The sequence below is a fragment of the Schistocerca americana genome, chromosome 5, assembly GCF_021461395.2.
Source record: "Schistocerca americana isolate TAMUIC-IGC-003095 chromosome 5, iqSchAmer2.1, whole genome shotgun sequence".
Taxonomy (NCBI): Eukaryota; Metazoa; Arthropoda; class Insecta; order Orthoptera; family Acrididae; genus Schistocerca; species Schistocerca americana.
The window spans coordinates 737,409,611-737,553,789 of record NC_060123.1 but is presented as its reverse complement, the minus strand read 5'-3'; positions in this window follow the sequence as shown (position 1 = coordinate 737,553,789).

Below are 144,179 nucleotides of genomic sequence, written 5' to 3'. Positions count from 1 at the left end.
AATGCAGGTCTCACCGGGAATGCTCATAGCACCGACTGTAAGAAGAGTCTATATTCTTGTACTTGAAGCGGCATTGTGCCTTTTGTATTTAATTCCGATGCGATTTCTGTGTTTTGTCGTCAATGTGAAGGTCCAAGGAATACATTGAACCTGCAGTGGTGTATCGGAAACTAATACTCGTCTGACAGGGAATGCTCAAAGCACCGACTGTAAGAAGAGTCTCTACTCTTGCACTTAAGGAGGCATTGTGCCTTTTGTATTAAATTCCATTGCGATTTCTGTGATTCATCGTCAATGAGAAGGTCCAAGGAATACATTGAACCTAATGTGGTGTATCTAAAACTAATACTGGTCTCACAGGGAATGCTCGAAGCACAGACTGTAAGAAGAGTCTGTGTTCATGTACTTAAGGCAGCATTGTGCCTTTTGTATTTAATTCCGATGCGATTTCTGTGTTTCGTCGTCAATGTGAAGCTCCAAGGAATACATTGAATCTGCAGTGGGGTATCGGAAACTATTACTGGTCTCACAGGGAATACTCAAAACACCGACTGTAAGAAGAGTCTCTATTGTTGTACTTAAGGCGGAATTGTGCATTTTGTATTTAATTCCGATGCGATTTCAGTGATTCATCGTCAATGTGAAGGTCCAAGGAATACACTGAACCTGCAGTGGTGGATTTGAAACTAATACTGGTCTCACAGGAAAGGATCAGAGCACAGACTCTAAGAACACTCACTCTTGTTGCACTTAAAGCGGCATTGTGCCTTTTGTATTTAATTCCGATGCGATTTCTGCGTTTCATCGTCAATGTGAAGGTCCAAGGAATACATTGAACCTGCAGTGGTGTATCGGAAATTAATACTGGTCTCACAGGGAATGCTCAAAGCACCGACTGTAAGAAGAGTCTCTTTTCTTGTACTTAAGACGGCATTGTGCCTTTTGTATTTAATTCCGATGCGATTCCTGTGTTTCTTCGGCAATGTGAAGGTCCAAGGAATACATTGAAACTACAGTGGTGTATCGGAAACTAATACTGGTCTCACAGGGAATGCTCAAAGCACAGACTGTAATAAGAGTTTGTGTTCTTGTACTTAAGGCGGCATTGTGCCTTTTGTATTAAATTCCGATGCGATTTCTGTGTTTCATCGTCAATGTGAAGGTCCAACGAATTCATTGAACCTGTAATGGTGTATCGGAAACTAATACTGGTCTCACAGGAAAGGATCAAAGCACTGACTCTAAGAAGTCACTCTTCTTGCAATTAATTCGGCATTGTGCCTTTTGTATTTAATTCCAATGTAATTTCAGTGTTTGATCGTCAATGTGAATGTCCAAGGAATACATTGAACCTGCAGTGGTGTATCATAAACTAATACTGGTCTCACAGGGAATGCTCAAAGCAACGACTGTAATAAGAGTCTCTACTCATTCACTTATGGCGGCATTGTGCCTTTTGTATTTAATTCCGATGCGATTTCTGTGTTTCATCGTCAATGTGAAGCTCCAAGGAATACATTGAATCTGCAGTGGTGTATCGGACACTAATACTGGTCTGACAGGAAAGGATCGAATCACAGCCTCTAAGAAGTCTCACTCTGCTTGCACTTAAGGCTCAATGTGCCCTTTATATTCAATTCCGATGTAATTTCAGTGTTTCATCATCAATGTGTATGTCCAAGGAATACTTTGAACCAGCAGTGGTGTATCGGAAACTAATACTGGTCTCACAGGGAATGCTCAAAGCACCGACTGTAAGAAGAGTCTCTATTCTTGTACTTAAGGCGGCATTGTGCCTTTTGTATTTAATTCCGATGCGATTTATGTATTTCATCGTCAATTTAAAGGTCCAAGGAATACATTGAACCTGCAGCGGTGTATCGGAAACTAATACTGGTCTCACAGGAAAGGATCAAAGCACAGACTCTAAGAAGTCTCACTCTTCTTGTACTTAAGGCGTCATTGTGCCCTTTGTATTTAACTCCGATATAATTTCAGTGATTCATTGGCAATATATATGTCCAAGGAATTCATTGAACCTGCAGTGGTGTATCGGAAACTAATACTAGTCTCACAGGGAATACTCGAAGCACCGACTGTGAGAAGAGTCTCTATTCTTGTACTTACGGCTTCATTGTGCCTTTGGTATTTAATTCCGATGCGATTTCTGTTTTTCATCGTCAATGTGAAGGTCCAAGGAATACATTGAACCTGGAGTGGTGTATCGGATTACTAATACTGTTCCCTCAGGCGATGCTCAAAGCACAGACTGTAAGAAGAGTCTCTATTCTTGTACTTATGGCGGCATTGTGCCTTTTGTATTTTATTCCGATGCGATTTCAGTGTTTCATCGTCAATGTGAAGATGCAAGGAATAAATTGAACCTGCAGTGGTGTATCGGAAACTAATACTAGTCTCACAGGGATTACTCGAAGCACCGACTGTGATAAAAGTCTCTATTCTTGTACTTAAGGCTTCATTGTGCCTTTGGTATTAAATTCCGATGCGATTTCTGTGTTTCATCGTCAATGTGAAGGTCCAAGGAATACATTGAACCTGGAGTGGTGTATCGGATTACTAATACTGGTCTCTCAGGCGATGCTCAAAGCACCGACTGTAAGAAGAGTCTCTATTCTTGTACTTAAGGCGTCATTGTGCCCTTTGTATTTAAGTGCGATGTAATTTCAGTGTTTCATCGTCAATGTGTTTGTCTAAGAAATACATTGAACCTGCGGTGGTGTATCGGAAACTAATACCTATCTCACAGGGAATGCTCAAAGCACCGACTGTAAGAAGAGTCTCTAGTCTTGTACTTAAGACGGCATTGTGCCTTTTGTATTTAATTCCGATGTAATTTCAGTGTTCAACCGTCAATGTGAATGTCCAAGGAATACATTGAACATCCAGTGGTGTATCGAAAACTAATACTGGTCTCACAGGGAATGCTGAAAGCACCGACTGTAAGAAGAGTCTCTATTCTCGTACTTAAGGCGGCATTGTGCCTTTTGTATTCAATTCCGATGCGATATCTGCGTTTCATCGTCAGTGTGAAGGTCCAAGGAATACACTGAACCTGCAGTGGTAGGTCGGAAACTAATACTGGTCTCACAGGAAAGGATCAAAGCACAGCCTGTAAGGAGCAACACTCTTCTTGCACTTAAAGTAGCATTGTGGCTTTTATATTTATTTCCGATGTAACTTCAGTGTTTCATCGTCCATGTGTATGTCTAAGGAATACATTGAACCTGCAGTGGTGTGTCGGAAACTAATACTTTTCTCACAGGGAATGCTTAAATCACCGACAGTAAGAAGCTTCTATTCTTGTACTTAAGGCTTCATTGTTCCTTTTGTATTTAATTCCGATGTAATTTCAGTGTTTCATCGTCAATGTGTATGTCCAAGGAATACATTCAACCTGCAGTGGTGTATCAGAAACTAATACTGGTCTCACAGGAAAGGATCGAAACACAGACCCTAAGAAGTCTCACTCTTCTTGTACTTAAGGCGTCATTGTGCCCTTTGTAATTGATTCCGATGTAATTTCAGTATTTCATCGTCAATGTGTATGTCCAAGGAATACATTGAACCTGCAGTGGTGTATCGGTAACTAATTCTGGTCTCACAGGGAATGCTCAAAATACCGACTGTAAGAAGAGTCTGTGTACTTGTACTTAAGACGGCATTGTGCCTTTTGTATTTAATTCCGATGTGATTTCAGTGTTTCATAGTCAATTTGAAACACCAGGGAATACATTCAACCTGCAGTGGTATATCGGAAACTAATACTGGTCTCACAGGGAATGCTTAAATCATCGACCGTAAGAAGCGTGTCTATTCTTGTATTTAAGGCGGCAGTGTGCCTTTTGTATTTAATTCCGATGCCATTTCTGTGTTTCATCGTCAATGTGAAGGCCCAAGGAATACATTGAAGCTGCAGTGGTGTATCGGAAACTAATACTGGTCTCACAGGAAAGGATCAAACACAGACTCAAAAAAATCTCACTCTTCTTGCACTTAAGGCGTCATTGTGCCCTTTGTATTTAACTCCGATGTAACTTCAGTGTGTCATCATCAATGTGTATATCCAAGGAATACATTGAAACTGCAGTGGTGTATCGGAAACTAATACTGGTCTCACAGGGAATGCTCAAAGCAACGACTGTAAGAAGAGTCTCTATTCTTGTACTTAAGACGCCATTGTGCCTTTTGTATTTAATTCCGATGCGATTTCTGTGATTCATCGTCAATGTGAAGGTCCAAGGAATACTTTGAACCTGCAGTGGTGTATCAGAAAGTAATACTGGTCTCACAGGAAAGGATCAAAGCACAGACTCTAAGAAGTCTCACCCTTCTTGCACTTAAGGCGGCATTATCCCTTTTACATTTAATTCCGATGCGATTTCTGTGTTTCATCGTCGATGTGAAGGTCCAAGGAATACATTGAACCTGCAGTGGTGTATCGCATACTAATACAGGTCTCAGCGGGAATGCTCAAAGCACCGACTGTAAGTAGAGTCTGTATTCTTGTACTTAAGGCGGCTTAGTGCCTTTTGAGTTTAATTCCGATACGATTTCTGTCTTTCATATTCAATGTGACGGTCCAAGGAATGCATTGAACGTGCATTGGTGTATCGGAACTAATACTGGTCTCACAGGAAAGGATCAAAGCACCGACTCTAAGAAGTCTCATACTTCTTGCAATTAAGGCGGCATTGTGCCTTTTGTATTTAATTCCGATGTAATTTCAGTGTTTCATTGTCAATGTGTATGTCCATGGAATACATTGAACCTGCAGTGGTGTATCGGAAACTAATACCGGTCTGACAGGGAATGCTCAAAGCAACGACAGTAAGAAGAGTCTCTACTCCCACATTTAAGGCTGCATTGTGCCTTTTGTATTTAATTCCGATGCGATTTCTGTGTTTCATCGTCAAAGTGAAGGTCAAGGAATACATTGAACCTGCAGTGGTGTATCGGAAACTAATACTATTCTCACAGGGAATGCTCAAAGCACCGACTGTATGAAGAGTCTCTATTCTTGTACTTAAGGCGGCATTTAGCCTTTTGTATTTAATTCCGATGCGATTTCTCCGTTTCATCATCAATGTGAAGGTCCAAGGAATACATTGAACCTGCAGTGTTGTACCGGAAACTAATACTGGTCTCACAGGGAATGCTCAAAGCACCGTCTGTAAGAAGAGTCTCTATTCTTGCACTTAAGGCGGCATTGTGCCTTTTGTATTAAATTGCCATGTAATTTCAGTGTTCCATCGTCAATTTGCATGTCCAAGGAATACATTGAAGCTGCAGTGGTGTATCGGAAACTAATACTGGTCTCACAAGAAATGCTCAAAACACCGACTGTAAGAAGAGTCTCTATTCTTGTACTTAAGGCGGCATTGTGCCTTTTGTATTTAATTCCGATGCGATTTCTGTGTTTCATCGTCAATGTGAAGGTCTAAGGAATACATTGAACCTGCAGTGGTGTATCGGAAACTAATACTGGTCTCACAGGGAATGCACAAAACACCGACTGTAATAAGAGGCAGTATTCTTGTACTTATGGCGGCATTGGGCCTTTTGAATTTAATTCCGATGCGATTTCTGTGTTTCATCGTCAATGTGAAGGTCCAAGGAATACATTGAAACCGCAGTGGTGTATCGGAAACTAATACTGGTCTCACAGGGAATGCTAAAAGCACCGAATGTAAGAAGAGTCTCTATTCTTGCACCTAAGTCGGCATTGTGCCTTTTGTATTTAATTCCGATGTAAAATCAGTTTTTCATGGTCAGTGTGTTTGTCCAAGGAATACATTGAACCAGCAGTGGTGTATCCGACACTAATACTGGTCTCACAGGGAATGCTCAAAGCACCGACTGTAAGAAGAGTCTCTATTCTTGTACTTAAGGCGGCATTGTGTCTTTTGTATTTAATTCCGATGCGATTTCTGTGCTTCACCATCAATGTGAAGGTCCAGGGAATACATTGAACCTGCAGTGGCGTATCGGAAACTAATACTGGTCTCACAGGGAATGCTCAAAGCACCGACTGTAAGAAGAGTCTCTATTCTTGCACTTAAGGCGGCATTGTGCCTTTTGTATTTAATTGCCATGTAATTTCAGTGTTACATCGTCAATGTGCATGTCCAAGGAATACATTGAACCTGCAGTGGTGTATCGGAAACTAATACTGGTCTCACAGGGAATGCTCAAATCACCGACTGTAAGAAGAGTCTCTATTCTTGTACTTAAGGCGGCATTGTGCCTTTTGTATTTAACTCCGATGCGATTTCGTGTTTCATAGTCAATATGAAGGTCCAAGGAATACATTGAACCTGCAGTGGTGTATCAGAAACTAATACTTGTCCTACAGGAAAGGATCAAAGCACAGACCCTAAGAAGTCTCAATCTTCTTGTACTTAAGGCGTCTTTGTGCCCCTTGTATTTAATTCCGATGTAATTTCAGTCTCTCATCGTCAATGTGTATGTCCAAGGAATACATTGAACTTGCAGTGGTGTATCGGAAACTAATACTGGTTTCACAGGGAATGCTCAAAACACCGACTGTAAGTAGAGTCTGTGTACTTGTACTTATGGCGGCATTGTGCCTTTTGTATTTAATTCCGATGCGATTTCTGTGTTTCATCGACAATGTGAAGCTCAAGGGAATACATTCAACCTGCAGTGGTATATCGGAAACTAATACTGGTCTCACAGGGAATGCTTAAAGCAACGACCGTAAGAAGAGTGTCTATTCTTGTACTTAAGGCGGCATTGTGCCTTTTGTATTTAATTCCCATGCCATTTCTGTGTTTCATCGTCAATGTGAAGGCCCACGGAATACATTGAAGCTGCAGTGGTGTATCGGAAACTAATACTGGTCTCACAGGAAAGGATGAAACACAGACTCAAAAAAATCTCACTCTTCTTGCACTTAAGGCGTCATTGTGCCCTTTGTATTTAATTCCGATGTAACTACAGTGTGTCATCATCAATGTGTATATCCAAGGAAGTATATCCAAGGAATACTTTGAACCTGCAGTGGTGTATCGGAAACTAATACTGGTCTCACAGGGAATGCTCAAAGCACCGACTGTAAGAAGAGTCACTATTCTTGTACTTAAGGCGGCATTGTGCATTTTGTATTTAATTCCGATGTAATTTCTGTATTTCATCGTCAATGTAAAGGTCCAAGGAATACATTGAACTTGCAGTTGTGTATCGGAAACTAATACTAGTCTCACAGGGAATGCTCAATGCACCGACTGTAAGAACTGTCTATTTTCTTGTACTTATGGCGGCATTGTTCCTTTTGTATTTAATTCCGATGTAATTTCAGTGTTTCATCGTCAATGTGTATGTCCAAGGAATACATTGAACCTGCAGTGGTGTATCGGAAACTAATACTGGTCTCACAGGGACTGCTCAAAGCACCGACTGTAAGAAGAGTCTCTATTCCTGTAATTAAGGCGGCATTCTGCCCCTTGTATTTACTTCCGATGCGATTTCTCTGTTTCATCGTCAATGTGAAGGTCCAAGGAATACATTGAAACTGCAGTGGTGTATCGGAAACTAATACTGGTGTCACAGGATAGGATCAAAGCACAGACTCTAAGAAGTCTCACTCTTCTTGCACTTAAGGCGTCATTGTGCCCTTTGTATTTAATTCCGATGTAATTTCAGTGTTTCATCGTCAATGTGTATGTTCAAGGAATACACTGGTACTGCAGTGGTGTATCGGAAACTAATACTGGTCTCAGAGGGAATGCTCAAATCACCGACAGTAAAAAGAGTCTCTATTCTTGTTTTTAAGGCGACATAGTTCTTTTTGTATTTAATTCCGAAGCCATTTCTGTGTTTCATCGTCGATATGTATGTCCAAGGAATACATTGAACCTGCAGTGGTGTATCGGATACTAATACTGGTCCCACAGCGAATGCTCAAAGCACCGACTGTAAGAAGAGTGACTATTCTTGTACTTAAGGCGGCATTGTGCCCTTTGTATTTAATTCCGATGCCATTTCTGTGTTTCATCGTCGATGTGAAAGTACAAGGAATACACTGAACCTGCAGTGGTGTATCGGAAACTAATACTGGTCTCACAGGGAATGCTCAAAGCACCGACTCTATTCTTGTACTTAAGGTGGCATTGTGCCTTTTGTATTTAATTCCGATGCGATTTCTGTGTTTTATCGTCAATGTGAAGGTCCAAGGAATACATTGAACCTGCATTGGTGAATCGGAAACTAATACTGGTCTCACAGGGAATGCTCAAAGCACCGACTGTAAGAAGAGTGTCTATTCTTGTACTTAAGGCGGCATTGTGCCCTTTGTATTTAATTCCGATGCCATTTCTGTGTTTCATCGTCGATGTGAAAGTAGAAGGAATACACTGAAACTGCAGTGGTGTATCAGAAACTAATACTGGTCTCACAGGTAATGCTCAAAGCACCGACTGTAAGAAGAGTCTCTATTCTTGTACTTAAGGCGGCATTGTGCCTTTTGTATTTAATTCCGATACGATTTCTGTGTGTAATCGTCAATGTGAAGGACCAAGGAATACATTGAACCTGCAGTGGCGTATCGGAAACCAATACGGGTCGCACTGGAATGGATCAAAACACGGACTCTAAGAAGTCTCACTCTGCTTGTACTTAAGGCGTCATTGTGCCCTTTGTATTTAATTCCGATGTAATTTCAGTGTTTCATCGTCAATGCGTATTTCCAAGGAATACATTGAACCTGCAGTGGTGTATCGGAAACTAATACTGGTCCCACAGAGAATGCTCAAAGCACCGACAGTAAGAAGAGTCTCTATTCTTGTACTTAAGGCGGCATTGTGCCTTTTGTATTTAATTCCAATGCGATTTCTGTGTTTCATCGTCAATGTGAAGGTCCAAGGAATTCATTGAAAATGCAGTGGTGTATCGGAAACTAATACTGGTCTCACAGGGAATGCTCAAAGCACCGACTGTAAGTAGAGTCTGTGTTCTTGTACTTAAGGCGGCATTGTGCCTTTTGTATTTAAATACGATGCGATTTCTGTGTTTCATCGTCAATGTGAAGGTCCAAGGACTACTTTGAACCTGCAGTGGTGTATCGGAAACTAATACTGGTCTCACAGGGAATGCTCAAAGCACCGACTGTAAGAAGAGTGTCCACCCTTGTACTTAAGGCGGCATTGTGCACTTTGTATTTAATTCCTATGCCATTTCTGTGTTTCATCGTCGATGTGTATGTCCAAGGAATACATTGACCCTGAAATGGTGAACCGGATACTAATACTGGTCTCACAGGGAATGCTCAAAGCACTGACTGTAAGTAGAGTCTGTATTCTTGTACTTAAGGCGGCATTGTGCCTTTTGTATTTAATTCTGATGCGATTTATGTGTTTCATCGTCAATGTGAAGGTCCAAGGAATACATTGAACCTGCAGTGGTGTATCGGAAACTAATACTGGTCTCACAGGGAATGCTCAAAGCACCGACTGTAAGAAGAGTATCTATTCTTGTACTTAAGGCGGCATTGTGCCCTTTGTATTTAATTCCCATGACATTTATGTGTTTCATCGTCGATGTGAAAGTCCAAGGAATACACTGAACCTGCAGTGGTGTATCGGAAACTAGTACTGGTCTCACAGGGAATGCTCAAAGCACCGACTGTAAGAAGAGTCTGTATTCTTGTACTTAAGGCGGAATTGTGCCTTTTGTATTTAATTCCGGTGCGATTTCTGTATGTAATCGTCAATGTGAAGGTCCAAGGAATACATTGAACCTGCAGTGGCGTATCGGAAACTAATACGGGTCGCACAGGAAAGGATCAAAACACAGACTCTAAGAAGTCTCACTCTGCTTGTACTTAAGGAGTCATTGTGCCCTTTGTATTTAATTCCGATGTATATCAGTGTTTCATCGTCAATGCGTGTTTCCAAGGAATACATTGAACCTGCAGTGGTGGATCGGAAGCTAATACTGGTCTCACAGGGAATTCTCAAAGCACCGACAGTGAGAAGAGTCTCTATTCTTGTACTTAAGGCGGCATTGTTCCTTTTGTATTTAATTCCGATGTAATTTCAGTGTTTCATCGTCAATGTGTATGTCCAAGGAATACATTGAATCTGCAGTGGTGTATCGGATACTAATACTGGTCTCACAGGGAATACTCAAAGCACCGTCTGTAAGAAGGGTCTCTATTCTTGTACTTAAGGCGGCATTTTGCCTTTTGTATTTAATTCCGATGCTATTTCTGTGTATAAACGTCAATGTGAAGGTCCAAGGAATACATTGAACCTGCAGTGGTGTATCGGAAACTAATACTGGTCTCACAGGGAATGCTCAAAGCACCGACTGTAAGAAGAGTGTCTATTCTTGTACCTAAGGCGGCATTGTGCCCTATGTATTTAATTCCGATGCCATTTCTGTGTTTCATCGTCGATGTGAAAAACCAAGAAACACACTGAACCTGCAGAGGTGTATCGGAAACTAATACTGGTCTCACAGGGAATGCTCAAAGCACCGACTGTAAGAAGAGTCTCTATTCTTGTACCTAAGGCGGCATTGTGCCTTTTGTATTTAATTCCGATGCGATTTGTGTGTATAATCGTCAATGTGACGGTCCAAGTTATACATTGAACCTGCGGTGGTGAATCGGAAACTAATACTGGTCTCACTGGGAATGCTCAAAGCACCGACTGTAAGTAGAGTCTGTATTCTTGTAGTTAAGGCGGCATTGTGCCTTTTGTATTTCATTCCGATGCCATTTCTGTGTTTCATCGTCGATGTGAAAGTCCAAGGAATACACTGAACACGCAGTGGTGTATCGGAAACTAATACTGGTCTCACAGGGATTGTGCAAAGCACCGACTGTAAGAAGAGTCTCTATTCTTGTACTTAAGGCGGCATTGTGCCTTTTGTATTTAATTCCAATGCGATTTCTGTGTTTCATCGTCAATGTGAAGGTCCAAGGTTTACGTTGGACCTGCAGTGGTGTATCGGAAACTAATACTGGTCTCAGAGGGAATGCTCAAAACACCGACAGTAAGAAGAGTCTCTATTCTTGTACTTAAGGCGGCATTGTTCCTTTTGTATTTAAATCCGATGTAATTTCAGTGTTTCATCGTAAATATGTATGTCCAAGGAATGCATTAAACCTGCAGTGGTGTATCGGATACTAATACTGGTCTCACAGTGAATGCTCAAAGTACCGACTGTAAGAAGAGTCTCTATTCTTGTACTTAAGGCGGCATTGTGCCTTTTGTATTTAATTCCGATGCGATTTCTGTTTTTCATCGTCAATGTGAAGGTCCAAGGAATTCATTGAACCTGCAGAGTTGTATCGGAAACCAATACTGGTCTCACAGGGAATGCGCAAAGCACCGACTGTAAGAAGAGTGTCTATTCTTGTACTTACGGCGGCATTGTGCCCTTTGTATTTAATTCCGATGCGATTTCTGTGTTTCATCGTCAATGTGTATTTTCAAGATATACATTGAATCTGCAGTGGTGTATCGGATACTAATACTGGTCTCACAGGGAATGCTCAAAACACAGACTGTAAAAAGAGTGTCTATTCTTGTACTTTAGGCGGCATTGTGCCCTTTGTTTTGAATTCCGATGCCATTTCTATGTTTCATCGTCTATGTGTACGTCCAAGGAATACATTGAACCTGAAGTGGTGTACCGGATACTAATACTGCTCTCACACGGAATGCTCAAAGCACCGACTGTAAGAAGAGTGTCTATTCTTGTACTTAAGGCGGCATTGTGCCTTTTTGTATTTAATTCCGTTGCGATTTCTGTGTCTCATCGTCAATGTGAAGGTCCAAGCAATACAGTGAACCTGCAGTGGTGTATCGGAAACTAATACTGGTCTCACAGGGAATGCTCAAAGCACCGACTGTAAGTCGAGTCTGTATTCTTGTACTTAAGGCGACATTGTGCCTTTTGTATTTAATTCCGATGCGATTTCAGTGTTTCAACGTCAATGTGAAGGTCCAAGGATTACATTGAACCTGCAGTGGTATATCGGAAACTAATATTGGTCTCACAGGGTATGCTCAAAGCACCGACTGTAAGAAGAGTCTCTATTCTTGTACTTAAGGCGGCATTGCGCCTTTTGTATTTAATTCCGATGCTATTTCTGTGAATAATCGTCAATGTGAAGGTCCAAGGAATACATTGAACCTGCAGTGGTGTATCAGAAACTAATACTGGTCTCACAGGGAATGCTCAAAGCACCGACTGTAGGAAGAGTGTCTATTCTTGTACTTAAGGCGGCATTCTGCCTTTTGTATTTAATTCCGATGCCATTTCTGTGTTTCAACGTCGATGTGAAAGTCAAGGAATACACTGAACCTGCAGTGGTGTATCGGAAACTAATACTGGTCCCACAGGGAATGCTCAAAGCACCGACTGTAAGAAAAGTTTCTAATCTTGTACTTAAGGCGGCATTGTGCCTTTTGTATTTAATTCCGATGCGATTTCTGTGTTTCATCGTCAATGTGAAGGTCCAAGGTATACATTGAACCTGCAGTGGTGAATCGGAAACTAATACTGGTCTCACAGGGAATGCTCAAAGCACCGACTGTAAGTAGAGTCTGTATTCTTGTACTTAAGGCGGCATTGAGCCTTCTGTATTTAATTCCGATGCGATTTCTGTGTTTCATCGTCAATGTGAAGGTCCAAGGAATACATTGAACCTGCAGTGGTGTATCAGAAACTAATACTGGTCTCACAAGGAATGCTCAAAGCACCTACTGTAAGAAGGGTCTCTATTCTTGTTTTTAAGGCGGCATTGTTCCTTTCTGTATTTAATTCCGATGCTATTTCTGTGTTTCATCGTCAATTTGTAGGTCCAAGGAATACATAGAAACTGCAGTGGTGTATCGGAAACTAATACTGGTCTCACAGGGAATGCTCAAAGCACCGACTGTAAGTAGAGTCCGTATTCTTGTACTTAAGGCGGCATTGTGCCTTTTGTATTTAATTCCGATGCGATTTCTGTTTTTCATCGTCAATGTGAAGGTCCAAGAAATACATTGAACCTGCAGTGTTGTATCGGAAACCAATACTGGTCTCACAGGCAATGCTCAAAGCAACGACTGTAAGAAGAGTGTCTATTCTTGTACTTATGGCGGCATTGTGCCCTTTGTATTTCATTCCGATGTAATTTCAGTGTTTCACCGTCAATGCGTATTTCCAAGGAATACATTGAACCTGCAGTGGTGTATCGGAAACTAATACTGGTCTCACAGGGAATGCTCAAAGCACCGACTGTAAGTAGAGTCCGTATTCTTGTACTTAAGGCGGCATTGTGCCTTTTGTATTTAATTCCGATGCGATTTCTGCTTTTCATCGTCAATGTGAAGGTCCAAGGAATACATTGAACCTGCAGTGGTGTATCGGAAACTAATACTTGTCTCACAGGGAATGCTCAAAGCACCGACTGTAAGAAGAGTCTCTATTCTTGTACTTAAGGCGGCATTGGGCCTTTTGTATTTGATTCCATGCGATTTCTGTCTTTCATCGTCAATGTGAAGGTCCAAGGAATACATTGAAACTGCAGTGTTGTGTCGGAAACTAATACTGGTGTCACAGAATACGATCAAAGCTCAGTCTCTAAGAAGTCTCACTCTTCCTGCACTTAAGGCGTTATTGTGCCCTTTCTATTTAATTCCGATGTAATTTCAGTGTTTCATTGTCAATGTGTATGTTCAAGGAATACATTGAACCTGCAGTGGTGTATCGGAAACTAATACTGGTCTCACAGGGAATACTCGACGCACAGGCTGTGAGAATAATCTCTATTCTTGTACTTAAGGCGGCATTGTGCATTTGGTATATAATTCCGATGCGATTTCTGTGTTTGATCGTCAATGTAAAGGTTTAAGAAATACATTGAACTTGCAGTGGTTTATCGGAAACTAATACTGGTCTCACAGGGAATGCTCAAAGCACCGACTGTAAGAAGAGTCTCTATTCTTGTACTTAAGGCGGCATAGGGCCTTTAGTATTTAATTCCGATGCGATTTCTGTGTTTCATCGTCAATGTGAAGGACCAAGGAGTACATTGAACCAGCAGTGGTGTATCGGAAACTAATATTGGTCTCACAGGGTATGCTCAAAGCACCGACTGTAAGAAGAGTCTCTATTCTTGTACTTAAGGCGGCATTGCGCCTTTTGTATTTAATTCCGATGCTATTTCTGTGAATAATCGTCAATGTGAAGGTCCAAGGAATACATTGAACCTGCAGTGGTGTATCAGAAACTAATACTGGTCTCACAGGGAATGCTCAAAGCACCGACTGTAGGAAGAGTGTCTATTCTTGTACTTAAGGCGGCATTCTGCCTTTTGTATTTAATTCCGATGCCATTTCTGTGTTTCATCGTCGATGTGAAAGTTAAGGAATACACTGAACCTGCAGTGGTGTATCGGAAACTAATACTGGTCCCACAGGGAATGCTCAAAGCACCGACTGTAAGAAGAGTTTCTAATCTTGTACTTAAGGCGGCATTGTGCCTTTTGTATTTAATTCCGATGCGATTTCTGTGTTTCATCGTCAATGTGAAGGTCCAAGGTATACATTGAACCTGCAGTGGTGAATCGGAAACTAATACTGGTCTCACAGTGAATGCTCAAAGCACCGACTGTAAGTAGAGTCTGTATTCTTGTACTTAAGGCGGCATTGAGCCTTCTGTATTTAATTCCGATGCGATTTCTGTGTTTCATCGTCAATGTGAAGGTCCAAGGAATACATTGAACCTGCAGTGGTGTATCAGAAACTAATACTGGTCTCACAAGGAATGCTCAAAGCACCGACTGTAAGAAGGGTCTCTATTCTTGTACTTAAGGCGGGATTGTGCCTTTTGTATTTAATTCCGATGCGATTTCTGTGATTCATTGTCAATGTGAAGGACCAAGGAGTACATTGAACCAGCAGTGGTGTATCGGAAACTAATACAGGTCTCACAGGGAATGCTCAAAGCAACGACTGTAAGAAGAGTGTCTATTTTTGTGCTTAAGGCGGCCATGTGCCCTTTGTATTGAATTCCGATGTAATTTCAGTGTTTCATCGTCAATGCGTATTTCCAAGGAATACATTGAACCTGCAGTGGTGTATCGGAAACTAATACTAGTCTCACAGGGAATACTCGACGCACCGGCTGTGAGAATAGACATTATTCTTGTACTTAAGGCGGCATTGTGCCTTTGGTATTTAATTCCGATGCGATTTCTGTGTTTCATCGTCAATGTGAATGTCTAAGGAATACATTGAAGCTGCAGTGGTGTATCGGATATTAATACTGGTCTCTCAGGGAATGCTCAAAGCACCGACTGTAAGAAGAGTCTCTATTGTTGTACTTATTGCTTCATTGTGTCTTTTGTACTTAATTCCGATGCGATTTCTGTTTCGTCGTCAATGTGAAGGTCCAAGGAATAAATTAGACCTGCAGAGGTGTATCGGAAACTAATACTGGTATCAGAGGGAATGCTCGAAACACCGACAGTAAGAAGAGTCTCTATTCTTGTACTTAAGGCGACATTGCTCCTTTTGTATTTAATTCCGTTGTAATATCAGTCTTTCATCGTCAATGTGTATGTCCAAGGAATACATTGAACCTGCAGTGGTGTATCGGATACTAATACTGGACTCACAGGGAATGCTCAAAGCACCGACTGTAAGAAGAGTCTCTATTCTTGTACTTAAGGCGGCATCGTGCCTTTTTGTATTTAATTCCGATGCGATTTCTGTGTTTCATCGTAATTTTGACGGTCCAAGGAATACATTGAACCTGCAGTGGTGTATTGGAAACTAATACTGGTCTCACAGGGAATGCTCATAGCACCGACTGTAAGAAGAGTGTCTATTCTTGTACTTAAGGCGGCATTGTGCCCTTTGTATTCAATTCCGATGCCATTTCCGTGTTTCATTGTCTATGTGTATGTGCAAGGAATACATTGAACCTGAAGTGGTGTACCGGATACTAATACTGGTCTCACAGGGAATGCTCAAAGCACCGACTGTAAGAAGAGTCTCTATTCTTGTACTTAAGGCGGCATTGTGCCGTTTTGTAATTAATTCCGATGCGATTTCTGTGTTTCATCGTCAATTTGAAGGTCCAAGGAATACATTGAAACTGCAGTGGTGGATCGGAAACTAATACTGGTCTCACAGGGAATGCTCAAAGCACCGACTGTAAGTAGAGTCCGTAGTCTTGTACTTAAGGCGGCATTGTGCCTTTTGTATTTAATTCCGATGCGATTACTGTTTTTCATCGTCAATGTGAAGGTCCAAGGAATACATTGAACCTGCAGTGTTCTATCGGAAACCAATACTGGTCTCACAGGGAATGCTCAGAGCACCGACTGTAAGAAGAGTGTCTATTCTTGTACTTTACGCGGCATTGTGCCCTTTGTATTTAATTCCGATGTAATTTCAGTGTTTCATCGTCAATGCGAATTTCAAAGGAATACATTGAACCTGCAGTTGTGTATCGGAAACTAATACTGGTCTCACAGGGAATGCTCAAAGCACCGACAGTGAGAAGAGTCTCTATTCTTGTACTTAAGGCACCATTGTTCCTTTTGTATTTAAATCCGATGTAATTTCAGTGTTTCATCGTCAATGTGTATGTCCAAGGAATACATTGAATCTGCAGTGGTGTATCGGATACTAATACTGGTCTCACAGGGAATGCTCAAAGCGCAGACTGTAAGAAGAGTCTCTATTCTTGTACTTAAGGTGGCATTGTGCCTTTTGTATTTAATTCCAATGCGATTTCTGTGTCTCATCGTCAATGTGAAGGTCCAAGGAATACATTGATCCTGCAGTGGTGTATCGTAAACCAATAATGATCTCACAGGAATGCTCAAAGCACCGACTGTAAGTAGAGTCTGTATTCTTGTACTTAAGGCGGCATTGTGCCTTTTGTATTTAATTCCGATGCGATTTCTGTGTTTCATCGTCAATGGGAAGGTCCAAGGAATACATTGAACCTGCAGTGGTGTATCGGAAACTAATACTGGGCTCACAGGGAATGCTCAAAGCACCGACTGTAAGAAGAGTCTCTGTTCTTGTACTTAAGGCGGCATTGTGCCTTTTGTATTTAATTCCGATGCTATTTCTGTGTATAATCGCCAATGTGAAGGTCCAAGGAATACATTGAACCTGCAGTGGTGTATCGGAAACTAATACTGGTCTCACAGGGAATGCTCAAAGCACCGACTGCAAGAAGAGTCTCTATTCTTGTACTTAAGGCGGGATTGGGCCTTTTGTATTTAATTCCGATGCGATTTCTGTCTTTTATCGTCAATGTGAAGGTCCAAGAAATACATTGAACCGGCAGTGGTGTATCGGAAACTAATACTGGTCTCACAGGGAATGCTCAAATCACCGACTGTAAGAAGAGTGTCTATTCTTGTACTTAAGGCGGCATTGTGCCCTTTGTATTTAATTCCGATGCCTTTTCTGTGATTCATCGTCGATGTGAAAGTCCAAGGAATACACTGAACCTGCAGTGGTGTATCGGAAATTAATACTGGTCTCACAGGGAATGCTCAAAGCACCTACTGTAAGAAGAGTCTCTATTCTTGTACTTAAGGCGGCATTGTGCCTTTTGTATTTACTTCCGATGCGATTTCTATGTATTATCGTCAATGTGAAGATCCAAGGTATACATTGAACCTGCAGAGGTGAATCGGAAACTAATACTGGTCTCACAGGGAATGCTCAAAGCACCGACTGTAAGAAGAGTCTCTATTCTTGTAGTTAAGGCGGCATTGTGCCTTTTGTATTTAATTCCGCTGCGAGTTCTGTGTTTCATCGTCAATGTGAAGGTCCAAGGAGTACATTGAACCAGCAGTGGTGTATCGGAAACTAATACAGGTCTCACAGGGACTGCTCAAACCACCGACTGTAAGAAGAGTCTCTATTCATGTACTTATGGCGGCATTCTGCCCTTTGTATTTAATTCCGATGCGATTTCTGTGTTTCATCGTCAATGTGAAGGTCCAAGGAATACATTGAAACTGCAGTGGTGTATCGGAAACTAATACTGGTCTCACAAGGAATGCTCAAAACACTGATGGTAAGAAGAGTCTCTATTCTTGTACTTAAGGCGGCATTGTTCCTTTCTGTATTTAATTCCGATGCTATTTCTGTGTTTCATCGTCAATTTGCAGGTCCAAGGAATAAATAGAAACTGCAGTGGTGTATCGGAAACTAATACTGGTCTCACAGGGAATGCTCAAAGCACCGACTGTAAGTAGAGTCCGTATTCTTGTACTTAAGGCGGCATTGTGCCTTTTGTATTTAATTCCGATGCCATTTCTGTTTTTCATCGTCAATGTGAAGGTCCAAGGAATACATTGAACCTGCAGTGTTGTATCGGAAACCAATATTTGTCACACAGGGAATTCTCAAAGCAACGACTGTAAGAAGAGTGTCTATTCTTGTACTTAAGGCGGCATTGTGCCCTTTGTATTTAATTCCGATGTAATTTCAGTGTTTCATCGTCAATGCGTATTTCCAAGGAATACATTGAACCTGCAGTGGTGTATCGGAAACTAATACTGGTCTCACAGGGAATGCTCAAAGCACCGACTGTTAGTAGAGTCCGTATTCTTGTACTTAAGGCGGCATTGTGCCTTTTGTATTTAATTCCGATGCGATTTCTGTTTTTCATCGTCAATGTGAAGGTCCATGGAATACATTGAACATGCAGTGTTGTATCGGAAACCAATACTGGTCTCACAGGGAATGCTCAAAGCAACGACTGTAAGAAGAGTGTCTATTCTTGTGCTTAAGGCGTCATTGTGTCCTTTGTATTTAATTATGATGTAATTTCAGTGTTTCATCGTCAATGCGTATTTCCAAGGAATACATTGAACCTGCAGTGTAGTATCGGGAACTAATACTGGTCTCACAGGGAATGCTCAAAGCACCGACAGTGAGAAGAGTCTCCATTCTTGTACTTAAGGTGGCGTTGTGCCTTTTGTATTTCATTCCGATGCAATTTCTGTGTATAATCGTCAATGTGAAAGTCCAAGGAATACATTGAACCTGCAGTGGTGTATCGGAAACTAATACTGGTCTCACAGGGAATGCTCAAAGCACCGACAGTGAGAAGAGTCTCCATTCTTGTACTTAAGGCGGCATTGTGCCTTTTTGTATTTAATTCCGATGCGATTTCTGTGTTTCATCATCAATTTGAAGGTCCAAGGAATACATTGAACCTGCAGTGGTGTATCGGAAACTAATACTGGTCTCACAGGGAATCCTCAAAGCACCGACTGTAAGTAGAGTCCGTATTCTTGTACTTAAGGCGGCATTGTGCCTTTTGTATTTAATTCCGATGCGATTTCTGTTTTTCATCGTCAATGTAAGGGTCCAAGGAATTCATTGAACCTGCAGTGTTGTATCGGAAACCAATACTGGTCTCACAGGGAATGCTCAAAGCACCGACTGTAAGAAGAGTGTCTATTTTTGTACTTTTGGCGGCATTGTGCCCTTTGTATTTAATTCCGATGTAATTTCAGTGTTTCATTGTCAATGCGTATTTCCAAGGAATACATTGAACCTGCAGCGGTGTATCGGAAACTAATACTGGTCTCACAGGGAATGCTCAGAGCACCGACAGTGAGAAGAGTCTCTATTCTTGTACTTAAGGCGCATTGTTCTTTTGTATTTAATTCCGATGTAATTTCAGTGTTTCATCGTCAATGTGTATTTTCAAGGAATACATTGTATCTGCAGTGGTGTATCGGATACTAATACTGGTCTCACAGGGAATGCTCAAAGCACAGACTGTAAGAAGAGTGTCTATTCTTGTACTTTAGGCGGCATTGTGCCCTTTGTTTTGAATTCCGATGCCATTTCTGTGTTTCATCGTCTATGTGTATGTCCAAGGAATACATTGAAGCTGAAGTGGTGTACCGGATACTAATACTGCTCTCACAGGGAATGCTCAAAGCACCGACTGTAAGAAGAGTCTCTATTCTTGTACTTAAGGCGGCATTGTGCCTTTTTGTATTTAATTCCGATGCGATTTCTGTGTCTCATCGTCAATGTGAAGGTCCAAGGAATACATTGAACCTGCAGTGGTGTATCAGAAACTAATACTGGTCTCACAGGGAATGCTCAAAGCACCGATTGTAAGAAGAGTGTCTATTCTTGTACGTAAGGCGGCATTGTGCCTTTTGTATTTAATTCCGATGCCATTTCTGTGTTTCATCGTCGATGTGAAAGTCAAGGAATACACTGAACCTGCAGTGGTGTATCGGAAACTAATACTGGTCCCACAGGGAATGCTCAAACACCGACTGTAAGTAGCGTCTGTATTCTTGTACTTAAGGCGGCATTGAGCCTTTTGTATTTAATTCCGATGCGATTTCTGTGTTTCATCGTCAATGTGAAGGTCCAAGGAATACATTGAACGTGCAGTGGTGTATCGGGAACTAATACTGGTCTCACAGGGAATGCTCAAAGCACCGACTGTAAGAAGAGTCTCTATTCTTATACTTAAGGCGGCATTGTTCCTTTCTGTATTTAATTCCGATGCTATTTCTGTGTTTCATCGTCAATTTGCAGGTCCAAGGAATACATAAAAACTGCAGTGGTGTATCGGAAACTAATACTGGTCTCACAGGGAATGCTCAAAGCACCGACTGTAAGTAGAGTCTGTATTCTTGTTCTTAAGGCGGCATTGTGCCTTTTGTATTTAATTCCGATGCGATTTCTGTTTTTCATCGTCAATGTGAAGGTCCAAGGAATACATTGAACCTGCAGTGTTGTATCGGAAACCAATACTGGTCTCACAGGGAATGCTCAAAGCAACGACTGTAAGAAGAGTGTCTATTCTTGTACTTAAGGCGGCATTGTGCCCTTTCTATTTAATTGCGATGTAATTTCAGTGTTTCATCGTCAATGCGTATTTCCAAGGAATGCATTGAACCTGCAGTGGTGTATCGGAAACTAATACTGGTCTCACAGGGAATGCTCAAAGCACCGACTGTAAGTAGAGTCCGTATTCTTGTACTTAAGGCGGCATTGTGCCTTTTGTATTTAATTCCGATGCGATTTCTGCTTTTCATCGTCAATGTGAAGGTCCAAGGAATACATTGAACCTGCAGTGTTGTATCGGAAACCAATACTGGTCTCACAGGGAATGCTCAAAGCAACGACTGTAAGAAGAGTGTCTATTCTTGTGCTTAAGGCGGCATTGTGCCCTTTGTATTTAATTCAGATGTAATTTCAGTGTTTCATCGTCAATGCATATTTCCAAGGAATACATTGAACCTGCAGTGGTGGATCGGAAACTAATACTGGTCTCACAGGGAATGCTCAAAGCACCGACTGTAAGAAGAGTGTCTATTCTTGTACTTATGGCGGCATTGTGCCCTTTGTATTTAATTCCGATGTAATTTCAGTGTTTCATTGTCAATGCATATGTTCAAGGATTACATTGAACCTGCAGTGGTGTATCGGAAACTAATACTGGTCTCACAGGGAATACTCGACGCATCAGCTGTGAGAATAGACATTATTCTTGTACTTAAGGCGGCATTGTGCCTTTGGTATTTAATTCCGATGTGATTTCTGTGTTTCATCGGCAATGTGAATGTCTAAGGAATACATTGAAGCTGCAGTGGTGTATCGGATATTAATACTGGTCTCTCAGGGAATGCTCAAAGCACCGACTGTAAGAAGAGTCTCTATTGTTGTACTTAGGGCTTCATTGTGCCTTTTGTACTTAATTCCGATGCGATTTCTGTTTCATCGTCAATGTGAAGGTCCAAGGAATACATTAGACCTGCAGGGGTGATCGGAAACTAATACTGGTATCAGAGGGAATGCTCGAAACACCGACAGTAAGAAGAGTCTCTATTCTTGTACTTAGGCGACATTGTTCCTTTTGTATTTAATTCCGTTGTTATTTCAGTCTTTCATCGTCAATGTGTATGTCCAAGGAATACACTGAACCTGCAGTGGTGTATCGGATACTAATACTGGACTCACAGGGAATGCTCAAAGCACCGACTGTAAGAAGAGTCTCTATTCTTGTACTTAAGGCGGCATCGTGCCTTTTTGTATTTAATTCCGATGCGATTTCTGTGTTTCTTCGTCAATGTGACGGTCCAAGGAATACATTGAACCTGCAGTGGTGTATCGGAAACTAATACTGGTCTCACAGGGAATGCTCATAGCACCGACTGTAAGAAGAGTGTCTATTCTTGTACTTAAGGCGGCATTGTGCCCTTTGTATTTAATTCCGATGCCATTTCCGTGTTTCATCGTCTATGTGTATGTCCAAGGAATACATTGAGCCTGAAGTGGTGTACCGGATACTAATACTGGTCTCACAGGTAATGCTCAAAGCACCGACTGTAAGAAGAGTCTCTATTCTTGTACTTAAGGCGGCATTGTGCCGTTTTGTAATTAATTCCGATGCGATTTCTGTGTATCATCGTTAATTTGAAGATCCAAGGAATACATAGAAACTGCAGTGGTGTATCGGAAACTAATACTGGTCTCACAGGGAATGCTCAAATCACCGACTGTAAGTAGAGTCCGTATTCTTGTACTTAAGGCGGCATTGTGCCTTTTGTATTTAATTCCGATGCGATTTCTGTTTTTCATCGTCAATGTGAAGGTCCAAGGAATACATTGAACCTGCAGTGTTGTATCGGAAACCAATACTGGTCTCACAGGGAATGCTCAAAGCAACGACTGTAAAAAGAGTGTCTATTCTTGTACTTAAGGCGGCATTGTGCCCTTTGTATTTAATTCCGATGTAATTTCAGGGTTTCATCGTCAATGCGTATTTCCAAGGAATACATTGAACCTGCAGTGTAGTATCGGAAACTAATACTGGTCTCACAGGGAATGCTCAAAACACCGACAGTGAGAAGAGTCTCTATTCTTGTTCTTAAGGTGGCATTGTGCCTTTTGTATTTAATTCCGATGCAATTTCTGTGTATAATCGTCAATGTGAAGGTCCAAGGAATACATTGAACCTGCAGTGGTGTATCGGAAACTAATACTGGTCTCACAGGGAATGCTCAAAGCACCGACTGTAAGAAGAGTCTCTATTCTTGTACTTATGGCGGCATTCTGCCCTTTGTATTTAATTCCGATGCGATTTCTGTGTTTCATCGTCAATGTGAAGGTCCAAGGAATACATTGAAACTGCAGTGTTGTATCGGAAACTAATACTGGTGTCACAGGATACGATCAAAGCACAGTCTCTAAGAAGTCTCACTCTTCTTGCACTTAAGGCGTTATTGCGCCCGTTGTATTTAATTCCGATGTAATTTCAGTGTTTCATCGTCAATGTGTATGTTCAAGGAATTCATTGAACCTGCAGTGGTGTATCGGAAACTAATACTGGTCTCACAGTGAATACTCGACGCACCGGCTGTGAGAATAGTCTCTATTCTTGTACTTAAGGCGGCATTGTGCCTTTGGTATATAATTCCGATGCGATTTCTGTGTTTGATCGTCAATGTGAAGGTCCAAGAAATACATTGAACCTGCAGTGGTTTATCGGAAACTAATACTGGTCTCACAGGGAATGCTCAAAGCACCGACTGTAAGAAGAGTCTCTATTCTTGTACTTATGGCGGCATTCTGCCCATTGTATTTAATTCCGATAGGATTTCTGTGTTTCATCGTCAATGTGAAGGCCCAAGGAATACATTGAAACTGCAGTGTTGTATCGGAAACTAATACTGGTGTCACAGGATAGGATCAAAGCACAGTCTCTAAGAAGTCTCACTCTTCTTGCACTTAAGGCGTTATTGTGCCCTTTGTATTGAATTCCGATGTAATTTCAGTGTTTCATCGTCAATGAGTATGTTCAAGGAATACATTGAACCTGCAGTGGTGTATCGGAAACTAATACTGGTCTCACAGGGAATACTCGACGCACCGGCTGTGAGAATAGACATTATTCTTGTACTTAAGGCGGCATTGTGCCGTTTTGTAATTAATTCCGATGCGATTTCTGTGTTTCATCGCCACTTTGAAGGTCCAAGGAATACATTGAAACTGCAGTGGTGTATCGGAAACTTATACTGGTCTCACAGGGAATGCTCAAAGCACCGATTGTAAGAAGAGTCTCTATTCTTGTACTTAAGGCGGCATTGTGCCTTTTGTATTTAATTCCGATGCTATTTCTGTGTATAATCGCCAATGTGAAGGTCCAAGGAATACATTGAACCTGCAGTGGTGTATCGGAAACTAATACTGGTCTCACAGGGAATGCTCAAAGCACCGACTGCAAGAAGAGTCTCTATTCTTGTACTTAAGGCGGCATTGGGCCTTTTGTATTTAATTCCGATGCGATTTCTGTCTTTCATCGTCAATGTGAAGGTCCAAGAAATTCATTGAACCTGCAGTGGTGTATCGGAAACTAATACTGGTCTCACAGGGAATGCTCAAAGCACCGACTGTAAGAAGAGTGTCTATTATTGTACTTAAGGCGGCATTGTGCCCTTTGTATTTAATTCCGATGCCATTTCTGTGCCTCATCGTCGATGTGAAAGTCCAAGGAATACACTGAACCTGCAGTGGTGTATCGGAAACTAATACTGGTCTCACAGGGAATGCTCAAAGCACCTACTGTAAGAAGAGTCTCTATTCTTGTACTTAAGGCGGCATTGTGCCTTTTGTATTTAATTCCGATGCGATTTCTATGTATAATCGTCAATGTGAAGATCCAAGGTATACATTGAACCTGCAGTGGTGAATCGGAAACTAATACTGGTCTCACAGGGAATGCTCAAAGCACCGACTGTAAGAAGAGTCTCTATTCTTGTAGTTAAGGCGGCATTGTGCCTTTTGTATTTAATTCCGATGCGAGTTCTGTGTTTCATCGTCAATGTGAAGGTCCAAGGAATACATTGAACCTGCAGTGGTGTATCGGAAACTAATACTGGTCTCACAGGGAATGCTCAAAGCACCGACTGTAAGTAGAGTCTGTATTCTTGTACTTAAGGCGGCATTGTGCCTTTTTGTAATTTAATTCCGATGCGATTTCTGTGTTTCATCGTCAATGTGAAGGTCCAAGGAATACATTGAACCTGCAGTGGTGTACCGGATACTAATACTGGCCTCACAGGAATTGCTCAAAGCACCGACTGTAAGAAGAGTGTCTATTCTTGTACATAAGGCGGCATTGTGCCCTTTGTATTTAATTCCGATGTAATTTCAGTGTTTCACCGTCAATGCGTATTTCCAAGGAATACATTGAACCTGCAGTGGTGTATCGGAAACTAATACTGGTCTCAGAGGGAATGCTCAAAGCACCGACAGTGACAAGAGTCTCTATTCTTGTACTTAAGGCGGCATTGTTCCTTTTGTATTTAATTCCGATGTAATTTCAGTGTTTCATCGTCAATGTGTATGTCCAAGGAATACATTGAATCTGCAGTGGTGTATCGGATACTAATACTGGTCTCACAAGGAATGCTCAAAGCACAGACTGTAAGAAGAGTCTCTATTCTTGTACTTAAGGCGGCATTGTGACTTTTGTATTTATTTCCAATGCGATTTCTGTGTTTCATCGTCAATGTGAAGGTCGAAGGAATACATTGAACCTGCAGTGGTGTATAGGAACCTAATACTGGTCTCTCAGGGAATGCCCAAAGCACCGAATGTATGTAGAGTCTGTATTCTTGTACTTAAGGCGGCATTGTGCCTTTTGTATTTAATTCCGATGCGATTTCTGTGTTTCATCGTCAATGTGAGGGTCCAAGGAATACATTGAACCTGCAGTGGTGTATCGGAAACTAATACTAGTCTCACAGGGAATGCTCAAAAGAACCGACTGTAAGAAGAGTCTCTATTCTTGTACTTAAGGCGGCATTGTGCCTTTTGTATTTAATTCCGATGCTATTTCTGTGTATAATCGTCAATGTGAAGGTCCAAGGAATACATTGAACCTGCAGTGGTGTATCGGAAACTAATACTGGTCTCACAGGGAATGCTCAAAGCACCGACTGTAAGAAGAGTCTCTATTCTTATACTTAAGGCGGCATTGGGCCTTTTGTATTTAATTCCGATGCGATTTCTGTCTTTCATCGTCAATGTGAAGGTCCAAGAAATACATTGAACCTGCAGTGGTGTATCGGAAACTAATACTGGTCTCACAGGGAATGCTCAAAGCACCGACTGTAAGAAGAGTCTCTATTCTTGTACTTAAGGCGGCATTGGGCCTTTTGTATTTAATTCCGATGCGATTTCTGTCTTTCATCGTCAATGTGAAGGTCCAAGAAATACATTGAACCTGCAGTGGTGTATCGGAAACTAATACTGGTCTCACAGGGAATGCTCAAAGCACCGACTGTAAGAAGAGTCTCTATTCTTGTACTTAAGGCGGCATTGTGCCTTTTTGTATTTAATTCCGATGCGATTTCTGTGTTTCATCGTCAATGTGAGGGTCCAAGGAATACATTGAACCTGCAGTGGTGTATCGGAAACTGATACTGGTCTCACAGGGAATTCTCAAAGCACCGACTGTAAGTAGAGTCCGTATTCTTGTACTTAAGGCGGCATTGTGCCTTTTGTATTTAATTCCGATGAGATTTCTGTTTTTCATCGTCAATGTGAAGGTCCAAGGAATACATTGAACCCGCAGTGGTGTATCGGAAACCAATACTGGTCTCACAGGGAATGCTCAAAGCACCGACTGTAAGAAGAGTCTGTATTCTTGTACTTAAGGCGGCATTGGGCCTGTTGTATTTAATTCCGATGCGATTTCTGTCTTTCATCGTCAATGTGAAGGTCCAAGGAGTACGTTGAACCTGCAGTGGTGTATCGGAATCTAATACTGGTCTCACAGGGAGTGCTCAAAGCACCGACTGTAAGAAGAGTGTCTATTCTTGTACCTAAGGCGGCATTGTGCCTTTGTATTTAATTCCGATGCCATTTCTGTGTTTCATCGTCGATGTGAAAGTCCGAGGAATACACTGAACCTGCAGTGGTGTATCGGAAACTAATACTGGTCTCACAGGTAATGCTCAAAGCACCGACTGTAAGAAGAGTCTCTATTCTTGTACTTAAGGCGGCAATGTGCCTTTTGTATTTAATTCCGATGCGATTTCTGTGTATAATCGTCAATGTGAAGGTCCAAGGTATACATTAAACCTGCAGTGGTGAATCGGAAACTAATACTGGTCTCACAGGGAATGCTCAAAGCACCGACTGTAAGAAGAGTCTCTATTATTGTAGTTAAGGCGGCATTGTGCCTTTTGTATTTAATTCCGATGCGATTTCTGTGTTTCATCGTCAATGTGAAGGTCCAAGGAGTACATTGAACCAACAGTTGTGTATCGGAAACTAATACAGGTCTCACAGGGACTGCTCAATCCACCGACTGTAAGAAGAGTCTCTATTCTTGTACTTATGGCGGCATTCTGCCATTTGTATTTAATTCCGATGCGATTTCTGTGTTTCATCGTCAATGTGAAGGTCCAAGGAATACATTGAAACTGCAGTGTTGTATCGGAAACTAATACTGGTGTCACAGGTTAGGAACAAAGCACAGACTCAAAGAAGTCTCAGTCTTCATGCACTTAAGGCGTTATTGTGCCCTTCGTATTTAATTCCGATGTAATTTCAGTGTTTCATCGTCAATGTGTATGTTCAAGGAATACATTGAACCTGCAGTGGTGTATCGGAAGCTAATACTGGTCTCAGAGGGAATGCTCAAAACACCGACAGTAAGAAGACACTCTATTCTTGTACTTAAGGCGACATTGTTCCTTTTGTATTTAAATCCGATGTAATTTCAGTGTTTCATCGTCAGTGTGTATGTCCAAGGAATACATTAAATATGCAGTGGTGTATCGGAAACTAATACTGGTCTCACAGGGAATGCTCAAAGCACCGACCGTAAGTAGAGTCTGTATTCTTGTACCTAAGGCGGCATTGTGCCGTTTGTATTTAATTCCGATGCGATTTCTTTGTTTCATCGTCAATGTGAAGGTCCAAGGAATACATTGAACCTGCAGTGGTGTATCGGAAACTAATACTGGTCTCACAGGGAATGCTCAAAGCACCGACTGTAAGAAGAGTCTGTATTCTTGTACTTAAGGCGGCATTGTGCCTTTTGTATTTAATTCCGTTGCGATTTCTGTGTATAATCGTCAATGTGAAGGTCCAAGGAATACATTAACCTGCAGTGGTGTATCGTAAACTAATACTGGTCTCACAGGGTATGCTCAAAGCACCGACTGTAAGAAGAGTCTCTATTCTTGTTCTTAAGGCGGCATTGGGCCTTTTGTATTTAATTCCGATGCGAATTCTGTCTTTCATCGTCAATGTGACGCTTCAAGGAATACATTGAACATGCAGTGGTGTATCGGAAACTAATACTGGTCTCACAGGGAATGCTCAAAGCACCGACTGTAAGAAGAGTGTCCATTCTTGTAATTAAGGCGGCATTGTGCCCTTTGTATTTCATTCCGATGCCATTTCTGTGTTTCATCGTCGATGTGAAAGTCCAAGGAATACACTGAACACGCAGTGGTGTATCGGAAACTAATACTGGTCTGACAGGGATTGTTCAAAGCACCGACTGTAAGAAGAGTCTCTATTCTTGTACTTAAGGCGACATTGTTCCTTTTGTATTTAAATCCGATGTAATTTCAGTGTTTCATCGTCAATGTGTACGTCCAAGGAATACATTAAACCTGCAGTGGTGTATTGGATACTAATACTGGTCTCACAGGGAATGCTCAAAGCACCGACTGTAAGAAGAGTCTCTATTCTTGTACTTAAGGCGGCATTGTGCCTTTTGTATTTAATTCCGATGCGATTTCTGTGTTTCATCGTCAATGTGAAGGTATAAGGAATACATTGAACCTGCAGTGGTGTATCGGAAACTAACACTGGTCTCACAGGGAATGCTCAAAGCACCGACTGTAAGAAGAGTGTCTATTCTTGTACTTAAGGCGGCATTTTGCACTTTGTATTTAATTCCGATGCCATTTCTGTGTTTCATCGTCGATGTGTATTTCCAAGGAATACATTGAACCTGAAATGGTGTACCGGATACTAATACTGGTCTCACAGGGAATGCTCAAAGCACTGACTGTAAGTAGATTCTGTATTCTTGTACTTAAGGCGGCATTGTGCCTTTTGTATTTAATTCCGATGCGATTTATGTGTTTCAACGTCAATGTGAAGGTCCAAGGAATACATTGAACCTGCAGTGGTGTATCGGAAACTAATACTGGTCTCACAGGGAATGCTCAAAGCACCGACTGTAAGAAGAGTGTCTATTCTTGTACTTTAGGCGGCATTGTGCCCTTTGTATTGAATTCTGATGCCATTTCTGTGTTTCATCGTCTATGTGTATGTCCAAGGAATACATTGAACCTGAAGTGGTGTACCGGATACTAATACTGCTCTCACAGGGAATGCTCAAAGCACCGACTGTAAGAAGAGTCTCTATTCTTGTACTTAAGGCGGCATTGTGCCTTTTGTATTTAATTCCGATGCGACTTCTGTGTTTCATCGTCAATTTGAAGGTCCAAGAAATACATTGAACCTGCAGTGGTGTATCGGAAACTAATACTGGTCTCACAGGGAATGCTCAAAGCACCGACAGTGAGAAGAGTCTCTATTCTTGTACTTAAGGCGGCATTGTTCCTTTTGTATTTAATTCCGATGTAATTTCAGTGTTTCATTGTCAATGCGTATTTCCAAGGAATACATTAAACCTGCAGTGGTGTATCGGAAACTAATACTGGTCTCACAGGGAATGCTCAAAGCACCGACAGTGAGAAGAGTCTCTATTCTTGTACTTAAGGCGGCATTGTTCCTTTTGTATTTAATTCCGATGTAATTTCAGTGTTTCATCGTCAATGTGTATTTTCAAGGAATACAGTGAATCTGCAGTGGTGTATCGGAAACTAATACTGGTCTCACAGGGAATGCTCAAAGCACAGACTGTAAGAAGAGTGTCTATTCTTGTACTTTAGGCGGCATTGTGCCCTTTGTTTTGAATTCCGATGCCATTTCTGTGTTTCATCGTCTATGTGTATGTCCAAGGAATACATTGAAGCTGAAGTGGTGTACCGGATACTAATACTGCTCTCACAGGGAATGCTCAAAGCACCGACTGTAAGAAGAGTCTCTATTCTTGTACTTAAGGCGGCATTGTGCCTTTTTGTATTTAATTCCGATGCGATTTCTGTGTCTCATCGTCAATGTGAAGGTCCAAGGAATACATTGAACCTGCAGTGGTGTATCAGAAACTAATACTGGCCTCACAGGGAATGCTCAAAGCACCGATTGTAAGAAGAGTGTCTATTCTTGTACTTAAGGCGGCATTGTTCCTTTCTGTATTTAATTCCGATGCTATTTCTGTGTTTCATCGTCAATTTGCAGGTCCAAGGAATACATAGAAACTGCAGTGGTGTATCGGAAACTAATACTGGTCTCACAGGGAATGCTCAAAGCACCGACGGTAAGTAGAGTCTGTATTCTTGTACTTAAGGCGGCATTGTGCCTTTTGTATTTAATTCCGATGCGATTTCTGTTTTTCATCGTCAATGTGAAGGTCCAAGGAATACATTGAACCTGCAGTGTTGTATCGGAAACCAATACTGGTCTCACAGGGAATGCTCAAAGCAACGACTGTAAAAAGAGTGTCTATTCTTGTACTTAAGGCGGCATTGTGCCCTTTGTATTTAATTCCGATGTAATTTCAGTGTTTCATCGTCAATGCGTATTTCCAAGGAATACATTGAACCTGCAGTGGTGTATCGGATACTAAACTGGACTCACAGGGAATGCTCAAAGCACCGACTGTAAGAAGAGTCTCTATTCTTGTACTTAAGGCGGCATCGTGCCTTTTTGTATTTAATTCCGATGCGATTTCTGTGTTTCATCGTCAATGTGACGGTCCAAGGAATACATTGAACCTGCAGTGGTGTATCGTAAAACTAATACTGGTCTCACAGGGAATGCTCATAGCACCGACTGTAAGAAGAGTGTCTATTCTTGTACTTAAGGCGGCATTGTGCCCTTTGTATTTAATTCCGATGCCATTTCCGTGTTTCATCGTCTATGTGTATGTCCAAGGAATACATTGAGCCTAAAGTGGTGTACCGGATACTAATACTGGTCTCACAGGGATTGCTCAAAGCACCGACTGTAAGAAGAGTCTCTATTCTTGTACTTATGGCGGCATTGTGCCGTTTTGTAATTAATTCCGATGCGATTTCTGTGTTTCATCTTCAATTTGAAGGTCCAAGGAATACATAGAAACTGCAGTGGTGTATCGGAAACTAATACTGGTCTCACAGGGAATGCTCAAAGCACCGACTGTAAGTAGAGTCCGTATTCTTGTACTTAAGGCGGCATTGTGCCTTTTGTATTTAATTCCGATGCGATTTCTGTTTTTCATCGTCAATGTGAAGGTCCAAGGAATACATTGAACCTGCAGTGTTGTATCGGAAACCAATACTGGTCTCACAGGGAATGCTCAAAGCAACGACTGTAAAAAGAGTGTCTATTCTTGTACTTAAGGCGGCATTGTGCCCTTTGTATTTAATTCCGATGTAATTTCAGTGTTTCATCGTCAATGCGTATTTCCAAGGAATACATTGAACCTGCAGTGGTGTATCGGAAACTAATACTAGTCTCACAGGGAATGCTCAAAGCACCGACTGTAAGTAGAGTCCGTATTCTTGTACTTAAGGCGGCATTGTGCCTTTTGTATTTAATTCCGATGCGATTTCTGTTTTTCATCGTCAATGTGAAGGTCCAAGGAATACATTGAACCTGCAGTGTTGTATCGAAAACCAATACTGGTCTCACAGGGAATGCTCAAAGCAACGACTGTAAGAAGAGTGTCTATTCTTGTGCTTAAGGCGGCATTGTGCCCTTTGTATTTAATTCCGATGTAATTTCAGTGTTTCATCGTCAATGCGTATTTCCGAGGAATACATTGAACCTGCAGTGTAGTATCGGAAACTAATACTGGTCTCACAGGGAATGCTCAAAGCACCGACAGTGAGAAGAGTCTCTATTCTTGTACTTAAGGTGGCATTGTGCCTTTTGTATTTAATTCCGATGCAATTTCTGTGTATAATCGTCAATGTGAAGGTCCAAGGAATACATTGAACCTGCAGTGGTGTATCGGAAACTAATACTGGTCTCACAGGGAATGCTCAAAGCACCGACTGTAAGAAGAGTCTCTATTCTTGTACTTATGGCGGCATTCTGCCCTTTGTATTTAATTCCGATGCGATTTCTGTGTTTCATCGTCAATGTGAAGGTCCAAGGAATACATTGAAACTGCAGTGTTGTATTGGAAACTAATACTGGTGTCACAGGATACGATCAAAGCACAGTCTCTAAGAAGTCTCACTCTTCTTGCACGTAAGGCGTTATTGTGCCCTTTGTATTTAATTCCGATGTAATTTCAGTGTTTCATCGTCAATGTGTATGTTCAAGGAATACATTGAACCTGCAGTGGTGTATCGGAAACTAATACTGGTCTCACAGTGAATACTCGACGCACCGGCTGTGAGAATAGTCTCTATTCTTGTACTTAAGGCGGCATTGTGCCTTTGGTATATAGTTCCGATGCGATTTCTGTGTTTGATCGTCAATGTGAAGGTCCAAGAAATACATTGAACCTGCAGTGGTTTATCGGAAACTAATACTGGTCTCACAGGGAATGCTCAAAGCACCGTCTGTAAGAAGAGTCTCTATTCTTGTACTTATGGCGGCATTCTGCCCATTGTATTTAATTCCGATAGGATTTCTGTGTTTCATCGTCAATGTGAAGGCCCAAGGAATACATTGAAACTGCAGTGTTGTATCGGAAACTAATACTGGTGTCACAGGATAGGATCAAAGCACAGTCTCTAAGAAGTCTCACTCTTCTTGCACTTAAGGCGTTATTGTGCCCTTTGTATTGAATTCCGATGTAATTTCAGTGTTTCATAGTCAATGAGTATGTTCAAGGAATACATTGAACCTGCAGTGGTGTATCGGAGACTAATACTGGTCTCACAGGGAATACTCGACGCACCGGCTGTGAGAATAGACATTATTCTTGTACTTAAGGCGGCATTGTGCCGTTTTGTAATTAATTCCGATGCGATTTCTGTGTTTCATCGTCACTTTGAAGGTCCAAGGAATACATTGAAACTGCAGTGGTGTATCGGAAGCTAATACTGGGCTCACAGGGAATGCTCAAAGCACCGACTGTAAGTAGAGTCCGTATTCTTGTACTTAAGGCGGCATTGTGCCTTTTGTATTTAATTCCGATGCGAATTCTGTTTTTCATCGTCAACGTGAAGGTCCAAGGAATACATTGAACCTGCAGTGTTCTATCGGAAACCAATACTTGTCTCACAGGGAATGCTCAGAGCACCGACTGTAAGAAGAGTGTCTATTCTTGTACTTAACGCTTCATTGTGCCCTTTGTATTTAATTCCGATGTAATTTCAGTGTTTCATCGTCAATGCGAATTTCAAAGGAATACATTGAACCTGCAGTGGTGTATCGGAAACTAATACTGGTCTCACAGGGAATGCTCAACGCACCGACAGTGAGAAGAGTCTCTATCCTTGTACTTAAGGCAGCATTGTTCCTTTTGTATTTAAATCGATGTAATATCAGTGTTTCATCGTCAATGTGTATGTCCAAGGAATACATTGAATCTGCAGTGGTGTATCGGAAACTAATACTGGTCTCACAGGGAATGCTCAAAGCACCGACTGCAAGAAGAGTCTCTATTCTTGTACTTAAGGCGGCATTGGGCCTTTTGTATTTAATTCCGATGCGATTTCTGTCTTTCATCGTCAATGTGAAGGTCCAAGAAATTCATTGAACCTGCAGTGGTGTATCGGAAACTAATACCGGTCTCACAGGGAATGCTCAAAGCACCGACTGTAAGAAGAGTGTCTATTCTTGTACTTAAGGCGGCATTGTGCCCTTTATATTTAATTCCGATGCCATTTCTGTGCTTCATCGTCGATGTGAAAGTCCAAGGAATACACTGAACCTGCAGTGGTGTATCGGAAACTAATACTGGTCTCACAGGGAATGCTCAAAGCACTTACTGTAAGAAGAGTCTCTATTCTTGTACTTAAGGCGGCATTGTGCCATTTGTATTTAATTCCGATGCGACTTCTATGTATAATCGTCAATGTGAAGATAAAAGGTATACATTGAACCTGCAGTGGTGAATCGGAAACTAATACTGGTCTCACAGGGAATGCTCAAAGCACCGACTGTAAGAAGAGTCTCTATTCTTGTAGTTAAGGCGGCATTGTGCCTTTTGTATTTAATTCCGATGCGAGTTCTGTGTTTCATCGTCAATGTGAAGGTCCAAGGAGTACATTGAACCAGCAGTGGTGTATCGGAAACTAATACAAGTCTCACAGGGACTGCTCAAACCACCGACTGTAAGAAGAGTGTCTATTCTTGTACTTAAGGCGGCATTGTGCCCTTTGTATTTAATTCCGATGCGATTTGTGTGTTTCATCGTCAATGTGAAGGTCCAATGAATACATTGGACCTGCAGTGGTGTATCGGAAACTAATACTGGTCTCAGACTGAATGCTCAAAACACCGACAGTAAGAAGAGTCTCTATTCTTGTACTTAAGGCGACATTGTTCCTTTTGTATTTAATTCCGATGTAATTTCAGTGTTTCTTCGTCAATGTGTATGTCCAAGGAATACATTGAACCTGCAGTGGTGTATCGGATACTAATACTGGTGTCACAGGGAATGCTCAAAGCACCGACTGTAAGTAGAGTCTGTATTCTTGTACTTAAGGCGGCATTGTGCCTTTTTGTAATTTAATTCCGATGCGATTTCTGTGTTTCATCGTCAATGTGAAGGTCCAAGGAATACATTGAACCTGCAGTGTTGTATCGGAAACCAATACTGGTCTCACAGGAATTGCTCAAAGCACCGACTGTAAGAAGAGTGTCTATTCTTGTACATAAGGCGGCATTGTGCCCTTTGTATTTAATTCCGATGTAATTTCAGTGTTTCACCGTCAATGCGTATTTCCAAGGAATACATTGAACCTGCAGTGGTGTATCGGAAACTAATACTGGTCTCACAGGGAATACTCGACGCACCGGCTGTGAGAATAGTATCTATTCTTGTACTTATGGCGGCATTGTGCATTTGGTATATAATTCCGATGCGATTTCTGTGTTTCATCGTCATTTTGAATGTCTAAGGAATACATTGAACTTGCAGTGGTGTATCAGACACTAATATTGGTCTCACAGCGAATGCTCAAAGCACCGACTGTAAGAAGAGTGTCTATTCTTGTACTTAATGCGGCATTGTGCCCTTTGTATTTAATTCCGATGTAATTTCAGTGTTTCATCGTCAATGCGTATTTCCAAGGAATACATTGAACCTGCAGTGGTGTATCGGAAAATAATACTGGTCTCACTGGGAATGCTCAGAGATCCGACAGTAAGAAGAGTCTCTATTCTTGTACTTAAGGCGGCATTGTTCCTTTTGTATTTAATTCCGATGTAATTTCAGTGTTTCATCGTCAAAGTGTATGTCCTAGGAATACATTGAATCTGCAGTGGTGTATCGGATACTAATACTGGTCTCACAGGGAATGCTCGAAGCACCGACTGTAAGAAGAGTCTCTATTCTTGTACTTAAGGCGGCATTTTGCCTTTTGTATTTAATTCCGATGCGATTTCTGTGTATAATCGTCAATGTGAAGGTCCAAGGAATACATTGACCTGCAGTGGTGTATCGGAAACTAATACTGGTCTCACAGGGAATGCTCAAAGCACCGACTGTAAGAAGAGTCTCTATTCTTGTACTTAAGGCGGCATTGGGCCTTTTGTATTTAATTCCGATGCGATTTCTGTCTTTCATCGTCAATGTGAAGGTCCAAGGAATACATTGAACCTCCAGTGGTGTATCGGAATCTAATACTGGTCTCACAGGGAATGCTCAAAGCACCGACTGTTAGAAGAGTGTCTATTCTTGTACCTAAGGCGGCATTGTGGCCTTTGTATTTAATTCCGATGCCATTTCTGTGTTTCATCGTCGATGTGAAAGTCCGAAGAATACACTGAACCTGCAGTGGTGTATCGGAAACTAATACTGGTCTCACAGGGAATGATCAAAGCACCGACTGTAAGAAGAGTCTGTTTTCTTGTACTTAAGGCGGCATTGTGCCTTTTGTATTTAATTCCGATGCGATTTCTGTGTTTCATCGTCAATGTGAAGGTCCAAGGAATACATTGAACCTGCAGTGGTGTATCGGAACCTAATACTGGTCTCACAGGGAATGCTCAAAGCACCGACTGTAAGTAGTGTCTGTATTCTTGTACTTAAGGCGGCATTGTGCCTTTTGTATTTAATTCCGATGCGATTTCTGTGTTTCATCGTCAATGTGACGGTCCAAGGAATACATTGAACTTGCAGTGGTGTATCGGAAACTAATACTGGTCTCACAGGGAATGCTCAAAAAAACCGACTGTAAGAAGAGTCTCTATTCTTGCGCTTAAGGCGGCATTGTGCCTTTTGTATTTAATTCCGATGCTATTTCTGTGTATAATCGTCAATGTGAAGGTCCAAGGAATACATTGAACCTGCAGTGGTGTATCGGAAACTAATACTGGTCTCACAGGGAATGCTCAAAGCACCGACTGTAAGAAGAGTCTCTATTCTTGTACTTAAGGCGGCATTGGGCCTTTTGTATTTAATTCCGATGCGATTACTGTCTTTCATCGTCAATGTGAAGGTCCAAGAAATACATTGAACCTGCAGTGGTGTATCGGAAACTAATACTGGTCTCACAGGGAATGCTCAAAGCACCGACTGTAAGAAGAGTGTCTATTCTTGTACTTAAGGCGGCATTGTGCCCTTTGTATTTAATTCCGATGCCATTTCTGTGTTTCATCGTCGATGTGAAAGTCCAAGGAATACACTGAACCTGCAGTGGTGTATCGGAAACTAATACTTGTCTCACAGGGAATGCTCAAAGCACCGACTGTAAGAAGAGTCTCTATTCTTGTACTTAAGGCGACATTGTGCCTTTTGTATTTAATTCCGATGCGATTTCAGTGTATAATCGTCAATGTGAAGGTCCAAGGTATACATTGAACCTGCAGTGGTGAATCGGAAACTAATACTGGTCTCACAGGGAAAGCTCAAAGCACCGACTGTAAGAAGAGTCTCTATTCTTGTAGTTAAGGCGGCATTGTGCCATTGTTATTTAATTCCGATGCGATTTCTGTGTTTCATCGTCAATGTGAAGGAACAAGGAGTACATCGAACCAGCAGTGGTGTATCGGAAACTAATACAGGTCTCACAGGTACTGCTCAAACCACCTACTGTAAGAAGAGTCTCTATTCTTGTACATATGGCGGCATTCTGCCCTTTGTATTTATTTCCGATGCGATTTCTGTGTTTAATCGTCAATGTGAAGGTCCAAGGAATACATTGAAACTGCAGTGTTTATCGGAAACTAATACTGGTGTCACAGGATAGGATCAAAGCACAGACTCTAAGAAGTCTCACTCTTCTTGCACTTAAGGCGTTATTGTGCCCTTTGTATTTAATTCCGATTAATTTCAGTGATTCAACGTCAATGCGTATTTCCAAGGAATACATTGAACCTGCAGTGGTGTATCGGAAAATAATACTGGTCTCACTGGGAATGCTCAGATAACCGACAGTAAGAAGAGTCTCTATTCTTGTACTTAAGGCGGCATTGTTCCTTTTGTATTTAATTCCGATGTAATTTCAGTGTTTCATCGTCAAAGTGTATGTCCAAGGAATACATTGAATCTGCAGTGGTGTATCGGATACTAATACTGGTCTCACAGGGAATGCTCAAAGCACCGACTGTAAGAAGAGTCTCTATTCTTGTACTTAAGGCGGCATTGGGCATTTTGTATTTAATTCCCATGCGATTTCTGTCTTTCATCGTCAATGTGAAGGTCCCAGGAATACATTGAACCTGCAGTGGTGTATCGGAATCTAATACTGGTCTCACAGGGAATGCTCAAAGCACCGACTGTAAGAAGAGTGTCTATTCTTGTACTTAAGGCGGCATTGTGCCCTTTGTATTTAATTCCGATGCCATTTATGTGTTTCATCGTCGATGTGAAAGACAGAGGGATACACTGAACCTGCAGTGGTGTATCGGAAACTAATACTGGTCTCACAGGGAATGCTTAAAGGACCGACTGTAAGAAGAGTATCTATTCTTGTACTTAAGGCGGCATTGTGCCTTTTGTATTTAATTCCGATGCGATTTCTGTGTATAATCGTCAATGTGAAGGTCCAAGGTATACATTGAACCTGCAGTGGTGAATCGGAAACTAATACTGGTCTCACAGGGAATGCTCGAAGCACCGACTGTAAGAAGAGTCTCTATTCTTGTAGTTAATGCGGAATTGTGCCTTTTGTATTTAATTCCGATGCGATTTCTGTTTTTCATCGTCAATGTGAACGTCCAAGGAGTACATTGAACCAGTTGTGGTGTATCGGAAACTAATACAGGTCTCACAGGGACTGCTCAATCCACCGACTGTAAGAAGAGTCACTATTCTTGTACTTATGGCGGCTTTCTGCCATTAGCATTTTATTCCGATGCGATTTCTGTGTTTCATCGTCAATGTGAAGGTCCAAGGAATACATTGAAACTGTAGTGTTGTATCGGAAACTAATACTGGTGTCACAGGTTAGGATCAAACACAGACTCTAAGAAGTCGCACTCTTCTTGCACTTAAGGCGTTATTGTGCCCTTTGTATTTAATTCCGATGTAATTTCAGTGTTTCATCGTCAATGTGCATGTTCAAGGAATACATTGAACCTGCAGTGGTGTATCGGAAACTAATACTGGTCTCACAGGGAATACTCGACGCACCGGCTGTGAGAATAGTCTCTATTCTTGTACTTATGGCGGCATTGTGCCTTTGGTATTTAATTCCGATGTGATTTCTGTGTTTCATCGTCAATGTGAATGTCTATGGAATACATTGAACCTGCAGTGGTGTATCGGATATTAATACTGGTCTCTCAGGGAATGCTCAAAGCACCGACTGTAAGAAGAGTCTCTATTGTTGTACTTAGGGCTTCATTGTGCCTTTTGTATTTAAATATGATGCGATATCTGTGTTTCATCGTCAATGTGAGGGTCCAAGGAATACATTGGACCTGCAGTGGTGTATCGGAAACTAATACTGGTATCAGAGGGAATGCTCAAAACACCGACAGTAAGAAGAGTCTCTATTCTTGTACTTAAGGCGACATTGTTCCTTTTGTATTTAATTCCGATGTAATTTCAGTGTTTCATCGTCAATGTGTATGTCCAAGGAATACATTGAACCTGCAGTGGTGTATCGGATACTAATACTGGTCTCACAGGGAATGCTCAAAGCACCGACTGTAAGTGGAGTCTGTATTCTTGTGCTTATGGCGGCATTGTGCCTTTTGTATTTAATTCCGATGCGATTTCTGTGTTTCTTTGTCAATGTGAAGGTCCAAGGAATACATTGAACCTGCAGTGGTGTATCGGAAACTAATACTGGTCTCACAGGGAATGCTCAAAGCACCGACTGTAAGAAGAGTGTCTATTCTTGTACTTAAGGCGGCATTGTGCCCGTTGTATTTAATTCCAATGCGATTTCTGTGTATTATGGTCAATGTGAAGGTCCAAGTTATACATGGAACCTGCAGTGGTGAATCGGAAACTAATACTGGTCTCACAGGGAATGGTCAAAGCACCGACTGTAAGAAGTGTCTCTATTCTTGTACTTAAGGCGGAATTGTGCCTTTTGTATTTAATTCCGATGCGATTTCTGTGTTTCATCGTCAATGTGAAGGTCCAAGGAATACAATGGACCTGCAGTGGTGTATCGGAAACTAATACTGGTCTCAGAGGGAATGCTCAAAACACCGACAGTAAGAAGAGTCTCTATTCTTGTACTTAAGGCGACATTGTTCCTTTTGTATTTAATTCCGATGTTATTTCAGTGTTTCTTCGTCAATATGTATGTCCAAGGAATACATTGAACACTCAGTGGTGTATCGGATACTAATACTGGTCTCACAGGGAATGCTCAAAGCACCGACTGTAAAAAGAGTCTCTATTCTTGTACTTAAGGCGGCATTGTGCCCGTTGTATTTAATTGCGATGCGATTTCTGTGTATTATCGTCAATGTGAAGGTCCAAGGTATACATGGAACCTGCAGTGATGAATCGGAAACTAATACTGGTCTCACAGGGAATGCTCGAAGCACCGACTGTAAGAAGAGTCTCTATTCTTGTAGTTAAGGCCTCATTGTGCCTTTTGTATTTAATTCCGATGCGATTTCTGTGTTTCATCGTCAATGTGAAGGTCCAAGGAGTACATTGAACCAGCAGTGGTGTATCGGAAACAAATACAGGCCTCACAGAGACTGCTCAATCCACCGACTGTAAGAAGAGTCACTATTCTTGTACTTATGGCGGCATTCTGCCCTTTGTATTTTATTCCCATGCGATTTCTGTGTTTCATCGTCAATGTGAAGGTCCAAGGAATACATTGAATCTGCAGTGTTGTATTGGAAACTAATACTGGTGTCACAGGTTAGGATCAAAGCACAGACTCTAAGAAGTCTCACTCTTCTTGCACTTAAGGCGTTATTGTGCCCTTTGTATTTAATTCCGATGTAATTTCAGTGTTTCATCGTCAATGTGTATGTTCAAGAAATACATTGAACCTGCAGTGGTGTATCGGAACCTAATACTGGTCTCACAGGGAATACTCGACGCACCGGCTGTGAGAATAGTCTCTATTCATGTACTTATGGCGGCATTGTGCCTTTGGTATATAATTCCGATCCGATTTCTGTGTTTCATCGTCAATGTGAATGTCCAAGGAATACATTGAACCAGCAGTGGTGTATCGGATATTAATACTGGTCTCTCAGGGAATGCTCATAGCACCGACTGTAAGAAGAGTCTCTATTGTTGTACTTAGGGCTTCATTGTGCCTTTTGTATTTAATTCCGATGTGATTTCTGTGTTTCATCGTCAATGTGAAGGTCCAAGGAATACATTGGACCTGCAGTGGTGTATCGGAAACTAATACTGGTATCAGAGGGAATGCTCAAAACACCCACAGTAAGAAGAGTCTCTATTCTTGCACTTAAGGCGACATTGTTCCTTTTGTATTTAATTCCTATGTAATTTCAGTGTTTCATCGTCAATGTGTATGTCCAAGGAATACATTGAACCTGCAGTGGTGTATCGGATACTAATACTGGTCTCACAGGGAATGCTCAAAGCACCGACTGTAAGTGGAGTCTGTATTCTTGTACTTAAGGTGGCATTGTGCCTTTTGTATTTAATTCCGATGCGATTTCTGTGTTTCATCGTCAATGTGAAGGTCCAAGGAATACATTGAACCTGCAGTGGTGTTTCGGAAACTAATACTGGTCTCACAGGGAATGCTCAAAGTACCGACTGTAAGAAGAGTGTCTATTCTTGTACTTAAGGCGGCATTGTGCAAGTTGTATTTAATTCCGATGCGATTTCTGTGTATTATCGTCAATGTGAAGGTCCTAGGTATACATGGAACCTGCAGTGGTGAATCGGAAACTAATACTGGTCTCACAGGGAATGCTCAAAGCACCGACTGTAAGTAGAGTCCGTATTCTTGTACTTAAGGCGGCATTGTGCCTTTTGTATTTAATTCCGATGCGATTTCTGTGTTTCATTGTCAATGTGAAGGTCCAAGGAATACATTGAACCTGCAGTGGTGTATCGGAAACTAATACTGGTCTCACAGGGAATGCTCAAAGAACCGACTGTAAGAAGAGTGTCTATTCTTGTACTTAAGGCGGCATTGTGCCCGTTGTATTTAATTCCAATGCGATATCTGTGTATTATGGTCAATGTGAAGGTCCAAGTTATACATGGAACCTGCAGTGGTGAATCGGAAACTAATACTGGTCTCACAGGGAATGGTCAAAGCACCGACTGTAAGAAGTGTCTCTATTCTTGTACTTAAGGCGGAATTGTGCCTTTTGTATTTAATTCCGATGCGATTTCTGTGTTTCATCGTCAATGTGAAGGTCCAAGGAATACAATGGACCTGCAGTGGTGTATCGGGAACTAATACTGATCTCAGAGGGAATGCTCAAAACACCGACAGTAAGAAGAGTCTCTATTCTTGTACTTAAGGCGACATTGTTCCTTTTGTATTTATTTCCGATGTAATTTCAGTGTTTCATCGTCAATATGTATGTCCAAGGAATACATTGAACACTCAGTGGTGTATCGGATACTAATACTGGTCTCACAGGGAATGCTCAAAGCACCGACTGTAAGAAGATTCTCTATTCTTGTACTTAAGGCGGCATTGTGCCCGTTGTATTTAATTCCGATGCGATTTCTGTGTATTATCGTCAATGGGAAGGTCCAAGGTATACATGGAACCTGCAGTGGTGTATCGAATACTAATACTGGTCTCACAGGGAATGCTCAAAGCACCGACTGTAAGTGGAGTCTGTATTCTTGTACTTAAGGTGGCATTGTGCCTTTTGTATTTAATTCCGATGCGATTTCTGTTTTTCATCGTCAATGTGAAGGTCCAAGGAATACATTGAACCTGCAGTGGTGTATCGGAAACTAATACTGGTCTCACAGGGAATGCTCAAAACACCGACTGTAAGAAGAGGGTCTATTCTTGTACTTAAGGCGGCATTGTGCCCGTTGTATTTAATTACGATGCGATTTCTGTGTATAATCGTCAATGTGAAGGTCCAAGGTATACATTGAACCTGCAGTGGTGAATCGGAAACTAATACTGGTCTCACAGGGAATGCTCAAAGCACCGACTGTAAGAAGAGTCTCTATTCTTGTACTTAAGGCGGCATTGTGCCTTTTGTATTTAATTCCGATGCGATTTCTGTGTTTCATCGTTAATGTGAAGGTCCAAGGAATACATTGGACATGCAGTGGTGTATCGGAAACTGATGCTGGTCTCGGAGGGAATGCTCAAAACACCTACAGTAAGAAGAGTCTCTACTCTTGTACTTAAGGCGACATTGTTCCTTTTGTATTTAATTCCGATGTAATTTCACTGTTTCATCGTCAATGTGTATGTCCAAGGAATACATTGAACACTCAGTGGTGTATCAGGTACTAATACTGGTCTCACAGGGAATGCTCAAATCACCGACTGTAAGAAGAGTCTCTATTCTTGTACTTAAGGCGGCATTGTGCCCTTTGTATTTAATTCCGATGCCATTTCAGTGTTTCATCGTCGATGTGTATCTCCAAGGAATACATTGAACCTGAAGTGGTGTACCGGATACTAATACTGGTCTCACAGGGAATGCTCAAAGCACCGACTGTAAGAAGAGTCTCTATTCTTGTACTTAAGGCGGCATTGTGCCATTTGTATTTAATTCCGATGCGATTTCTGTGTTTCATCGTCAATGTGAAAGTCCAAGGAATACATTGAACCTGCAGTGGGGCATCGGAAACTAATACAGGTCTCACAGGGAATGCTCAAAGCACCTACTGTAAGAAGAGTGTCTATTCTTGTACTTAAGGCAGCATTGTGCCCTTTGTATTTAATTCCGATGACATTTCTGTGTTGCATCGTCGATGTGAAAGTCCAAGGAATACACTGAACCTGCAGTGGTGTATCGGAAACTAATACTGGTCTCACAGGGTATGCTCAAAGCACCGACTGTATGAAGAGTCTGTTTCTTGTACTTAAGGCGGCATTGTGCCTTTTGTATTTAATTCCGATGCGATTTCTATTTTTCTTCGTCAATGTGAAGGTCCACGGAATACATTGAACATCCAGTGGTGTATCGGAAACTAATACTTGTCTCACAGGGAATGCTTAAAGCACCGACTGTAAGAAGAGTCTCTATTCTTGTACTTAAGGCGGCATTGGGCCGTTTGTATTTAATTCCGAAGCGATTTCTGTCTTTCATCGTCAATATGAAGGTCCACAGAATACATTGAACCTGCAGTGGTGTATCGGAAACTAATACTGGTCTCACAGGGAATGCTCAAAGCACCGACTGTAAGACGAGTGTCTATTCTTGTACGTAAGGCGTCATTGTGCCCTTTGTATTTAATTCCGAAGTAATTTCGAGTTTCATCGTCAATGTGTATTTCCAAGGAATACATTGAACCTGCAGTGGTGTATCGGAAACTAATACTGGTCTCACAGGGATAGCTCAAAGCACCGGCAGTAAGAAGAGACTCTATTCTTGTACTTAAGGCGGCATTGTTCCTTTTGTATTTAATTCCGATGTAATTTCAGTGTTTCATCGTCAATGTGTATGTCCAAGGAATACATTGAATCTGCGGTGGTGTATCGGATACTAATACTGGTCTCACAGGGAATGGACAAAGCACAGACTGTAAGAAGAGTCTCTATTCTTGTACTTAAGGCGGCATTGTGCCTTTTTTATTTAATTCCAATGCGATTTCCGTGATTCATCGTCAAAGCGATGGTCCAAGGAATACATTGAACCTGCAGTGGTGTATCGGAAACTAATACTGGTCTCAGAGGGAATGCTCAAAGCACCGACTGTAAGTAGAGTCTGTATTCTTATACTTAAGGCGGCATTGTGCCTTTTGTATTTATTCCAATGCGATTTCTGTGTTTCATCGTCAATGTGAAGGTCCAAGGAATACATGGGACCTGCAGTGGTGTATCAGAAACTAATACTGGTCTCACAGGGAATGCTCAAAGCACCGACTGTAAGAAGAGTCTCTATTCTTGTACTTAAGGCGGCATTGTGCCTTTTGTATTTAATTCCGATGGGATTTCTGTGTATAATCGTCAATGTGAAGGTACAAGGAATACATTGAACCTGCAGTGGTGTATCGGAAACTAATACTGGTCTCACAGGGAATGCTCAAAGCAACGACTGTAAGAAGAGTGTCTATTCTTGTACAGAAGGCGGCATTGTTCCCTTTATATTTAACTCCGATGCCATTTCTGTGTTTCATCGTCGATGTGAAAGTCCGAGTAATACACTGAACCTGCAGTGGTGTATCGCAAACTACTACTGGTCTCACAGGGAATGCTCAAAGCACCGACTGTAAGAAGAATTTCTATTCTTGTACTTAAGGCGGCAGTGTGCCTTTCGTATTTAATTCCGATGCTATTTCTGTGTATAATCGTCATTGTGAAGGTCCAAGGAATACATTGAACCTGCAGTGGTGTATCGGAAACTAAAACTGGTCTCACAGGGAATGCTCAAAGCACCGACTGTAAGTAGAGTCTGTATTCTTGTACTTAAGGCGGCATTGTGCCATTTGTATTTAATTCCGATGCGATTTCTGTGTTTCATCGTCAATGTGAAGGTCCAAGGAATACATTGAACCTGCAGTGGTGTATCGGAAACTAATACTGGTCTCACAGGGAATGCTCAAAACACCGACTGTAAGAAGAGTGTCTATTCTTGTACGTAAGGCGGCATTGTGCAATTTGTAGTTAATTCCGATGCCATTTCTGTGTTTCATCGTCGATGTGTATGTCCTAGGAATATATTGAACATGAAGTGGTGTACCGGATACTAATACTGGTCTCACAGGGAATGCTCAAAGCAACAAATGCAAGAAGAGTCTCTATTCTTGTACTTAAGGCGACATTGTGCCTTTTTGTATTTAATTCCGACGCGATTTATGTGTGTAATCGTCAATGTGAAGGTCCAAGGAATACATCATACCTGCAGTGGCGTATCGGAAACTAATACGGGTCGCACAGGAATGGATCAAAACACAGACTCTAAGAAGTCTCACTCTTCTTGCGCTTATGGCGGCATTGGGCCTTTTGTATTTAATTCCGATGTAATTTCAGTTTTTCATCGTCAATGTGTATGTCCAAGGAATACATTGAATCTGCAGTGGTGTATCGGATACTAATACTGGTCTCACACGGAATGCTGAAAGCACAGACTGTAAGAAGAGTCTCTATTCTGGTACTTAAGGCGGCATTGTGCCTTTTGAGTTTAATTCCAATGCGATTTCTGTGTTTCATCGTCAATGTGAAGTTCCAAGGAATACATTGAACCTGCAGTGGTGTATCGGAATCTAATACTGGTCTCACAGGGAATGCTCAAATCACCGACTGTAAATAGAGTCTGTATTCTTGTACTTAAGGCGGCATTATGCCTTTTGTATTTAATTCCGATGCGATTTCTGTGCTTCATTGTCAATGTGAAGGTCCAAGGAATCCATTGAACCAGCAGTGGTGTATCGGAAACTTATACTGGTCTCACAGGGAATGCTCAAAGCACCGACTGTAAGAAGAGTGTCTATTCTTGTACTTAAGGCGGCATTGTGCTCTTTGTATTTAATTCCGATGCCATTTCTGTGTATAATCGTCAATGTTAAAGTCCAAAGAATACATTGAACCTGCAGTGGTGTATCGGAAACTAATACTGGTCTCACAGCGAATGCTCAAAGCACCGACTGTAAGAAGATTCTCTGTTCTTGAACTTAAGGCGGCATTGTGCCTTTGGTATTTAATTCCGATGCGATTTATGTGTTCCTTCGTCAATGTGAAGGTCCAAGGAATACATTGAACCTGCAGTGGTATATCGGAAACCAATACTGGTCTCACAGGAAAGGATCAAAGCACAGACTCTAAGAGCGAGAGCACCAGCAGCAGCGAGTACTGTTTGTATAAAGCGTTTTTGTACATATTTGCTGCGCTTAGCTTTTAAATAGTTTTACTGGGAAAACCTAGCGTAGTTTTCGCGTCTCGTATTTCAGTGAGTGTTTCTTGATTATCAGAGTAGCTCATCAGAAGATTATCTTGGGTATTTGTCACCGTATAGAGTAGGGTAAACATAGTCATGTGTAGAGACTGTGGTTGTTGTGAGCGGACGCAAGGAGAATTGGCCACTCTTCGGGGGCAGGTGGAGGCTTTGTCTGTTAGGCTCATCGAGCTCGAGGCGCAGGCGTCGGCTCGTAGTGGCGTTGGGGCAACTGTGGTGAGACCTATGCCTACTTCGGTGGCCTTGGAATCACATGGAACCCCTGATGTCGCTGCGTCTTCCGGCAGTGAGCATCTTACCGGTCAGCCATCACTCCAGGGTGAATGGCGGACAGTGGTGGGCTCGCGCGTGCCTGGCCGAAAGGCGAAGGTGTTATCTGGCAGCGTGGCAGCTGCCTTACCCCTTTCCAACAGGTACGGGGTGCTTCCTAGTGGTGATGACATCGTTTCCGAGCCACCACAGGATGCCTCGCCTGTTGGGCCAGTGGCCGATTCTCCGGCAAGGTCCCCACAGTCACAGAGGGCGGGCCTATTAGTTATAGGGAGCTCCAACTTTAGGCGAGTTATGGAGCCCCTCAGGAAAATAGCGGGTAGGTCGGGGAAGAATGCCAGTGTGCACTCGGTGTGCTTGCCGGGGGGTCTCGTCCGTAATGTGGAGGAGGCCCTTCCGGCAGCTATTGAACGCACTGGCTGTGACCGGCTGCAGATAGTAGCACATGTCGGAACGAATGACGCCTGCCGCTTGGGTTCTGAGGCCATCCTTGGTTCCTTCCGGCGGCTGGCTGATTTGGTGAAGACAACCAGCATCGCATGCGGAGTGCAAGCTGAGCTTAATATCTGCAGCATAGTGCCCAGAGTCGATCGCGGTCCTCTGGTTTGGAGCCGTGTGGAGGGTCTCAACCAGAGGCTCAGACGACTCTGCGACTATAATGGTTGCAAATTCATCGACCTCCGTTATTGGGTGGAGAACTGTAGGGCCCCCCTAGACAGGTCAGGCGTGCACTACACACCGGAAGCAGATACTAGGGTAGCAGAGTACGTGTGGCGTGCACACGGGGGTTTTTTAGGTTAGAGGGACCCCCCCTTGGGCGAAACGATAAAATACCTGACAGCTTACCAGAGAGGACATTATCATCGTTGATAAAGAACGTCCGTCCTCAGAGATCAAAAACAGGAAAAGTTAACGTAATATTGGTAAACTGCAGGAGTATCCAGGGCAAGGTTCCTGAATTAGTATCTCTTATTGAAGGAAATAGTGCGCATATAGTATTAGGAACGGAAAGTTGGTTAAAACCGGAAGTGAACAGTAACGAAATCCTAGACACAGAATGGAATATATACCGCAAGGATAGGATAAACGCCAATGGTGGAGGAGTATTTATAGCAGTAAAGAATGGCACCGAAACAGAGGACGACCGAAGAAAGGCAGAAATACTGAATTCAGTGTTCCGAAACTGTTTCACTGCGGAAAATCGTAACACGGTCCCTGACTTCAGCCGTCGCACGGACGCCAAAATGGAAAATATTGAAATAAAGGATATCGGAATTGAAAAACAACTGCTATCACTTAGTAGCGGAAAAGCATCCGGACCAGACGAGATACCCTTAATATTCTACAGTGATTATGCTAAAGAACTTGCCCCCTTTCTATCAGCAATTTATCGTAGATCGCTGGAAGAATGTAAAGTACCTAGCGACTGGAAGAAAGCGCAGGTCGTTCCCATTTTCAAGAAGGGTCATAAATCAGATGCGAATAATTATAGGCCTATTTCGCTTACGTCAATCTGTTGTAGAATAATGGAACATGTTTTGTGTTCTCGTATTATGACGTTCTTAGATAATACAAATCTCCTTCATCATAACCAACATGGATTCCGCAAACAGAGATCATGTGAAACTCAGCTCGCCCTATTTGCCCAAGAAATTCACAGTGCCGTAGACACTGGCGAGCAGATTGATGCCGTATTCCTGGACTTCAGGAAGGCATTTGATACGGTTCCGCACTTACGTTTAGTGAAAAAAATACGAGCTTACGGAATATCGGACCAGGTTTGTGATTGGATTCAGGATTTCCTAGAAGAAAGAACACAACATGTCATTCTTAACGGTTCAAAATCTGCAGATGTAGAGGTAATTTCGGGAGTACCGCAGGGAAGCGTGATAGGACCTTTATTGTTTACAATATACATAAATGACTTAGTTGAAAACATCGGTAGCTCCGTGAGGCTATTTGCAGATGACACGTTTGTTTACAAGAAAGTAGCAACATCAGAAGACTCGTACGTACTCCAGGAGGACCTGCAGAGGATTAATGCATGGTGCGACAGCTGGCAGCTTTCCCTAAACGTAGATAAATGTAATATAATGCGCATACATAGGGGCAGAAATCCATTCCAGTACGATTATACCATAGGTGATAAATCATTGGAAGCGGTAACGACCGTCAAATACTTAGGAGGTACTATCCGGAGCGATCTGAAGTGGAATGATCACATAAAAAAATTGTGGGAAAAGCAGGCGCAAGGTTGAGATTCATAGGAAGAATTCTAAGAAAATGTGACTCATCGACGAAAGAAGTAGCTTACAAAACGCTTGTTCGTCCGATTCTTGAGTATTGCTCATCAGTATGGGACCCTTACCAGGTTGGATTAATAGAAGAGATAGACATGATCCAGCGAAAAGCAGCGCGATTCGTCATGCGGACATTTAGTCAGCGCGAGAGCGTTACGGAGGTGCTGAACAAGCTCCAGTGGCGGACACTTCAAGAAAGGCGTTACGCAATACGGAGAGGTTTATTATCGAAATTACGAGAGAGCACATTCCGGGAAGAGATGGGCAACATATTACTACCGCCCACATATATCTCGCGTATTGATCACAACGAAAAGATCCGAAAAATTAGAGCAAATACGGAGACTTACAAGCAGTCGTTCTTTCCACGCACAATTCGTGAATGGAACAGGGAAGGGGGGATCAGATAGTGGTACAATAAGTACCCACCGCCACACACCGTAAGGTGGCTCGCGGAGTATAGATGTAGATGTAGATGTAGAAGTCTCACTCTGCTTGTACTTAAGGCGTCATTGTGCCTTTTGTATTTAATTCTGATGTAATTTCAGTGTTTCATCGTCAATGTGTATGTCCTAGGAATACATTGAATCTGCAGTGGTGTATCGGATACTAGTACTGGTCTCACAGGGAATGCTCAAAGCACAGACTGTAAGAAGAGTCTCTATTCTTGTACTTAAGAAGGCATTGTGCCTTTTGTATTTAATTCCAATGCGATTTCTCTGTTTCTTAGTCAATGTGAAAGTCCAAGGAATACATTGAACCTGCAGTGGTGTATCGGAAACTAATACTGGTCTCACAGGGAATGCTCAAAGCACCGACTGTAAGTAGAGTCTGTATTCTTGTACTTAAGGCGGCATTGTTCTTTTTGTATTTAATTCCGATATGATTTCTGTGTTTAATCGTCAATGTGAAGGTCCAAGGAATACATTGAACCTGCAGTGGTGTATCGGAAACTAATACTGGTCTCACAGGGAATGCTCAAAGCACCGACTGAAAGAAGAGTCTCTGTTCTTGTACTTAATTCGGCATTGTGCCTTTTGTATTTAATTCCGATGCGATTTCTGTGTTTCATCGTCAATTTGAAGGTCCAAGGAATACATTTAACCTGCAGTGGCGTATCGCAAACTAATACGGGTCGCACAGGAAAGGATCAAAACACAGACTCTAAGAAGTCTCTCTGTTCTTGCACTTATGGCGGCATTGTGCCTTTTGTTTTTAATTCCGATGTAATTTCAGTGTTTCATCGTCAATGTGTATGTCCAAGGAAAACATTGAACCTGCAGTGGTGTATCGGAAACTAATACTAGTCTCACAGGGAATGCTCAAACACCGTCTGTAAGAAGAGTGCCTATTCTTGTACTTAAGGCGGCATTGTGCCTTTTGTATTTAATTCCGTTGCCATTTCTGTGTTTCATCGTCTATGTGAAGGTCCAAGGAATGCACTGAACCTGCAGTGGTGTATCGGAAACCAATATTGGTCTCACAGGGAATGCTCAAAGCACCGACTGTAAGAAGAGTCTCTATTCTTGTACTTAAGGCGGCATTGTTCTTTTTGTATTTAATTCCGATGTGATTTCTGTGTTTCATCGTCAATGTGAAGGTCCAAGGAATACTTTGGACCTGCAGCGGTGTATCGGAAACTAATACTGGTCTCACAGGAAATCCTCAAAACACCGACAGTAAGAAGAGTCTCTATTCTTGTACTTAAGGCGACATTGTTCCTTTTGTATTTAATTCCGATGTAATTTCAGTGTTTCATCGTCAATGTGTATGTCCAAGGAATGCATTGAACCTGCAGTGGTGTATCGGATACTAATACTGGTCTCACAGGGAATGCTCAAAGCACCGACTGTAAGAAGAGTCTCTCTTCTTGTACTTAAGGCGGCAGTGTACTCTTTGTATTTAATTCCGGTGCCATTTCTGTGTATAATCGTCAATGTGAAAGTCCAAAGAATACATTGAACCTGCAGTGGTGTATCGGAAACTAATACTGGTCTCACAGGGAATGCTCAAAGCACCGACTGTAAGAAGAGTCTATGTTCTTGAACTTAAGGCGGCATTGTGCCTTTGGTATTTAATTCCGATGCGATTTATGTGTTCCTTCGTCAATGTGAAGGTCCAAGGAATACATTGAACCTGCAGTGGTATATCGGAAACCAATACTGGTCTCACAGGAAAGGATCAAAGCACAGACTCTAAGAGCGAGAGCACCAGCAGCAGCGAGTACTGTTTGTATAAAGCGTTTTTGTACATATTTGCTGCGCTTAGCTTTTAAATAGTTTTTCTGGGAAAACCTAGCGTAGTTTTCGCGTCTCGTATTTCAGTGAGTGTTTCTTGATTATCAGAGTAGCTCATCAGAAGATTATCTTGCGAATTTGTCACCGTATAGAGTAGGGTAAACATAGCCATGTGTAGGGACTGTGGTTGTTGTGAGCGGACGCAAGGAGAATTGGCCACTCTTCGGGGGCAGGTGGAGGCTTTGTCTGTTAGGCTCATCGAGCTCGAGGCGCAGGCGTCGGCTCGTAGTGGCGTTGGGGCAACTGTGGTGAGACCTATGCCTACTTCGGTGGCCATGGAATCACATGGAACCCCTGATGTCGCTGCGTCTTCCGGCAGTGAGCATCTTACCGGTCAGCCATCACTCCAGGGTGAATGGCGGACAGTGGTGGGCTCGCGCGTGCCTGGCCGAAAGGCGAAGGTGGGATCTGGCAGCGTGGCAGCTGCCTTACCCCTTTCCAACAGGTACGGGGTGCTTCCTAGTGGTGATGACATCGTTTCCGAGCCACCACAGGATGCCTCGCCTGTTGGGCCAGTGGCCGATTCTCTGGCAAGGTCCCGACAGTCACAGAGGGCGGGCCTATTAGTTATAGGGAGCTCCAACTTTAGGCGGGTTATGGAGCCCCTCAGGAAAATAGTGGGTAGGTCGGGGAAGAATGCCAGTGTGCACTCGGTGTGCTTGCCGGGGGGTCTCGTCCGTAATGTGGAGGAGGCCCTTCCGGCAGCTATTGAACGCACTGGCTGTGACCGGCTGCAGATAGTAGCACATGTCGGAACGAATGACGCCTGCCGCTTGGGTTCTGAGGCCATCCTTGGTTCCTTCCGGCGGCTGGCTGATTTGGTGAAGACAACCAGCATCGCACGCGGAGTGCAAGCTGAGCTTAATATCTGCAGCATAGTGCCCAGAGTCGATCGCGGTCCTCTGGTTTGGAGCCGTGTGGAGGGTCTCAACCAGAGGCTCAGACGACTCTGCGACTATAATGGTTGTAAATTCATCGACCTCCGTTATTGGGTGGAGAACTGTAGGGCCCCCCTAGACAGGTCAGGCGTGCACTACACACCGGAAGCAGATACTAGGGTAGCAGAGTACGTGTGGCGTGCACACGGGGGTTTTTTAGGTTAGAGGGACCCCCCCCTTGGGCGAAACGATAAAATACCTGACGGCTTACCAGAGAGGACATTATCATCGTTGATAAAGAACGTCCGTCCTCAGAGATCAAAAACAGGAAAAGTTAACGTAATATTGGAAAACTGCAGGAGTATCCAGGGCAAGGTTCCTGAATTAGTATCTCTTATTGAAGGAAATAGTGCGCATATAGTATTAGGAACGGAAAGTTGGTTAAAACCGGAAGTGAACAGTAACGAAATCCTAGACACAGAATGGAGTATATACCGCAAGGATAGGATAAACGCCAATGGTGGAGGATTATTTATAGCAGTAAAGAATGGCACCGAAACAGAGGACGACCGAAGAAAGGCAGAAATACTGAATTCAGTGTTCCGAAACTGTTTCACTGCGGAAAATCGTAACACGGCCCCTGACTTCAGCCGTCGCACGGACGCCAAAATGGAAAATATTGAAATAAAGGATATCGGAATTGAAAAACAACTGCTATCACTTAGTAGCGGAAAAGCATCCGGACCAGACGAGATACCCTTAAGATTCTACATTGATTATGCTAAAGAACTTGCCCCCTTTCTATCAGCAATTTATCGTAGATCGCTGGAAGAACGTGAAGTACCTAGCGACTGGAAGAAAGCGCAGGTCGTTCCCATTTTCAAGAAGGGTCATAAATCAGATGCGAATAATTATAGGCCTATTTCGCTTACGTCAATCTGTTGTAGAATAATGGAACATGTTTTGTGTTCTCGTATTATGACGTTCTTAGATAATACAAATCTCCTTCATCATAACCAACATGGATTCCGCAAACAGAGATCATGTGAAACTCAGCTCGCCCTATTTGCCCAAGAAATTCACAGTGCCGTAGACACTGGCGAGCAGATTGATGCCGTATTCCTGGACTTCAGGAAGGCATTTGATACGGTTCCGCACTTACGTTTAGTGAAAAAAATACGAGCTTAAGGAATATCGGACCAGGTTTGTGATTGGATTCAGGATTTCCTGGAAGAAAGAACACAACAGGTCATTCTTAACGGTTCAAAATCTGCAGATGTAGAGGTAATTTCGGGAGTACCGCAGGGAAGCGTGATAGGACCTTTATTGTTTACAATATACATAAATGACTTAGTTGACAACATCGGTAGCTCCGTGAGGCTATTTGCAGATGACACGGTTGTCTACAAGAAAGTAGCAACATCAGAAGACTCGTACGTACTCCAGGAGGACCTGCAGAGGATTAATGCATGGTGCGACAGCTGGCAGCTTTCCCTAAACGTCGATAAATGTAATATAATGCGCATACATAGGGGCAGAAATCCATTCCAGTACGATTATACCATAGGTGGTAAATCATTGGAAGCGGTAACGACCGTCAAATACTTAGGAGGTACTATCCGGAGCGATCTGAAGTGGAATGATCACATAAAACAATAGTGGGAAAAGCAGGCGCCAGGTTGAGATTCATAGGAAGAATTCTAAGAAAATGTGACTCATCGACGAAAGAAGTAGCTTACAAAACGCTTGATCGTCAGATTCTTGAGTATTGCTCATCAGTATGGGACCCTTACCAGGTTGGATTAATAGAAGAGATAGACATGATCCAGCGAAAAGCAGCGCGATTCGTCATGGGGACATTTAGTCAGCGCGAGAGCGTTACGGAGATGCTGAACAAGCTCCAGTGGCGGGCACCTCAAGAAAGGCGTTACGCAATACGGAGAGGTTTATTATCGAAATTACGAGAGAGCACATTCCGGGAAGAGATGGGCAACATATTACTACCGCCCACATATATCTCGCGTATTGATCACAACGAAAAGATCCGAAAAATTAGAGCAAATACGGAGACTTACAAGCAGTCGTTCTTCCCACGCACAATTCGTGAATGGAACAGGGAAGGGCGGATCAGATGGTGGTACAATAAGTACCGTCCGCCACAGACCGTAAGGTGGCTCGCGGAGTATAGACGTAGATGTAGATGTAGAAGTCTCACTCTGCTTGAACTTAAGGCGTCATTGTGCCCTTTGTATTTAATTCCGATGTAAATTCAGTTTTTCATCGTCAATGTGTATGTCCAAGGAATACATTAAACCTGCAGTATTGTATCGGAAAATAATACTGGTCTCACAGGGAATGCTCAAAACACCGACAGTAAGAAGGGACTCTATTCTTGTACTTAAGGCGATATTGTTCCCTTTGTATTTAATTCCGATGTAATTTCAGTGTTTCATCGTCAATGTGTATGTCCAAGGAATACATTGAACCTGCAGTGGTGTATCGGATACTAATATTGGTCTCACAGGGAATGCTCAAAGCACCGACTCTAAGAAAAGTCTCTATTCTTGTACTTAAGGCGGCATTGTGCCTTTTGTATTTAATTCCGATGCGATTTCTGTGTTTCACCGTCAATGTGAAGGTCCAAGGAATACATTGAACCTGCAGTGGCGTATCGGAAACTAATACGGGTCGCACAGGTAAGGATCAAAACACAGACTTTAAGAAGTCTCACTCTTCTTGCACTTATGGCGGCATTGTGCCTTTTGTATTTAATTCCGATGTAATTTCAGTGTTTCATCGTCAATGTGTATGTCCAAGGAATACATTGAATCTGCAGTGGTGTATCGGATACTAATACTGGTCTCACAGGGAATGCTCAAAGCACCGACTGTATGTAGAGTCTCTATTCTTGTACTCAAGAAGGCATTGTGCATTTTGTATTTAATTCCAATGCGATTTCTGTGTTTCATCGTCAATGTGAAAGTCCGAGGAATACATTGAACCTGCAGTGGTGTATCGGAAACTAATACTGGTCTCACAGGGAATGCTCAAAGCACCGACAGTAAGAAGAGTGTCTATTCTTGTACTTAAATCGGCATTGTGCCCTTTGTATTTAATTACGATGCCATTTCTGTGTTTCATCCTCGATATGAAAGTCCAAGGAGTACACTGAACCTGCAGTGGTGTATCGGATACTAATACTGGTCTCACAGGGAATGTTCAAAGCACCGACTGTAAGAAGAGTCTCTATTCTTGTACTTAAGGTGGCATTGTGCCTTTTGTATTTAATTCCGATGCGATTTCTGTGTATAATCGTCAATGTGAAAGTCCAAAGAATACATTGAACCTGCAGTGGTGTATCGGAAACTAATACTGGTCTCACAGGGAATGCTCAAAGCACCGACTGTAAGAAGAGTCTCTATTCTTGAACTTAAGGCGGCATTGTGCCTTTGGTATTTAATTCCGATGCGATTTATGTGTTTCTTCGTCAATGTGAAGGTCCATGGAATACATTGAAACTGCTGTGGTATACCGGAAACCAATACCGGTCTCACAGGAAAGGATCAAAGCACAGACTCTAAGAAGTCTCACTCTGCCTGTACTTAAGGCGTCATTGTGCCCTTTGTATTTAATTCCGATGTAATTTCAGTTTTCCATCGTCAATGTGTATGTCCAAGGAATACATTGAACGTGCAGTATTGTATCGGAAAATAATACTGGTCTCACAGGGAATGCTCAAAACACCGACAGTAAGAAGCGTCTCTATTCTTGTACTTAAGGCGATATTGTACCTTTTGTATTTAATTCCGATGTAATTTCAGTGTTTCATCGTCAATGTGTATATCCAAGGAATACATTGAACCTGCAGTGGTGTATCGGATACTAATATTAGTCTCACAGGGAATGCTCAAAGCACCGACTCTAAGAAGAGTCTCTATTCATGTGCTTAAGGCGGCATTGTGCCTTTTGTATTTAATTCCGATGCGATTTCTGTGTTTCATCGTCAATGTGACGGTCCAAGGAATACATTGAACCTGCAGTGGCGTATCGGAAACTAATACGGGTTGCACAGGTAAGGATCAAAACACAGACTATAAGAAGTTTCACTCTTCTTGCACTTATGGCGGCAATGTGCCTTTTGTATTTAATTCCGATGTAATGTCAGTGTTTCATCGTCAATGTGTATGTCCAAGGAATACATGAACCTGCAATGGTGTATCGGAAACTAATACTGGTCTCACAGGGAATGCTCAAAGCACCGACTATAAGAAGAGTGTCTATTCTTGTACTTAAGGCGGCATTGTGCCCTTTGTATTTAATGCCAATGCCATTTCTGTGTTACATCGTCGATGTGTATGTCCTAGGAATACATTGAACCTTAAGTGGTGTACCGCATACTAATACTGGTCTCACAGGGAATGGTCATAACACCGAATGCAAGAAGAGTCTCTATTCTTGTACTTAAGGCGACATTGTGCCTTTTTGTATTTAATTCCGATGCGATTTCTGTGTGTAATCGTCAATGTGAAGGTCCAAGGAATACATCGAACCTGCAGTGGCGTATCGGAAACTAATACGGGTCGCACAGGAAAGGATCAAAACACAGACTCTAAGAAGTCTCACTCTACTTGCGCTTATGCCGGCATTGGGCCTTTTGTATTTAATTCCGATGTAATTTCAGTTTCTCATCGTCAATGTGTATGTCCAAGGAATACATTGAATCTGCAGTGGTGTATCGGATACTAATACTGGTCTCTCAGGGAATGCGAAAAACACCGACTGTAAGAAGAGTGTCTATTCTTGTACTTAAATCGGCATTGTGCCCTTTGTATTTAATTCCGTTGCCATTTCTGTGTTTCATCGTCGATATGAAAGTCCAAGGAATACATTGAACCTACTGTCGTATATCGGAAACCAATACTGGTCTCACAGGAAAGGATTAAAGCACAGACTCTAAGAAGTCTCACTCTGCTTGTACTTAAGGCGTCATTGTGCCCTTTGTATTTAATTCCGATGTAATTTCAGTTTTTCATCGTCAATGTGTATGTCCAAGGAATACATTGAACCTGCAGTATTGTATCGGAAAATAATACTTGTCTCACAGTTAATGCTCAAACCACCGACAGTAAGAAGGGTCTCTATTCTTGTACTTAAGGCGATATTGTTCCTTTTGTATTTAATTCCGATGTAATTTCAGTGTTTCATCGTCAATGTGAATGTCCAAGGAATACATTGAACCTGCAGTGGTGTATCGAATACTAATAGTGGTCTCACAGGGAATGCTCAAAGCACCGACTCTAAGAAGAGTCTCTATTCTTGTGCTTATGGTGGCATTGTGCCTTTTGTATTTAATTCCGATGCGATTTCTGTGTTTCATCGTCAATGTGACGGTCCAAGGAATACATTCAACCTGCAGTGGCGTATCGGAAACTAATACGGGTCGCACAGGTAAGGATCAAAACACAGACTATAAGAAGTTTCACTCTTCTTGCACTTATGGCGGCAATGTGCCTTTTGTATTTAATTCCGATGTAATTTCAGTGTTTCTTCGTCAATGTGTATGTCCAAGGAATACATTGAATCTGCAGTGGTGTATCGGATACTAATACTGGTCTCACACGGAATGCTAAAAGCACAGACTGTAAAAAGAGTCTCTATTCTTGTACTTAAGGCGGCATTGTGCCTTTTGTATTTAATTCCAATGCGATTTCTGTGTTTCATCGTCAATGTGAAAGTCCAAGGAATACATTGAACATGCAGTGATGAATCGTAAACTAATACTGGTCTCACAGGAAATGCACAAAGCACCGACAGTATGAGGGGCAATATTCTTGTACTTAAGGCGGCATCGTCACTGTACTTATGGCGGCATTGTGCCTTCTGTATTTAATTCCGATGTTATTGCAGTGTTTCATCGTCAATTTGTATGTCCAAGGAATAAATTGAATCTGCATGGTGTATCGGATACTAATACTGGTCTCACAGGGAACGCTCAAAGCACAGACTGTAAGAATAGTCTCTGTTCTTGTACTTAAGGCGGCATTGTTCTTTTTGTATTTAATTGCGATGGGATTTCTGTGTTTCATCGTCAATTTGAAGATCCAAGGAATACATTTAACCTGCAGTGGCGTATCGAAAACTAATACGGGTCGCACAGGAAAGGATCAAAACACAGACTCTAAGAAGTCTCACTGATCTTGCACTTATGGCGGCATCGTGCCTTCTGTATTTAATTCCAATGTAATTTCAGTGTTTCATCCTCAATGTGTATGTCCAAGGAATAAATTGAACCTGCAGTGGTGTATCGGAAACTAATACTGGTCTCACAGGGAATGCTCAAAGCACCGACTGTCAGAAGAGTGTCCATTCTTGTACTTAAGGCGGCATTGTGCGTTTTGTATTTAATTCCGTTGCCATTTCTGTGTTTCATCGTCAATGTGAAGGTCCAAGTAATGCACTGAACCTGCAGTGGTGTATCGGAAAGTAATACTGGTCTCACAGGGAATGCTCAAAGCACCGACTGTAAGAAGAGTCTCTATTCTTGTACTTAAGGTGGCATTGTTCTTTTTGTATTTATATCCGATGTGATTTCTGTGTTTAATCGTCAATGTGAAGGTCCAAGGAATACATTGAACCTGCAGTGGTGTATCGGAATCTAATACTGATCTCACAGAGTTATGCTCAAAGCACCGACTGAAAGAAGAGTCTCTGTTTTTGTACTTAATTCGACATTGTTCCCTTTGTATTTAATTCCGATGTAATTTCTGTGGTGTCACCGCCAGACACCACACTTGCTAGGTGGTAGCTTAAATCGGCCGCGGTCCATTTAGTACATGTCGGAACGTGTGTCGCCACTGTGTAATCGCAGACCAAGCGCCACCACCAAGGCAGGTCTCGTGATACGAGAGAGCACTCGCCCCAGTTGTACGAGAACCTAGCTACCGACCAGATGTAAGAAGCCTTTCTCTCTCATTAGCCGAGAGACAGAATAGCCATCAGCTAAGTTAATGGCTACGAACTAGCAAGGCGCCATTAGCCATACGTACTTCACGCCCGTCTGCGTTAGTCTAGGTTGCCTTTTCAGCCATCTCAACTTCACTTTGTCGGCCCAGATACCGACACAACATTGGCGACGAGGGAAAAGAGTTCTTTCTGATTGCTTACATTTAATTGTGTCATGGCTTCGCCACATTCTCCAGATGTACTGTCCGAATTTTATCGCTTGCAGAATCAGCAGACGCAGGCGTTACTGGATGCCCTTGGACAGCTCGTCCAGGGTCAACGTACCATTCAAACCGATGCGGCCGCCGCCGCTTCTTCGCTACCGCTGCCACTGAACGCTGTTGCACCTCCCTTTCGATCATACGTGGCAGCCGATGAGACCTGGCACGAGTGGTCTCGCCAGTTCAACTTTCATCTAGCAGCCTACAGAATTCAAGGTAAAGAGCGGCAGCCGTCTTTGCTTTCTTGTGTCGGTGTGTCCACATACCGTGTGATAGTGAAATTGTTTCCCCGACGCGACGTAGCAACTCTGTCCTACGAGGAAATTTTGTCTGCATTAGATGCCTATTTCATAGAAACAGTTAATGTGGTTGCAAAACGGTATACGTTCTTTCGTACAAAACGTACGGCCGGTCAAATTAATAGGGAGTGGGTAGCAACATTGCAAGGACTTACTAGGCACTGTGCCTTTGAATGTGACTGTGGTCTTTCTTATTCAGATACAATGGTGCGTGATGCAATTGCACAGAACGTTTCTGATGATCGCATACGGGAGCAAATTTTGAAACTAGTTAATCCCTCCCTTCAACAAGTGATAGACATATTGGATAGACAGGACACACTTGACTGTGCTCAGGAATCTTTTGAAACTTCGCCAGCCGTGTGTAACATTAACCGGCCCGCTGGACGCGCTGCGCGGCCCGGTAACCGGGCCTCGCGCACGTCCGCACAGCTGCCGCCGCGCGCTAAGCCACGTGTGCCGCGCCAGCCCACAAATGTAGTGAAGTCGTGCCCGCGGTGTGCTACTAGACATTCGCGTGAACATTGCCCGTCACGCCAAGCTATTTGCTTTTTCTGCAATAAGAAAGGACATGTTCAAAGTGTTTGCCAGAAAAAGCTCAGATCAGACAATCACAATCATTCCAGGCCCTTTGCTTCGCGCCGGAATCGAACCAAGGACACTCAGGCTCGTGGACCTTCGCCTATGGACATTCATGTCGTTAATTCCACTTCGTCCAGTGACCCTTTCTCTAACAGTAACTGTGTTCGTCCCACAAAAACTGTGCGTCGACGTCGCCGGAAATCACGTCAATTTGCAAGTGATTCTGTACCAGTGTCTGTTCCAATTGCACAAAACAGTCGCTCTTGTCGTCTGCAGAACAATAAACTTTTTGTGGACTTAGACTTAGAAGGCAAAGTGATACCATTCCAGCTCGATACCGGAGCTGCAGTTTCATTGCTCAATCATGACACGTACAAACAACTGGGCAAACCTCCGTTGCGTTCCGCAAATGTTAAGCTAACCACATATTCAGGACAGACAATTCCTGTGTTAGGACAGTGCAGCCTTCTTGCAACATACAAGGGACAAACAAAACTTGTGTCATTTTACGTTCTTCGTTCTTCTACTGCAGCAAACTATCTGGACGATATAGTGATCTCCGGACAGACAGAAGAAGATCATCTTGCGAACTTACGAACATTATTTCAGGTCTTGCGGCAAAATGGTCTTCGCTTGAGGAAGGACAAATGTGTGTTTTTTGCTCGTGACTTACCATACCTGGGACATGTCATTAATGCCCAAGGCATACATCCGAGTCCAGAGCACCCCCGTGCCATACAAGAATTGCCTTCCCCTCAAAATGTGAAACAGCTACAGAGTGTGTTGGGTAAAATTAATTATTACAATAAATATGTGCGCAATGCCTCTTCCATTTCAGCTCCGCTTCATCGCTTACGCCGTAAAGGTGTTCCGTTCGTCTGGACGACGGAATGTGAACGCGCCTTTCGCCAGTTGAAATCGGCGTTGCTTTCTAATACTTGCCTTACGCCATTCGATCCCCAGAAACCCCTTTTGTTGATGGTCGATGCCTCGGATTTCGGGATCGGTGCTGTGCTTGCGCACAAAGTTGGCTCCCATGATCGCCCTATTGCCTTTGCGTCCAAATTGCTCTCGTCTGCGCAAAGAAATTATTCCCAGATAGAGAAAGAAGCTTTGGCTCTCGTGTTTGGTGTTACTAAGTTCCATGATTTCTTGTATGGTCGTCACTTTACCATCATCACAGACCACAAACCTTTGACATCGCTTTTTCATCCGACCAAGCCTGTACCTCCACGTACAGCGCAGAAATTCATTCGCTGGTCTATTTTCCTCTCGCAGTACCGCTACGATATCTTGTATCGGTCCACTGCTAAGCACGGAAACGCCGATGCGTTGTCTCGTTTGCCTGTTGCTGAGGATCAAGCATTCGATTCTTCCGAACTTGCTTGCATGTTCATTGATTCGGAAACCGATGAAGTGGTCGAATCGTTTCCGATTGATTTTCGTCGTGTCGCTACAGCCACAGCTGCTGACCCTGTCCTTGCTACTGTTTTACGTTTTGTTGCTACGCAATGGCCTTTGTCAAAGTCTCGGATCGAGGATCCGTTGGTTCGCCGATTTTTTGCTCACAAGGAGAGACTTTTTGTTCGACGTGGGGTTTTGTTGTTGCGTTCTGATAATGATCAGTCCAGAGTCGTGGTCCCACGTTCGTTACAGTCCTCTGTTTTACGGCTTCTTCACCAAGGACATTGGGGTATAGTGCGAACGAAACAACTTGCTCGTCAGCACTGTACTTGGTTCGGAATCGATGCTGTGATTACGAATATGTGTTCTTCGTGCCCGGCGTGTGCCGAACAACAGTCCGCACCGCCGCGGAAAGTCTTTGCGTGGCCAAAAGCCACTTCCCCTTGGCAACGCTTGCACATTGATTTTGCTGGTCCATTCTGGAATGCTCGATGGTTGGTTCTGGTCGACGCCTTCAGTAATTTTCCTTTTGTTGTCCGGATGTCTTCCACGACGTCCTCCGCCACCATCCAAGCGTTGTCTGCTATCTTTTGCATTGAAGGTCTTCCGCAGACTATTGTTTCCGACAATGGCCCACAATTCATGTCCGCAGAATTTCAGTCATTCTGCCAGGCCAATGGTATTCAACATCTGACATCCGCGCCGTTTTCGCCTCAGTCCAACGGTGCCGCTGAACGATTGGTCCGGACTTTCAAGTCACAGATGTTGAAATTGAAAGAGTCGCATTCTCGGGAGGACGCATTGTTGCTCTTTTTGTCTTCGTATCGCTCTCAGCCCCGAGTTGGTCGCTCGCCGGCTGAGTTGCTCCACGGTCGTCCTCATCGCACCTTGATGTCCTTGCTGCTTCCGCCGCATCAGTTTCCTGTGCAGCGGCAGACTCCTGCTTTTGCTCCAGGCGACGTTGTATTTTATCGCAACTATCGAGGTTCACGGCGTTGGCTCGCAGGGCGCATTCTTCGCTGCCTCGGCCGCGCGATGTATTTGGTTTTGGGGGCCTCTGGTGAGGTGCGTCGGCATCTCAATCAGCTGCGCCTCTGTCGTCGCTCGGGTTCTGCCGCTCCCCGTCTGCTTTCAGCGACGGTGCCGTCCGGTCAGCACCCTGGGGACCCATCTACTGGCTCGCCTCATCCCCAGGTGTTACCGACGATGCCTTCCATTTTGCCCCATGGCGACGCGCCGCCGCCGCCGCAGCAGCAGCAGCCGCCGCCGCCGCCGCTTGTTCTCCCGCCGGCGAAGCCCGCATTCGACGCTTCGTTGCAGCCGCCAAGCGCCTCCCAGGGTCACGCGCCGCCGATCGCTTCCCGTGACCAGCTGTCCTCCGCCATGGAACTCCCGCCCGCTCCGGACCACATGGCGTCATCGCGCGTCGGCTACCCCGACGCAATGGAGGTTGATCCTTCGGTCCCTCCTGTCTCTTTACGGGCGCATACACCGCATGTTGACGGGCACCCTGGACTAGTTTTTCAGGCGTTTCCTAGCTCCCCTCGGACCGAATGGCCGGGTGCGGGTGGCCCAGCCTCGCCTGTTGTTAGGCTCCCCACCTCATCGCATACGTCAACATGTGGTCCTCCCCACGGCGGGCGGAAGCCTTATCACACGACCGTTCGCCGATTTGCGGGGGAGGAATGTGGTGTCACCGCCAGACACCACACTTGCTAGGTGGTAGCTTAAATCGGCCGCGGTCCATTTAGTACATGTCGGACCCGCGTGTCGCCACTGTGTAATCGCAGACCTAGCGCCACCACCAAGGCAGGTCTCGTGATACGAGAGAGCACTCGCCCCAGTTGTACGAGAACCTAGCTACCGACCAGATGTAAGAAGCCTTTCTCTCTCATTAGCCGAGAGACAGAATAGCCATCAGCTAAGTTAATGGCTACGAACTAGCAAGGCGCCATTAGCCATACGTACTTCACGCCCGTCTGCGTTAGTCTAGCTTGCCTTTTCAGCCATCTCAACTTCACGGTGTCGGCCCAGATACCGACACAACAATTTCCGTATTTCATTGTCACTCTGTATGTCCAAGCAATACATTGAACCTGCAGTGGTGTATCGGATACTAATATTGGTCTCACAGGGAATGCTCAAAACACCGACTCTAAGAAGAGTCTCTATTCTTGTACTTAAGGCGGCATTCTGCGTTTTGTATTTCATTCCGATGTAATTTCTGTGTTTCATCGTCAATGTGTATGTCCAAGGAATAAATTGAATCTGCAGTGGTGTATCGGATACTAATACTGGTCTCACAGGGAATACTCAATGCACAGACTGTAAGAAGAGTCTCTATTCTTGTACTTAAGGCGGCATTGTGCCTTTTGTATTTAATTCCAATGCGATTTCTGTGTTTCATCGTCAATGTGAAAGTCCAAGGAATACATTAAACATGCAGTGATGAATCGGAAACTAATACTGGTCTCACAGGGAATGCTCAAAGCACCGACAGTAAGAGGAGTCAATATTCTTGTACTTAAGGCTTCATTGTTCATTTTGTATTTAATTCCGATGTAATTGCAGTGTTTCATCGTCAATGTGTATGTCCAAGAAATCAATTGAATCTGCAGTGGTGTATCGGATACTAATACGGGTCTCACAGGGAATGCTCAAAGCACCGACTGTAAGTAGAGTCTGTATTCTTGTACTTAAGGCGGCATTGTGTCTTTTGTATTTAATTCCGATGCGATTTCTGTGTTTCATCGTCAATGTGAAGGTCCAAGGAATACATTGAAGCTGCAGTGGTGTATCGGAAACTAATACTGGTCTCACAGGGAATGCTCAAAGCACCGACTGAAAGAAGAGTCTCAGTTCTTGTACTTAAGGCGGCATTGTGCCTTTTGTATTTAATTCCGATGCGATTTCTGTGTTTCATCGTCAATTTGAAGATCCAAGGAATACATTTAACCTGCAGTGGCGTATCGAAAACTAATACGGGTCGCACAGGTAAGGATCAAAACACAGACTTTAAGAAGTTTCATTCTTCTTGCACTTATGACGGCATTGTGCCTTTTGTATTTAATTCCGATGTAATTTCAGTGTTTCATCGTCAATGTGTATGTATAAGGAATACATTGAATCTGCAGTGGTGTATCGGATACTAATACTGGTCTCACAGAGAATGCTCAAAGCACAGACTGTAAGAATAGTCTCTATTCTTGTACTTAAGGCGCCATTGTGCCTTTTGCATTTAATTCCAATGCGATTTCTGTGTTTCATCGTCAATGTGAAAGTCCAAGGAATACATTGAACATGCAGTGATGAATCGGAAACTAATACTGGTCTCACAGGGAATGCTCAAAGCACAGAAAGTAAGAGGAGACTCTATTCTTGTACTTAAGGCGGCTATGTTCATTTTGTATTTAATTCCGATGTAATTGCAGTGTTTCATCGTCAATGTGTATGTCCTAGGAATAAATTGAATCTGCAGTGGTGTATCGGATACTAATACTGGTCTCACAGGGAACGCTCAAAGCACAGACTGTAAGAATAGGCTCTATTCTTGTACTTAAAGCGGCATTGTGCTTTTGTATTTAATTCCAATGCGATTTCTGTGTTTTATCGTCAATTTGAATGTCCAAGGAATACATTGAACATGCAGTGGTGTCTCGGAAACTAATACTGGTCTCACAGGGAATGCTCAAATCACCGACTGTAAGTAGAGTCTGTATTCTTGTACTTAAAACGGCATTGTGCCGTTTGTATTTAATTCCGATGCGATTTCTGTGTTTCATCGTCAATGTGAAGGTCCAAGGAATACATTGAAGCTGCAGTGGTGTATCGGAAAGTAATACTGGTCTCACAGGGAATGCTCAAAGCACCGACTGAAAGAGGAGTCTCTGTTCTTGTACTTAAGGCGGCATTGTGCCTTTTGTATTTAATTCCGATGCGATTTCTGTGTTTCATCGTCAATTTGAAGGTCCAAGGAATACATTTAACCTGCAGTGGCGTATCGAAAACTAATACGGGTCTCACAGGAAAGGATCAAAACACAGATTCTAAGAAGTCTCACTGTTCTTGCACTTATGGCGGCATTGTGCCTTTTGTATTTAATTCCGATGTAATTTCAGTGTTTCATCGTCAATGTGAAGGTCCAAGGAATACTTTGGACCTGCAGTGGTGTATCGGAAACTAATACTGGTCTCACAGGGAATCCTCAAAACTCCGACAGTAAGAAGAGCCTCTAATCTTGTGCTTAAGGCGACATTGTTCCTTTTGTATTTAATTCCGATGTAATTTCAGTCTTTCATAGTCAATGTGTATGTCCAAGGAATACTTTGAACCTGCAGTGGTGTATCGGATACTAATACTGGTCTCACAGTGAACGCTCAAAGCACCGACTGTAAGAAGACTCCTTATTCTTGTACTTAAGGCGGCATTGTGCCTTTGGTATTTAATTCCGATGCGATTTCAGTGTTTCGAAGTCAATGTGAATGTCTAAGGAATACATTGAACCTGCAGTGGTGTATCGGAAATTAATATTGGTCTCTCAGGGAATGCTGAAAACACCGTCTGTAAGTAGAGTCTCTATTGTTGTACTTAGGGCGGCATTGTGCTTTTGTATTTAATTCCGATGCGATTTCTGTGTTTCATCGTCAATGTGAAGGTCCAAGGAATACATTGGACCTGCAGTGGTGAATCGGAAACTAATACTGGTCTCACAGGGAATGCTCAAAACACCGACAGTAAGAAGAGTCTGTATTCTTGTACTTAAGGCGACATTGTTCCTTTTGTATTTAATTCCGATGTAATTTCAGTGTTTCATCGTCAATGTGTATGTCCAAGGAATACATTGAACCTGCAGTGGTGTATCGGAAAGTAATACTGGTCTCCAGGGAATGCTCAAAACACCGACTGTAAGTAGAGTCTGTTTTCTTGTACTTAAGGCGGCGTTGTGCCTTTTGTATTTAATTCCGATGCGATTTCTGTGTTTCATCGTCAATGTGAAGGTCCAAGGAATACATTGAACCTGCAGTGGTGTATCGGAAACTAATACTGGTCCCACAGGGAATGCTCAAACCACCGACTGTAAGAAGAGTGTCTATTCTTGTACTTAAGGCGGCATTGTGCCCTTTGTATTTAATTCCGATGCCATTTCTGTGTTTCTTCGTCGATGTCTATGTCCTAGGAACACATTGAACCTGAATTGGTGTACCGGATACTAATACTGGTCTCACAGGGAATGATCAAAGCACCAAATGCAAGAAGACTCTCTATTCTTGTACTTAAGGCGACATTGTGCCTTTTTGTACTTAATTCCGATGCGATTTCTGTGTGTAATCGTCAGTGTGAAGGTCCAAGGAATACATCGAACCTGCAGTGGCGTATCGGAAACTAATACTGGTCTCACAGGGAATGATCAAAGCACCGACTGTAAGAAGAGTGTCCATTCTTGTACTTAAGGCGACATTGTGCCTTTTTGTATTTAATTCCGATGCCATTTCTGTGTTTCATCGTCGATGTGTATGTCCTAGGAATACATTGAACCTGAAGTGGTGTACCGGATACTAATACTGGTCTCACAGGGAATGCTCAAAGCACCGAATGCAAGAAGAGTCTCTATTCTTGTACTTTAGGCGGCATTGTGCCTTTGGTATTTAATTCCGATGCGATTTCAGTGTTTCATCGTCAATGTGAATGTCTAAGGAATACATTGAACCTGCAGTGGTGTATCGGAAATTAATACTGGTCTCTCAGGGAATGCTCAAAACACCGTCTGTAAGAAGAGTCTCTATTGTTGTAATTAAGGCGGCATTGTACCTTTTGTGTTTAATTCCAATGCGATTTCTGTGTTTCATCGGCAATGTGAAGTTCCAAGGAATACATTGAACCTGCAGTGGTGTATCGGAAACTAATACTCTTCCCACAGGGAATGCTCAAAGCACCGACTGGAAGAAGAGTGTCTATTCTTGTACTTAAGGCGGCATTGTGCCCTTTGTATTTAATTCCGATGCCATTTCTGTGTTTCATCGTCGATGTGAAAGTCCGAGGAATACACTGAACCTGCAGTGGTGTATTGGAAACTAATACTGGTCTCACAGGGAATGCTCAAAGCACCGACTGTAAGAAGAGTCTCTATTCTTGTACTTAAGGCGGCATTGTGCCTTTGGTATTTAATTCCGATGCGGTTTATGTGTTTCTTCGTCAATGTGAAGGTCCAAGGAATATATTGAACCTGCAGTGGTATATCGGAAACCAATACTGGTCTCACAGGAAAGGATCAAAGCACAGACTCAAAGAAGTCTCACTCTGCTTGTACTTAAGGCGTCATTGTGCCTTTTGTATTTAATTTTGATGTAATTTCAGTTTTTCATCGACAATGTGTATGTCCAAGGAATACATTGAACCTGCAGTGGTATATCGGATACTAATATTGGTCTCACAGGGATGCTCAAAGCACCGACTCTAAGAAGAGTCTCTATTCTTGTACTTAAGGCGGCATTGTGCATTTTGTATTTAATTCCGATGCGATTTCTGTGTTTCATCTTCAATGTGACGGTCCAAGGAATACATTGAACCTGCAGTGACGTATCGAAAACTAATACGGGTCGCACAGGTAAGGATCAAAACACAGACTTTAAGAAATCTCACTCTTCTTGCACTTATGGCGGCATTGTTCCTTTTGTATTTAATTCCGATGTGATCTCAGTGTTTCATCGTCAATGTGTATGTCCAAGGAATACATTGAATCTGCAGTGGTGTATCGGATACTAATACTGGTCTCACAGGGAATGCTCAAAGCACAGACTGTAAGAAGAGTCTCTATTCTTGTACTTAAGGCGGCATTGTGCCTTTTGTATTTAATTCCAATGCGATTTGTGTGTATCATCGTCAATGTGAAAGTCCAAGGAATACATTGAACATGCAGTGGTGTATCGGAAACTAATACTGGTCTAACAGGGAATGCTCAAAGCACCGACAGTAAGTGGAGTCTATATTCTTGTACTTAAGGCGACATTGTTCATTTTGTATTTAATTTCGATGTAATTGCAGTGTTTCATCGTCAATGTGTATGTCCAAGGAATACATTGAATCTGCAATGGTGTATCGGATACTAATACTGGTCTCACAGGGAACGCTCAAAGCAGAGACTGTAGGAATAGTCTCTATTCTTGTACTTAAAGCGGCATTGTGCTTTTGTATTTAATTCCAATGCGATTTGTGTGTTTCATCGTCAATGTGAAGGTCCAAGGAATACATTGAACCTGCAGTGGCGTATCGGAAACTAATACGGGTCGCACAGGTAAGGATCAAAACACAGACTCTAAGAAGTCTCACTCTTCTTGCACTTAAGGCGGCATTGTTCATTTTGTTTTTAATTTCGATGTAATTGCAGTGTTTCATCGTCAATATGTACTTCCAAGGAATACATTGAATCTGCAGTGGTGTATCGGATATTAATACTGGTCTCACAGGGAACGCTCAAAGCACAGACTGTAAGAATAGACTCTATTCTTGTACTTAAAGCGGCATTGTGCCTTTTGTATATAATTCCAATGCGATTTCTGTGTTTCATCGTCAATTTGAAGGTCCAAGGAATGCACTGAACCTGCAGTGGTGTATCGGAAACTAATACTGGTCTCACAGGGGTGCTCAAAGCACCGACTGTAAGTAGAGTCTCTATTCTTGTACTTAAGGCGGCATTGTATTTTTGTATTTAATTCCGATTTGATTTCTGTGTTTAATCGTCATTGTGAAGGTCCAAGGAATACATTGAACCTGCAGTGGTGTATCGGAAACTAATACTGGTCTCACAGGGAATGCTCAAAGCACCGACAGTAAGAAGAGTCTCTATTCTTGTACTTAAGGCAGCATAGTGGCTTTTGTATTTAATTCCGATGCAATTTCTGTGTTTCATCGTCAATGTGAAGGTCCAAGGAATACATTAAACCTGCTGTGGTGTATCGGAAACTAATACTGGCCTTAAAGGGAATGCTCAAAGCACCGACTGTTAGAAGAGTCTCTATTCTTGTACTTAAGGCATCATTGTGCCTTTTGTATTTAATTCCGATGTAATCTCAGTGTTTCATCGTCAATGTGAATGTCCAAGGAATACATTGAACCTGCAGTGGTGTATCGGATACTAATATTAGTCTCACAGGGAATGCTCAAAGCACCGACTGTAAGCAAAGTGTCTATTCTTGTGCTTAAGGCGGCATTATGCACTTTGTATTTAATTCCGATGTCATTTCTTTGTTTCATCGTCGATGTGAAAGTCCAAGGAATACACTGAACCTGCAGTGGTGTATCGGAATCTAATACTGGTCTCACAGGAAAGGAACAAAGCACAGACTCTAAGAAGTCTCACTCTGCTTGTACTTAAGGCGTCATTGTGCCGTTTGTATTTAATTCCGATGTAACTTCAGTTTTTCATCGTCAATGTGTATGTCCAAGGAATACATTGAACCTGCAGTATTGTATCGGAAAATAATACTGGTCTCACAGGGAATGCTCAAAACACCGACAGTAAGAAGAGTCTCAATTCTTGTACTTAAAGCGATATTGTTCCTTTTGTATTTAATTCCGATGTAATTTCAGTGTTTCATCGTCAATGTGTATGTCCAGGGAATACATTGAACCTGCAGTGGTGTATTGGATACTAATATTGGTCTCACAGGGAATGCTCAAAGCACCGACTCTAAGAAGAGTCTCGATTCTTGTACTTAAGGCGGCATTGTGCCTTTCGTATTTAATTCAGATGCGATTTCTGTGTTTCATCGTCAATGTGAAGGTCCAAGGAATACATTGAACCTGCAGTGGCGTATCGGAAACTAATACGGGTCGCACAGGTAAGGATCAAAACACAGGCTTTAAGAAGTGTCACTCTTCTTGCACTTATGGCGGCATTGTGCCCTTTGTATATAATTCCAATGCGATTTCTGTGTTTCATCATCAATTTGAAGGTCCAAGGAATACATTGAATCTGCAGTGGTGTATCGGAAACTAATACTGGTATCACAGGGAATGCTCAAAGCACCGACTGTAAGTAGAGTCTGTATTCTTGTACTTAAGGCGGCATTGTGCCTTTTGTATTTAATTCCGATGCGATTTCTGTGTTTCATCGTCAATGTGAAGGTCCAAGGAATACATTGAACCTGCAGTGGCGTATCGGAAACTAATACGGGTCGCACAGGTAAGGATCAAAACACAGACTTTAAGAAGTCTCACTCCTCTTGCACTTATGGCGGCATTGTGCCTTTTGTATTTAATTCCGATGCAATTTCAGTGTTTCATCGACAATGTGTATGTCCAAGGAATACATTGAACCTGCAGTGGTGTATCGGAAACTAATACTAGTCTCACAGGGAATGCTCAAACACCGTCTGTAAGAAGAGTGTCTATTCTTGTACTTAAGGCGGCATTGTGCCTTTTGTATTTAAATCCGTTGCCATTTCTGTGTTCCATCGTCAATGTGAAGTTCCAAGGAATGCACTGAACCTGCAGTGGTGTATCGGAAACTAATACTGGTCTCACAGGTAATGCTCAAAGCACCGACTGTAAGAAGAGTCTCTATTCTTGTACTTAAGGTGGCATTGTTCTTTTTGTATTCAATTCCGATGTGATTTCTGTGATTTATCGTCATTGTGATGGGCCAAGGAATACATTGAGCCTGCAGTAGTGTAACGGAAACTAATACTGGTCTCACAGGGAATGCTCAAAGCACACACTGAAAGAAGAGTCTCTGTTCTTGTACTTAAGGCATCATTGTGCGTTTTGTATTTAATTCCAATGCAATTTCAGTGTTTCATCGCCAATGTGAATGTCCAAGGAATACATTGAACCTCCAGTGATGTATCGGAAACTAATACCGGTCTCACAGGGAATGCTCAAAGCACCGACTGTAAGAAGAGACTATATTCTTGTTCTTAGGGCGGCATTGCGCCTTTTGTATTTAATTCCGATGCGATTTCTGTGTTTCATCTTCAATGTGAAGGTCCAAGGAATGCATTGAACCTGCAGTGGCGTACCGGAAACTAATACGGGTCGCACAGGAGAGGATCAAAACACAGACTCTAAGAAGTCGCACTCTTCTTGCATTTATGGCGGCATTGTGCCTTTTGTATTTAATTCCGATGTTATTTCAGTGTTTCATCGTCAATGTGTATGTCCAAGGAATACTTTGAACCAGCAGTGGTGTATCGGATACTAATACTGGTCTCACAGGGAGCGCTCAATGCACAGACTGTAAGAATAGTCTCTATTCTTGTACTTAGAGCGGAATTGTGCCTTATGTATTTAATTCCAATGCGATATCTGTGTTTCATCGTCAGTTTGAAGGTCCAAGGAATACATTGAACCTGCAGTGGTGTATCGGAAACTAATAATGGTCTCACAGGGAATGCTCAAAGCACCGACTGTAAGAAGAGTCTGTATTCTTGTACTTAAGGCGGCATTGTGGCTTTTGTATATAATTACGATGCAATTTCTGTGTGTCATCGTCAATGTGAAGGTCCAAGGAATACATTGAACCTCCAGTGGTGTATCGGAAGCTAATACTGGTCTCACAGGAAATGCTCAAAGCACCGACTGTAAGAAGAGACTCTATTCTTGTACTTAAGGCGGCATTGTGCCTTTTGTATTTAATTCCGATGCGATTTCTGTGTATCATCGTCAATTTGAAGGTCCAAGGAATACATTGAACCTGCAGTGGCGTATCGAAAACTAAAACAGGTCGCACAGGAAAGGATCAAAACACAGACTCTAAGAAGTCTCACTCTTCTTGCACTTATGGCGGCATTGTGCCTTTTGTATTTAAATCCGATGTGATTTCAGTGTTTCATCGTCAATGTGAAGGTCCAAGGCATAAACTGAACCTGCAGAGGTGTAGCGGAAACTAATACTGGTCTCACAGGGAATGCTCAAGGCACCGACTGTAAGAAGAGTCTCTATTCTTGTTCCTAAGGCGGCATTGTGTCTTTTGTATTTAATTCCGATGCGATTTCTGTGTTTAATCGTCAATGTGAAGGTCCAAGGAATACATTGAACCTGCAGTGGTGTATGGGAAACTAATACTGCTCTCACAGGGAATGCTTAAAGCACCGACTGTAAGTAGAGTCTCTATTCTTGTACTTAAGGCGGCATTGTGCCTTTTGTATTTAATTCCGATGCGATTTCTGTGTTTCATCGTCAATGTGAAGGTCCAAGGATTACATTGAACCTGCAGTGGTGTGTCGGAAACTAATACTAGTCTCACAGGGAATGCGCAAACAGCTCCTGTAAGAAGTGTGTATATTCTTGTACTTAAGGCGGCATTGTGCCTTTTGTATTTAATTCCGTTGCCATTTCTGTGTTTCATCGTCATTGTGAAGGTCGACGGAATGCACTGAACATGCAGTGGTGTATCGCAAACTAATACTGGTCTCACAGGGAATGCTCAAAGCACCGACTGTAAGATGAGTCTCTATTCTTGTACTTAAGGCGGCATTTTTCTTTTTGTATTTAATTCCGTTGCCATTTCTGTGTTTCATCGTCAATGTGAAGGTCCACGGAATGCACTGAACCTGCAGTGGTGTATCGCAAACTAATACTGGTCTCACAGGGAATGCTAAAAGCACCGACTGTATGGAGAGTCCCTATTCTTGTACTTAAGGCGGCATTGTGGCTTTTGTATATAATTACGATGCAATTTCGGTGTGTCATCGTCAATGTGAAGGTCCAAGGAATACATTGAACCTCCAGTCGTGTATCGGAAACTAATACTGGTCTCAAGGGAATGCTCAAAGCACCGACTGTAAGAAGAGTCTCTATTCTTGTACTTAAGGCGGCATTGTGCCTTTTGTATTTAATTCCGACCCGATTTCTGTGGTTAATCGTCAATGTGAAGGTCCAAGGAATACATTGAACCTGCAGTGGTGTATCGGAAACTAATACTGGTCTCACAGGGAATGCTCAAAGCACCGACTGTAAGTAGAGTCTGTATTCTTGTACTTAAGGCGGCATTGTGCCTTTTGTGTTTAATTCCGATGCGATTTCTGTCTTTCATCGTCAATTTGAACGTCCAAGGAATACATTGAACCTGCAGTGGTGTATCGGAAACTAATACTGGTCTCACAGGGAATGCTCATAGCACTGACTGTAAGAAGAGTGTCTATTCCTGTACATAATGCGGCATTGTGCCTTTTGTATTTAATTCCCATGCCATTTCTGTGTTTCATCGTCAATGTGAAGGTCCAAGGAATACACTGAACCTGCAGTGGTGTATCAGGAACTAATACTGCTCTCACAGGGAATGCTCAAAGCACCGACTGTAGGAAGAGCCTCTATTCTTGTACTTAAGGCGGTATTGTGCCTTTTGTATTTAATTCCGATGCGATTTCTGTGTTTAATCGTCAATGTGAAGGTCCAAGGAATTCATTGAACCGGCAATGGCGTATCGGAAACTAATACGGGTCGCACAGCAAAGGATCAAATCACAGACTCTAAGAAATCTCTCTCTTCTTGCACTTATGGCGGCATTGTGCCTTTTGTATTTAATTCCGATGTAGTTTTAGTGATTCATAGTCAATTTGTATGTCCAAGGAATACATTGAACCTGCAGTGGTGTATCGGAAACTAATACTGGTCTCACAGGGAATACTCGAAACACTGACTGTAAGAAGAGACTATATTCTTGTACTTAGATCGGCATTGTGCCTTTTGTATTTAATTCCGATGCGATTTATGTGTTTCATCGTCAATGTGAAGGTCCAAGGAATGCATTGAACCTGCAGTGGCGTATCGGAAACTAATACAGGTGGCACAGGTTAGGATCATAACACAGACTCTAATAAGTCTCACTCGTCTTGCACTTATGGAGGCATTGTGCCATTTGTATTTAGTTCCGATGTAATTTCAGTGTTTCCTCGTCAATGTGAATGTCCAAGGAATACATTGAACCTACAGTGGCGTATCGGAAACTAATAAGGTCTCACAGGGAATGCTCAAAGCACCGACCGTAAGAATAGTCTCTATTCTTGTACTTAAGGCGGCATTGTGCCTTTTGTATTTAATTCCGATGCGATTTCTGTGTTTAATCGTCAATGAGAAGGTCGAAGGAATACATTGATCCTGCAGTGGCGTATCGGAAACTAGTACGGGTCGCACAGGAAAATATCAAAACACAGTCTCTAAGAAGTCTCACTCTTCTTGCACTTATGGCGGCATTGTGCCTTTTGTATTTAATTCCGATGTAATTTCAGTGTTTCATCGTCAATGTGCATGTCCAAGGAATACATTGAACCTGCAGTGGTGTATCGGAAACTAATACTGGTCTCAGAGGGAATGCTCAAACCACCGACTGTAAGAAGAGTCTCTAGTCTTGTACTTAAGGCGGCATTGTGCCTTTTGTATATAATTCCTATGCGATTTCTGTGTTTAATCGTCAATTTGAAGGTCCAAGGAATACATTGAACCTGCAGTGGCGTATCGGAAACTAATACGGGTCGCAGAGGAAATTTTCAAATCAGAGACTCTAAGAAAGCTCACTCTTCTTGCACTTATGGCGGCATTGTGCCTTTTGTATTTACTTTCGATGTAATTTTAGTGTTTCATAGTCAATGTGTATGTCCAAGGAATACATTGAACCAGCAGTGGTGTATCGGAAACTAATACTGGTCTCACAGGGAATACTCGAAACACCGACTGTGAGAAGAGACTATATTCTTGTACTTAGGGCGGCATTGTGCCTTTTTTATTTAATTCCGATGCGATTTCTGTGTTTCGACGTCAATGTGAAGGTCCAAGGAATGCATTGAACCTGCAGTGGCGTATCGGAAACTAATACGGGTCGCACAGGAGAGGATCAAAACACAGACTCTAAGAAGTCTCACTCATCTTGCACTTATGGCGGCATTGTGCCTTTTGTATTTAATTCCGATGTAATTTCAGTGTTTCATCGTCAATGTGAATGTCCAAGGAATACATTGAACCTCCAGTGGCGTATCGGAAACTAATACTGGTCTCACAGGGAATGCTCAAAGCACCGACCGCAAGAAGAGTCTCTATTCTTGTACTTAAGGGGCATTGTGCCTTTTGTATTTAATTCCGATGCCATTTCTGTGTTTAATCGTCAATGTGAAGGTCCAAGGAATACATTGATCCTGCAGTGGCGTATCGGAAACTAGTACGGTTCGCACAGGAAAATATCAAAACACAGTCTCTAAGAAGTCTCACTCTTCTTGCACTTATGGCGGCATTGTGCCTTTTGTATTTAATTCATATGCGATTTCTGTGTTTCATCGTCAATGTGTATGTCCAAGGAATACATTGAACCTGCAGTGGTGTATCGGAAACTAATACTGATCACACAGGGAATGCTCAAAGCACCGAGTGTTTATTCCTGTACATAAGGCGGCATTGAGCCCTTTGTATTTAATTCCGATGCCATTTCTGTGTTTCATCGTCAATGTGAAAGTCTAAGGAATACACTGAACCTGCATTGGTGTATCGGAAACTAATACTGCTCTCACAGGGAAAGCTCAAAGCACCGACTGTAAGAAGAGTCTCTATTCTTGTACTTAAGGCGGCATAGTGCGTTTTGTATTTAATTCCGTTGCGAATTCTGTGTATCATCGTCAATTTGAAGGTCCAAGGAATACATTGAACCTGCAGTGGCGTATCGAAAACTAATACGGGTCGCACAGGAAAGGATCAAAATACAGACTCTAAGAAGTCTCACTCTTCTTGCACTTATGGCGGCATTGTGCCTTTTGTATATATGTCCGATGTAATTTCAGTGTTTCATCGTCAATGTGTATGTCAAAGGAATACATTGAACCTGCAGTGGTGTATCGGAAACTAATGCTGGTCTCTCAGGGAATGCTCAAAGCACCGACTTTAAGAAGAGCCACTATTCTTGTACATAAAGCGACATTGGGCCTTTGGTATTTAATTCCGATGCGATTTCTGTGTTTCATCGTCAATGTGAAGATCCAAGGAATACATTGTACCTGCAGTGGTGTATGGGAAACTAATACTGGTCTCACAGGCAATGCTCAAAGCACCGACTGTAAGAACAGTCTCTATTCTTGTACTTAAGGGGGCATTCTGCCTTTCGTATTTAATTCCGATGCCATTTCTGTGTTTCTTCGTCAATGTGAAGGTGCAAGGAACACATTGAACCTACAGTGGTGTATCGGAAACTAATACAGGTCTCACAGGAAAGGATCAAAGCACAGACTCTTAGAAGTCTCACTCTTCTTGCACTTATGGCGGCATTGTGACTTTTGTATATAATTCCGATGTAATTTCTGTGTTTCATCGTCAATGTGAAGGTCCAAGGAACACATTGAACCTGCAGTGGTGTATCGGAAATAAATACTGGTTTCTCAGGGACTGCTCGAAACTCCGATTGTTAGATGAGTCTCCATTCTTATACTTAGGGCGGCATTGTGCCTTTTGTATGTAATCCCGATGCGATTTCTGTGTTTCATCGTCAATGTGAAGGACCATGGAACACATGTAACCAGCAGTGGTATATCGGAAACTAATACTGGTCTCACAGGGAAGGATCAAAGCACAGACTCTAAGAAGTCTCATTCTTCTTGTAGTTAAGGCGTCATTGTGCCCTTTGTATTTAATTCAGATGTAATTTTAGTGTTTCATCGTCAATGTGAAGGTCCAAGAAATAAACTGAACCTGTAGAGGTGTAGCGGAAACTAATACTGGTCTCACAGGGAATGCTCAAAGCACCGACTGTAAGAAGAGTCTCTATTCTTGTTCTTAAGGCATCATTGTGCTTTTTGTATTTAATTCCGATGTGATTTCAGTGTTTCATCGTCAATTTGACGGTCCAAGGAATACATTGAACCTGCAGTGGCGTATCGAAAACTAATACAGGTCGCACAGGAAAGGATCAAAGCACAGACTCTAAGAAGTCTCACTCTTCTTGCACTTATGGCGGCATTGTGCCTTTTGTATTTAATTCCGATGTGATTTCAGTGTTTCATCGTCAATGTGTATGTCCGAGGAATACATTGAACCTGCAGTGGTGTATCGGAAACTAATACTGGTCTCACAGGGAATGCTCAAAGCACCGACTGTAAGAAAAGTCTCTATTCTTGTACTTCAGGCGGCATTGTGGCTTTTGTATTTAATTCCGATGCCATTTCTGTGTTTCATGGTCAATTTGAAGGTCCAAGGAATACATTGAACCTGCAGTGGTGTATCGGAAACTAATACTGGTCACACAGGGAATGCTCAAATCACCGACTGTAAGAAGAGTCTCTATTCTTGTACTTAAGGCGGCATTGTGCCTTTTGTATTTAATTCCGATGTAATTTCAGTGTTTCATCGTCAATGTGTATGTCCAAGGAATACATTGAAATTGCAGTGTTGTATCGGAAGCTAATACTGGTATCACAGGGAATGCTCAAAGCACCGACTTAAGTAGAGTCTCTATTCTTGTACATAAGGCGGCATTGTGCCTTTTGTAATTAATTTCGATGCGATTTTTGTGTTTCATCGTCAATGTGAAATCCAAGGAATACATTGAACCTGCAATGGTGTATGGGAAACTAATACTGGTCTCACAGGCTATGCTCGAAGCACCGACTGTAAGAAGAGTCTCTATTCTTGTACTTAAGGCGGCAATGATCCTTTTGTATTTCATTCCGATGCGATTTCTGAGCTTCATCCTCAATGTGAAGGTCCAAGGAATACACTGAAATTGCAGTGGTGTATCGGAAACTAATACTGGTCTCATAGGGAATGCTCAAAGCCCCGACTGTAGGAAGGGTCTCTATTTTTGTACTTATGGCGGCATTGTGCTTTTGTATATAATTCCGATGCGATTTCTGTGTTTCATCGTCAATGTGAAGGTCCAAGGAATACACTGAACCTGCACTAATGTATTGGAAACTAATAGTGGTGCCACAGGGAATGCTCAAAGCACCGACTGTAAGAAGAGTCCCTATATTTGTACTTAACGCGGCATTGTGGCTTTTATATTTAATTCCGATGCGATTTCTGTGTTTAATCGTCAATGTGAAGGTCCAAGGAATACATTGATCCAGCAGTCGTGTATCGGAAACTAATACTGGTCTCACAGGGAATGCTCAAAACATCGACCGTATGAAGAGTCTCTATTCTTGTACTTATGGCGGCCTTGTGGCTTTTGTATTTAATTCCGATGCAATATCTGTGTTTCATCGTCAATGTGAAGGTCCAAGGAAAACATTGAATCTGCATTGGTGTATCGGAAACTAATACTGGTCTCACAGGGAATACTCAAAGCACCGACTATAAGAAGAGTCTCTATTCTTGTACTTAAGGCGGCATTGTGCCTTTTGTGTTTAATTCTGATGTAATATCAGTGTTTCATCGTCAATTTGAAGGTCCAAGGAAAACATTGAATCCGCATTGGTGTATCGGAAACTAATACTGGTCTCACAGGGAATACTCAAAGCACCGACTGTAAGAAGAGTCTCTATATTTGTACTTAACGCGGCATTGTGGCTTTTATATTTAATTCCGATGCGATTTCTGTGTTTAATCGTCAATGTGAAGGTCCAAGGAATACATTGAACCAGCAGTCGTGTATCGGAAACTAATACTGGTCTCACAGGGAATGCTCAAAACATCGACCGTATGAAGAGTCTCTATTCTTGTACTTAACGCGGCATTGAGGCTTTTATATTTAATTCCGATGCGATTTCTGTGTTTCATCGTCAATGTGAAGGTCCAAGGAATACACTGAACCTGCACTAATGTATTGGAAACTAATAGTGGTGCCACAGGGAATGCTCGAAGCACCGACTGTAAGAAGAGTATCTATATTTGTACTTAACGCGGCATTGTGGCTTTTATATTTAATTCCGATGCGATTTCTGTGTTTAATCGTCAATGTGAAGGTCCAAGGAATACATTGAACCAGCAGTCGTGTATCGGAAACTAATACTGGTCTCACAGGGAATGCTCAAAACATCGACCGTATGAAGAGTCTCTATTCTTGTACTTATGGCGGCCTTGTGGCTTTTGTATTTAATTCCGATGCAATTTCTGTGTTTCTTCGTCAATTTGACGGTGCAAGGAACACACTGAACCTGCAGTGGTGTATTGGAAACTAATTATGGTCTCACAGGAAAGGATCAAAGCACAGAGTCTAAGAAGTCTGACGCATCTTGCACTTAAGGCAACATTTTGCCTTTTGTATTTATTGCTGATGTAATTTCTGTGTTTCATCGTCAATGTGTATGTCCGAGGAATACATTGGACCTGCAGTGGTGCATCTGAAACTAATACTGGTCTCACAGGAAATGCTCAAAGCACCGACTGTAAGATGAGCCTCTATTCTTGTACATAAGGCGGCATTGCGCCTTTTGTATTTAATTCCGATGCGTTTTTGGTGATTCATCGTCAATGTGAAGGTCCAAGGAATACACTGAACCTGCAGTGGTGTATCGGAAACTAATACTGGTCTCACAGGGAATGCTCAAAGCACCGACTGTAAGAACAGTCTCTATTCTTGTACTTAAGTCGGCATTGTGCCTTTTGTATTTAATTCCGATTTGATTTCTGTGTTTCATCGTCAATGTGAAGGTCGAAGGAATACATTGAACCAAGTAGGATGTATCGGAGAACTAATACTGGTCTCACTGGAGAGCGTCAAAGCACATACTCTAAGAAGTCTCACTTTTCTTGCACTTAAGGCGGAATTATGCCTTTTTTATGTAATTCCGATGTAATTTGAGTGTTTCATCGTCAATGTGTATGTCCAAGCAATACATTGAACCTGCAGTGGTGTATCGGAAACTAATACTGGTCTCACAGGAAATGCTCAAAGCACCGACAGTAGGAAGACTCTCTATTCTTGTACTTCAGGCGGCATTGTGCCATTTGTATTTAATTCCGATGCCATTTCTGTGTTTCATCGTCAATGTGAAGGTCCAAGGAATACATTGTACCTCCAGTGGTGTATCGGAAACTAATACTGGTCTCGCAGGGAAAGCTCAAAGCACCGACTGGAAGAAGAGTCTCTTTTCTTGCACTTATGGCAGCATTGTGCCTTTTGTATTTAATTCCGATGTAATTTCAGTGTTGATCGTCAATGTGTATGTCTAAGGAATACATTGAACCTGCAGTGGTGTATCGGAAACTAATACTGGTCTCACAGGAAAGGATCAAGGCACAGACATTAAGAAGTCTCACTCATCTTGCAGTTAATGCGGCTTTGTTCCTTTTGTATTTAATTCCGATGTAATTTCAGTGTTTCATCGTCAATGAGTATGTCCAAGGAATTCATTGAACCTGGCGTGGTGTATCGGAAACTAATACCGGTCTCACAGGGAATGTTCAAAGCACCGACTGTAAGAAGAGTCTCTATTCTTGTACTTAAGGCGGCATTGTGCCTTTGTATTTAATTCCAATGCGGTTTCTGTTTTTAATCGTCAATGTGAAGGTCCAAGGAATACATTTAACCTGCAGTGGTGTATCGGAAACTAATACTGGTCTCACAGGGAATGCTCAAAGCACCGACTGTAAGAAGACTCTCTATTCTTGTACTTACGGCGGCATATGCCATTTGTATTTAATTCCGATGCCATTTCTGAGTTTCATCGTCAATGTGAAGGTCCAAGGAATACATTGAACCTGCAGTGGTGTATCGGAAACTAATACTGGTCTCACAGCTAAGGATCAAAGCACAGACTCTAAGAAGTCTCCCTCATCTTGCAGTTAAGGCGGCATTGTTCCTTTTGTATTTAATTCCGATGTAATTTCAGTGTTTCATCATCAATGAGTATGTCCAAGGAATACATTGAACCTGGAGTCGTGTATCGGAAACTAATACTGGTCTCACAGGTAATGCTCAAAGCACCGACTGTAAGAAAAGTCTCTATTCTTGTATGTAAGGCGGCATTGTGCCTTCTGTATTTAATTCGGATGCGATTTCTGTGTTACATCGTCAACGTGTATGACCAAGCAATACATTTAACCTGCAGTGGTGTATCGGAAACTAATACTGGTCTCACAGGAAATGCTCATAGCACCGACTGTAAGAAGAGTCTCTATTCTTGTACTGAAGCGGCATTGTGCCTTTTGTATTTAATTCCGATGCGATTTCTGTGTTTCATCGTCAATGTGAAGGTACAAGGAATACATTGTACCTGCAGTATTGTATCGGATACTAATACTGGCCTCACAGGGAATGCTCAAAGCACCGACTGTAAGATGAGTCTCTATTCTTGTACATATTGCGGCATTGTGCCTTTTGTATTTAGTTCGGATGCGATTTCTGTGTTTCTTCGTCAATGCGAAGGTCCAAGGAATACATTGAACCTGCAGTGGCGTATCGGAAACTAACACTGGTCTCACAGTAGAGCATCAAAGCACACTCTAAGAAGTCTCACTCATCTTGCAGTTAAGGCGGCATTGTTCCTTTTGTATTTAATAGCGATGTAATTTCAGTGTTTCATCGTCAATGAGTATGTCCAAGGAATACATTGAACCTGGAGTGGTGTATCGGAAACTAATACTAGTCTCACAGGGAATGCTCAAAGCACCGACTGTAAGAAGAGTCTCTATTCTTGTACGTAAGGCGGCATTGTGCCTTTTGTATTTAATTCCGATGCGATTTGTGTGTTTCATCGTCAATGTGTATGTCCAAGGAATACATTGAACCTGCAGTGGTGTATCGGAAACTAATACTGGTCTCACAGGGAATGCTCAAAGCATCGACTGTAGGTAGGGTCTCTATACTTGTACTTCAGGCGGCATTGTGCCTTTTGTATTTAATTCCGATGCGATTTCTGTGTTTCATCGCCAATGTGAAGGTCCATGGAATTCATTGTACCTGCTCTGGTGTATCGGAAACTAATACTGGTCTCACAGGGAATGCTCAAAGCACCGACTGGAAGAAGAGTCTCTATTCTTGCACTTATGGCGTCATTTTTCCTTTTGTATTTAATACCGATGTAATTTCAGTGTTTCATCGTCAATGTGTATGTCTAAGGAATAAATTGAACCTGCAGTGGTTTATCGGAAACTAATACTGGTCCCACAGGGAATGCTCAAAGCACCAACTGTAAGAAGAGTCTCTATTCTTGTACTTATTGCGGCATTGTGCTTTTGTATTTAGTTCCTATGCGATTTCTGTGTTTCATCGTCAATGCGAAGGTCCAAGGAATACATTGAACCTGCAGTGGTGTATCGGAAATTAATACTGGTCTCACAGGAAAGGATCAAAGCACAGACTCTAAGAAGTCTCACTCATCTTGCAGTTAAGGCGGCATTGTTCCTTTTGTGGTTTCACCGCCAGACACCACACTTGCTAGGTGGTAGTTTAAATCGGCCGCGGTCCATTTAGTACATGTCGGACCCGCGTGTCGCCACTGTGTGATCACAGACCTAGCGCCACCACAAGGCAGGTCTCGTGATACGATTAAGCACTCGCCCCAGTTGGACGGACGACCTAGCTAGCGACTAGATGTACGAAGCCTTTCACTCTCATTATCCGAGAGACAGGATAGCCTTCAGCTAAGTTAATGGCTACGAACTAGCAAGGCGCCATTAGCCTTACAGTGATTGTATTTAATGTCTCCTGTGTATCGTCAAGAGCGATGTACCACAATGATTGATTAGAGATAAGTATTAATCCAGCTACGTACATTTTTATCATAGCACTAATTACGTAGCCTGTTCCAGTACTTGACGCCCGTCGGCGTGTGTGTGTACGCGTGCCTTTCTTTCGGCTACCCGTCACTGTGGACTGGCTGCCTTGGCAGTCCACTTTACATTTCGTATTTAATTCCGATGTAGTTACAGTGTTTCATCGTCAATGAGTATGTCCAAGGAATACATTGAACCTGGTGTGGTGTATCGGAAACTAATACTGGTCTCACAGGTAATGCTCAAAGCACCGACTGTAAGAAGAGTCTCTATTCTTGTACGTAAGGCGGCATTGTGCCTTTTGTATTTAATTCCGATGTGATTTCTGTGTTTCATCGTCAATGTGTATGTCCAAGGAATACATTGAACCTGCAGTGGTGTATCGGAAACTAATACTGGTCTCACAGGAAAGGTTCAAAGCACAGACACTAAGAAGTCTCACTCACCTTGCAGTTATATCGGCATTGTTCCTTTTGTATTTAATTCCGATGTAATTTCAGTGTTTCATCGTCAATGAGTATGTCCAAGGAATACATTGAACCTGGAGTGGTGTATCGGAAACTAATACTGGTCTCACAGGGAATGCTCAAAGCACCGACTGTAAGAAGAGTCTCTATTCTTGTACGTAAGGTGGCATTGTGCCTTTCATATATAGTTCCGATGCGATTTCTGTGTTTCTTCGTCAATGTGAAGGTGCAAGGAACTCATTGAACCTACAGTGGTGTATCGGAAACTAATACAGGTCTCACAGGAAAGGATCAAAGCACAGACTCTAAGAAGTCTCACTCTTCTTGCACTTAAGGCGGCATTGTGCATTTTGTATTTAATTCCGATGTAATTTCAGTGTTTCATCGTCAATGTGAAATCCAAGGAATAAATTGAATCTGCAATGGTGTATCGGAAACTAATACTGGTCTCAAAGGCTATGCTCGAAGCACCGACTGTAAGAAGAGTCTCTATTCTTGTACTTAAGGCGGCATTGTTCCTTTTGTATTTCATTCCGATGCGATTTCTGAGCTTCATCCTCAATGTGAAGATCCAAGGAATACACTGAAATTGCAGTGGTGTATCGGAAACTAATACTGGTCTCACAGGGAATGCTCAAATCCCCGACTGTAAGAAGGGTCTCTATTCTTGTACTTATGGCGGCATTGTGCCTCTTGTATTTAATTCCGATACGATTTCTGTGTTTCATCGTGAATGTGAAGGTCCAAGTAATACACTGAACCTGCACTAATGTATTGGAAACTAATAGTGGTCTCACAGGGAATGCTCAAAGCACCGACTGTAAGAAGAGTCTCTATATTTGTACTTAAGGCGGCAGTGTGGCTTTTGTATTTAATTCCGATGCGATATCTGTGTTTAATCGTCAATGTGAAGGTCCAAGGAATACACTGAACCAGCAGTCGTGTATCGGAAACTAATACTGGTCTCACAGGGAATGCTCAAAGCATCGACTGTAGGAAGAGTCTCTATTCTTGTACTTATGGCGGCATTGTGGCTTTTGTATTTAATTCCGATGCAATTTCTGTGTTTCATCGTCAATGTGAAGGTCCAAGGAAAACATTGAACCTGCAGTGGTGTATCGGAAACTAATACTGGTCTCACAGGGAATACTCAAAGCACCGACTATAAGAAGAGTCTCTATTCTTGTACTTAAGGCGGCATTGTGCCATTTGTGTTTAATTCCGATGTAATATCAGTGTTTCATCGCCAATGTGAATGTCAGAGGAATACAATGAACCTCCAGTGGTGTATCGGAAACTAATACTGGTCTCACAGGGAATGCTCAAAGCACCGACTGTAAGAACAGTCTCTATTCTTGTACTTAAGGCGGCATTGTGCCGTTTGAATTTAATTCCGATGCGATTTCTGTGTTTCTTCGTCAATGTGTATGTCCAAGGAATGCATTGAACCTGAGGTGGTGTATCGGAAACTAATACTGGTCTCACTAGGAATGCTCAAAGCACCGACTGTAAGAAGAGTCTCTATTCTTGTACTTAAGGCGGCATTGTACCTTTTGTATTTAATTCCGATGCGATTTCTGTGTTTCATCGTCAATGTGAAATCCAAGGAATACATTGAACGAGCAATGGTGTATCGGAAACTAATACTGGTCTCACAGGCAATGCTCAAAGCACCGACTGTAAGAAGAGTCTCAATTCTTGCACTTATGGCGGCATTGTGACTTTTGTATTTAATTCAGATGTAATTTCAGTGCTTCTTCGGCAATGTGTATGTCTAAGGAATACATTGAACCTGCAGTGGTGTATCGGAACCTAATACTGGTCTCACAGGGAATGCTCAAAGCACCGGCTGTAAGAAGAGTCTCTATTCTTGTACTTAAGGCGGCATTGTGCCTTTTGTATTTTATTCCGATGCGATTTCTGCGTTACATCGTCAATGTGAAGGTCCGAGGAATACATTGTACCTGCAGTGGTGTATAGGAAACTAATACTGGTCTCACAGGGAATGCTCAAAGCGCCGAATGTAAGAACAGTCCCTAGTCTTGTACTTAAGGCGGCATTGTGCCTTTTGTATCTAGTTCCGATGCGATTTCTGTGTTTCTTTGTCAATGTGAAGGTGCAAGGAACTCATTGAACCTACAGTGGTGTATCGTAATCTAATACAGGTCTCACAGGAAAGGATCAAAGCACTGAATCTAAGAAGTCTCACTCTTCTTGCACTTAAAGCGGCATTGTGCCTTTTGTATTTAATTCAGATGTAATTTCAGTGCTTCTTCGGCAATGTGTATGTCTAAGGAATACATTGAACCTGCAGTGGTGTATCGGAACCTAATACTGGTCTCACAGGGAATGCTCAAAGCACCGGCTGTAAGAAGAGTCTCTATTCTTGTACTTAAGGCGGCATTGTGCCTTTTGTATTTTATTCCGATGCGATTTCTGCGTTACATCGTCAATGTGAAGGTCCGAGGAATACATTGTACCTGCAGTGGTGTATAGGAAACTAATACTGGTCTCACAGGGAATGCTCAAAGCGCCGAATGTAAGAACAGTCCCTAGTCTTGTACTTAAGGCGGCATTGTGCCTTTTGTATCTAGTTCCGATGCGATTTCTGTGTTTCTTTGTCAATGTGAAGGTGCAAGGAACTCATTGAACCTACAGTGGTGTATCGTAATCTAATACAGGTCTCACAGGAAAGGATCAAAGCACTGAATCTAAGAAGTCTCACTCTTCTTGCACTTAAAGCGGCATTGTGCCTTTTGTATTTAATTCCGATGTAATTTCAGTGTTTCATCGTCAATGTGTATGTCCAAGGAATACATTGAACCTGCAGTGTTGTATCGGAAGCTAATACTGGTCTCACAGGGAATGCTAAAAGCACCGACTTAAGAAGAGTCTCTATTCTTGTACATAAGGCGGCATTGTACCTTTTGTATTTAATTCCGATGCGATTTATGTGTTTCATCGTCAATGGGAAATCCAAGGAATACATTGAACGAGCAATGGTGTATCGGAAACTAATACTGGTCTCACAGGCTATGCTCGAAGCACCGACTGTAAGAAGAGTCTCTATTCTTGTACTTAAGGCGGCATTGTTCCTTTTGTATTTCATTCCGATGCGATTTCTGAGCTTCATCCTCAATGTGAAGGTCCAAGGAATACACTGAAATTGCAGTGGTGTATCGGAAACTAATACTAGTCTCACAGGGAATGCTCAAAGGTCCGACTGTAAGAAGGGTCTCTATTCCTGTACTTATGGCGGCATTGTGCCTTTTGTATTTAATTCCGATGCGATTTCTGTGTTTCATCGTCAATGTGAAGGTCCAAGGAATACACTGAACCTGCACTAATGTATTGGAAACTAATAGCGGTCTCACAGGGAATGCTCAAAGCACCGACTGTAAGAAGAGTCTCTATATTTGTACTTGAGGCGGCATTGTGGCTTTTGTATTTAATTCCGTTGCGATTTCTGTGTTTAATCGTCAATGTGAAGGTCCAAGGAATACATTGAACCAGCAGTCGTGTATCGGAAACTAATACTGGTCTCACAGGGAATGCTCGAAGCATCGACTGTAAGAAGAGTCTCTATTCCTGTACTTATGGCGGCATTGTGGCTTTAGTATTTAATTCCGATGCAATTTCTGTGTTTCATCGTCAATGTGAAGGTCCAAGGAAAACATTGAACCTGCAGTGGTGTATCAGAAACTAATACTGGTCTCACAGGGAATACTCAAAGCACCGACTATAAGAAGAGTCTCTATTCTTGTACTTATGGCGGCATTGTGCCTTTTGTGTTTAATTTCAATGTAATATCAGTGTTTCATCGACAATGTGAATGTCAATGGAATACATTGAACCTCCAGTGGTGTATCGGAAACTAATACTGGTCTCACAGGGAATGCTCAAAGCACCGACTGTAAGAAGAGTCTCTATTCTTGTACTTAAGGCGGCATTGTGCCGTTTGTATTTAATTCCGATGCGATTTCTGTGTTTCTTCGTCAATGTGAAGGTGCAAGGAACACATTTAACCCGCAGTGGTGTATCGGAAACTAATACTGGTCTCACAAGAAAGGATCAAAGCACAGAATCTACGAAGTCTCACGCTTCTTGCACTTAAGGCAACATTTTGCCTTTTGTATTTAATGCTGATGTAATTTCAGTGTTTGATCGTCAATGTGTATGTCCAAGGAATACATTGGACCTGCAGTGGTGTATCGGAAACTAATACTGGTCTCACAGGGAGTGCTCAAAGCACCGACTGTAAGAAGAGTCTCTATTCTTGTACATAAGGCGGCATTGTGCCTTTTGTATTTAATTCCGATGCGTTTTTGGTGTTTCATCGTCAATGTGAAGGTCCAAGGAATACACTGAACCTGCAGTGGTGTATCGGAAACTAATACTGGTCTCACAGGGAATGCTCAAAACACCGACTGTAAGAACAGTCTCTATTCTTGTACTTAAGTCGGCATTGTGCCTTTTGTATTTAATTCCGATTTGATTTCTGTGTTTCATCGTCAATGTGAAGGTCGAAGGAATACATTGAACCAAGTGTGATGTATCGGAGAACTAATACTGGTCTCACTGGAGAGCGTCAAAGCACATACTCTAAGAAGTCTCACTTTTCTTGCACTTAAGGCGGAATTGTGCCTTTTTTTTGTAATTCCGATGTAATTTCAGTGTTTCATCGTCACTTTGTATGTCCAAGCAATACATTGAACCTGCAGTGGTGTATCGGAAACTAATACTAGTCTCACAGGAAATGCTCAAAGCACCGACTGTAAGAAGAGTCTCTATTCTTGTACTTAAGTCGGCATTGTGCCTTTTGTACTTAATTCCGATGTAATTTCAGTGTTGCATCGTCAATGTGTATGTCTAAGGAATACATTGAACCTGCAGTGGTGTATCGGAAACTAATACTGGTCTCACAGGAAAGGATCAAAGCACAGACACTAAGAAATCTCACTCATCTTGCAGTTAATGCGGCATTGTTCCTTTTGTATTTAGTTCCTATGTAATTTCAGTGTTTCATCGTCAATGAGTATGTCCAAGGAATACATTGAACCTAGTGTGGTGTATCGGAAACTAATACCGGTCTCACAGGGAAAGCTCAAAGCACCGACTGTAAGAAGAGTCTCTATTCTTGTACTTAAGGCGGCATTGTGCCTTTTGTATTTAATTCCAATGCAATTTCTGTTTTTCATCGTCAATGTGAAGGTCCAAGGAATACATTTAACCTGCAGTGGTGTATCGGAAACTAATACTGGTCTCACAGGGAATGCTCAAAGCACCGACTGTAAGAAGACTCTCTATTCTTGTACTTAAGGCGGCATAGTGCCATTTGTATTTAATTCCGATGTAATTTCAGTGCTGGATCGTCAATTTGTACGTCTAAGGAATACATTGAACCTGCAGTGGTGTATCGGAAACTAATACTGGTCTCGCAGGGAATGCTCAAAGCACCGACTGTAAGAAGAGTCTACATTCTTGCACTTATGGCGGCATTGTGCCATTTGTATTTAATTTCGATGTAATTTCAGTGTTTCATCGTCAATGTGTATGTCTAAGGAATACATTGAACCTGCAGTGGTGTATCGGAAACTAATACTGGTCTCACAGGGAATGCTCAAAGCGCCGACTGTAAGAAGAGTCTCTATTCTTGTACTTATTGCGGCATTGTGCCTTTTGTATTTAGTTACGATGCGATTTCTGTGTTTCATCGTCAATGCGAAGGTCCAAGGAATACATTGAACCTGAAGTGGTGTATCGGGAACTAATACTGGTCTCACAGCAAAGGATCAAAGCGCAGACTCTAAGAAGTCTCCCTGATCTTGCAGTTAACGCGGCATTGTTCCTTTTGTATTTAATTCCGATGTAATTTAAGTGTTTCATCGTCAATGAGTATGTCCAAGGAATACATTGAACCTGGATTGGTGTATCGGAAACTAATACTGGTCTGACAGGGAATGCTCAAAGCACCGACTGTAAGAAAAGTTTCTATTCTTGCACGTAAGGCGGCATTGTGGCTTTTGTATTTAATTCGGATGCGATTTCTGTGTTACATCGTCAATGTGTATGACCAAGCAATACATTGACCCTGCAGTGGTGTATCGGAAACTAATACTGGTCTCACAGGAAATGCTCAAAGCACCGACTGTAAGAAGAGTCTCTATTCTTGCACTGAAGCGGCATTGTGCCTTTTGTATTTAATTCCGGTGTAATTTCAGTGTGTCTTCGTCAATGTGTATGTCTAAGGAATACATTGAACCTGCAGTGGTGTATCGGAAACTAATACTGGCCTCACAGGGAATGCTCAAAGCACCGACTGTAAGAAGAGTCTCTATTCTTGTACTTATTGCGGCATTGTGCCTTTTGTATTTAGTTCCGATGCGATTTCTGTGTTTCTTCGTCAATGCGAAGGTCCAAGGAGTACATTGAACCTGCAGTGGTGTATCGGAAACCAATACTGGTCTCACAGGAGAGGATCAAAGCACAGACTCTAAGAAGTATCACTCATCTTGCAGTTAAGGCGGCATTGTTCCTTTTGTATTTAATAGCGATGTAATTTCAGTGTTTCATCGTCAATGAGTATGTCCAAGGAATACATTGAACCTGGAGTGGTGTATCGGAAACTAATACTGGTGTCACAGGGAATGCTCAAAGCACCGACTGTAAGAACAGTCTCTATTCTTGTACTTAAGGCGGCATTGTGCCGTTTGAATTTAATTCCGATGCGATTTCTGTGTTTCTTTGTCAATGTGTATGTCCAAGGAATGCATTGAACCTGAGGTGGTGTATCGGAAACTAATACTGGTCTCACAAGGAATGCTCAAAGCACCGACTGTAAGAAGAGTCTCTATTCTTGTACTTAAGGTGGCATTGTGCCTTTTGTATTTTATTCCGATGCGATTTCTGCGTTACATCGTCAATGTGTAGGTCCAAGGAAGACATTGTACCTGCAGTGGTGTATAGGATACTAATACTGGTCTCACAGGGAATGCTCAAAGCACCGACTGTAAGAACAGTCTCTAGTCTTGTACTTAAGGCGGCATTGTGCCTTTTGTATCTAGTTCCGATGCGATTTCTGTGTTTCTTCGTCAATGTGAATGTCAGAGGAATACATTGAACCTCCAGTGGTGTATCGGAAACTAATACTGGTCTCATAGGGAATGCTCAAAGCACCGACTGTAAGAACAGTCTCTATTCTTGTACTTAAGGCGGCATTGTGCCGTTTGAATTTAATTCCGATGCGATTTCTGTGTTTCTTCGTCAATGTGTATGTCCAAGGATTGCATTGAACCTGAGGTGGTGTATCGGAAACTAATACTGGTCTCACAAGGAATGCTCAAAGCACCGACTGTAAGAAGAGTCTCTATTCCTTTACTTAAGGCGGCATTGTACCTTTTGTATTTAATTCCGATGCGATTTCTGTGTTTCATCGTCAATGTGAAGGTCCATGGAATACATTGTACCTGCAGTGGTGTATCGGAAACTAATACTGGTCTCACAGGGAATGCTCAAAGCACCGACTGTAAGAAGAGTCTCAATTCTTGCACTTATGGCGGCATTGTGACTTTTGTATTTAATTCCGATGTAATTTCAGTGCTTCTTCGGCAATGTGTATGTCTAAGGAATACATTGAACCTGCAGTGGTGTATCGGAACCTAATACTGGTCTCACAGAGAATGCTTAAAGCACCGGCTGTAAGAAGAGTCTCTATTCTTGTACTTAAGGCGGCATTGTGCCTTTTGTATTTTATTCCGATGCGATTTCTGCGTTACATCGTCAATGTGAAGGTTCAAGGAATACATTGTACCTGCAGTGGTGTATAGGAAACTAATACTGGTCTCACAGGGAATGCTCAAAGCACCGACTGTAAGAACAGTCTCTAGTCTTGTACTTAAGGAGGCATTGTGCCTTTTGTATCTAGTTCCGATGCGATTTCTGTGTTTCTTCGTCAATGTGAAGGTGCAAGGAACTCATTGAACCTACAGTGGTGTATCGGAATCTAATACAGGTCTCACAGGAAAGGATCAAAGCACAGAATCTAAGAAGTCTCACTCTTCTTGCACTTAAGGCGGCATTGTGCCTTTTGTATTTAATTCCGATGTAATTTCAGTGTTTCATCGTCAATGTGTATGTCCAAGGAATACATTGAACCTGCAGTGTTGTATCGGAAGCTAATACTGGTCTCACAGGGAATGCTCAAAACACCGACTTAAGAAGAGTCTCTATTCTTGTACATAAGGCGGCATTGTACCTTTTGTATTTAATTCCGATGCGATTTCTGTGTTTCATCGTCAATGTGAAATCCAAGGAATACATTGAACGAGCAATGATGTATCGGAAACTAATACTGGCCTCACAGGCTATGCTCGAAGCACCGACTGTAAGAAGAGTCTCTATTCTTGTACTTAAGGCGGCATTGTTCCTTTTGTATTTCATTCCGATGCGATTTCTGAGCTTCATCCTCAATGTGAAGGTCCAAGGAATACACTGAAATTGCAGTGGTGTATCGGAAACTAATACTGGTCTCACAGGGAATGCTCAAAGCCCCGACTGTAAGAAGTGTCTCTATTCCTGTACTTATGGCGGCATTGTGCCTTTTGTATTTAATTCCGATTGCGATTTCTGTGTTTCATCGCCAATGTGAAGGTCCAAGGAATACACTGAACCTGCACTAATGTATTGGAAACTAATAGTGGTCTCACAGGGAATGCTCAAAGCACCGACTGTAAGAAGTGTCTCTGTATTTGTACTTGAGGCGGCATTGTGGCTTTTGTATTTAATTCCGATGCGATTTCTGTGTTTAATCGTCAATGTGAAGGTCCAAGGAATACATTGAACCGGCAGTCGTGTATCGGAAACTAATACTGGTCTCACAGGGAATGCTCAAAGCATCGACTGTAAGAAGAGTCTCTATTCTTGTACTTATGGCGGCATTGTGGCTTTAGTATTTAATTCCGATGCAGTTTCTGTGTTTCATCGTCAATGTGAAGGTCCAAGGAAAACATTGAACCTGCAGTGGTGTATCAGAAACTAATACTGGTCTCACATGAGAGGATCAAAGCACAGACTCTAAGAAGTATCACTCATCTTGCAGTTAAGGCGGCATTGTTCCTTTTGTATTTAATAGCGATGTAATTTCAGTGTTTCATCGTCAATGAGTATGTCCAAGGAATACATTGAACCTGGAGTGGTGTATCGGAAACTAATACTGGTGTCACAGGGAATGCTCAAAGCATCGACTGTAGGAAGGGTCTCTATACTTGTACTTAAGGCCTGATTGTGCCTTTTGTATTTAATTCCGATGCGATATCTGTGTTTCATCGCCAATGTGTATGTCCAAGGAATACATTGAACCTGCAGTGGTGTATCGGAAACTAATACAGGTCTCACAGGAAAGGATCAAAGCACAGACTCTAAGAAGTCTCACTCATCTTGCAGTTAAGGCGGCATTGTTCTTTTTGTGGTGTCACCGCCAGACACCACACTTGCTAGGTGGTAGTTTAAATCGGCCGCGGTCCATTTAGTACATGTCGGACCCGCGTGTCGCCACTGTGTGATCACAGACCTAGCGCCACCACAAGGCAGGTCTCGTGATACGAATAAGCACTCGCCCCAGTTGGACGGACGACCTAGCTAGCGACTAGATGTACGAAGCCTTTCACCCTCATTAGCCGAGAGACAGAATAGCCTTCAGCTAAGGTAATGGATACGAAGTAGCAAGGCGCCATTAGCCTTACAGTGATTGTAATTAAAGTCTCCTGTGTATCGTCAAGAGCGATGTACCACAACGATTGATTAAAGATAAGTATTAATCCAGCTACGTACTTTTCTTCATAGCATTAATTACGTAGCCTGTTCCAGTACTTGACGTCCGTCGGCGTGTGTGTGTATGCGTGTCTTTCTTTCGGCTACCCATCACTGTGGACTGGCTGCCTTGGCAGTCCACTTCACCTTTCGTATTTAATTCCGATGTAGTTTCAGTGTTTCATCGTCAATGAGTATGTCCAAGGAATACATTGAACCTGGAGTGGTGTATCGGAAACTAATACTGGTCTCAGAGGGAATGCTCAAAGCACCGACTGTAAGAAGAGTCAGTATTCTTGTACGTAAGGCGGCATTGTGCCTTTTGTATTTAATTCCGATGCGATTTCTGTGTTTCATCGTCAATGTGTATGTCCAAGGAATGCATTGAACCTGAGGTGGTGTATCGGAAACTAATACTGGTCTCACAGGGAATGCTCAAAGCACCGACCGTAAGAAGAGTCTCTATTCTTGTACTTAAGGCGGCATTGTACCTTTTGTATTTAATTCCGAGGTGATTTCTGTGTTTCATCGTCAATGTGAAGGTCCAAGGAATACATTGTACCTGCAGTGGTGTATCGGAAACTAATACTGGTCTCACAGGGAATGCTCAAAGCACCGACCGTAAGAAGAGTCTCTATTCTTGCACTTATGGCGGCATTGTGACTTTTGTATTTAATTCCGATGTAATTTCAGTGTTTCTTGGGCAATGTGTATGTCTAAGGAATACATTGAACCTGCAGTGGTGTATTAGAAACTAATACTTGTCTCACAGGGAAAGCTCAAAGCACCGACTGTAAGAAGAGTCTCTATTCTTGCACTTATGGCGGCATTGTGCCTTTTGTATTTAATTCCGATGTAATTTCAGTATTTCATCGTCAATGTGTAAGTCTAAGGAACTCATTGAACCAGCAGTGGTGTATCGGAAACTAATACTGGTCTCACAGGGAATGCTCAAAGCACCGACTGTAAGAAGAGTCTCTATTCTTGTACTTATTGCGGCATTGTGCATTTTGTATTTAGTTCCTATGCGATTTCTATGTTTCATGATCAATGCGAAGTTCCAAGGAATACATTGAACCTGCAGTGGTGTATCGGAAACTAATACTAGTCTCACAGGAAAGGATCAAAGCACAGACTCTAACAAGTCTCACTCATCTTGCAGTTAAGGTGGCATTGTTCCTTTTGTATTTAATTCCGATGTAATTTCAGTGTTTCATCGACAAAGAGTATGTCCAAGGAATACATTGAACCTGGAGTGGTGTATCGGAAAGTAATACTGGTCTCGCAGGGAATGCTCAAAGCACCGACTGTAAGAACAGTCTCTATTCTTGTACTTAAGGCGGCATTGTGCCGTTTGAATTTAATTCCGATGCGATTTCTGTGTTTCTTTGTCAATGTGTATGTCCAAGGAATGCGTTGAACCTGAGGTGGTGTATCGGAAACTAATACTGGTCTCACAAGGAATGCTCAAAGCACCGACTGTAAGAGGAGTCTCTATTCTTGTACTTAAGGTGGCATTGTGCCTTTTGTATTTTATTCCGATGCGATTTCTGCGTTACATCGTCAATGTGTAGGTCCAAGGAAGACATTGTACCTGCAGTGGTGTATAGGATACTAATACTGGTCTCACAGGGAATGCTCAAAGCACCGACTGTAAGAACAGTCTCTAGTCTTGTACTTAAGGCGGCATTGTGCCTTTTGTATCTAGTTCCGATGCGATTTCTGTGTTTCTTCGTCAATGTGAATGTCAGAGGAATACATTGAACCTCCAGTGGTGTATCGGAAACTAATACTGGTCTCATAGGGAATGCTCAAAGCACCGACTGTAAGAACAGTCTCTATTCTTGTACTTAAGGCGGCATTGTGCCGTTTGAATTTAATTCCGATGCGATTTCTGTGTTTCATCGTCAATGTGAAGGTCCATGGAATACATTGTACCTGCAGTGGTGTATCGGAAACTAATACTGGTCTCACAGGGAATGCTCAAAGCACCGACTGTAAGAAGAGTCTCAATTCTTGCACTTATGGCGGCATTGTGACTTTTGTATTTAATTCCGATGTAATTTCTGTGCTTCTTCGGCAATGTGTATGTCTAAGGAATACATTGAACCTGCAGTGGTGTATCGGAACCTAATACTGGTCTCACAGGGAATGCTCAAAGCACCGGCTGTAAGAAGAGTCTCTATTCTTGTACTTAAGGCGGCATTGTGCCTTTTGTATTTTATTCCGATGCGATTTCTGCGTTACATCGTCAATGTGAAGGTTCAAGGAATACATTGTACCTGCAGTGGTGTATAGGAAACTAATACTGGTCTCACAGGGAATGCTCAAAGCACCGACTGTAAGAACAGTCTCTAGTCTTGTATTTAAGGCGGCATTGTGCCTTTTGTATCTAGTTCCGATGCGATTTCTGTGTTTCTTCGTCAATGTGAAGGTGCAAGGAACTCATTGAACCTACAGTGGTGTATCGGAATCTAATACAGGTCTCACAGGAAAGGATCAAAGCACAGAATCTAAGAAGTCTCACTCTTCTTGCACTTAAGGCGGCATTGTGCCTTTTGTATTTAATTCCGATGTAATTTCAGTGTTTCATCGTCAATGTGTATGTCCAAGGAATACATTGAACCTGCAGTGTTGTATCGGAAGCTAATACTGGTCTCACAGGGAATGCTCAAAACACCGACTTAAGAAGAGTCTCAATTCTTGTACATAAGGCGGCATTGTACCTTTTGTATTTAATTCAGATGCGATTTCTGTGTTTCATCGTCAATGTGAAATCCAAGGAATACATTGAACGAGCAATGATGTATCGGAAACTAATACTGGCCTCACAGGCTATGCTCGAAGCACCGACTGTAAGAAGAGTCTCTATTCTTGTACTTAAGGCGGCATTGTTCCTTTTGTATTTCATTCCGATGCGATTTCTGAGCTTCATCCTCAATGTGAAGGTCCAAGGAATACACTGAAATTGCAGTGGTGTATCGGAAACTAATACTGGTCTCACAGGGAATGCTCAAAGCCCCGACTGTAAGAAGTGTCTCTATTCCTGTACTTATGGCGGCATTGTGCCTTTTGTATTTAATTCCGATTGCGATTTCTGTGTTTCATCGCCAATGTGAAGGTCCAAGGAATACACTGAACCTGCACTAATGTATTGGAAACTAATAGTGGTCTCACAGGGAATGCTCAAAGCACCGACTGTAAGAAGTGTCTCTATATTTGTACTTGAGGCGGCATTGTGGCTTTTGTATTTAATTCCGATGCGATTTCTGTGTTTAATCGTCAATGTGAAGGTCCAAGGAATACATTGAACCAGCAGTCGTGTATCGGAAACTAATACTGGTCTCACAGGGAATGCTCAAAGCATCGACTGTAAGAAGAGTCTCTATTCTTGTACTTATGGCGGCATTGTGGCTTTAGTATTTAATTCCGATGCAATTTCTGTGTTCCATCGTCAATGTGAAGGTCCAAGGAAAACATTGAACCTGCAGTGGTGTATCAGAAACTAATACTGGTCTCACAGGGTATACTCAAAACACCGACTATAAGAAGAGCCTCTATTCTTGTACTTAAGGCGGCATTGTGCCTTTTGTGTTTAATTTCAATGTAATATCAGTGTTTCATCGTCAATGTGAATGTCAATGGGATACATTGAACCTCCAGTGGTGTATCGGAAACTAATACTGGTCTCACAGGGAATGCTCAAAGCACCGACTGTAAGAAGAGTCTCTATTCTTGTACTTAAGGCGGCATTGTGCCGTTTGTATTTATCTCCGATGCGATTTCTGTGTTTCTTCGTCAATGTGAAGGCGCAAGGAACACATTGAACCCGCAGTGGTGTATCGGAAACTAATACTGGTCTCACAAGAAAGGATCAAACCACAGAGTTTACGAAGTCTCACGCTTCTTGCACTTAAGGCAAAATTTTGCCTTTTGTATTTAATACTGATGTAATTTCTGTGTTTCATCGTCAATGTGTATGTCCAAGGAATTCATTGGACCTGCAGTGGTGTATCGGAAACTAATACTGGTCTCACAGGGAATGCTCAAAGCACCGACTGTAAGAACAGTCTCTATTCTTGAACTTAAGTCGGCATTGTGCCTTTTGTATTTAATTCCGATTTGATTTCTGTGTTTCATCGTCAATGTGAAGGTCGAAGGAATACATTGAACCAAGTGTGATGTATCGGAGAACTAATACTGGTCTCACTGGAGAGCGTCAAAGCACATACTCTAAGAAGTCTCACTTTTCTTGCACTTAAGGCGGAATTGTGCCTTTTTTTTGTAATTCCGATGTAATTTCAGTGTTTCATCGTCAATGTGTATGTCCAAGCAATACATTGAACCTGCAGTGGTGTATCGGAAACTAATACTAGTCTCACAGGAAATGCTCAAAGCACCGACTGTAAGAAGAGTCTCTATTCTTGTACTTAAGTCGGCATTGTGCCTTTTGTATTTAATTCCGATGTAATTTCAGTGTTGCATCGTCAATGTGTATGTCTAAGGAATACATTGAACCTGCAGTGGTGTATCGGAAACTAATACTCGTCTCACAGGAAAGGATCAGAGCACAGACACTAAGAAATCTCACTCATCCTGCAGTTAATGCGGCATTGTTCCTTTTGTATTTAGTTCCGATGTAATTTCAGTGTTTCATCGTCAATGAGTATGTCCAAGGAATACATTGAACCTGGCGTGGTGTATCGGAAACTAATACCGGTCTCACAGGGAAAGCTCAAAGCACCGTCTGTAAGAAGAGTCTCTATTCTTGTACTTAAGGCGGCATTGTTCCTTTTGTATTTAATTCCGATGCTATTTCTGTGTTTCATCGTCAATGTGAAGGTCCAAGGAATACATTGTACCTGCAGTGGTGTATCGGAAACTAATACTGGTCTCGCAGGGAATGCTCAAAGCACCGACTGTAAGAAGAGTCTCCATTCTTGCACTTATGGCGCCATTGTGCCATTTGTATTTAATTTCGATGTAATTTGAGTGTTTCATCGTCAATGTGTATGTCTAAGGAATACATTGAACCTGCAGTGGTGTATCGGAAACTAATACTAGTCTCACAGGGAATGCTCAAAGCACCGACTGTAAGAAGAGTCTCTATTCTTGCACTTCTTGCGGCATTGTGCCTTTTGTATTTAGTTCCGATGCGATTTCTGTCTTTCATCGCCAATGCGAAGGTACAAGGAATACATTGAACCTGCAGTGGTGTATCGGAAACTAATACTAATCTCACAGCAAAGGATCAAAGCACAGACTCTAAGAAGTCTCCCTCATCTTGCAGTTAAGGCGGCATTGTTCCTTTTATATTTAATTCCGATGTAATTTCAGTGTTTCATCGTCAATTAGTATATCCAAGGAATACATTGAGCCTGGAGTGGTTAATCGGAAACTAATACTGGTCTCACAGGAAATGCTCAAAGCACCGACTGTGAGAAGAGTCTCTATTCTTGTACTGAAGCGGCATTGTGCCTTTTGTATTTAATTCCGATGCGATTTCTGTGTTACATCGTCAATGTGTATGACCAAACAATACATTGAACCTGCAGTGGTGTATCGGAAACTAATACTGGTCTCACAGGAAATGCTCAAAGCACCGACTGTGAGAAGAGTCTCTATTCTTGTACTGAAGCGGCATTGTGCCTTTTGTATTTAATTCCGATGCGATTTCTGTGATTCATCGTCAATGTGAAGGTACAAGGAATACATTGTACCCGCAGTGGTGTATCGGAAACTAATACTGGCCTCACAGAGAATGCTCAAAGCACCGACTGTAAGAGGAGTCTCTATTCTTGCACTTATGATGGCATTGTGCCTTTTCTATTTAATTCCAGTGTAATTTCAGTGTTTCTTCGTCAATGTGTATGTCTAAGGAATACATTGAACCTGCAGTGGTGTATCGGAAACTAATAGTGGCCTCACAGGGAAAGCTCAAAGCACCGACTGTAAGAAGAGTCTCTATTCTTGTACTTATTGCGGCATTGTGCCTTTTGTATTTAGTTCCGATGCGATTTCTGTGTTTCTTCGTCAATGCGAAGGTCCAAGGAATACATTGAACCTGCAGTGGTGTATCGGAAACCAATACTGGTCTCACAGGAGAGGATCAAAGCACAGACTCTAAGAAGTATCACTCATCTTGCAGTTAAGGCGGCATTGTTCCTTTTGTATTTAATAGCGATGTAATTTCAGTGTTTCATCGTCAATGAGTATGTCCAAGGAATACATTGAACCTGGAGTGGTGTATCGGAAACTAATACTGGTCTCACAGGGAATGCTCAAAGCATCGACTGTAGGAAGGGTCTCTATACTTGTACTTAAGGCGGGATTGTGCCTTTTGTATTTAATTCCGATGCGATATCTGTGTTTCATCGCCAATGTGTATGTCCAAGGAATACATTGAACCTGCAGTGGTGTATCGGAAACTAATACAGGTCTCACAGGAAAGGATCAAAGCACAGACTCTAAGAAGTCTCACTCATCTTGCAGTTCAGGCGGCATTGTTACTTTTTTTGTGTCACCGCCAGACACCACACTTGCTAGGTGGTAGTTTAAATCGGCCGCGGTCCATTTAGTACATGTCGGACCCGCGTGTCGCCACTGTGTGATCACAGACCTAGCGCCACCCCAAGGCAGGTCTCGTGATACGAACAAGCACTCGCCCCAGTTGGACGGACGACCTCGCTAGCGACTAGATGTACGAAGCCTTTCACTCTCATTAGCCGAGACACAGAATAGCCTTCAGCTAAGTTAATGGCTACGAACTAGCAAGGCGCCATTAGCTTTACAGTGATTGTAATTAAAGTCTCCTGTGTATCGTCAAGAGCGATGTACCACAATGATTGATTAAAGATAAGTATTAATCCAGCTACGTACTTTTCTTCATAGCATTAATTACGTAGCCTGTTCCAGTACTTGACGCCCGTCGGCGTGTGTGTGTGTGCGTGTCTTTCTTTCGGCTACCCGTCACTGTGGACTGGCTGCCTTGGCAGTCCACTTCACCTTTCGTATTTAATTCCGATGTAGTTTCAGTGTTTCATCGTCAATGAGTATGTCCAAGGAATACATTGAACCTGGAGTGGTGTATCGGAAACTAATACTGGTCTCACAGGGAATGCTCAAAGCACCGACTGTAAGAAGAGTCTGTATTCTTGTACGTAAGGCGGCATTGTGCCTTTTGTATTTAATTCCGATGCGATTTCTGTGTTTCATCGTCAATGTGTATGTCCAAGGAATGCATTGAACCTGAGGAGGTGTATCGGAAACTAATACTGGTCCTTCAGGGAATGCTCAAAGCACCGACCGTAAGAAGAGTCTCTATTCTTGTACTTAAGGCGGCATTGTACCTTTTGTATTTAATTCCGATGTGATTTCTGTGTTTCATCGTAAATGTGAAGGTCCAAGTAATACATTGTACCTGCAGTGGTGTATCGGAAACTAATACTGGTCTCACAGGGAATGCTCAAAGCACCGAATGTAAGAAGAGTCTCTATTCTTGCACTTATGGTGGCATTGTGACTTTTGTATTTAATTCCGATGTAATTTCAGTGTTTCTTCGGCAATGTGTATGTCTAAGGAATACATTGAACCTGCAGTGGTGTATTAGAAACTAATACTGGTCTCGCAGGGAAAGCTCAAAGCACCGACTGTAAGAAGAGTCTCTATTCTTGCACTTATGGCGGCATTGTGCCTTTTGTATTTAATTCCGATGTAATTTCAGTGTTTCATCGTCAATGTGTAAGTCTAAGGAATTCATTGAACCTGCAGTGGTGTACCGGAAACTAATACTGGTCTGACAGGGAATGCTCAAAGCACCGACTGTAAGAAGAGTCTCTATTCTTGTACTTATTGCGGCATTGTGCATTTTGTATTTAATTCCGATGTAATTTCAGTGTTTCATCGTCAATGAGTATGTCCAAGGAATACATTGAACCTGCAGTGGTGTATCGGAAACAAATACTGTTCTCACAGGGAATGCTAAAAGCACCGACTGTAAGAAGAGTCTCTATTCTTGCACTTAAGGCGGCATTGTGCCTTTTGTATATAATTCTGATGTAATTTCACTGTTTCATTGTCAACGTGTATGTCCAAGGAATACATTGAACCTGCAGTGGTGTATCGGAAACTAATACTGGTCTCACAGGGAATGCTCAAAACACCGACTGTAACAAGAGTCTCTATTCTTGTACTTAAGGCGGCATTGTGCCTTTTGTATTTAATTCCAATGCGATTTCTGTGTATCATCGTCAATGTGAAGGCCCAAGGAACACATTGAACCTGCAGTGATGTATCAGAAACTAATACTGGTCTCACAGGAAAGGATAAAAGCACAGACTCTAAGAAGACTCACTCTTCTTGCACTTAAGGCAGCATTGTACCTTTTGTATTTAATTACAATGTAATTTCAGTGTTTTATCGTCAATGTGTATGTCCATGGAATACATTGCACCTGCAGTGGTGTAACGGAAACTAATACTGGTCTCACAGGAAAGGATCACAGCACAGACTCTTAGGAGTCTCATTATTCTTGCACTTAAGGCGGCATTGTGCCTTTTGTATTTAATTCCGATGTAATATCAGAGTTTCATCGTCAATGTGTATGTACTAGGAATACATGGAATCTGCAGTGGTGTATCGGAAGCTAATACTGGTCTCACAGGGAATGCTCAAAAGCACCCACTGTAAGAAGAGTCTCTATTCTTGTACTTAAGGCGGCATTATTCCTTTTGTATTTAATTCCGATGCGATTTCTGTGTTTCATCGTCAATGTGTATGTCCAAGGAATACACTGAACCTGCAGTGGTGTATCGGAAACTAATACTGGTCTCACAGGGAATGCTCAAAGTACCGACTGTAAGAAGAGTCTCTATCCTTGTACTTAAGGTGGCATTGTGCTTTTTGTATTTAATTCCAATGCGATTTCTGTGTTTCATCGTCAATGGCAATTTCCAAGGAATACATTGTACCTGCTGTGGTGTATCGGAAACTAATACTGGTCTCACAGGGAATGCTCAAAGTACCGTCTGTAAGAAGAGTCTCTATCCTTGTACTAAAGGCGGCATTGTGCCTTTTGTATTTAATTCCGATGCGATTTCCGTGTTTCTTTGTCAATGTGTATGTCCAAGGAATACATTGAACCTGCAGTGGTGTATCGGAAACCAATACTGGTCTCAAAGGGAATGCTCAAAGCACCGACTGTAAGAAGAGTCTCTGTTCTTGTACTTAAGGCGGCATTGTGCATTTTGTATTTAATTCCGATGCGATTTCTGTGTTTCATCGTCAATTTGAAGGTCCAAGGAATACTTTGTACCTGCAGTGGTGTATCGGAAACTTATTCTGGTCTCACAGGGAATGCTCAACGCACCGACAGTAAGAAGAGTCTCTATCCATGCACTTATGGCGGCATTGTGCCTTTTGTATTTAATTCCGATGTAATTTCAGTGTTTCATCGTCAATGTGTATGTCTAAGGAATACATTGAACCTGCAGTGGTGTATCGGAAACTAATACTGGTCTCACAGGGAATGCTCAAAGCACTGACAGTAAGAAGAGTCTCAATTCTTGTACGTAAGGCGGCATTGTGCCTTTTGTATTTAATTCCGAAGCGATTTCTGTGTTTCATCGTCAATGCGTATGTATAAGGAATACATTGAACCTGCAGTGGTATATGGGAAACTAATACTGGTCTCACAGGGAATGCTCAAAGCACCGACTGTAAGAAGAGTCTCTATTCTTGTACTTATTGCGGCATTGTGCCTTTTGTATTTACTTACGATGCGATTTCTGTGTTTCATCGTCAATGCGAAGGTAAAAGGAATACATTGAACCTGCAGTGGTGTATCGGGAACTAATACTGGTCTCACAGCAAAGGATCAAAGCGCAGACTCTAAGAAGTCTCCCTGATCTTGCAGTTAAGGCGGCATTGTTCCTTTTGTATTTAATTCCGATGTAATTTCAGTGTCTCATCGTCAATGAGTATGTCCAAGGAATACATTGAACCTGGAGTGGTGTATCGGAAACTAATACTGGTCTGACAGGAAATGCTCAAAGCACCGACTGTAAGAAAAGTCTCTATTCTTGTACGTAAGGTGGCATTGTGGCTTTTGTATTTAATTCGGATGCGATTTCTGTGTTACATCGTCAATGTGTATGACCAAGCAATACATCGAACCTGCAGTGGTGTATCGGAAACTAATACTGGTCTCACAGGAAATGCTCAAAGCACCGACTGTAAGCTGAGTCTCTATTCCTGCACTGAAGCGGCATTGTGCCTTTTGTATTTAATTCCGATGCTATTTCTGTGTTTCATCGTCAATGTGAAGGTCCAAGGAATACATTGTACCTGCAGTGGTGTATCGGAAACTAATACTGGTCTCGCAGGGAATGCTCAAAGCACCGACTGTAAGATGAGTCTCCATTCTTGCACTTATGGCGCCATTGTGCCATTTGTATTTAATTTCGATGTAATTTCAGTGTTTCATCGTCAATGTGTATGTCTAAGGAATACATTGAACCTGCAGTGGTGTATCGGAAACTAATACTGGTCTCACAGGGAATGCTCAAAGCACCGACTGTAAGAAGAGTCTCTATTCTTGTACTTCTTGCGGCATTGTGCCTTTTGTATTTAGTTCCGATGCGATTTCTGTGTTTCATCGCCAATGCGAAGGTACAAGGAATACAGTGAACCTGCAGTGGTGTATCGGAAACTAATACTAATCTCACAGCAAAGGATCAAAGCACAGACTCTAAGAAGTCTCCCTGATCTTGCAGTTAAGGCGTCATTGTTCCTTTTGTATGTAATTCCGATGTAATTTCAGTGTTTCATCGTCAATGAGTATGTCCAAGGAATACATTGAACCTGGAGTGGTGTATCGGAAACTAATACTGGTCTGACAGGGAATGCTCAAAGCACCGACTGTAAGAAAAGACTCTATTCTTGTACGTAAGGCGGCATTGTGCCTTTTGTATTTAATTCGGATGCGATTTCTGTGTTACATCGTCAATGTGTATGACCAAGCAATACATTGAACCTGCAGTGGTGTATCGGAAATTAATACTGGTCTCACAGGAAATGCTCAAAGCACCGACTGTAAGAAGAGTCTCTATTCTTGTACTGAAGCGGCATTGTGCCTTTTGTATTTAATTCCGATGCGATTTCTGTGATTCATCGTCAATGTGAAGGTACAAGGAATACATTGTACCTGCAGTGGTGTATCATAAACTAATACTGGCCTCACAGGGAATGCTCAAAGCACCGACTGTAAGAGGAGTCTCTATTCTTGCACTTATGATGGCATTGTGCCTTTTGTATTTAATTCCAGTGTAATTTCAGTGTTTCTACGTCAATGTGTATATCTAAAGAATACATTGAACCTGGAGTGGTGTATCGGAAACTAATATTGGTCCCACAGGGAATGCTCAAAGCACCAACTGTAAGAAGAGTCTCTATTCTTGTACTTATCGCGGCATAGTGCTTTTGTATTTAGTTCCTATGCGATTTCTGTGTTTCATCGTCAATGCGAAGGTCCAAGGAATACATTGAACCTGCAGTGGTGTATCGGAAACTAATACAGGTCTCACAGGAAAGGATCAAAGCACAGACTCTAAAAAGTCTCACTCGTCTTGCAGTTAAGGCGGCATTGTTCCTTTTGTGGTGTCACCGCCAGACACCACACTTGCTAGGTGGTAGTTTAAATCGGCCGCGGTCCATTTAGTACATGTCGGACCCGCGTGTCGCCACTGTGTGATCACAGACCTAGCGCCACCACAAAGCAGGTCTAGTGATACGAACAAGCACTCGCCCCTGTTGGACGGACGACCTAGCTAGCGACTAGATGTACGAAGCCTTTCACTCTCATTAGCCGAGAGACAGAATAGCCTTCAGCTAAGTTAATGGCTACGAACTAGCAAGGCGCCATTAGCCATACAGTGATTGTAAATAAAGTCTCCTGTGCATCGTCAAGAGCGATGTACCACAATGATTGATTAAAGATAAGTATTAATCCAGCTACGTACTTTTCTTCATAGCATTAATTACGTAGCCTGTTCCAGTACTTGACGCCCGTCGGCGTGTGTGTGTATGCGTGCCTTTCTTTCGGCTACCCGTCACTGTGGACTGGCTGCCTTGGCAGTCCACTTCACCTTTCGTATTTAATTCCGATGTAGTTTCAGTGTTTCATCGTCAATGAGTATGTCCATGGAATACATTGAACCTGGAGTGGTGTATCGGAAACTAATACTGGTCTCACAGGTAATGCTCAAAGCACCGACTGTAAGAAGAGACTCTATTCTTGTACGTAAGGTGGCATTGTGCCTTTTGTATTTAATTCCGATGTGATTTCTGTGTTTCATCGTCAATGTGTATGTCTAAGGAATACATTGAACCTGCAGTGGTGTATCGGAAACTAATACTGGTCTCACAGGGATGCTCAAAGCACCGACAGTAAGAAGAGTCTCTATTCTTGTACGTAAGGCGGCATTGTGCCTTTTGTTTTTAATTCCGAAGCGATTTCTGTGTTTCATCGACAATGCGTATGTATAAGGAATACATTGAACCTGCAGTGGTATATGGGAAACTAATACTGGTCTCACAGGGAATGCTCAAAGCACCGACTGTAAGAAGAGTCTCTATTCTTGTACTTATTGCGGCATTGTGCCTTTTGTATTTAGTTACGATGCGTTTTCTGTGTTTCATCGTCAATGCGAAGGTACAAGGAATACATTGAACCTGCAGTGGTGTATCGGAAACTAATACTGGTCTCACAGGAAATGCTCAAAGCACCGACTGTAAGAAGAGTCTCTATTCTTGCACTGAAGCGGCATTGTGCCTTTTGTATTTAATTCCGATGCTATTTCTGTGTTTCATCGTCAATGTGAAGGTCCAAGGAATACATTGTACCTGCAGTGGTGTATCGGAAACTAATACTGGTCTCGCAGGGAATGCTCAAGGCACCGACTGTAAGAAGAGTCTCCATTCTTGCACTTATGGCGCCATTGTGCCATTTGTATTTAATTTCGATGTAATTTCAGTGTTTCATCGTCAATGTGTATGTCTAAGGAATACATTGAACCTGCAGTGGTGTATCGGAATCTAATACTGGTCTCACAGGGAATGCTCAAAGCACCGACTGTAAGAAGAGTCTCTATTCTTGTACTTCTTGCGGCATTGTGCCTTTTGTATTTAGTTCCGATGCGATTTCTGTGTTTCATCGCCAATGCGAAGGTACAAGGAACACATTGAACCTGCAGTGGTGTATCGGAAACTAATACTAATCTCACAGCAAAGGATCAAAGCACAGACTCTAAGAAGTCTCCCTCATCTTGCAGTTAAGGCGGCATTGTTCCTTTTGTATTTAATTCCGATGTAATTTCAGTGTTTCATCGTCAATGAGTATGTCCAAGGAATACATTGAACCTGGAGTGTTGTATCGGAAACTAATACTGGTCTGACAGGGAATGCTCAAAGCACCGACTGTAAGAAAAGTCTCTAATCTTGTACCGGAGCGGCATTGTGCCTTTTGTATTTAATTCCGATGCGATTTCTGTGATTCATCGTCAATGTGAAGGTACAAGGAATACATTGTACCTGCAGTGGTGTATCGGAAACTAATACTGGCCTCACAGGGAATCCTCAAAGCACCGACTGTAAGAGGAGTCTCTATTCCTGCACTTATGATGGCATTGTGCCTTTTGTATTTAATTCCAGTGTAATTTCAGTGTTTCTTCGTCAATGTGTATGTCTAAAGAATTCATTGAACCTGGAGTGGTGTATCGGAAACTAATACTGGTCTCACAGGGAATGCTCAAAACACCGACTGTAAGAAGAGTCTCTATTCTTGTACTTATTGCGGCGTTGTGCCTTTTGTATTTAGTTCCGATGCGATTTCTGTGTTTCTTCGTCAATGCGAAGGTCCAAGGAATACATTGAACCTGCAGTGGCGTATCGGAAACCAATACTGGTCTCACAGGAGAGGATCAAAGCACAGACTCTAAGAAGTGTCACTCATCTTGCAGTTAAGGCGGCATTGTTCCTTTTGTATTTAATAGCGATGTAATTTCAGTGTTTCATCGTCAATGAGTATGTCCAAGGAATACATTGAACCTGGAGTGGTGTATCGGAAACTAATACTGGTCTCACAGGGAATGCTCAAAGCACCGACTGTAAGAGGAGTCTCTATTCTTGTACGTAAGGCGGCATTGTGCCTTTTGTATTTAATTCCGATGAGATTTCTGTGTTTCATCGTCAATGTGTATGTCCAAGGAATACATTGAACCTGCAGTGGTGTATCGGAAACTAATACTGGTCTCACAGGGAATGCTCAAAGCATCGACTGTAGGAAGGGTCTCTATACTTGTACTTAAGGCGGGATTGTGCCTTTTGTATTTAATTCCGATGCTATATCTGTGTTTCATCGCCAATCTGAAGGTCCATGGAATACATTGTACCTGCAGTGGTGTATCGGAAACTAATACTGGTCTCACAGGGAATGCTCAAAGCACCGACTGGATGAAGAGTCTCTATTCTTGCACTTATGGCGGCATTTTCCCTTTTGTATTTAATACCGATGTAATTTCAGTGTTTCATCGTCAATGTGTATGTCTAAGGAATACATTGAACCTGCAGTGGTGTATCGGAAAGTAATACTGGTCCCACAGGGAATGCTCAAAGCACCAACTGGAAGAAGTGTCTCTATTCTTGTACTTATCGCGGCATAGTGCTTTTGTATTTAGTTCCTATGCGATTTCTGTGTTTCATCGTCAATGCGAAGGTCCAAGGAATACATTGAACCTGCAGTGGTGTATCGGAAACTAATACAGGTCTCACAGGAAAGGATCAAAGCACAGACTCTAAGAAGTCTCACTTATCTTGCAGTCAAGGCGGCATTGTTCCTTTTGTGGTGTCACCGCCAGACACCACACCTGCTAGGTTGTAGTTTAAATCGGCCGCGGTCCATTTAGTACATGTCGGACCCGCGTGTCGCCACTGTGTGATCACAGACCTACCGCCACCACAAGGCAGGTCTCGTGATACGAACAAGCACTCGACCCAGTTGGACGGACGACCTAGCTAGCGACTAGATGTACGAAGCCTTTCACTCTCATTAGCCGAGAGACAGAATAGCCTTCAGCTAAGTTAATGGCTACGAACTAGCAAGGCGCCAATAGCCTTACAGTGATTGTAATTAAAGTCTCCTGTGTATCGTCAAGAGCGATGTACCACAATGATTGATTAAAGATAAGTATTAATCCAGCTACGTACTTTTCTTCATAGCATTAATTACGTAGCCTGTTCCAGTACTTGACGCCCGTCGGCGTGTGTGTGTATGCGTGCCTTTCTTTCGGCTACCCGTCACTGTGGACTGGCTGCCTTGGCAGTCCACTTCACCTTTCGTATTTAATTCCGATGTAGTTTCAGTGTTTCATCGTCAATGAGTATGTCCATGGAATACATTGAACCTGGAGTGGTGTATCGGAAACTAATACTGGTCTCACAGGTAATGCTCAAAGCACTGACTGTAAGAAGAGACTCTATTCTTGTACGTAAGGCGGCATTGTGCTTTTGTATTTAATTCCGATGTGATTTCTGTATTTCATCGTCAATGTGTATGTCCAAGGAATACATTGAACCTGCAGTGGTGTATCGGAAACTAATACTGGTCTCACACGGAATGCTCAGAGCACCGACTGTAAGAAGAGTCTCTATTCTTGTACTTATTCCGGCATTGTGCATTTTGTATTTAGTTCCGATGCGATATCTGAGTTTCATCGTCAATGCGAAGGTTCAAGGAATACATTGAACCTGCAGTGGTGTATCGGAAACTAATACCGGTCTCACAGGAAAGGATCAAAGCACAGACTCTGAGAAGTCTCACTCATCTTGCAGTTAAGGCGGCATTGTTCCTTTTGTATTTAATTCCGATGTAACTTCAGTGTTTCATCGTCATTGAGTATGTCCATGGAATACATTGAACCTGGAGTGGTGTATCGGAAACTAATACTGGTCTCACAGGGAATGGTCAAAGCACCGCCTGTAAGAAGAGTCTCTATTCTTGAACGTAAGGCGGCATTGTGCCTTTCGTATTTAATTCCGATGCGATTTCTGTGTTTCATCGTCAATGCGTATGTCCAAGGAATACATTGAACCTGCAGTGGTGTATCAGAAACTAATACTGGTCTCACAGGGAATGCTCAAAGCACCGATTGTAAGAAGAGTCTCTATTCTTGTACTTAAGGCGGCATTGTGCCTTTTGTATGTAATTCCGATGCGATTCCTGTGTTTCATCGTCAATGTGAAGGTACATGGAATACATTGTACCTGCAGTGGTGTATCGGAAACTAATACTGGTCTCACAGGGAATGCTCAAAGCACCGACTGTAAGAGGAGTCTCTACTCTTGCACTTATGGCGGCATTGTGCCATTTGTATTTAATTCCGATGTAATTTCAGTGTTTCATCGACAAGGAGTATGTCCAAGGAATACATTGAACCTGGAGTGGTGTATCGGAAACTAATACTGGTCTCACAGGGAATGCTCAAAGCACCGACTCTAAGAAGAAACTCTATTCTTGTACTTATTGCGGCATTGTGCCATTTGTATTTCGTTCCGATTCGATCTCTGTGTTTCATCGTCAATGCGAAAGTCCAAGGAATACATTGAACCTGCAGTGGTGTATCGGAAACTAATACTGGTCTCACAGGAAAGGATCAAAGCACAGACCCTAAGGAGTCTCACTCATCTTGCCGTTAAGGCGGCATTGTTCCTTTTGTATTTAATTCCGATGTAATTTCAGTGTTTCATCGTCAATGAGTATGTCCAAGGAATACATTGAACCTGTAGTGGTGTATCGGAAACTAATACGGGTCTCACAGGAAATGCTCAAAGCACCGACTGTAAGAAGAGTCTCTATTCTTGTACTTATTGCGGCATTGTGCATTTTGTATTTAGTTCCGATGCGATTTCTGAGCTTCATCGTCAATCCGAAGGTTCAAGGAATACATTGAACCTGCAGTGGTGTATCGGAAACTAATACCGGTCTCACAGGAAAGGATCAAAGCACAGACTCTGAGAAGTCTCACTCATCTTGCAGTTAAGGCGGCATTGTTCCTTTTGTATTTAATTCCGATGTAATTTCAGTGTTTCATCGTCATTGAGTATGTCCAAGGAATACATTGAACATGGAGTTGTGTATCGGAAACTAATACTGGTCTCACAGGGAATGCTCAAAGCACCGACTGTAAGAAGTGTCTCTATTCTTGTACGTAAGGCGGCATTGTGCCTTTCGTATTTAATTCCGATGCGATTTCTGTGTTTCATCGTCAATGCGTAAGTCCAAGGAATACATTGAACCTGCAGTGGTGTATCAGAAACTAATACTGGTCTCACAGGGAATGCTCAAAGCACCGACTGTAAGAAGAGTCTCTATTCTTGTACTTAAGGCGGCATTGTGCCTTTTGTATTTAATTCCGATGCGATTCCTGTGTTTCATCGTCAATGTGAATGTACAAGGAATACATTGTACCTGCAGTGGTGTATCGGAAACTAATACTGGTCTCACAGGGAATGCTCAAAGCACCGACAGTAAGAGGAGTCTCTACTCTTGCACTTATGGCGGCATTGTGCCATTTGTATTTAATTCCGATGTAATTTCAGTGTTTCATCGTCAATGTGTATGTCTAAGGAATACATTGAACCTGCAGTGGTTATCGGAAACTAATACTGGTCTCACAGGGAATGCTCAAAGCACCGACTCTAAGAAGAGTCTCTATTCTTGTACTTATTGCGGCATTGTGCCATTTGTATTTCGTTCCGATTCGATCTCTGTGTTTCATCGTCAATGCGAAGGTCCAAGGAATACATTGAACCTGCAGTGGTGTATCGGCAACTAATACTGGTCTCACAGGAAAGGATCAAAGCACAGACTCTAAGGAGTCTCACTCATCTTGCCGTTAAGGCGGCATTGTTCCTTTTGTATTATATTCCGATGTAATTTCAGTGTTTCATCGTCAATGAGTATGTCCAAGGAATACATTGAACCTGGAGTGGTGTATGGGAAACTAATACTGGTCTCACAGGAAATGCTCACAGAACCGACTGTAAGAAGAGTCTTTATTCTTGTACTGAAGGCGGCATTGTGCCTTTTGTATTTAATTCCGATGCGATTTCTGTGTTTCATCGTCAATGTGTATGTCCAAGGAATACACTGAACCTGCAGTGGTGTATCGGAAACTAATACTGGTCTCACAGGGAATGCTCAAAGTACCGACAGTAAGAAGAGTCTCTATCCTTGTACTTACGGCGGCATTGTGCATTTTGTATTTAATTCCGATGCGATTTCTGTGTTTCATCGTCAATGTGTATGTCCAAGGAATACACTGTACCTGCAGTGGTGTATCGGAAGCTAATACTGTTCTCACAGGGAATGCTCAAAAGCACCCACTGTAAGAAGAGTCTCTATTCTTGTACTTAAGGCGGCATTATTCCTTTTGTATTAAATTCCGATGCGATTTCTGTGTTTCATCGTCAATGTGGAGGTCCAAGGAATACATAGACCCTGCAGTGGTGTATGGGAAACTAATACTGGTCTCACAGGGAATGTTCAAAGTACCGACTGTAAGAAGACTCTCTATTCTTGTACTTAAGGCGGCATTGTGCCTCTTGTATTTAATTCCGATGCGATTTCTGTGTTTCATCGTCAATGTGTATGTCCAAGGAATACACTGAACCTGCAGTGGTGTATCGGAAACTAATACTGGTCTCACAGGGAATGCTCAAAGTACCGACAGTAAGAAGAGTCTCTATCCTTGTACTTACGGCGGCATTGTGCATTTTGTATTTAATTCCGATGCGATTTCTGTGTTTCATCGTCAATGTGTATGTCCTAGGAATACACTGAACCTGCAGTGGTATGTCGGAAACTAATACTGGTCTCACAGGGAATGCTCAAAGTACCGACTGTAAGAAGAGTCTCTATCCTTGTACTTAAGGCGGCATTGTGCCTTTTGTATTTTATTCCGATGCGATTTCTGTGTTTCATCGTCAATGGGAAGTTCCAAGGAATACATTGTACCTGCTGTGGTGTATCGGAAACTAATACTGGTCTCACAGGGAATGCTCAAAGTACCGTCTGTAAGAAGAGTCTCTATCCTTGTACTTAACGCGGCATTGTGCCTTTTGTATTTAATTCCGATGCGATTTCCGTGTGTCATTGTCAATGTGTATGTCCAAGGAATACATTGAACCTGCAGTGGTGTATCGGAAACCAATACTGGTCTCAAAGGGAATGCTCAAACACCGACTGTAAGAAGAGTCTCTGTTCTTGTACTTAAGGCGGCATTGTGCATTTTGTATTTAATTCCGATGCGATTTCTGTGTTTCATCGTCAATTTGAAGGTCCAAGGAATACATTGTACCTGCAGTGGTGTATCGGAAACTAATTCTGGCCTCACAGGGAATGCTCAACGCACCGACTGTAAGAAGAGTCTCTATTCATGCACTTATGGCGGCATTGTGACTTTTGTATTTAATTCCGATGTAATTTCAGTGTTTCATCGTCAATGTGTATGTCTAAGGAATATATTGAACCCGCAGTGGTGTATCGGAAACTAATACTGGTCTCACAGGGAATGCTCAAAGCACCGACAGTAAGAAGAATCTCTATTCTTGTACGTAAGGCGGCATTGTGCCTTTTGTATTAAATCCGATGCGATTTCTGTGTTTCATCGTCATTGCGTATGTATAAGGAATACATTGAACCGGCAGTGGTATATGGGAAACTAATACTGGTCTCACAGGGAATGCTCATAGCACCGACTGTAAGAAGAGTCTCTATTCTTGTACTTAAGGCGGCATTGTGCCTTTTGTATTTAATTCCGATGTGATTTCTGTGTTTCAACGTCAATGTGATGGTCCAAGGAATACATTGAACCTGCAGTGGTGTATCGGGAACTAATACTGGTCTCACATCTACATCTACATCTACATCTACATCTATACTCCGCGAGCCACCTTACGGTGTGTGTCGGAGGGTACTTATTGTACCACTATCTGATCCCCCCTTCCCTGTTCCATTCACGAATTGTGCGTGGAAAGAACGACTGCTTGTAAGTCTCCGTATTTGCTCTAATTTCTCGGATCTTTTCGTTGTGATCATTACGCGAGATATATGTGGGCGGTAGTAATATGTTGCCTATCTCTTCCCGGAATGTGCTCTCTCGTAATTTCGATAATAAACCTCTCCGTATTGCGTAACGCCTTTCTTGAAGTGTCCGCCACTGGAGCTTGTTCAGCATCTCCGTAACGCTCTCGCGCTGACTAAATGTCCCCATGACGAATCGCGCTGCTTTTCGCTGGATCATGTCTATCTCTTCTATTAATCCAACCTGGTAAGGGTCCCATACTGATGAGCAATACTCAAGAATCGGACGAACAAGCGTTTTGTAAGCTACTTCTTTCGTCGATGAGTCACATTTTCTTAGAATTCTTCCTATGAATCTCAACCTGGCGCCTGCTTTTCCCACTATTTGTTTTATGTGATCATTCCACTTCAGATCGCTCCGGATAGTAACTCCTAAGTATTTTACGGTCGTTACCGCTTCCAATGATTTACCACCTATGGTATAATCGTACTGGAATGGATTTCTGCCCCTATGTATGCGCATTATATTACATTTATCTACGTTTAGGGAAAGCTGCCAGCTTTCGCACCATGCATTAATCCTCTGCATGTCCTCCTGGAGTACGTACGAGTCTTCTGATGTTGCTACTTTCTTGTAGACAGTCGTGTCATCTGCAAATAGCCTCACGGAGCTACCGATGTTGTCAACTAAGGCATTTATGTATATTGTAAACAATAAAGGTCCTATCACGCTTCCCTGCGGTACTCCCGAAATTACCTCTACATCTGCAGATTTTGAACCGTTAAGAATGACATGTTGTGTTCTTTTTTCTAGGAAATCCTGAATCCAATCACAAACCTGGTCCGATATTCCGTAAGCTCGTATTTTTTTCACTAAACGTAAGTGTGGAACCGTATCAAATGCCTTCCTGAAGTCCAGGAATACGGCATCAATCTGCTCGCCAGTGTCTACGGCACTGTGAATTTCTTGGGCAAATAGGGCGAGCTGAGTTTCACATGATCTCTGTTTGCGGAATCCATGTTGGTTATGATGAAGGAGATTTGTATTATCTAAGAACGTCATAATACGAGAACACAGGAAAGGATCAAAGCACAGACTCTAAGAAGTCTCTCTCTTCTTGCACTTAAGGCGGCATTGTGCCTTTTGTATTTAATTCCGATGTAATTTCGGTGTTTCGTCTTCAATGTGTATGTCGAAGGAATACATTGAACCTGCAGTGGTGTATCGGAAACTAATACTGGTCACACAGGGAATGCTCAAAGCACCGACTGTAAGAAGAGTCTCTATTCTTGTACTTAAGGCGGCATTCTGCCTTTTGTATTTAATTCCGATGCGATTTCTGTATTTCATCGTCAATGTGAAGGTCCAACGAATATATTGAACCTGCAGTGGTCTATCGGAAACTAATACTGGTCTCACAGGGAATGCTCAAATCACCGACTGTAAGAAGAGTCTCTAATCTTGTACTTAAGGCGGCATTGTGCCTTTTTTATTTAATTCTGATGCGATTTCTGTGTTTGATAGTCAATGTGTAGGTCGAAGGAATACATTGAACCTGCAGTGGTGAATCGGAAACTAATACTGGTCTCACAGGAAAGGACCAAAGCACAGACTCAAAGAAGTCTCACTTTTCTTGTACTTAAGGCGGCATTGTGCCTTTTTTATTTAATTCCGAAGTACTTTCAGTGTTCATCGTCAATGTGTATGTCTAAGGAATACATTGAACCTGCTATGGTGTATCGAAAACTAATACTGGTCTCAAAGGGAATGCTCAAAGAACAGACTGTAAGAAGAGACGCTATTCTTATACTTAAGGCGGCATTGTGCCTTTTGTATTTAATTCCGATGCGATTTCTGTGTTTCATCGTCAATGTGAAGGTCAAAGGAATACATTGAACCTGCAGTGGTTTATCGGAAACTAATACTGGTCTCACATGGAATGCTCAAAGCACCGACTGTAAGAAGAGTCTCTAATCTTGTACTTAAGGCGGCATTCTGCCATTTGTATTTAATTCCGATGCGATTTCTGTACTTCATCGTCAATGTGAAGGTCCAAGGAATACATTGAACCTGCAGTAGCGTATCGGATGCTAATACTAGTCGCACAGGAAAGGATAAAAGCACAGACTCTAAGAAGTCTCACTCTTCTTGCACTTAAGACGGCATTGTGCGTTTTGTTTTTAATTCCGATGTAATGTCAGTGTTTCATCGTCAATGTGAATGTCCAAGGTATACAATGAACCTGCAGTGGCGTATCGGAAACTAATACTGGTCTCACAGGAAAGGATCAAAGCATCGACTGTTAGAAGTGTCTCTATTCTTCTTCTTAAGGCGGCATTGTGCATTTTGTATTTAATTCCGATGCGATTTCTGTGTTTTGTCGTCAATGTGTAGGTCCAAGGAATACATTGAACCTGCAGTGGTGTATCGGAAAATAATACTGGTCTCACAGGAAAGGATCAAATCACAGTCTCTAAGAAGTCTCACTCTTCTTGCACTTAAGACGGCATTGTGCCTTTTGTATTAAATTCCGATGTAATTTCAATGTTTCTTCGTCAATGTGTATGTAAAGGGAATAAATTGAACCTCCAGTGGTGTATCGGAAACTAATACTGGTCTCATAGGAAAGGATGAAAGCACATACTCTAAGAAGTCTCACTCCTTTTGCCCTTAAGGTGTCATTGTGCATTTTGTATGTATTTCCGATGTAATTTCAGTGATTCATCGTCAATGTGTATGTAAAAGGAATACATTGAACCTGCAGTGGTGTATCGCAAACTAATCGTGGTCTCACAGGAAAGGATCAAAGCTCCGCCTGTAAGATGAGTCTGAATTCTTGTACTTAAGGCGGCATTGTGCCTTTTGTATTTAAGCCGATGTAATTTCAGTGTTTCATCGTCAATGTGTATGTCCAAGGAATATATTGAACCTGCAGTGGTGTATCGGAAACTAATACTGGTCTCATAGGAAAGGATCAAATCACATACTCTAAGAAGTCTCACTCTTCTTGCACTTAAGGCGGCATTGTGCCTTTTGTTTTTAATTCCGATGTAATTTCAGTGTTTCATCGTCAATGTGTATGTATAAGGAATACATTGAACCTGCAGTGGTGAATCGGAAACTAATACTGGTCTCATAGGAAAGGATCAAAGCACATACTCTAAGAAGTATCACTCCTTTTGTAGTTAAGGTGGCATTGTGCCTTTTGTATTTAATTCCGATGTAATTTCAGTGTTTCATCGTCAATGTGTATGTAAAAGGAATACATTAAACCTGCAGTGGTGTATCGGAAACTAATACTGGTCTCGTAGGAAAGGATCAAAGCACATACTCTAAGTAGTCTCACTCTTCTTGCACTTAAGGGGCATTGTGCCTTTTATATTTAATTCCGAAGTAATTTCAGTGTTTCATCGTCAATGTGTATGTAAATGGAATACATTGAACCTGCAGTGGTGTATCGGAAACTAATACTGGTCTCATAGGATAGGATCAAAGCACATACTCTAAGAAGTCTCACTCTTCTTGCACTTAAGGCGGCATTGTGCCTTTTGTATTAAATTGCGATGTAATTTCAGTGTTTCATCGTCAATGTGTATGAAAAAGGAATACATTGAACCTGCAGTGGTGTATCGGAAACCAATACGGGGTCTCATAGGAAAGGATCTAAGCACATACTCTAAGAAGTCTCACTCCTTATGCAATTAAGGTGGCAATGTGCCTTTTGTATTTAATTGCGATGTAATTTCAGTGTTTCACCCTCAATATGTATGTAAAAGGAATACATTGAACCTGCAGTGGTGTATCGCAAAGAAATACTGGTCTCACAGGAATGGATCAAAACACCGACTCTAAGAAGGGTCTTTATTCTTGTACTTAAGGCGGCATTGTGCCTTTTGTATTTAATTCCGACTTGATTTCTGTGTTTCATCGTTAATGTGATGGTCCAAGGAATTCATTGAACCTGCAGTGGTGTATCGGAAACTATAACTGGTCTCATACGAAAGGATCAAAGCAAAGACTGTAAGAAGTCTCACTCTTCTTGCACTTAAGGCGACATTGTGCCTTTTGTATTTAATTCCGATGTAATGTCAGTGTTTCATCGTCAATGTGTATGTAAAAGGAATACATTGAACCTGCAGTGGTGTAACGGAAACTAATACTGGTCTCATAGGAAAGTATCAAAGCACATACTCTAAGAAGTTTCACTCCTTTTGCTGTTAAGGTGGCATTGAGCCTTTTGTATTTAATTCCGATGTAATTTCAGTGTTTCATCGTCAATGTGAATGTCCGAGGAATACATTGAACCTGCAGTGGTGTATCGGAAACTAATACTGTTTTCACAGGAAAGGATCAAAGCACCGACTGTAAGAAGGGTCTCTATTCTTGTACTAAAGGCGGCATTGTGCCTTTTGTATTTAATTCCGAGGCGATTTCTGTGTTTCATCGTTAATGTGAAGGTCCAAGGAATACATTGAACCGCAGTGCTGTATCGGAACCTAATACTGGTCTCACAGAAAGGATCAAATCACAGACCCTAAGAAGTCTCACTCTTCTTGCTCTTAAGGCGGCATTGTGCCTTTTGTATTTAATTCCGATGTAATTTCAGTGTTTCATCGTCAATGTGTATGTAAAAGGAATACATTGAACCTGCAGAGGTGTATCGGAAAGTAATACGGGTCTCATAGGAAAGGATCAAAGCACAGACTCTAAGAAGTCTCACTCTTCTTGCACTTAAGACGGCATTGTGCCTTTTGTATCTAATTCCGATGTAATTTCAGTGTTTCATCGTCAATGTGAATGTCCAAGGAATACATTGAACCTGCAGTGGTGTATCGAAAACTAATATTGGTCTGACAGGAAAAATCAAAGCACCGACTGTAAGAAGAGTCTCTATTCTTGTACTTAAGGCGGCATTGTGCCTTTTGTATTTCATTACGAAACGATTTCTGTGTTTTGTCGTCAATGTGAAGGTCCAAGGAATACATTGAATTTGCAGTGCTGTATCGGAAGATAATACTGGTCTCACACGAAAGGATCAAAGCACAAACTCTAAGAAGTCTCACTCTTCTTGCACTTAAGTCGGCTTTGTGCCTTTTGCATCTAAATCCGATGTAATTTCAGTGTTTCATCGTCATCGTAAAGGTCCAAGGAATACATTAAACCTGCAGTGGTGTATCGGAAATTAATACTGGTCTCACAGGAATGGATCATAGCACCGACTGTAAGAAGGGTCTCTATTCGTGTACTCAAGACGGCATTGTGCCTTTTGTATTTAATTCCGATGTGATTTCTGTGTTTCAACGTCAATGTGAATGTCCAAGGAATACATAGAACCAGCAGTGGTGTATCGGAAACTAATACTGGTCTCACAGGAAAGGATCAAAGCACCAACTGTAAGAAGAGTCTCTATTCTTGTACTTAAGGCGGCATTGTGCCTTTTGCATTTAATTCCAACGCGATTTCTGTGTTTCATCGTTAATGTGAAGGTCCAAGGAATACATTGAACCTGCAGTGGTGTATCGGAAACTAACACTGGTCTCACAGGAAAGGATCAAATCACAGACTCTAAGAAGTCTCACTCTTCTTGCACTTAAGGCGGCATTGAGCCTTTTGTATTTAATTCCGATGTAATTTCAGTGTTTCATCGTCAATGTGTACGTAAAAGGTATACATTGAATCTGCAGTGGTGTATCGGAAACTAATACTGTTCTCACAGGAAAGGATCAAAGCACCGACTGTAAGAAGGGTCTCTATTCCTGTACTAAAGGCGGCATTGTGCCTTTTGTATTTAATTCCTAGGCGATTTCTGTGTATCATCGTTAATGTGAAGGTCCAAGGAATACATTGAACCTGCAGTGCTGTATCGGAAACTAATACTGGTCTCACAGAAAGGATCAAATCACAGACCCTAAGAAGTCTCACTCTTCTTGCACTTAAGGCGGCAGTGTGCCTTTTGTAATTAATTCCGATGTAATTTCAGTGTTTCATCGTCAATATGTATGTAAAAGGAATACATTGAACCAGCAGTGGTGTATCGGAAACTAATACTGGTCTCATTGGAAAGGATCAAAAACACAGACTCTTAGAAGTCTCACTCCTTTTGTACTTAACGTGGCATTGTGCCTTTTGTATTTAATTCCCATGTAATTTCAGTGTTTCATGGTCAATGTGTATCTATAAGGAATACATAGAACCTGCAGTGGTGTATCGGAAACTAATACTGGTCTCATAGGAAAGGATCAAAGCCCATACTCTAAGAAGTCTCACTCCTTTTGCACTTAAGGTGGCATTGTGCCTTTTTTATTTAATTCCGACGTAATTTCAGTGTTTCATCGTCAATGTGTATGTGAAATGAATACATTGAACCTGCAGTGGTGTCTCGGAAAATAATACTGGTCTCACAGGAAAGGATCAAAGCACAGACTCTAAGAATTCTCACTCTTCTTGCACTTAAGGCGGCATTGTGCCTTTTGTATTTAATTTCGATGTAATTTCAGAATTCATCGTCAATGTTTATGTAAAAGGAATACATTGAATTTGCAGTTGTGTATCGGAAACTAATACTGGTCTCATAGGAAAGAATCAAAGAACAGACGCTAAGAAGTCTCACTCTTCTTGCATTTAAGGCGGCATTGTGCCTTTTGCATTTAATTCCGATGTAATTTCAGTGTTTCATCGTCAATGTGAATGTCCAAGGAATACATTGAACCTGCAGTGGCGTATCGGAAACTAATACTGGTCTCACAGGAAAGGATCAAAGCACCGACTGTAAGAAGAGTCTCTATTCTTGTACTTAAGGCGGCATTGTGCTTTTTGTATTTAATTCCGATGCGATTTCTGTGTTTCATCGTTAATGTGAAGGTCCAAGGAATTCATTGCACCAGCAGTGGTGTATATGAAACTAATACTGGTCTCTCAGGAAAGGATCAAAGCACAGACTCTAAGAAGTCGCACTCCTCTTGCAGTTAAGACGGCATTTTGCCTTTTGTATTTAATTCCGATGCAATTTCAGTGTTTCATCGTCAATGTGTATGTAAAAGGAATACATTGAACCTGCAGTGGTGTATCGGTAACTAATACTGGTCTCACAGGAAAGGATCAATGCACCGACTGTAAGAAGAGTCCCTATTTTTGTACTGAAGGCGGCATTGTGCCTTTTGTATTTAATTCCTATGCGATTTCTGTGTTTCATCGTCAATGTGAATGTGCACGGAATACATAGAACCTGCAGTGGTATATCGGAAACTAATACTGTTCGCACAGGAAAGGATCAAAGCACCAACTGTAAGAAGGGTCTCTGCTCTTGTACTAAAGGCGGCATTGTGCCTTTTGTATTTAATTCCGAGGCGATTTCTGTGTATCATCGTTAATGTGAAGGTCCAAGGAATACATTGAACCTGCAGTGCTGTATCGGAAACTAATACTGGTCACACAGAAAGGAATAAATCACAGACACTAAGAAGTCTCACTCTTCTTGCTCTTAAGGCGGCATTGTGCCTTTTGTATTTAATTCCGATGTAATTTCAGTGTTTCATCGTCAATGTGTATGTAAAAGGAATACATTGAACCTGCAGTGGTGTATCGGAAACTAATACTGGTCTCATAGGAAAGGATCAAAAACACAGACTCTATGAAGTCTCACTCCTTTTGTACTTAACGTGGCATTGTGCCTTTTATATTTAATTCCCATGTAATTTCAGTGTTTCATCGTCAATGTGTATGTAAAAGGAATACATTGAACCTGCAGTGGTGTATCGGAAACTAATACGGGTCTCATAGGAAAGGATCAAAGCTCGGACTCTAGGAAGTCTCACTCTTCTTGCATTTAAGGCGGCATTGTGCCTTTTGTATTTAATTACAAAGTAATTTCAGTGTTCCATCGACAATGTGAATGTTTAAGGAATTCATTGATCCTGCAGTGGTGTATCGGAAACTAACACTGGTGTCACAAGAAAGGATCAAAGCACCGACTGTAACAAGAGTCTCTATTCTTGTACTTAAGGCGGCATTGTGCCTTTTGCATTTAATTCCGATGCGATATCTGTGTTTTGTCGTCAATGTGAAGGTCCAAGGAATACATTGAACCTGCAATGGTGTATCGGAAAATAATACTGCTTTCACAGGAAAGGATCAAAGAACAGACTCTAAGAAGTCTCACTCTTCTTGCACTTAAGACGGTATTGTGCCTTTTGTATTTAATTCCGATGAAATTTCAGTGTTTGATCGTCAATGTGAATGTCCAAGGAATACATTGAACCTGCAGTGGTGTATCGAAAACTAATACTGGTCTCACAGGAAATATCAAAGCACCGGCTGTAAGAAGAGTCTCTATTCTTGTACGTAAGGCGGCATTGTGCCCTTTGTATTTAATTACGATGCGATTTCTGTGTTTTGTCGTCAATGTGAAGGTCCAGGGAATACATTGAACCTGCAGTGCTGTATCGGAAGATAATACTGGTCTCACAGGAAAGGATCAAAGCACAAACTCTAAGAAGTCTCACTCCACTTGCACTTATAGCGGCATTGTGCCTTTTGTATTTAATTCCGATGTAATTTCAGTGATTCATCGTCAATGTAAAAGTCCAAGGAATACATTGAACCTGTAGTGGTGTATCGGAAACTAATACTGGTCTCACAGGAAAGGATCATAGCACCGACTGTAAGAAGGGTCTCTATTCGTGTACTCAAGGCGGCATTGTGCCTTTTGTATTTAATTCCGATGCGACTTCTGTGTTACAACGTCAATGGCAATGTCCAAGGAATACACAGAACCTGCAGTGGTGTATCGGAAACTAATACTGGTCTCACAGGAAAGGATCAAAGCACCACCTGTAAGAAGAGTCTCTATTCTTGTACTTAAGGCGGCATTGTGCCTTTTGTATTTAATTCCGATGTAATTAAAGAATTCATCGTCAATGTGTATGTAAAACGAACACATTGAACCTGCAGTGGTGTATCGGAAACTAATACTGGTCTCATAGGAAAGAATCAAAGCACAGACGCTAAGATGTCTCACTCTTCTTGCATTTAAGGCGGCATTGTGCAATTTGTATCTAATTCCGATGTAATTTCAGTGTATCATCGTCAATGTGAATGTCCAAGGAATACATTGAACCTGCAATGGTGTATCAGAAACTGATACTGGTCTCTCAGGAAAGGATCAAAGCACTGACTCTAAGAAGTCGCACTCAACTTGCAGTTAAGACGGCATTTTGCCTTTTGTATTTAATTCCGATGCAATTTCAGTATTTCATCGTCAATGTGTATGTAAAAGGAATACATTGAACCTGCAGTGGTGTATCGGAAACTAATACTGGTCTCATAGGAAAGGATCAAAGCACAGACTCTAAGAAGTCTCACTCTTCTTGCATTTAAGGCGGCATTGTGCCTTTTGTATTTAATTACAATGTAATTTCAGTGTTTCAACGTCAATGTGATTGTTTAAGGAATTCATTGAACCTGCAGTGGTGTATCGGAAAATAATACTGCTCTCACAGGCAAGGATCAAAGCACTGACTCTAAGAAGTCTCACTCTTCTTGCACTTAAGACGGCATTGTGCCTTTTGTATTTAATTCCGATGTAATTTCAGTGTTTCATCGTCAATGTGAATGTCCAAGGAATACATTGAACCTGCAGTGGTGTATCGAAAACTAATACTGGTCTCACAGGTAAGATCAATGCACCGACTGTAAGAAGAGTCTCTATTCTTGTACTTAAGGCGGTATTGTGCCTTTTGTATTTAATTCCGACGCGATTTCTGTGTTTCATCGTTAATGTGAAGGTCCAAGGAATACATTGAACCTGCAGTGGTGTATCGGAAACTAATACTGGTCTCATAGGAAAGGATCAAAGCACAGACTCTAAGAAGTCTCACTCTTCTTGCATTTAAGGCGGCATTGTGCCTTTTGTATTTAATTACAATGTAATTTCAGTGTTTCAACGTCAATGTGATTGTTTAAGGAATTCATTGAACCTGCAGTGGTGTATCGGAAAATAATACTGCTCTCACAGGAAAGGATCAAAGCACTGACTCTAAGAAGTCTCACTCTTCTTGCACTTAAGACGGCATTGTGCCTTTTGTATTTAAATCCGATGTAATTTCAGTGTTTCATCGTCAATGTGAATGTCCAAGGAATACATTGAACCTGCAGTGGTGTATCGGAAACTAGTACTGGTCTCACAGGAAAGGATCAAAGCACCGACTCTAAGAAGAGTCTATATTCTTGTACTTAAGAAGGCATTGTGCCTTTTGTATTTCATTCCGATGCGATTTCTGTGTTTCGTCGTCAATGTGAAGGTCCAAGAAATACATTGAACCGGCAGTGGTGTATCGGAAACTAATACTAGTCTCATAGGAAAGAATCAAAGCACAGACTCCAAGAAGTCTCACTCTTCTTGCACTTAAGGCGGCATTGTGCCTTTTGTATTTAATTCCTATGTAATTTCAGTGTTTCATCGTCAATGTGTATGTAAAAGGAATACATTGAACCTGCAGTGGTGTATCGGAAACTAATACTGGTCTCATAGGAAAGGATCAAAGCACCGCCTCTAAGAAAAGTCTATATTCTTGTACTTAAGGTGGCATTGTGCCTTTTGTATTTAATTCCGATGCGATTTCTGTGTTTCGTCGTCAATGTGTAGGTCCAAGGAATACATTGAACCTGCAGTGGTGTATCGGAAATTAATACTGGTCTCATAGGAAAGGATCAAAGCACAGACTCTTAGAAGTCTCACTCTTCCTGCATTTAATGCGGCATTGTGCCTTTTGTAATTAATTTTGATGTAATTTCAGTATTTCATCTTCAATGTGAATGTCCAAGGAATACATATAAATTGCAGTTGTGTATCGGAAACTAATACTGGTCTCACAGGAAAGGATCAAAGCGCAGACTCTAAGAAGTCAAACTCTTCTTGCACTTAAGACGGCATTGTGCCTTTTGTATTTAATTCCGATGTAATTTCTGTGTTTCATTGTCAATGTGAAGGTCCAAGGAATACATTGAAACTGCAGTGGTGTATCGGAAACTAATACTGGTCTCATAGGAATGGATCAAAGCACAGACTCTAAGAAGTCTCACCCTTCTTGCAATTAAGGCGGCATTGTGCCATTTGTATTTAAATCCGATGTAATTTCAGTGATTCATTGTCAATGTGAATGTACAAGGAATACATTGAACCTGCAGTGGTATATCGGAAACTTATACTGGTCTCAGAGGAAAGGATCATAGCACCGACTGTAAGAAGAGGCTCTAATCTTGTACTTAAGGCAGCATTGTGCCTTTTGTATTTAATTCCGATGTGATTTCTATGTTTTGTCGTGAATGTGAAGGTCCAAGGAATACAATGAACCTGCAGTGGTGTATCGGAAATTAATACTGGTCTCACTGGAAAGGATCAAAGCACAGACTCTAAGAAGTCACACTCTTGTTTCACGTAAGGCGGCATTGTGCCTTTTGTATTTAATTCCGATGTAATTTCAGTGTTTCATCGTCAATGTGTATGTAAAAGGAATACATTGAACCTGCAGTGGTGTATCGGAAACTAATACTGGTCTCATAGGAAAGAATCAAAGTACAGACTCGAAGAAGTCTCCCTCTTCATGCATTTAAATCGGCATTGTGCCTTTTGTATTTAATTCAGATGTAATATCAGTTTTTCATCGTAAATGTGAATGTCCAAGGAATACATTGAACCTGCAGTGATGTATCGGAAACTAATACAGGTCTCACAGGAAAGGACCACAGCACCGACTGTAAGAAGAGTCCATATTCTTGTACTTAAGGCGGCATTGTGCCTTTTGTATTTAACTCCGATGCGATATCTGTGTTTCGTTGTCAAGGTGAAGGTCCAAGAAATACATTGAACCTGCAGTGGTGTATCGGAAACTAATACTGGTCTCATAGGAAAGAATCAAAGCACAGACTCTAAGAAGTCTCACTCCTCTTGCACTTAAGGCGGCATTGTGCCTTTTCTATTTAATTCCGATGTAATTTCAGTGATTCATCGTCAATGTATATGTATAAGGAATGCATTGAACCTGCAGTGGTGTAACGGAAACTAATACTGGTCCCATAGGAAAGAATCAAAGCACAGACACGAAGAAGTCTCTCTCTTCTTGCATTTAAGGCGGCATTGTGCCTTTTGTATTTAATTCGGATGTAATATCAGTTTTTCATCGTCAATGTGAATGTCCAAGGAACACATTGAACCTGCAGTGGTGTATCGGAAACTAATTCTGGTCTCACAGGAAAGGATCAAAGCACCGACTGTAAGAAGAGTCCATATTCCTGTAGTTAACGCGGAATTGTGCCCTTTGTATTTAATTTCGATGCGATTTCTGTATTTCGTTGTCAATGTGAAGGTCCAATAAATACATTGAACCTGCAGTGGTGTATCGGAAACTAATACTGGTCTCATAGGAAAGTATCAAAGCACAGACTCTAAGAAGTCTCACTCTTCTTCCATTTAAGGCGTCATTGTGCCTTTTGTATTTAATTCCGATGTAATTTCTGTGTTTCATCGCCAATGTGAAGGTCAAAGGAATACATTGAACCTGCTGTGGTGTATCGGAAACTAATACATCTACATCTACATCTATACTCCGCGAGCCACCTTACGGTGTGTGGCGGAGGGTACTTATTGTACCACTATCTGATCCCCCCTTCCCTGTTCCATTCACGAATTGTGCGTGGGAAGAACGACTGCTTGTAAGTCTCCGTATTTGCTCTAATTTCTCGGATCTTTTCGTTGTGATCATTACGCGAGATATACGTGGGCGGTAGTAATATGTTGCCCATCTCTTCCCGGAATGTGCTCTCTTGTAATTTCGATAATAAACCTCTCCGTATTGCGTAACGCCTTTCTTGAAGTGTCCGCCACTGGAGCTTGTTCAGCATCTCCGTAACGCTCTCGCGCTGACTAAATGTCCCCATGACGAATCGCGCTGCTTTTCGCTGGATCATGTCTATCTCTTCTATTAATCCAACCTGGTAAGGGTCCCATACTGATGAGCAATACTCAAGAATCGGACGAACAAGCGTTTTGTAAGCTACTTCTTTCGTCGATGAGTCACATTTTCTTAGAATTCTTCCTATGAATCTCAACCTGGCGCCTGCTTTTCCCACTATTTGTTTTATGTGATCATTCCACTTCAGATCGCTCCGGATAGTAACTCCTAAGTATTTTACGGTCGTTACCGCTTCCAATGATTTACCACCTATGGCATAATCGTACTGGAATGGATTTCTGCCCCTATGTATGCGCATTATATTACATTTATCTACGTTTAGGGAAAGCTGCCAGCTGTCGCACCATGCATTAATCCTCTGCAGGTCCTCCTGGAGTACGTACGAGTCTTCTGATGTTGCTACTTTCTTGTAGACAACCGTGTCATCTGCAAATAGCCTCACGGAGCTACCGATGTTGTCAACTAAGTCATTTATGTATATTGTAAACAATAAAGGTCCTATCACGCTTCCCTGCGGTACTCCCGAAATTACCTCTACATCTGCAGATTTTGAACCGTTAAGAATGACATGTTGTGTTCTTTCTTCTAAGATATCCTGAATCCAATCACAAACCTGGTCCGATATTCCGTAAGCTCGTATTTTTTTCACTACACGTAAGTGCGGAACCGTATCAAATGCCTTCCTGAAGTCCAGGAATACGGCATCAATCTGCTCGCCAGTGTCTACGGCACTGTGAATTTCTTGGGCAAATAGGGCGAGCTGAGTTTCACATGATCTCTGTTTGCGGAATCCATGTTGGTTATGATGAAGGAGATTTGTATTATCTAAGAACGTCATAATACGAGAACACAAAACATGTTCCATTATTCTACAACAGATTGACGTAAGCGAAATAGGCCTATAATTACTCGCATCTGATTTATGACCCTTCTTGAAAATGGGAACGACCTGCGCTTTCTTCCAGTCGCTAGGTACTTTACGTTCTTCCAGCGATCTACGATAAATTGCTGATAGAAAGGGGGCAAGTTCTTTAGCATAATCACTGTAGAATCTTAAGGGTATCTCGTCTGGTCCGGATGCTTTTCCGCTACTAAGTGATAGCAGTTGTTTTTCAATTCCGATATCGTTTATTTCAATATTTTCCATTTTGGCGTCCGTGCGACGGCTGAAGTCGGGGATCGTGTTACGATTTTCCGCAGTGAAACAGTTTCGGAACACTGAATTCAGTATTTCTGCCTTTCTTCGGTCGTCCTCTGTTTCGGTGCCATCGTGGTCAACGAGTGACTGAATAGGGGATTTAGATCCGCTTACCGATTTTACATATGACCAAAACTTTTTAGGGTTCTTGTTTAGATTGTTTGCCAATGTTTTATGTTCGAATTCGTTGAATGCTTCTCTCATTGCTCTCTTTACGCTCTTTTTCGCTTCGTTCAGCTTTTCCTTATCAGCTATGATTCGACTACTCTTAAACCTATGATGAAGCTTTCTTTGTTTCCGTAGTACCTTTCGTACATGATTGTTATACCACGGTGGATCTTTCCCCTCGCTTTGGACCTTAGTCGGTACGAACTTACCTAAGGCGTACTGGACGATGTTTCTGAATTTTTTCCATTTTTGTTCCACATCCTCTTCCTCAGAAATGAACGTTTGATGGTGGTCACTCAGATATTCTGCGATTTGTGCCCTATCACTCTTGTTAAGCAAATATATTTTCCTTCCTTTCTTGGCATTTCTTATTACACTTGTAGTCATTGATGCAACCACTGACTTATGATCACTGATACCCTCTTCTACATTCACGGAGTCGAAAAGTTCCGGTCTATTTGTTGCTATGAGGTCTAAAACGTTAGCTTCACGAGTTGGTTCTCTAACTATCTGCTCGAAGTAATTCTCGGACAAGGCAGTCAGGATAATGTCACAAGAGTCTCTGTCCCTGGCTCCAGTTCTGATTGCGTGACTATCCCATTCTATACCTGGTAGATTGAAGTCTCCCCCTATTACAATAGTATGATCACGAAACTTCTTCACGACGCTCTGCAGGTTCTCTCTGAGGCGCTCAACTACTACGGTTGCTGATGCAGGTGGTCTATAGAAGCATCCGACTATCATATCTGACCCACCTTTGATACTTAACTTAACCCAGATTATTTCACATTCGCATTCGCTAATAACTTCACTGGATATTATTGAATTCTTTACTGCTATAAATACTCCTCCACCATTGGCGTTTATCCTATCCTTGCGGTATATATTCCATTCTGTGTCTAGGATTTCGTTACTGTTCACTTCCGGTTTTAACCAACTTTCCGTTCCTAATACTATATGCGCACTATTTCCTTCAATAAGAGATACTAATTCAGGAACCTTGCCCTGGATACTCCTGCAGTTTACCAATATTACGTTAACTTTTCCTGTTTTTGGTCTCTGAGGACGGACGTTCTTTATCAACGATGATAATGTCCTCTCTGGTAAGCCGTCAGGTATTTTATCGTTTCGCCCAAGGGGGGGTCCCTCTAACCTAAAAAACCAGCGTGTGCACGCCACACGTACTCTGCTACCCTAGTAGCTGCTTCCGGTGTGTAGTGCACGCCTGACCTGTCTAGGGGGGCCCTACAGTTCTCCACCCAATAACGGAGGTCGATGAATTTGCAACCATTATAGTCGCAGAGTCGTCTGAGCCTCTGGTTTAGACCCTCCACACGGCTCCAAACCAGAGGACCGCGATCGACTCTGGGCACTATGCTGCAGATATTAAGCTCAGCTTGCACTCCGCGTGCGATGCTGGTTGTCTTCACCAAATCAGCCAGCCGCCGGAAGGAACCAAGGATGGCCTCAGAACCCAAGCGGCAGGCGACATTCGTTCCGACATGTGCTACTATCTGCAGCCGGTCACACCCAGTGCGTTCAATAGCTGCCGGAAGGGCCTCCTCCACATTACGGACGAGACCCCCCGGCAAGCACACCGAGTGCACACTGGCATTCTTCACCGACCTACTGGTCTCATAGGAAAGGATCAAAGCACATACTTTAAGAAGTCTCACTCTTCTTGTTCTCATGGCGTCATTGTACCTTTTGTATTTAATTCCGATGTAATTTCAGTGTTTCGTTGTCAATGTGAAGGTCCAAGGAATACATTGACCCTGCAGTGGTCTATCGGAAACTAATACTGGTCTCACAGGAAAGGATCAAAGGACAGACTCTAAGAAGTCTCACTCTTCTTGCACTTAAGGCGGCGTTGTGCCATTTGTATTTGATTCGGATGTAATTTTAGTGTTTGATCGTCAATGTGAATGTCCAAGGAATACATTGAACCTGCAGTGGTGTATCGGAAACTAATACTGGTCTCACAGGAAAGGATCAAAGCACACACTCTAAGAAGTCTCACTCTTCTTGCATTTAAGGCGGCATCGTACCTTTTGTATTTAATTCCGATGTATTTGCAGTTTTTCATCGTCAATGTGAATGTCAAGGAATACATTGAACCTGCAGTAATGTATCGGAAACTAATACTGGTCTCACAGGAAAGGATCAAAGCACAGACTCTAAGAAAACTCACTCTTCTTTCACTTAAGGCGGCATTGAGCCTTTTGTATTTAATTCCGATGTAATTTCAGTGTATCATCGTCAATGTGTATGTAAAAGGAACACATTGAACCTGCAGTGGTGTTCGGAAACTAATACTGGTCTCATAGGAAAGGATCAAATCCCAGACTCTAAGAAGTCTCACACTTCTTGCACTTAAGGCGGCTTTGTGCCTTTTTATTTAATTCCGATGTCATGTTAGTGTTTCATCGTCAATGTGTATGTAAAAGGAATACATTGAACCTGCAGTGGTGTATCGGAAACTAATACTGGTCTCATAGGAAAGGATCAAGGAACAGACTCTAAGAAGTCTCACTCTTCTTGCATTTAAGGCGGCATTGTGCCTTTTGTATTAAATTCCGATGTAATTTCAGTGTTTCATAGTCAATGTGAATGTCCAAGGAATACATTGAACCTGCAGTGGTGTATCGGAAACTAATACAGGTCTCACAGGAAAGGATCAAAGAACCGACTGTAGGAAGAGTCTATATTCTTGTACTTAAGGCGGCATTGTGCCTTTTGTATTTAATTCCGATGCGATTTCTGTGTTTCGTCGTCAATGTGAAGGTCCAAGAAATTCATTGAACCGGCAGTGGTGTATCGGAAACTAATACAGGTCTCATAGGAAAGGATCAAAGCACCGACTCTAAGAAGAGTCTACATTCTTGTACTTAAGGTGGCATTGTGCCTTTTGTAATTAATTCCGATGCGATTTCTGTATTTCGTCGTCAATGTGAAGGTCCAAGGAATACATTGAACCTGCAGTGGTGTATCGGAAACTAATACTGGTCTCATAGGAAAGGATCAAAGCACAGACTCTTATAAGCCTCACTCTTCTTGCATTTAAGGCGTCATTGTGGCTTTTGTATTTAATTCCGATGTAATTTCTGTGTTTCATCGTCAATGTGAAGGTCCAAGGAATAAATTGAACCTGCAGTGGTGTATCGGAAACCAATACTGGTCTCACAGGAAAGGATCAAAGCACAGACTCTAAGAAGTCTCACACTTCTTGCACTTAAGGCGGCATAATTCCTTTTGTATTTAATTCCGATGTAATTTCAGTGTTTCGTCGTCAATGTGTATGTAAAAGGAACACATTGAACCTGGAGTGGTGTTCTGAAACTAATACTAGTCTCAAAGGAAAGGATCAAATCACAGACCCTAAGAAGTCTCACTCTTCTTGCACTTAAGGCGGAATTGTGCCTTTTGTATTTAATTCCGATGTAATGTTAGTGTTTCATCGCCAATGTGTATGTAAAAGGAATACATTGAACCTGCAGTGGTGTATCGGAAACTAATACTGGTCTCATAGGAAAGGATCAAAGCACAGACTCTTATAAGCCTCACTCTTCTTGCATTTAAGGCGTCATTGTGGCTTTTGTATTTAATTCCGATGTAATTTCTGTGTTTCATCGTCAATGTGAAGGTCCAAGGAATAAATTGAACCTGCAGTGGTGTATCGGAAACCAATACTGGTCTCACAGGAAAGGATCAAAGCACAGACTCTAAGAAGTCTCACACTTCTTGCACTTAAGGCGGCATAATTCCTTTTGTATTTAATTCCGATGTAATTTCAGTGTTTCGTCGTCAATGTGTATGTAAAAGGAACACATTGAACCTGGAGTGGTGTTCTGAAACTAATACTAGTCTCAAAGGAAAGGATCAAATCACAGACCCTAAGAAGTCTCACTCTTCTTGCACTTAAGGCGGAATTGTGCCTTTTGTATTTAATTCCGATGTAATGTTAGTGTTTCATCGCCAATGTGTATGTAAAAGGAATACATTGAACCTGCAGTGGTGTATCGGAAACTAATACTGGTCTCATAGGAAAGGATCAAAGCACAGACTCTAAGAAGTCTCACTCTTCTTGCATTTAAGGCAGCATTGTGCCTTTTGTATTTAATTCCGATGTAATTTCAGTGTTTCATCGTCAATGTGAATGTCCAAGGAATACATTGAACCTGCAGTGGTGTATCGGAAACTAATACTGGTCTCACAGGAAAGGATCAAAGAACCGACTGTAAGAAGAGTCTCTATTCTTGTACTTAATGCTGCTTTCTACCTTTTGTGTTTAATTCCGATGCGATCTCTGTGTTTCATCGTCAATGTGAAGGTCCAAGGAATACATTGAACCTGCAGTGGTTGTAGTGGGACGAAATTAAGCGTCACCCATCCACCAAAGTCAGCCCAGTTTGCAGGTGACTATAAGTTTAATTTAGTTTTGTTTATGTGTTTTCTTATTATTTGTAATAAATGTGAATTATCTAAAAGTTTTGTATTTTTTTTATGTGTTTCATGTACGGAGAGATCGGCGCAACGAACGGGGACAGCATCTTCGTTGCCGCGACCAGAGAGGAAATTGCTGGCCGCTATACGTCGCGGGTCGACAGCCAAGGAGCAACAGAAGATCCTGGAACCGAGTTGTTGCGTCGTGTTTCTAAAAAATTAAAAATGAATTTTTATACTCTTTTTGTACAACAATGACGTCATAATGATCTTAACCTTATTGAAATGTTAGTCACTGTCTGTCAACGCTCAAGTTCACATCTGTATGTGTAGGAAGCTAATAAAATAGTGTATGCTACTAAAGTTGAAACACGTGTCGTGAAGATTTATTTATGAAGAGTTATGTGAACGGATTAATAATATATTTGACAATATTATTGATTCAGACAGCGTTGGCCGAAACTTTGAATCTAAAAAGTTTATTTAATGTGTGATTCTGATATCGATTAGATCAAGATAACGTGTGTCGATATAATTTTCTGAGGAGAAACAAACGAAATTTAAAATCGGAAAATTTACGAAAAAACCAATTACCCCAAGTGATGTAATTCTCTGCACACGACTCAACTGATGTTTTACAGTTTCGTTCAAGAACCATTCTATGACAATTTAAAAAGAATATGAATCATTTTTGAAGTGGGTTGTAACTGACGTAGGTGACGAAGTCTGCACATGGTCATACATATACCAAACGAAAAACCTAACACGTCGTTACACCGCACCGTGGCGGCCGTGACAGGACTTGTGTGCAACTAAGGCACACACGTACGAAACAAAACATCAAGAGTCCTTCGGAAGTCAACGCGAGTTTTCGTGGAGCCTTCACCAGCCAGCGGCGACTTCGTGGGTGTGGGCATCTGACGGAGGCGCAGCCAAGCAGTACGGTCACGCAGTTGTTCCACGAGAAGGCGCATCTGTTGGGCAGCAGCTGAACGCTGCAAACCCCGACAACCTTTTTTCTCCCTAAACTAATAGGCCCAGTACGTCAGCTGCGGGGCGTTCCTCCGGCTGGTATTAGAGGTGTTGCTGAGGGCTTCGCCTGTCTACGGCGGTGCCGGGCGTGGTTGCAGCTAGCGACGTTTCCGGTGTTCGACTCAGCGTCCTGCCGGTTGCGGAAGCGGGGTCGCAGCATCTCAGCGGCTGCATCGACGGCTGTTACATCTGCAGCCCATAGCAGCACACTGATCATCGAGAACTACAAATTACTATATTAGTGTCCGGTGAGTTTGTTTCAAGTTGGAAGTGGAGTGTTGTACATAGGGAGTGTGCTTTTACAGGATTGTTGATTACAAGTCTGCGTGTGTAAATAGTTAATATCTTACAATAATGTCGGGAAGTGAAATGTCAGACGAAGAGCAGTCTATGTCCGATAGGAGCATGAGATCCCTTTTTAGGGCGATCGCTAAATTGAAACAATCTAACGAAGAATCTACTGCTAGATTAAAACAGGAATTAAAACAGTCTAACGAAGAATTTATCGCTAAATTAAAACAATCTAACGAGGAATCTAATGCTAGATTGAAACAGGAACTAAAACAGGAATTAAAACAGTCTAACGAAGAATTTATCGCTAAATTAAAACAGTCTAACGAGGAATCTACTGCTAGACTTAAAGGGGAGCTAACAAAATCAACAGACAGGTTGCAGGAATATCTTAATGAAACCAGTCGAGAATTAAGTGATAAAATAGAGTCTTCTAAAGTTGAAATGCAAGAAAAAATAGTAGGACTTAGTAATAAGATTGCCGATAATTGTAAAAGGTTAGAAGAACATATCCAGGAATCGCGCGAGGAAAAAGCTCGCATGCGAAACGATATCACTGACTTAACCGAGAGACTAGATAGTGTCAATATCTTAGTTGTAAATGAAATACAGAAAAATAACGATATGTTACGAGATGAATTTTCTATGCAAACAGAAACTGTTCGCAGAGAATTATTGAAATCTATTAAAGAGGTCTCTACCAAACCTGTAGAGATTTCTTCAATAGATAATGTAGAATTAGAAACATTAACTCATCAAGTAGAAAAGGACCATACCGAAATCGAAAACATGAAATTTTTAATTACTGAGATATGCAGTAATCTTGAGACTGCCAAAGATAATAATATTGACGAAGGTACAGAGCGTTCACATCGTGAACACAGTGAAGAATCGATATTAGCTAATCGCGTATCCAATACAGAAATGCGGATACAGGAAATTACGAAACGGTTATCGGAATTAGATAATAACGAGAACATTTCAGGTAGCAGAGGTAATAACATAATCAGAGACAACAGTCGCATCGAATTTGCTAGCACGGATGGCAACAATATGAATAAGGCAGTCACGGCAAGCCAATCCGATGCAACTCCGTCTCTGCCAGCTAAACAAAATCCGACTATTTCTCTCGCAGAATGTCTGGATGACATAACGACAAATTCGAATGTAGCAAGTCGATTTCCTGTATTCAAACCAGGAGGCGAACTGCACCCTGTAATCTTTATAAAAGCTTTTGAAACATCATTATCACCTAAATGGAGTAATGAAAAACGCATTCAATTTGTAATAGGACATTTAGAAGCAGAAGCTGCAGAATGGGCAGTACTGCATAGAACTGAGTTCAGGGATTGGGATGATTTTGTTAAGCAGTTTAAACAAAATTATTGGTCAAGACGAAAACAACAACACTTAACTTTAAAGTTGTTAGCCCCTCCTCCATATTCTAAACGGTGGAGAGGTTATAGGAATTATTTTGAATGGAATTTAAATCGTGCTCAATTAATTGAAGAACCAATTATTGAAAGTCATCTAATACGAGTCCTAAGTAGTAGGTTACCGTATTACATAAAGGAAAGAAAAATGTTATTCTACGAATTATACAAAACCTTAATAATGGGGACGAAACAGTTAACACCCGGGGTGTGTGGTTATATTTTAACGACTTGTTGTATTGGAAAGCACAGAGGGAACACCAGAGATGGAAAATCTGCATTCCGGAAACTGTTGTGGACGAGTTAATTACTTATATTCATGAAGGTTACGGGCATTTTGGAATTCATAAATGTATTAAACATCTAATGAAGTATTATTATTTCAAAAATATGTCACGTATTGTGAGAAGTATTATTAGGGCTTGTGAAACCTGTCAAAAGGTTAAAGTTAATAACAAATCCAAGCGTTATAAATTATATACTGTAATTCCTCGAGGTTTGTGGGATCTACTATCATTAGAATTTTTCGGCCCTCTGCCTCGGAGTTCAGGAGGATTCACATATGTGTTTGTTGTAATGGAATGTTGGTCCAAACATGTGAAACTGTATACTTTGAAACGAGCGAATACAGCAAGCGTTATACGCTGCCTCACCCGAAATTACTTTGTTAACTGGGGCATTCCTAAACGACTTATGTCTGACAACGGTAGTGCCTTTATTATACAAAGATTTCAAGATATGATAAGACAATATGGAATCAAACATATATTAATTTCGAAATATCACCCTCAAAGTAATTTAGTAGAAAGAGTCATGAAAGAATTAGGACGATTATGTAGAACTTATTGTGCACATAAACATACTCGGTGGGCCAAACTAATGCCTGAATTCGAAAAGATATTAAATGAATTGCCTCACCTAACGACGGGATTATCACCTATAGAAATTTTAGGCAAACGAATTATAGGTGAGCCTTTACTAGCTGCTTTACCTTGGCCACCAGTAAATGAGATCCAACAATGTATCCCAGACGCAAAAGTTTGCGAACAGATTGTATAAAATGCCGAACGGAGAATTAAAAGTTATAATCAACAGGCTATAGAACCCTCATTTCAGGTAGGAGATCTTGTGTTAGTACGATCTCATCCTAAAAGTTCTAAGATCGGTAAGGAATGTAGAAAATTCTTCTTGATCTTTGAAGGTCCATATGTTGTACATAAGATTGTACATCCCAAAGCATTACTTCTTATGGAACCTTCATCAGGTGTAATTAAAGGATTATATAGTGTTGATCAAATGAAACCCTTCATTTCTAAATAAGTTAATATTTAGTATATGTTACATACGGAAGAGCGTTCATAGTTTATTCATGTGAAGTTTTTCGTGATAGTTACGTATTATTTTAAAGAATAGAACAGAAAGCTTAAACATGTGTTCTACAATAATCTACTGGTACTTCAAAAAGAGAAAGATAACCAAAAGGGGGATTTTTATGGAGGAAATTTTGCTCTTAGGTCTAAAGGAATTTTGCGTATTTTAAATTTACTCGGATAGTAGGAACAAAAGGGGATGGTTAATAGTTTTAGGGACCATGGGCGTCCAGAGCTATATGGCTCACGAGAACATAGCAGAGTGCCTTTAATAGAGGTTTGTAATAGTGTTAATATAGAACACACCAAACGGGGCTCTCTCGCTTGTTTCTCCTAAATAAATGGCCATTACCCAACAAGGTGTCCGAAGGTAAAGAGAGCCGTGCCGAGATTCTAAAGAAAGTTTTGCTTGATTTCTTCTTGACCTCAGGCATAAATAAGGCATTAGGGAAGAGAATGACGTAAAGTAAATAGTACTATTAGTTATTGTGAGAAACTTATTAGTAATATACATTCTTGAAAAGAATAACTCTAGTAAATAAATGAAACTGAAACTAATCTATCACAATTTGAACGCTCTGTCCTAATGTACAACGTTAAAGAACGTACTAAATTAGTATTTATTAGCAACTATTAACTGAAGAGGAGCAATCTCCCTATATTCGGTTACGAATTACCATAAGAGCACAATTAAGAGTAAATGACAAATAGTCACAACGATATCGTATTAAAAGAATTAAATCTCTCTAATAGCAAGGACTCTAGGTTACGTAAAATGTGAGGAAAATGTATTAACAGTTAAATATTGTATATTGAACAGTTTTAATTCCGGTTAAAACCTGACAAACTGAGCTTGTGGGTGGGGTATGTAGTGGGACGAAATTAAGCGTCACCCATCCACCAAAGTCAGCCCAGTTTGCAGGTGACTATAAGTTTAATTTAGTTTTGTTTATGTGTTTTCTTATTATTTGTAATAAATGTGAATTATCTAAAAGTTTTGTATTTTTTTTATGTGTTTCATGTACGGAGAGATCGGCGCAACGAACGGGGACAGCATCTTCGTTGCCGCGACCAGAGAGGAAATTGCTGGCCGCTATACGTCGCGGGTCGACAGCCAAGGAGCAACAGAAGATCCTGGAACCGAGTTGTTGCGTCGTGTTTCTAAAAAATTAAAAATGAATTTTTATACTCTTTTTGTACAACAATGACGTCATAATGATCTTAACCTTATTGAAATGTTAGTCACTGTCTGTCAACGCTCAAGTTCACATCTGTATGTGTAGGAAGCTAATAAAATAGTGTATGCTACTAAAGTTGAAACACGTGTCGTGAAGATTTATTTATGAAGAGTTATGTGAACGGATTAATAATATATTTGACAATATTATTGATTCAGACAGCGTTGGCCGAAACTTTGAATCTAGAAAGTTTATTTAATGTGTGATTCTGATATCGATTAGATCAAGATAACGTGTGTCGATATAATTTTCTGAGGAGAAACAAACGAAATTTAAAATCGGAAAATTTACGAAAAAACCAATTGGCCCAAGTAATGTAATTCTCTGCACACGACTCAACTGATGTTTTACAGTTTCGTTCAAGAACCATTCTATGACAATTTAAAAAGAATATGAATCATTTTTAAAGTGGGTTGTAACTGACGTAGGTGACGAAGTCTGCACATGGTCATACATATACCAAACGAAAAACCTAACACGTCGTTACACCGCATGGTGTATTGGAAACTAATACTGGTCTCACAGGAAAGGATCAATGCACAGACTCTAAGAAGTCTCACTCTTCTTGCACTTAGGGTGGCATTGTGCGTTTTGTATTTAATTCCGATGTAATTTCAGTGTTTCATCCTCAATGTGTATGTAAAAAGAATGCATTGAACCTGCAGTGATGTATCGGAAACTAATATTGGTCTCATAGGAAAGGATCAAAGCGCAGACTCTAAGAAGTCTCACTCTTCTTGCACCTAAGGCGGCATTGTGCCTTTTGTATGTAATTCCTATGTAATTTCAGTGTTTCATCGTCAATGTGAATGTCCAAGGAATACATTGATCCTGCAGTGGTGTTTCGGAAACTAATACTGGTCTCACAGGAAAAGATCATAGCACGGACTCTAAGAAGTCTCACTCTTCTTCCACTTAAGGCGGCATTGTGCCTTTTCTATTTAATTCCGATGTAATTTCAGTGTTTCATCGTCAATGTATATGTAAAAGGAATGCATTGAACCTGCAGTGGTGTATCGGAAACTAATACTGGTTTCATAGGAAAGAATCAAAGCACAGACACGAAGAAGTCTCTCTCACCTTGCATTTAAGGCGGCATTGTGCCTTTTGTATTTAATTCGGATGTAATATCAGTTTTTCATCGTCAATGTGAATGTCCAAGGAACACATTGAACCTGCAGTGGTGTATCGGAAACTAATACTGGTCTCACAGGAAAGGATCAAAACACCGACTGTAAGAAGAGTCCATATTCTTGTAGTTAAGGCGGCATTGTGCACTTTGTATTTAATTTCGATGCGATTTCTGTATTTCGTTGTCAATGTGAAGTACCAATAAATACATTGAACCTGCAGTGGTGTATCGGAAACTAATACTGGTCTCATAGGAAAGTATCAAACACAGACTATAAGAAGTTTCACTCTTCTTTCATTTAAGGCGTCATTGTGCCTTTTGTATTTAATTCCGATGTAATTTTTGTGTTACATCGCCAATGTGAAGGTCCAAGGAATACATTGAACCTGCTGTGGTGTATCGGAAACTAATACTGGTCTCACAGGAAAGGATCAAACACCAACAGTAAGAAGGGTCTCTATTCTTGTACTAAAGGCGGCATTGTGCCTTTTGTATTTAATTCCGATCCGATTTCTGTATTTCATCGTCAATGCGAAGGTCCAAGGAATACATTGAACCTGCAGTGGAGTATCGCAAACTAATACTGGTCTGTCAGGAAAGGATCAAAGCACAGACTCTAAGAAGTCTCACTCTTCTTGCACTTAAGGCGGCATTATTCCTTTTGTATTTAAGTCCGATGTAATTTCAGTGTTTCATCGTCAATGTGTATGTAAAAGGAATACATTGAACCTGCAGTGGTATTCGGAAACTAATACTGGTCTCATAGGAAAGGATCAAAGCACATACTCTAAGAAGTCTCACTCTTCTTGTTCTCATGGCGTCATTGTGCCTTTTGTATTTAATTCCGATGTAATTTCAGTGTTTCGTTGTCAATGTGAAGGTCCAAGGAATACATTGACCCTGCAGTGGTCTATCTGAAACTAATACTGGTCTCACAGGAGAGGATCAAAGGACAGACTCTACGAAGTCTCACTCTTCTTGCACTTAAGGCGGCATTGTGCCTTTTGTATTTCATTCCGATGTAATTTCAGTGTTTCATCGTCAATGTGAAGGTCCAAGGAATACATTGAGCCGGCAGTGGTGTATCGAAAACTAATACTGGTCTCACAGAGAGTGTTCAAGGCACAGACTGTAAGAAGAGTCTCTATTATTGTACTTAAGGCGGCATTGTGCCTTTTGTATTTAATTCCGATGCGATTTCTGTGTTTCATCGTCAATGTGAAGATCCAAGGATTACTTTGAACCAGCAGTGGTGTATCGGAAACTAATACTGGTCTTACAGGAAAGGATCAAAGCCCAGAGTCAAAGAAGTCTCACTCTTCTTGCACTTAAGGCAGCATTGTGCCTTTCGTATGCAATTCCGATGTAAATTCAGTGTTTCATCGTCAATGTGTATGTCCAAGGAATACATTGAACCTGCAGTGGTGTGTCGGAAACTAGTACTGGTTTCACAGGAAGGGATCAATGCACAGACTCTAAGAAGTCTCACTCTTCTTGCATTTAATGCGGCATTGTGACCTTTGTATTTAATTTTGATGTAATCTCAGTGTTTCATCGTCAATGTGAAGGTGCAAGGAATACATTGAACCAGCATTGGTGTATCGGAAACTAATACTGGTCTTACAGGAAAGGATCAAAGCACAGACTCTAAGAAAACTCACTCTTCTTGCACGTAAGGCGGCATTATTCCTTTTGTATTTAATTCCGATGTAATTTCAGTGTATCATTGTCAATGTGTATGTAAAAGGAACACATTGAACCTGCAGTGGTGTTCGGAAACTAATACTGGTCTCATAGGAAAGGATCAAAGCACAGACTCTAAGAAGTCTCCCTCTTCTAGCATTTAAGGCGGCATTGTGCCTTTTGTATTTAATTCCGATGTAATTTCAGTGTTTTTTATCGTTAATGTGAATGTCCAAGGAATACATTGAACCTGCAGTGGGGTATGGGAAACTAATACTGGTCTCACAGAAGAGGCTCAAAGAACCGACTGTAAGAAGAGTCTATATTCTTGTACTTAAGGCGGCATTGTGCCTTTTGTATTTAATTCCGATGCGATTTCTGTGTTTCGTCGTCAATGTGAAGGTCCAAGAAATACATTGAACCTGCAGTGGTGTATCGGAAACTAATACTGGTCTCATAGGAAAGAATCAAAGCACAGACACGAAGAAGTCTCTCTCTTCTTGCATTTAAGGCGGCATTGTGCCTTTTGTATTTAATTCGGATGTAATATCAGTTTTTCATCGTCAATGTGAATGTCCAAGGAGCACATTGAACCTGCAGTGGTGTATCGGAAACTAATACTGGTCTCACAGGAAAGGATCAAAGCACCGACTGTAAGAAGAGTCTCTATTCTTGTACTTAATGCGGCTTTCTGCCTTTTGTGTTTAATACCGATGCGATCTCTGTGTTTCATCGTCAATGTGAAGGTCCAAGGAATACATTGAACCTGCAGTGGTGTATTGGAAACTAATACTGGTCTCACAGGAAAGGATCAATGCACAGACTCTAAGAAGTCTCACTCTTCTTGCACTTAGGGTGGCATTGTGCCTTTTGTATTTAATTCCGATGTAATTTCAGTGTTTCATCCTCAATGTGTATGTAAAAAGAATACATTGAATCTGCAGTGATGTATCGGAAACTAATATTGGTCTCATAGGAAAGGATCAAAGCGCAGACACTAAGAAGTCTCACTCTTCTTGCACCTAAGGCGGCATTGTGCCTTTTGTATGTAATTCCTATGTAATTTCAGTGTTTCATCGTCAATGTGAATGTCCAAGGAATACATTGATCCTGCAGTGGTGTTTCGGAAACTAAAACTGGTCTCACAGGAAAAGATCATAGCATGGACTCTAAGAAGTCTCACTCTTCTTCCACTTAAGGCGGCATTGTGCCTTTTCTATTTAATTCCGATGTAATTTCAGTGTTTCATCGTCAATGTATATGTAAAAGGAATGCATTGAACCTGCAGTGGTGTATCGGAAACTAATACTGGTCTCATGGGAAACAATCAAAGCACAGACACGAAGAAGTCTCTCTCACCTTGCATTTAAGGCGGCATTGTGCCTTTTGTATTTAATTCGGATGTAATATCAGTTTTTCATCGTCAATGTGAATGTCCAAGGAACACATTGAACCTACAGTGGTGTATCGGAAACTAATACTGGTCTCACAGGAAAGGATCAAAGCACCGACCGTAAGAAGAGTCCATATTCTTGTAGTTAAGGCGGCATTGTGCACTTTGTATTTAATTTCGATGCGATTTCTGTATTTCGTTGTCAATGTGAAGTTCCAAGGAATACATTGAACCTGCAGTGGTGTATCGGAAACTAATACTGGTCTCATAGGAAAGTATCAAACACAGACTCTAAGAAGTTTCACTCTTCTTTCATTTAAGGCGTCATTGTGCCATTTGTATTTAATTCCGATGTAATTTTTGTGTTACATCGCCAATGTGAAGGTCCAAGGAATACATTGAACCTGCTGTGGTGTATCGGAAACTAATACTGGTCTCACAGGAAAGGATCAAACACCAACAGTAAGAAGGGTCTCTATTCTTGTACTAAAGGCGGCATTGTGCCTTTTGTATTTAATTCCGATCCGATTTCTGTATTTCATCGTCAATGCGAAGGTCCAAGGAATACATTGAACCTGCAGTGGCGTATCGCAAACTAATACTGGTCTGTCAGGAAAGGATCAAAGCACAGACTCTAAGAAGTCTCACTCTTCTTGCACTTAAATCGGCATTATTCCTTTTGTATTTAAGTCCGATGTAATGTCAGTGTTTCATCGTCAATGTGTATGTAAAAGGAATACATTGAACCTGCAGTGGTATTCGGAAACTAATACTGGTCTCATAGGAAAGGATCAAAGCACATACTCTAAGAAGTCTCACTCTTCTTGTTCTCATGGCGTCATTGTGCCTTTTGTATTTAATTCCGATGTAATTTCAGTGTGTCGTTGTCAATGTGAAGGTCCAAGGAATACATTGACCCTGCAGTGGTCTATCTGAAACTAATACTGGTCTCACAGGAAAGGATCAAAGCACATACTCTACGAAGTCTCACTCTTCTTGTTCTCATGGCGTCATTGTGCCTTTTGTATTTAATTCCGTTGTAATTTCAGTGTTTCATCGTCAATGTGAAGGTCCAAGGAATACATTGAGCCGGCAGTGGTGTATCGAAAACTAATACTGGTCTCACAGAGTGTGTTCAAGGCACAGACTGTAAGAAGAGTCTCCGTTATTGTACTTAAGGCGGCATTGTGCCTTTTGTATTTAATTCCGATGCGATTTCTGTGTTTCATCGTCAATGTGAAGGTCCAAGGATTACTTTGAACCAGCAGTGGTGTATCGGAAACTAATACTGGTCTTACAGGAAAGGATCAAAGCACAGAGTCAAAGAAGTCTCACTCTTCTTGCACTTAAGGCAGCATTGTGCCTTTCGTATGCAATTCCGATGTAAATTCAGTGTTTCATCGTCAATGTGTATGTCCAAGGAATACATTGAACCTGCAGTGGTGTATCGGAAACTAATACTGGTCTCATAGTAAAGGATCAAAGCGCAGACTGTAAGAAGTCTCACGCTTCTTGCACTTAAGGCGGCGTTGTGCCATTAGTATTTGATTCCGATGTAATTTTAGTGTTTGATCGTCAATGTGAATGTCCAAGGAATACATTGAACCTACAGTGGTGTATCGGAAACTAATACTGGTCCCACAGGAAAGAATCAAAGCACACACTCTAAGAAGTCTCACTCTTCTTGCATTTAGGGCGGCATTGTACCTTTTGTATTTAATTCCGATGTAATTGAAATTTTTCATCGTCAATGTGAATGT